General features: G+C 38.7%; 9 protein-coding genes across 18 annotated transcripts; 4 read left to right on the plus strand and 5 right to left on the minus strand.

Annotated features, from left to right (window-relative positions):
• Positions 1–3,663: 3,663 nt before the first annotated feature.
• On the minus strand, positions 3,664–7,453 carry fbxo5 (F-box protein 5). Its single transcript, XM_039783026.1, has 6 exons — positions 7,306–7,453; positions 6,112–6,749; positions 5,524–5,694; positions 5,136–5,226; positions 4,712–4,939; positions 3,664–4,316 (listed from the first exon to the last, which is right to left on the minus strand). Exons 2-6 carry the CDS (start codon positions 6,723–6,725, stop codon positions 4,056–4,058), a joined length of 1,365 nt encoding a protein of 454 aa, XP_039638960.1. The 5' UTR covers positions 6,726–6,749; positions 7,306–7,453; the 3' UTR covers positions 3,664–4,055.
• A 1,979-nt stretch (positions 7,454–9,432) lies between these two features.
• On the plus strand, positions 9,433–15,632 carry mtrf1l (mitochondrial translational release factor 1-like). The gene is made up of 8 exons (XM_039784931.1): positions 9,433–10,601; positions 11,055–11,134; positions 11,371–11,475; positions 11,864–11,946; positions 12,368–12,524; positions 13,088–13,205; positions 14,218–14,354; positions 15,108–15,632. Exons 1-8 carry the CDS (start codon positions 10,172–10,174, stop codon positions 15,315–15,317), a joined length of 1,320 nt encoding a protein of 439 aa, XP_039640865.1. The 5' UTR covers positions 9,433–10,171; the 3' UTR covers positions 15,318–15,632.
• An 869-nt stretch (positions 15,633–16,501) lies between these two features.
• Positions 16,502–37,886, plus strand: desi2 (desumoylating isopeptidase 2). The gene is made up of 5 exons (XM_039783497.1): positions 16,502–17,162; positions 26,225–26,297; positions 26,543–26,636; positions 28,543–28,684; positions 33,692–37,886. Exons 1-5 carry the CDS (start codon positions 17,115–17,117, stop codon positions 33,965–33,967), a joined length of 633 nt encoding a protein of 210 aa, XP_039639431.1. The 5' UTR covers positions 16,502–17,114; the 3' UTR covers positions 33,968–37,886.
• A 2-nt stretch (positions 37,887–37,888) lies between these two features.
• On the minus strand, positions 37,889–43,968 carry LOC120547803 (cytochrome P450 3A27-like). Its single transcript, XM_039783496.1, has 13 exons — positions 43,693–43,968; positions 43,440–43,533; positions 43,137–43,189; positions 42,679–42,778; positions 42,002–42,115; positions 41,319–41,404; positions 41,062–41,204; positions 40,831–40,955; positions 40,593–40,677; positions 39,748–39,908; positions 39,130–39,356; positions 38,812–38,974; positions 37,889–38,704 (listed from the first exon to the last, which is right to left on the minus strand). The coding sequence occupies exons 1-13, from the start codon at positions 43,761–43,763 to the stop codon at positions 38,630–38,632; spliced, it is 1,497 nt and encodes a 498-aa protein (XP_039639430.1). The 5' UTR covers positions 43,764–43,968; the 3' UTR covers positions 37,889–38,629.
• Positions 43,969–44,737: 769 nt separating this feature from the next.
• Positions 44,738–49,234, plus strand: mrpl57 (mitochondrial ribosomal protein L57). The gene is made up of 2 exons (XM_039783498.1): positions 44,738–44,885; positions 45,718–49,234. The coding sequence occupies exon 2, from the start codon at positions 45,733–45,735 to the stop codon at positions 46,042–46,044; it is 312 nt and encodes a 103-aa protein (XP_039639432.1). The 5' UTR covers positions 44,738–44,885; positions 45,718–45,732; the 3' UTR covers positions 46,045–49,234.
• Positions 49,235–50,725: 1,491 nt separating this feature from the next.
• Positions 50,726–90,861, plus strand: kcnh1a (potassium voltage-gated channel, subfamily H (eag-related), member 1a). 5 transcript variants are annotated; one of them, XM_039783908.1, is made up of 14 exons: positions 50,726–50,928; positions 53,552–53,578; positions 55,550–55,673; positions 60,499–60,605; positions 60,983–61,111; positions 62,569–62,687; positions 62,942–63,334; positions 67,083–67,109; positions 69,628–69,785; positions 71,410–71,678; positions 77,723–77,922; positions 79,534–79,786; positions 82,192–82,388; positions 85,751–90,861. In XM_039783908.1, the coding sequence occupies exons 1-14, from the start codon at positions 50,856–50,858 to the stop codon at positions 86,618–86,620; spliced, it is 2,946 nt and encodes a 981-aa protein (XP_039639842.1). In that variant the 5' UTR covers positions 50,726–50,855; the 3' UTR covers positions 86,621–90,861. The 5 variants fall into 5 exon arrangements, with proteins under 5 accessions (XP_039639842.1, XP_039639843.1, XP_039639845.1 ...); XM_039783909.1 differs by having other exon boundaries at positions 62,951–63,334; XM_039783911.1 differs by lacking the exon at positions 67,083–67,109.
• A 323-nt stretch (positions 90,862–91,184) lies between these two features.
• hhat (hedgehog acyltransferase) lies at positions 91,185–113,651 on the minus strand. 6 transcript variants are annotated; one of them, XM_039783914.1, is made up of 12 exons: positions 113,486–113,627; positions 109,979–110,125; positions 109,828–109,892; positions 109,415–109,528; positions 109,124–109,318; positions 107,836–108,048; positions 107,271–107,448; positions 104,780–104,930; positions 102,717–102,752; positions 98,991–99,192; positions 98,309–98,453; positions 91,185–93,605 (listed from the first exon to the last, which is right to left on the minus strand). In XM_039783914.1, exons 2-12 carry the CDS (start codon positions 110,097–110,099, stop codon positions 93,520–93,522), a joined length of 1,506 nt encoding a protein of 501 aa, XP_039639848.1. In that variant the 5' UTR covers positions 110,100–110,125; positions 113,486–113,627; the 3' UTR covers positions 91,185–93,519. The 6 variants fall into 6 exon arrangements, 3 of the variants coding, with proteins under 3 accessions (XP_039639848.1, XP_039639850.1, XP_039639849.1); XR_005637127.1 differs by lacking the exon at positions 91,185–93,605 and adding an exon at positions 102,268–102,362 and having other exon boundaries at positions 98,324–98,837; positions 113,486–113,651; XR_005637128.1 differs by lacking the exon at positions 91,185–93,605 and adding an exon at positions 102,268–102,362 and having other exon boundaries at positions 98,338–98,453; positions 113,486–113,650.
• A 1,442-nt stretch (positions 113,652–115,093) lies between these two features.
• On the minus strand, positions 115,094–120,046 carry myoz1a (myozenin 1a). The gene is made up of 7 exons (XM_039783041.1): positions 119,920–120,046; positions 119,751–119,786; positions 117,823–117,909; positions 117,392–117,579; positions 116,619–116,898; positions 116,126–116,288; positions 115,094–116,039 (listed from the first exon to the last, which is right to left on the minus strand). Exons 3-7 carry the CDS (start codon positions 117,905–117,907, stop codon positions 115,808–115,810), a joined length of 948 nt encoding a protein of 315 aa, XP_039638975.1. The 5' UTR covers positions 117,908–117,909; positions 119,751–119,786; positions 119,920–120,046; the 3' UTR covers positions 115,094–115,807.
• Positions 120,047–124,058: 4,012 nt separating this feature from the next.
• synpo2la (synaptopodin 2-like a) lies at positions 124,059–135,102 on the minus strand. Its single transcript, XM_039784537.1, has 4 exons — positions 134,718–135,102; positions 131,044–131,195; positions 130,079–130,797; positions 124,059–128,617 (listed from the first exon to the last, which is right to left on the minus strand). Exons 1-4 carry the CDS (start codon positions 134,817–134,819, stop codon positions 126,009–126,011), a joined length of 3,582 nt encoding a protein of 1,193 aa, XP_039640471.1. The 5' UTR covers positions 134,820–135,102; the 3' UTR covers positions 124,059–126,008.
• Between the last annotated feature and the right edge of the window lie 3,878 nt (positions 135,103–138,980).

Genomic DNA, 138,980 nt, shown 5'->3' on the forward strand with positions numbered 1-138,980 from the left:
TCTCTCCTGTATATCAACACATCTGTCGCTCTTCTTCAGACAACAGATTTGTGGCTTTAAATTTGAACATTTGAAGTCATTTGGCGTGCGTTGTTTTGAAAGAAGAGCACATAGTGGATTTTTGCAGTTGATTGAAAGAGGTTTTTTTCACATGAACGTACTCGGTCAGTATCAGTCAGGCTCTTGTTTATGGACAGATTATGAGACAATGGGCCCCTGGACACAGACATGTAAATGCCCCCCCCCCCCTTTTTTGGAGTTTCTTCTTAGAACAAGCAGGGTTTTTTTACGTCACAGGACGTCCGGCTGAACAGATAATTTTCATGCAATTAAACACATGAATGAAATTTGACTGATGTTTATGTGTCATCACATCAAAACACACACACACATGAACTCAGCTACAAGAGAGAAGAGAGACAAATGGGTCACCCTGTAAATGTCAGCGGTAACTATCTAATGTCAGTGATGCTAAACTTCAAAACTTCAAAAATGTAATGACAAATACAAACTTCATTTTTAAGGAAAACTGTCTGAGGCTAATTTTATCCTGGGAGGAAATTTTCAAAGGGTGATGAGTGTTTGTTTTACCTGGGTATTTTCCCAAACCTTCCAAGTCATGAGAAAGGTCTTTTTCTGAAAATAAAAGCAAACCTATAATAAATTGACTAATGCAGAGACACAATTGTATTAGCTTTGGTATGAAAAATCAATTCATCAAGTTGGTGCTGCTCATAACGAGCCATTATAATTCATTATAAAGTAGAATAAAAGCACACTGTGAGTGCATGACAACTAGTAGCCTATAATAAGAGAGTGATAAATCAAATATAATGTGAAAAACCTTTATCAGGGACCAACATCATGCTGAATTTACTGTCATTTACGGACTTTAGTGCCATGATTTAGTGGAAGAAAAGTTCCTCTGCTACAACAACAGTGTTCCAGCTATTTAGTCTCTGTAAAGTTGGGGGGATTCACGTGACAAAAAGAATGACCAAAATTGATGCTGCAGAGGCCGAGCAGGGTTTCTGCAAAGTTTAAATTTAATAAAAAAAGATTATTGTTTGGGCATTTTAGACCTTTATTTGTACAGGACAGCTGAAGACACGAAAGGGGAGAGAGAGGGGGAACGACATGCAGCAAAGGGCAGCAGGTCAGAGTCGAACCTGTGGCCACAGCGTCGAGGAGTAAACCTCTATATATGGGCTCTACCAGATGAGCTACCCAGGTGCCCCCTAAGACTTTTAAAGACCTTTTTAATACCACATAGAATGCATTTTAATACCTGTTCGATAAGGATGAAAGTACGATGGAAAATCAGCAGGGACAATATGGCCTTGGCTTATTTACTATTATATCACATTTCTTTAGTGTTTCCAGCAGTATATACCAATAACTGCTAGTGATATTTAAATATCTGCATTTGTATGGGAAGCAACAATTGAATCACTCGGTATGAATCTGTCAGAGTGCAGCTAAGAACAGCTTTTTTTTCTGCAGCACTGCTTGTGTATACACAATAGAGAATGGAAATGTTTCCTTGTTTCAAGTTTCTGTTGAATCCAATGTATTATTAGATTTGTCAATTCATCCTTTTATGTATATATTTGACTAATTATTGAAAGGGAAATTGTTTCTATTGTCTCTATGGTCTGACCTCTTTAATGATATTAGTTGTTGCGGTCTGTGGCTGTAGTATAGACTGTTGTATTGTAATATGCAGCAGTGAAAACCATACATGTAGCTCGTTTATTGACTAGAAAGAAAAGGTGGAGGAGATACGGTACAGTTAATTCAAGAGATGAGGAAACAATGCTGCCCTCTGCTGAAGAAAATCAAGACATGACCTTGTCTTACAGTTTGCCTTCATTCATTTCAGAACAGTTTTAAAAATGGGGGTGACACACAGAGGACAAACTGTTTCCATTTTTTAAAACAAATGTAAGGTCCAAAACTTGTTGTGTTCTCTTCATACAATAATCAAAAATCACAGACTTGTATCTAAAAAGCAAATGCTGTCACAGATAACCCCTCATCCAAGACAGTAAAACAGTTTTCAACACAGTGAATCAAATCATACGTTCAAACGTGCAGTCATCCCTGCTGAGCCCTGAGCTGCTGCCCTGCAGTCTGATGGAACCTCCCGCTGTCCAGTATGTTGGACAGTTCTTGTTCGTACACACAATGACATCACAGCTGCTTTCATAATCCCTTTGCTTCTATATTTTAGCAATTACCAGGTGACTAATAGCCTGGTCCTACCAGACTCTCGTACATTTCATTTGTACAGAGTACTGAAGGAAAATGATAATTGAGAAGTACATAGGAGGCCGGAGCCAGGCTAGGTGATTTAGGTTAGTTAGTGACTTCATACTGATTATAGAAAAGTTTTTTTTACCTCTATCTCCTCACACAGTAGAAACACATTTTGCTTGAAGTGTCTGCACTTGTGTTAAGTGTTCTGCAAACCACATTATATAACAGTGTGAAAAAACAAAACCAAACAAAGTTAAGTGAATGCCGGTTCGGTATTCAAACAACTGGCAGAAGTGCATCCAGTCAAAGGAGAAAAATTGCAAATGCATACAGATAGTTGAAGTGGAAAATAACTGTTTTCCTTTAAGTTTAAATGGTTCAATAAGATCTAAACCATGAAATATACAAAAGAATGAACTGCTTCATTAAAAGGATGAATAAGTGACTTCTTGATGTCAGAGTGCTTTAGGCTGCAAAATCTTTCATTTCATATTGACTTTAAATGTGATAGATAATCCAGATAGTACACGCTTTAATCTGCATGTTATAATTCTTAAACTGCAGACAACATACCTAAAAGAGGAAAAAGAATTTATATACAGTACAGGCCAAAAGTTTGGACACACCTCATTCAATGAGTTTCCTTTTTATTTTCATGACTATTTACATTGTAGATTCTCACTGAAGGGATCAAAACTATGAATGAACACACATGGAATTATGAACTTAAAAAAAGTGTGAAATAACTTAAAACATGTCTTATATTTTAGATTCTTCAAAGTAGCCACCCTTTGCTTTTTTATTAATAAGGGAAAAAAATTCCACTAATTACACCTGTGAAGTGAAAACCATTTCAGGTGACTACCTCATTGAGAGAACACCAAGGTTTTGCAGAGTTTTCAAACAAAAACAAAGGGTGGCTACTTTGAGGAATCTAAAATATAAGACATGTTTTCAGTTGTTTCACACTTTAAGTACATAATTCCATAGGTGTTCATTCTTAGTGTTGTTGCCTTCAGTGAGAATTCACAATGTAAATAGTCATGAAAATAAAGAAACCCATTGAATGAGAAGGTGTGTCCAAACTCTATCATAATATCATGCATGGTTACTTCCTCTATGCATTTTAAAATATCACTAGGTCTCAGGCAGTTGTTTGTACTCAGATGAATGAAACTGGCATAACATCTTGAGTTTAATTTCTAAACTGTAGTCTTAATACATCACTTATGGTAAAATAAAACTCATATCTTCATGTACTAACTGAAGTGACAGATTTTTTGCTCTCTCATTTTACCAGTCAAACTAAAATTGAACCTGCAGTCAGCTCTGGGATGAAGTTCACGTCGAAGAACCACAAAAACACAAGATAAGTTTTATGAAATGTCTATTTCTCAGGAAATATGAACATGTAACGGTCCACAAGGGGACCAACATTTATTTAAAAAACATACAAAACTTAAAATTGACAATACAATATATTTACATCCATTTCATTTTAAAACATAATAAAAAAATTTACAACTTAAAGCATATCAGTCTGCATTTCTTATTTTTTTTGGCATCAGATGTATGGTCGCTCATAGACGACAACAGTTTTAGCCAGATGACACTTTCTGGTTGATTGTCCCAGCAGCACCGCCACAAGTGCTTCAGTAAGTTGAATTGTCACAGTGCAAATACAGAAGACTTTCCAGGCCGAGCGAGAGTTATAACGTTCCTCACTGTCCGAGCCAGCAGCTATTAGTCAAGTAAAACATGACCCACCCAGTTAAAAACCGACAGTGAGTAAAAACTCACAGGCGCCGGACGTTTCTCTTGCTGCGGGCGCTGCCTGGTATGATTGGGGTGGTTTTAGGGGTGGTGAAGTAGGGTCGGGGCTGCACCACTCTGCAGGGGGTCGAGTCGTGGAAGGCCTCCTGGCAGTGGGTGCAGAAGTCAAAGAGACAGCTGGAACGCGTGCACGTGGCCCTCTGAACCTCGGGCAAATGTGTTGCTGGTGAGCCGCAGCGCTTGCAGGGACGCAGGGACTCGTGCTGCTTTAGACTGCTGGCGGCCTGGACAGAAGGACAAAACGTGCAGGTTTGTTACAGCTAGGTTAAAAAAATGAGATGTTCATTGTTTCTTTTTCATGGTGTGAATTCGGGGCTTCTTCTAGTGACCTTTATAGTAGGGCAGTTAACAACTATCATTTACTTGTTAGTCATTGTTCAACTAAAAACACTAAACATTTGATGGTTCTCAAATGAGAGAATTTGTTGCTTTTTCTGGTCTTCCATTACACTTAGCTGAATATCTGAGTTTGTGGGTGAACAAGACAGTTGTTGACATCACCTTGGGCTTTAGGCAATTGTGATGGGCATTCAGCATTTTCTGATGCATTAAAGACCAATAAAGTTAATTAGGGAAATAATCGATAACAAAAATAAATAATTTATACACAAATGCTCACCTGCACGTATTCATTGAACCGTGTACATTGGTTGTTGGCCTGTCGGTGCTTCTGAGAGTGGGTATTCGGTCTGTTAACCCTGCAGCCGGGGGTGGATGAGGAAGAGGAGGATGAAGAAGATGAAGGAGTACTTGAGGACAGGGTCTGCATGCAGGACAGCACCACCCTGGACACAGCTACATCCCTTGTCAGACTACAACTCCTTTCACTAAAAGAGCTCTTTGACTCCTAAAAATATAGAAAAAGGAGTTACATATTAGAAAATGAAAGGACACATGGAGTAAGTTTCAGACACATTTAGCACTTTAAAGCTTTTTAACCAAACATACCTGCAAATCGTGTACATAATATGCTGTGACTTGTGCAACCAACTTAGCTTATGTTTCTTTAGAGTGACTTTAGAGATTTGTGTGCGTTTCCTCACCCTGAGTGCCTGCTCGGCTCTTTGACACCTGCTCAGAGCTGCTGTATCCTCACCGATGATCCTCCTCCATGTCTTGCTCACTTTCTTACAGCTGTGAGGCGAGAAAACGGGAACTCATGATTAACATGCACAAAATAAAGTAAATATGAAGAGAAAATAGAATTCCTGACAAGTATCTTAATTACATTTCTCTCTAAACGTTTACTTCCATAAACATTTAATCATTAAGGACACCAATTAGTTTATTTGTTTACAACAGTTGCATTTGGTTTTAAGCAGACTGAAAAAACCCGCCACCTTACACACCCTTAAACTGAATTCAAATTGCACATTGGTCATCCCTTGCGAGTAAAAACCCTCTCCACATAGTGAAGCATTTATAATTTACCTAATGAGGTCCATGTCTCCCAGCAGGGCCAGGATGTTGATCAGGATGTTTCTCATGTTCCTGGACAAAAGACATGAAAATATGTCAACGTACTCCCGGCCCATCTGGCCTCCGATCACCCGGTCCAAAAGATGATCCTCTGCTACCTTTGTGACGATGCTCCAGTCATACCTGGTGACACACAGGAAAGCAATTGTGATTTCACTTATTTACAGGACATTGTATAGTCATGCAAGTCTAAATGCATTTGGTACAACTGAAACAAGGAATCAAACTTGAATGTGGTTGTGGCTGGGCTACACTGCCCTGACAGAGTTACCCAGCAAAACGAGAGCCCAACATTTGTGTTTTTTGAAAATTAAACCATGTAAACCTATTCTGATACAACCTCTAAATACAATTATGAATCTGAAAATTAGCATAATATGAGCACTTTAATATGTTTTCAATGAATATAGGACATGATGGAAAACAAAAAAAATAAAAACTATTATTCTATCCCACCTCTAAATACAGACTGACCAAAACTGGTACCTGATTGTGTGAATCAAGGATGGAGTAAAGCCTTTGTTAAGAACATAATCCTACCTTTTATTCTTCTTATAGCTCTTGGCAAGCTCTTCACACACCGCCCGCTGGAACTTCAGTATAGGCAGGTTGGGGTCGTTGTGATGGTCTGATGGGGTGGATGACAGGGAGTATGCTGCTGTCCTCTGACGATCCACAGGAGTGGAAGCTGTCACTAGAGGGTTAGAGTCTGTCCTCCCTTTACATTTGGAGGGAGAATTATTTGGCGATATTGCCTTTTCTTGGTGTGTAGCAGCAGCAGAAGGCAATTGGGTTACTGTAGGTTTTCCCTGGCTGTGTTCATCCTCCGTATCCCCATGATGATCATCGATGTGACTATTCTGCAGAGACAGATAGCCGCTGTCCTCAAACCCTTCATCCAGAATCCGGTCATGCTCCCTGCTGGTGCTGTTTTCCTTGTTGTGGACTGCTCTAGTGTTGTTGTTGAGAGAGAACAAGGCTGTAGTCACTCCTGCAGGTGGACACTGAGGTTTGATGGGGATTGGCTCTTTCACTGGGGAAGATTTAAGGTTAAGCCCCCTGGACTCTGCAGCAGCAGAGCTTTTCTCCATTTTGTTTGCCATGGTAGCCTCGTAGCGAGGGAATTTCATGATGGCTTTCTTACAGTGGAACATATACACTGTGCAGTATGTATATTTCTGGATGAAGGAGACAAATAAGTAGATTATGTTAGGTAAATACTGAATGTGACTGTCAAGCAACATGGCTTCTCTCATGCAAGCCATCTTAGCGGGCTATCGCTAATCGTAGTAAACTAGTAAGTTTCCCTGACATTAAGGAAAATGATATATAATTATAACGCTATTCAACTGTTAACATAACAACTTTGAATGTAGTTGGAAACTCTTCTAACAGCTATTTTTTCAAATAATTGATTTTGGCGCGATATAGCTAGATTTGGCGGAAACGTAGCAGTGACGTGAACATACTCCGCATTTAAATGCACAATAAGTAAGTGGCTTATTTCATGAAATTCCTCAGGGGTTATGATCTGTTGCACATTAACAGGTGAATATTTAAATATTAAAAAGCCTAAAGTAACGTTACTGAACTGCATTTACGCTAGCAATGTGGGATGTAGGGACGTAACGGTAGCTTGTAAATAAGAAGCTAGCTAACATTGAGAACATCATGATACATGTATATTAATATTAGCAGTTGAAAGGATGGAAGATATTAGGTTAAGCTTCTTACCTGACGTTTGGTAATGTCGTTATCCAAAGCAGACTCTTGCTTCCCTCCTTTTAGCCGCTGAGCTAACTTTCGACTGACACCCGCTCTACCCAAATAAAATACTCCACAACTGAAAATCCGCCAGTTGCTGCAGCTATTTGAAATCCGTGCGCAAAAGGCGCAAACCAATCACAGCGAAGTGGGGTTTTGTCCTTTTAAACCATCGACCAATGGGAGCTGAGATTTCAACAAGTTTGTGATGTCAGCGCGCAGTCAACGTGGCCCCACTGGTTTATGGGTATTTCCCTACATCTTTGTCATATCTACAGTACTGATGTATCCTATGTCAATGGATGTATCTGAAACTAGTAAAAATCAACCGAATTAAGAGTTAGGCTCTCAACAATATAAGCAGAGCTATTGAATAGGTAGTGAACGGTGAACATTCAAACATTTGTATTTCTATAGCTTAATATTACTAAAGGCGTTCATGGTAAATCAACATGATTGTTAAATGTACAATAACCTTTAGATAGTAAGTGTATATTTCTGATACAGTTTTAGTTTTAAATAGTGCACATTCCCTATTCGTTTTATTTTCTTTAGGCTAAACATTATCAACAATTATCAATAACAATATCATTTGAATCTGCAGCTCGCCTTGGCTTTATAGATAACGAGTTTAAGGTCTTTAGCTGTCCACTTCTAACTTCTGTCATGATAGAATCCCACTGTTTGAGAAAAAGAGCTAAAAGACTGGTCTTCACATGACAGTTCAGTTCCCACCCCCGCCTGGAATGTGTGAAGTGGCTCTTTCACTGAAACCAGACAGGGGGGAAGTTGCAGGATATGGTAGTTTGGAAACATTTCACTTTATGGTATTTGTTGTGCATGACAGGCAAAGACAACATACACAATAGCAGAATTATGACCCAAAACATAACCAAACTTTATTAGGTCTTTTTGTTGTTGTTTTTTTGCATTAATACAAAACAGTGAAATAGGGAAATAAGAAAACTATTTGAGGCCAGCAGTGAGACAGGCAGAGACAGAGAAAGTGTGAATGTTGTGTATGTAGATGTGGGGAGGGAGCACCTTCTGAGCACCGACGTTTAACATCTTTGCATACCAATGTGCATAATGCTAATTAAATAATGATCCCAGCATCAATCTTATTGTGTCCACACAGTCATTCCAATTAAAACTGCAGAAGAGCAACAGGCAAATCGGGCAACTGCCCCGAAAGCCCTCACTGCCTGCTACAATGCCTGCAAATTTTAGGTGTGAGTATATGCACCAGTAAACCAAAATATCAACTGAAATGCTAGGCCTGCATTATCCCCTAAGAATTGTATTATGTGTTGACATTGTTCTTACACTGTGCATACTTTTAAATTAGTCTATAATAATGTTTTTATTGAAATGACCAAAAACTAGAGACACCCAACAAACCTTTAAAAAAAAATCATTTTAATATCCCTAGACGTCTGCCTTTGCTTTCACTAGTGGGCTTTCTATGTTGTTGGTAAGTGAAATAATTATGGGTGGGAATAATCCTTAGCCGGGCCTGCAAATATGTCTTTAGCCTAGAGACAGTAGTCATGTTTTCCTATAATGAAGAAGAAAGTATAGGGCAGAAAGAAAAGTATTCTTTGTTAGGCTGGCAGGACTTGGAGTTCAGGCTTTTTCTGTTGCATCTTTGTTTGGACACAAAGAGAAACATCAACTGATCTCCAAAGCAGTTCTTCAGTTCCTGCATGACACAGGACTGGAAGAAGGTAGTTCAAACCTTGACCTCTGGAGGGCAGTTATACGCTTATGTTTAGCAGCGTCTACACCCCTATATATGTCAATGTCTACACCACTGCCGGAGGCGATATTACGAATCCCACTATGGCCCGCTATGGCCACGCCAAGACACGCCCTTCAATAACATTCACACACTACTATTGGCCAGGCGTCCATGCTTACATGTAGAGGTCCTATCCCCTGACCAATCCCCTAACCCTAACCTTAACCACTCGAGGTGAAATGCCTAACCCCAACCAATCGAGCTGCTTCGTAGGGCGGGTCTTGGCGTAGCCATAGTGGGATTCGTTCCTGATTCGTTCATGGATTCATTGCCTGCCAGAGGGACGGTAAAAAGATGTATGACCGGAATTCTACAAACAGAAGAAGACGTCTTTCTACTGCGCATGCGTGTCACATTCAAAATGTCTGCGCCCTTCAACAAGGTGGTAAAGGAACAAAATGTGTATAACAAGCATTAATAATTGGTTGCTAGGCTGTCTTTAGACAATGTATGACTGAGACCGGTTTAGTTATAGCTGCAGCGATGTTTTCGACAACAGGATATATCTAACGGAGGCATTTGGCTGTTTGTTTTTTGATTTCAAGATCACACATTGTCTAGTTAGCTAGAAACACTCAGTGAGTTGTTTATTTTCTCAAATGCTCTCATTTGAATTAGTGGGCTGGATTTATCTATTAGGATTTTGTGATTCCACATTTAAAAAAAATCCGGTTAGGTTGTGGTAGTCGTCTTCAACAGAAATACCGCACAAAACTGATTGTGTTTAGTGATGTAGCTAAACCTGCTAATTTCTTTTTAAAATGTCATCAAAATAAAGCACTGCTTGTCGTAATACCTACATGGCGAATTGCCGAATTAAAGAATGCCTGTGTCGGATACATAATATATCTTAATATAGCAATTACAGAGGTATACATTTTGTTAGTAATAAAAACATATACAATCATACCATTTTTGAATGGATTTTGGCCGAATGTTTCTTCCGGACTAGAGGAACGTGTGCCAAAGCCAAGTCATATCGGGATATGTTTGTTCTGCTACACAGTAAATTTTCCAAACAAATCTGCTTACACAATGGCTTACAGAAGAGCCGTAAACCTCATTCCGAAAGGAAAGAACTGTGTCTTTAGTCTGTGGATACCTTGTTTTCAAAAATCACCAAATGTCATCAGGCAAACTGTCAGATTTCATAAACACGCCAATAACTACTGGGGCAGAACTACAAGAAGTCTTCACACTGGTACACCTTTGATGGTGGCCAAGTTACTCTCTGTGGATGAGCTTTTTGCCAAGAGGTCTCTGCAGGAATACCTCAAGAAGATGGAGACAGAGTACAGTGAATATTTGAGAGCAGTCAACAGCAGTGTGACAGAGGAGCAGTACAGTGAGGACGAACTGAGGGTTAAGAGGACCAAAGTGTCCCTGCTGGCTCCTCTTATCCAGAGCATCAGAGAGCTGGACACCAAACAAAAAGAGATGGCTGAGACCGACACACTCCTGAAAGGTGAGACTACTCTTCTGCTGCCACACAAGGACAATACATAGTTTTAATAAAAGTAGACAGGATTCAAACATTAATGTTAATGTAAGGGGAGGCAATTGTGGATACAATTTCCATCACTCTGTATTGATACATAGTGATAAATAGTGGCACAGTAAATTTTTCAGGAAAATATATTGCAATTGAAACTGTTCATGGATCAACCCAGATGGTAATAACTGTTTCAGGCTTATCCAGTGATTTAAATACCTGACAAATCAAGGTACTTCACATCAATGTAAAGAATCAAATTTTCTCATAGAGCAGTCCAGTACCATCAGAGAAAATAAAGGGATGGATACCACTGTATAAACATTTTGCCAAACTTTCTGATGGTTGACAAATTGATATTGTCTCTGTATAATCATCATATCATACAACCCTAGTTCACTGTATGTTTTATGATTTTCCTCAAAGATGAAGACCCAGCCCTGCGAGAACTGGCTGAGCTGGAAAGTGAAGGATGTTTGCAAGATATTCAACATCTTAGACAAAAGGTAGAATTGTGACATTTCATTTTTGCCACAAGCTGCTGGAGCGTAAAGTAGCAGAACGCAAAAGGATTAGTATGGTCATAGTAAATTTACCAGAGCTAATGTTAAACCAATGAGTAAACTCCAGGTGTTTCCATTTGCTGTTTTTTGGCCCTGTACTTGCCGCACTTCAGATATTCAGTTATTCACACGTGTATTTATTTTTTTTTTTTGTCAAATCCATCTACTTCACATATCAGATCCTGGATCTGTTGATCCCTGAAGAGGAGGCAGATCTGAGTGACCTTGTCCTGGAAGTTACAGCAGGTGTCGGGGGTCAGGAGGCCATGCTGTTTACTGATGAGGTCTGGGAGTACTTCCTTATAATATTTGTCATTTTAAACAGTTTTTGTTAAGATTGTAGACTTTTTAAAACAATACCTGAAAAAGAAAGTTAACGCATATTTATTTAGATAGAGAACAATTAATAAATAAATAGATTTTATAATAAGTTTGACACATTTGGTACCCATGTAAATTGGTAACTGCAACAAACCGAAATTAATGTTTTTAAGTCTTGGGAATGCCTCTGCTTTCAGAAACACCATATGATTTTACATCAGGACAACACAAACAACCTTAGCACAAATAAAGAGGGATTCAAGATGTGAAGAAGAGAGAGTGCTCATAATGAATCAACACAAAAAAACTAAATTTTCGGTGTGTTTAAATGCCAGCTTGTCTCCTCTGAAGGTGTTTGACATGTACCAGGGCTACGCTCAGCACCACGGCTGGTCCTTCGACATCCTGGAGCACATGACCAGCGAAATAGGTCAGCGGACACAGACACTTGTAATTATAGCCACATTAATGGCTCAGTTTACCCAGAGCATACCAAACATTTCAGTTGTCACCTCATTTGTATCGACGTCATAGTAGTTGCTATTTTAAAACCTTAGTAAATAAAACATGAGCTACATGTATGTGAACAAAAAATGCACTGTTTTTATTTTTTACATTACAACCGCTTTTGCAGTAACTGACTATAAACACAAAGGGGGGGGGGGGGATACTTGGATTGGCCCTCGAGGTATGCCCTGTGTGAAAAAGAGACAGCAGTAGAAGTGTCACATGTCTTTTTTTTTAAGGAAAGGTTGAAAATGTAAACGCTTAAATAGACATTTGAAATAACTACATGTCATTGCTACCAGTTACCAGTAACATTTTAGTAGGTACTTATTGCTAACCTATGACCAGGTGGACTCACGTCCACGCCCCCCCCCCCCCCCCCCCCCCCTGCAAATTTTTTTTTTTTTCCCCCCACCGGCCCCTTCAGCGGGTTCCCAGGACTGAAAAACAGAGCAGAATGCACACTAGCACCATGACTGTGGCTGTACTGCCCCAACCCACAGAGGTACAGCTTTACATGATGGATGGATGGCACAAACAACCCAGTTTTCAAATCCCAGTTTTCTTACAGGAATCATTACAGATTAAGTAAAACAAAACAAAAAAAAAACACATTTGGAGAGTATCTTGTTTCCTTAATATGAGGCATTTCCTATTGAAATGAGATGTTGGATGAAAATATTTCTGAATTGCGCACTAATGGAATATACGTATCACATATCACGCAGTGAAGATTAGTTTGTGCGAAAGCACTCAACTCTGTGAGGTTTCATTGGTTGTTGTTTATATTTCAACCTGCTCCTGATGCCTTTTGATATCAAAATACAAAAATGCAAGTTTTATATTTTTGGCATTTATTGATAAATCTGTCTATTATGAATATCATGAAATCAAACTGCAAAAAAATGTCTTTTGTTGAAATGATGGTGCTTGTTTTAGCCTCCATTCCTAATTTTTACACTGATTTACCATGCAGGTAGGATGTATAGGACTAGGTTTGTTCTGCTTATCTGCTGTTAATTTAGATGAACTGTACGTAAACTACGAGTGTTTGTGTTTTCCTGTCAGATCTCTTTCACTATAAACTCAAAGGACCTGAGGATAGAAACTAAGAGAGCGAGTGGAGCTGGAGGTCAACATGTCAACACCACAGACAGTGCAGTCAGAATAGTCCATCTGCCTACAGGTAAAAACTGTAAACACCTTGCATTATAATAGATAGAACATACATTACAGTTTAGCTTATTAAACAGTGGGACAAGAACAGATCCTTAGCCCATCCCCAAGTGGAAAAACATGTTTAGCCTTTGTTGGCTTTATTTCTACTTTACGTTTAGCTTATAAAGCTCGACAGATTGTATTTATGATACTTAAGTTATCTATCGACACTGTGCACCACAGTACTGTTAATAAAAGAACTTGATAGAGTGTGGAAAGGTGCAATTTAACACAACAAAGAGCCATGGCCAAGCCATTTGTAATTGGGATTTCTTGTTTTAAATTTCTCCTTAAGTGGAAAGGCTACTTCCTTCTCTTCCCATATCATTTCCTGAAAGTTAAGGTTTTAAATTGCATTTTTGTTTTTATAACAAAGGAATATAGGAAATAGATACAGAACGAAGCCATGTCGTGGCCTGAATGTGGCCTGAATCTGTATTTTTGACCAAATACCTTAATATCAATATTGCGGTGATATTGTAGGGTTGACTATTGGTGCTTTCACAAAATATTAACACAATGAGATTTTTGATAATGTGGATATAATGATTAGGTGGGTAAAGGCAAATAATACAACAGCTAGAACACTCTTGTAAGTTCTGAAAATGCCATTACGTTCCTGTAATGTACCCTTTAAAACCAGAAAAAGACAACACTTCTGTCACATTACGATAGTATGATATCCAAAATTTAAGACAGTATCTAGCCTCATATATCGATATCGATATATTTCCCAGCCCTAGCCTGAAGCCAAGTTAGTTCACTTTCAGCTAAACAAAAAGTTTCAGAGGTGTTATTAGGAGTTATAATATTGTTGTTTCTTCACATGAGGTTCTATGTCATATGTTTAACAATCAAAGTTAGTTTAAGTGCCGTCTGTCTGCATGGGTCTCGTCTGTCTTTCTCTGAAGAGTGGGTATGAAATGAGTACAACTTACCCACATAAGAATAGTACTTTAATACTTGTGTGTGTTCGTTAGGCGTGGTTGCAGAGTGCCAGCAGGAACGGTCACAGATAAAGAACAAGGAGAAAGCCATGAAGGCTCTGAGAGCAAAACTGTACAGCATGAAGCTAGAGGAGGAGACTAGCAAACGCTACAACCAGCGTAAAATACAGGTGAGACACAGTGAGATATATACAGTATAATGTGATCTACAGGTGGAGACATTAAAGTATAATACAGGTGAGACACAGTGAGATATATATAGTATAATGTGATCTACAGGTGGAGACATTAAAGTATAATATAAAATACAAGTGAGGCACAGTGAGATATATACAGTATAATGTGATCTACAGGTGGAGACAGTAAAGTATAATATAAAATACAGGTGAGACAAGGTGAGATATATACAGTATAATGTGATCTACAGGTGGAGACATTAAAGTATAATATAAAATACAAGTGAGGCACAGTGAGATATATACAGTATAATGTGATCTACAGGTGGAGACAGTAAAGTATAATATAAAATACAGGTGAGACAAGGTGAGATATATACAGTATAATGTGATCTACAGGTGGAGACATTAAAGTATATAAAATACAGGTGAGGGAAGTGATGGTGTCTTTTCAAAATATGAATGAATGAAACGTTTATTTGTGAAACATCTAGGACATTTAATTTTATTATTTTACCGTTAATTAAATAACATGTTATTACCAGCCAAACAAGTAAATGAATCAATTATAAAAAGCTCCACATATTTGAAAGTACAAGTAATTTTGTATATTGAAAAGCATGCAAAATAAAGATAGAATATACAGTTAAATATGAAAACTAAATAATGTTTCACATATTTTAAATCCTAAATCAACCCTTGCCCTCCTGGAAATGTTTCTTCTTCACACTCATCTTTCACCTCCAGATTGGCACCAAAGGCAGATCAGAGAAGATTCGAACGTACAACTTTGCCCAGGACCGTATAACAGACCACCGTATTGGCATGACGGTGCACGACATTAAGAGCTTCCTGTTGGGAGAGGATCTGCTGGACGAGATGAACTCTGCGCTACAGGAATTCTCCAACCAGGAGATGCTTGCAGAACTGCTGGGAGAAAACAACCAGGACAGCTGATGAATGTGGATCTGACAAATATGGATTGTGATAGAATGGAAACTTCTTGCAACATGTTCTAGCAAAGCATGCTAAACACTGTAATATCGGTAATTCCTACTCCCCTTCAAATTCTGCAAGAAAAACTGAGATAAAGGACTATGATGGATTAAAAGGCTGACCAAGTCTTAATGCTTCTGACAAACAAAAAAAGTATTGCCACTTTAATGTCTGTAGCATGTCCAGTGTGTGACATTGACAGCAATGTCAGCACAAACATAAAAGTGGCTAATAAAATGACCCAACTATGGAGTGATCATAACACATGATCTGTAATAATGTCTCATTAGTTGATCATTCCTACCAACACCTGAGTGTTTACATTTATTCAGCAGCGGATGCCTCTCAGATGCAGACACATGTTATGCTATTGAGCCTTTATTAAATATCATCAGATTTTGCAAATGTTGCATATGACACTCAAACTGAGGTCGGGCACTGATGTTGAGTAATAAGGTCTGAATCACAGTCAGCGTTCCAGTTCATCCCAAAGTTCATCTCAAGTTAATCTCAAGTTCTTTGAAACTTAACTGGAAAAACCATATATGTATAAAGCCAGTTTTGTGCTTCTGATTCTGTCATGTTAAAACAAGTGAAGGGGAAAGTTGAAACCATGCTAATGTCCAAAGTATCACGTATGGCTGAAACTGATGATTATTTTTGTGAGAGATTAATCTGTAGATTATTTTCGTGAATAATAGATTAATTTGTTGGTCTTTAAAATATCAGAAAACTGTAAGAATGTTTTTTTTTTTTTCCCAAAGCCCAAGTTGACTTACTCAAATTGGTTGTTTCCCCAACAGCAGCCCACAACCCCAAAGTATGCAGTTAACTGTTAAACTAATAAAACCAGCAAATATTCACATGTGAAAAGCTGGAACCACATAATTATTTGGCAATTTTGCTAAAATAAATGACTCAAATTTCCCTTAATGCAATTAAGGAACCTGGTCCAACAATCCTATTCCAAATGTACGCTAAAGTCTGTCCACATACTTTTGGCTACAACGTGTAGTTTCTTCTTTTTGGTTTAGTAAAAGATCATTAGAGTCTACGTACAATATGAAGGAGGCTGTTTTTAATTCAACTACATCACCCATAATGCTCAGAGCACCAAGGTTGATTAAATGAGTGTGGATTCATCGTACCGCTCTGCTCGCCTCGCTCGCCCACTCTTGTCGTCCAATTTTTCTTCCAGCAGTCTCATCCTGTCTGCCAGCACCAGCGCAACCGTTAGCTAGCTAATAGGGAGTAACGTTTCATTCTCACAGAAGAATTCTGTTTTGATACCTCAGCATTGTGTCATTTTGCTGAATAATTCGCTTGGGAAAATGAATTTGCGATTTTTCCGTGCCAACACGCCTCCTAGAAGACAACCCCCCCTCCGTAAAGTCCACTTTTTCACTTCGACCTCGGTAACGTTAGCTGAACGGGTAACGTTATAGCAAGGCAGTTCGTTTTGACAAGACGAGTGGCTCATCTGTCCGCCACTGCTGCTCCGTAACGGGGGGGGGGATTTGGACAAAGCCAGTCAGATGTTGGACGGTAAAAACATCCTCGGAAATAAAACGTTTCTACGCCGTATTGTGAAATTGAATTATCAAGCTGATCATCTGTCGTGAAAGTGCCAGGGAGGAGTGAGGTATATCTTTGGAGGTCCGAGAGTTTGGAGCTCGCTCCGAAGGAAGGGGTAACGTAAGGGGTGTGCAGAGGAGGAAGACCCGCAGAGAAGAAGGGACGTAGGGGGACAAAAGCCTGATGCCAGTGATGGCAAACGAGCCGATCATCCTGAACGTTTATGATATGGTAAGTGGTTTCGAGAACCAGAAAGATGGATGTTTTATTACTTCTTTGCTACTTTATCCAAGTTACGTTACTGGTTCAATCGTGTATTGCTTTCTCGACAATGCCAGGACGTAACGCCCAACTCCATTATAAAAACTGCGCTTTAAATGCTGCGTTAGTTATCAACAGATAGCTAAAGATGAAAATCAAAGACTGAAGATCATTTTTCAAATAAATACCAATCACTCTTCAATTCGGCATACGCCCACAACAACAGACTGCTTATTGTAATACAATTTTACCTTTAGGAATTGCTTCACCTGTTCTTCATCGGTTTTCCAGCAAAATACACAATGAAACACGTCAGCGAGATGCAGAATCGATTGTAAAAAGTTTTCTTGAAATAATGTGCGTTTGGATAGGCTTCTCAATTTCAGATAATATTTGGCCCAGAGCTTGTTTGTGGGTTCAGTGCAAAACACATACAGTACAGTAGTAGACCTCTGTAAATAAAGCGTTTTCAAATGGGGCCACCAGGTAAAGCAGCTCAAAAAGTTTAAAAAATAACTTGAAACTCATAGCAGTCTCTTTGTTACAGTTACAGAATGAGCCGGAGGTTAAATTGAGTCACTATGTTGTCACCTTGAAGGAGTGAGTCAGTGAGGAGGGGGGCTGGAAATCGACTCATGATGAATCATTGATTGATATGGATTCCGTGTAGTGGATAGATTAATAAGCAAAGGCAGTGTTTTTAGGATAATAGGGTTAGGGAATGAGAACGTTATCTCGATGGCTTCCCCTCCCCATGCCTTGTAAAAGTCTACAAGATACCAAGAGAACGAAGGTCCTCTTTTTTTTAAATCTGATTTATTGCTGTTGTGTTCCCTTCCAGCTGATGGTACATATATCATCACATGCCTGAGGTCAGAAGGTTGAAGGTTGTTTAAATGAGAGCTACAGTCATTAAACAGACATTGACTCTGTACGAAGATGTTTCCTTGTAGTATAAATTAGTACAGTGCACATTATCTGTAGTAGCATAACACTGTGAAATCAGAACTTGGATTTGATAGCGTAAGTACTGTTCCTACTCATATTTATCCCCATAATTACTGTATATGTTCCATGCTTTTCTCCTTCCTTCCTCATCCATCGATTAACACTAGGCCTGCACGATTCTGGGAAAAATATGAATCACAATTTTTTAGCTTAGAATTGATATCACGATTCTCTGCCACGATTTTTTTCTCACGAAGTGTAATGTTTATTGCACACATGAAACATGACAAAACAACACAAATTGGCAGTACCAAACAGATTTTTTTTGGCACCTATAGCACATTGCGCATCACCACAAGCCTGTAAACATAGAGGCTACAATGAAGAGAAGGGAGAGCTTTAAAACCTATTTTATACAGTCTATGTTTAAAACTCACAGAAGAAAGTAGTAGCGGTTGTGATGCAGTTGGCTCGTAAAATTAAATGAGAATCAAAGTCATAAAAAAAAAATTACATTTTATTTTTTAAATCAACAACAAAAAAATTAAAGTTATTTAAAAATTAAATCGTGAATGGGGTGAATCGAGATTGTAATTTTATAACTATTAATTGTGCAGGCCTAATTCACACTCTACTTTCCTTCCTCTCTTTCTTCCCTACCTTTCCTTTTCACATTCTGTCATGCCCTTGTCTCATCTCCCCTACTCCTTTTTCTTTCCTCCCCCCCTCTCTTTCTCCTCTCCTCCCCCTCTTTCTTTCACTTACTCGGGTTTTCCACTTGACTTGCACTCTACATTAGTCTCTTCTCTGTAAAAGACTGAAGAGATTTTATCTCTGTCTCACATCCATCCATGTAAATGGCTGCAGGGGCCTTGCTCTTTGCACTCTTTCACATGCAAGGGCTTCCTAAAGCCACTCTAACACACACGTGTAACTTGAATTTACAGTTATGGGCACTCTTGTGTTATCTGTTCATTGATTCGTTGATGCTGCAGTTGTCATCTAATATTTTGAGGTTAAGATTTTTAGTGTGTACAAGAGTATGTGGAAGTGTTTTTCTGTGAGAGACAGAAAAAGTGTGCACATTTTAGAATTTTGTGGTTTGTAGTTTTCTTTTTACTTCTGCATGCAAATCGACTTTTTGTGTAATACTGTGGGAACAAGGTTTTGGCTTGTTTGCAGTGGCGTTTGAGCGCTCACTGAAGACAATGAGGCGATGGCTGCGGTCCATTCATTCAGTCCTCTACCTTAAACACTTCCTCTGTCTATTGATTAAGCTGTTCTGACCTGAGTACTGAGTAGGAAAAGCAACCGACTGACTGCTGGGGATTACGACTGGCTGCATGCTTACTGACTGACTGGTAGACTCGCTGTTGGCTAGCTTGCAGAAAACAAAAGAGCAGGGATTGATGATGCCCAAATGTCTTTTAATTTTGGCTCATCTGACTCTTGATTGACTAGGGTTAATGGAGCTGTTTGACAAATATTCTTATTCGCCTTCTCGGCAAAATGATTCAGATGCCAGTCTCATGCCACTCTACTAAATAGTGGAGTTAGCACAGTGTGACATGGTACATGGTACATGCTACAACGTTTTTTGCACCTGCAATGTGCATTTTAATTGCCCCAGCAGTGAATTGCTGTATGATGCTGAACTTTAGAAAGAATTCACGGTCATCAGACGGTCTGAACAGGGCCTTATTTATTGGCTTAATGACCGGTTGAATGACTGGTTAGGTGATTGGCTGTTTTTCTAGGAGGAAGTAGGGAAACTGCAAAGAGGAGATAATGGCAGGGTTCAAGACCGTGGCGACACACACTGCAGGATCCCCACCGCCATCTCAGCTGTTCACACTCCGTAATGAACAGTGGCAGCGAGTGCTAACTGAAGTGGCTAACTGGGGGTGCAGCATGGTGAGAGTATCTGTCATTTTGGGCAACATGTGAATCTGCCTGCACTGTGGTGTAAGTAAGACACTGAACATTTGCTCAAAAAGACTGCTGAAAAGACAATTTCCCCTCTGCATTCGACGATCAGTGCTGTCACGTGACTTTCAGGAATATCTGTGCAGACACAAGTACGGACCCCCACCACCACCACCACCACCATTTCTTCTTCCGCAGTTCCCACTCTTTCAGGTCCTCCCCGCCGTCCTGCTCCCATCGCTGTTAAGTGGATTTCCTGGCCAGCTCTGAGTGCTTTAGTATGTTGCTCTAATGAGACAGCATTATCTGCACACCACCTGTGTGCCTGCCAGCCACCACCGTGGTTTACTGTATCTGAAAGTATGTGTGTGTGTGTTAGGCTATTAGGTTTAACAGCAGCATCACATAGCTAGATACTCAGCAGAGCAGGTTGTGTTGTTCTGTGTTTTGTGACTGCTGCTCTGGATCAATTAGGGACATGCATCAGTCATGAATCCATTTCTTATTTTGTGAGGTCTAGTTGACAAGACATGAGAAATAAGTTGGTGAGTGAACAGTGTAGCGGTGCTATTTCTGGGACACCACAGCATCCACTGCAAGACAGTGTAGTATCATGGAGCAAAATGGTTGGAGCCCGTGCATGTCTGTCAAAATCTTGCACCATACAGTAACACAGATGTCGGCTAGAACCCCTTACCCCTTACTCTAGTACTATAGGCTAAGGTTTGTTTAAGACTTTATATACTTTAAGATGACAGTAATTTCTCAACTTTTAGATAAAATCCCAATCTTAACAATTTCTCAGTTGTATTTCTAGAGCTTTTGCTATATCTCGATATAAACTCGGTGGCTACTTTATCAGGTACACCTGTACAATCTAATGCAATCCAATAAAAATCCATCATTAATTGAATTAACACATTTTCAGCAATGTCACTAGAACCCGAACATGATAAGCTTTTTAAAGGTAGAATTCATGGCAGAGCTGTTGATTGCATTGGGTTGTACAGGTTTACCTAATAAAGTGGCCACTGAGTGTATATATCAATATCACTATCCAACAATATACATACTGTGGTAGAAGACTGTGTCACCCACCCTAATATAGCCCTTCACACTTTACTGCTTTCATCAGTTCAGCAACAGACATAGTCCATATCCACGACGTTCCACTTCCGGGATTGCTCCGTTGCCGTCGGAGATTCCGCCGGATTTCTCTCTTTTCAGCCGGATGTCCGCTCCTTTTTGTTGTTTGTGTTGGAATTTTAAACTCTGGTCAATTTATGAGAACTATAGTTAACTGCTTCTCAGATCTCTGCAGCTTAAATCGAGAAAGATAGCTAGACTATCTGTCCTATCGAAGTTTTCTGTTGCACGACTAGAACAACTTTTGAATGTACACACGTTCCACCAAAACAAGTTCCTTCCCGAGGCTATTTTGCAGAGGCACCTCGGGTTTTCCGGTGCTTACCTAACAAACCCCAGCATGTTTTCTCCTATCTCGGAAAGATGTGTGCACTAGCCAGAAGCTCCTCCTCCGCGCTGCGGTGGAGGAAGGTCTGGCAAAGCGAGACTACAACAGACATAACATGTCCACTGTTTTAGTTTAGTTTTGGGATCAATGACTGAAGTAAATCACCTTATTAAGGTAGTCATCTGTCATTTTAGCCACGCAGTGTCCAGAATTAACTTTTTGATTAACAATTTAGGAACAGGGTAGGCAATAAAAATATGGTGGAGCAGAGCAGACTTTAGGGCAGTCTATTATTTGCAGCACAGCAAAACTGTACCCATTTGTGGCTGCGAGCTGGTATTCATTTCCTTCCCTCAATTTGTGTTTTCAGTTTGGTTTCAGTCAGCAGACAATCCGCTACAGAGTTTCAAAGCAGTGATGCACTGCACATGCTAAAACTAAAGACATTATCTCTCTGCTAATTATTCAGTTTAACACTGTCAGAGATTACAATCCTTAACAGAGAAAATTACAGCACTGCACTACAGCATGGTGGGATGATTAAGTATACAGGCATTAACTGCAGCACCCAGTTTCTCTTCATCCATCTCTTTTTCCCTCCCTCCCCTTTTCCCTTGTCTTTAATCCATTCATAGACACACAAATGTACATGCTTACACACACACTCAGCCCGCTCTCTGTGTTGTGGCGGAGGCAGGTTTTAACGAGCTCGGAAGTAAAGAGGGCTCTAATAGTCTTGTTGCACCACCGAGGTGGGGGAGTAGCGAACTAAACTAGCAGATTAGTTTACTTAAAATATTTCCCCCACACACACAGAGACTCATCCTGTGGCTGCTTTTGCTATTACATGTTTGGTCATCTAACTGACATTCCACTCCGAGGGATTTAAATATATAGTGCAACCACAGAGCAAGCTTGTATACATGTTTATTGGTGTTCGTTTGTATGAAATCAGTTGTGGCTTTGTGGGGGCTCCCGTAGCTGTGGGTTTATTTTGCAATTTAAATGCTGTTATGGTTTCCTAGTCTTCAGATTTCTGAACAGGATCCACTTAAAGCTCTCGCTTTTTCGCAAAAGCCGTGCATGGACTTGAAGCAGACTTTCTTAAGCCAGCAGACTATAGCAGCCAAGGCTTCTCCTCCGTTTTTGAGAACCAGCTGTTTTAAACACAGATATGGTTTTTATTACTAGGCTCAGAGAAACAAGCACAAAACTGATGCAAGCAGGATATAAATAATGCTGTTTTAAGTTTTTATAAAAAGAGATCAGCTGATGTGAGAAACTATCTCTGCTGGAAAAACCCTTCCAACAGCAATGTCAGAAATTGCATGGTGAGATGTGAAATGCTGATCCTCCTGGAATTGTCAACAATTTAATATATCTAAATGAAATGGGGTTGTCAGTAGATATATCCTGTGACGCATACTTGGCCCCCTCTTGTGAGTCATCCAAGCTTGGTATACATAAAATGATAAGTGGTAGCTGATTTGAGATCGATGTTCTACAAAACTCGGGGGAAGGATTTTTTTAAGTCCAATAAAGTGGATCTGAAAGGGGATTTTTCCCTGTCATGAAGTCAAGCCATTCGCTGATTCTTGCAGTAGCTTTTTTGTGCAACGTTTCAACGTTATGTAGGTCAGGAAACGGACATACTCTTCAGTGTGAGACATTGGGCTGAGATGTTGCACAAGAAAGAAAACCACCTCTGCTCAGCAGTTTTATGTTGTCTGTAATGTTTCCTAATTTACTGCATTTATTTGTCAAAATGACATAAGAATGGGGGATAAATATCCAAATGTGAATTAGTCATTACCCTGAATAAACTTGTCTGGGTATGTGTTCAGTACCTTACCAGTACATTACCAGAATAGAAATGCAGTTAACCAAGAGCAAGACATTTATCTTTTTTCTTTTCTTCTTTCGAACGAATGGACGAAGAGAGCTGAGCAGTCAACTCAGCAGACCTACCTTTACCTATTTTGACTCCAAGCCATGCTTGTTATTTTTGCTCATCAAGGTTAATTGAGGCAATGAACAGGATTCAGTTTGGCAAAAATAATTATTTCCAGGATTGTGTTCACTAGGATTGTGTACAATTCAGTTCTGAAAACTTGAGAAAAAAATACAGTTAATACAGTTAACAAAAGTGTGTGTCTTTCCTCTAATGCAAGACAGTAGTGCAAATTGTTACTGTTAATATTTTATGAATTATTCAAATGAGTTATCTAGAAATGAGAGTACGTTACGCCCACTAGTGAGGTCACTGCTGAAGAGGCACTGTTTTTTCGAGGAAGTTCAAGGGTTTCTTTTATTGGATTTTTACGTTTGATGCTGTATTTACCATGGATCAGCATGTGATGAACTGAAACAAACACACCTATATTTTGTATGCTTTAGCCCCACTGCATGCATGTTCTTAATATTACCATCACGTCTTTGCTATTGTTTTAAGATTAATGATTGCCTTCCCTACTCTTTTATTAATCCATATAGTATGAAAATAAGAATTCAGACGCTCAAAACTTAATTGAGATAAATAATCCATCCCAGTGGTCAAAGTTTAGCCATTCAGTGAACTCGCATTACGGCTTACGCTGGTTATGTTACCCTTCACAATTTGCATCTCATGTTTCTGCTCAGAAAGTCAGAAAGGTGACACTTCTCTTCAGCATTACATACTCACTTGGCAGTACAACAGCATAAACTTGTATATCTACCAGTTTATTATTACCTGACATGATGTGCAACAAGTAGTTAAGAGTTCACAAGTCACCATACCCTGAACTCATACAGTAAAAGAAGACCTGCTCTGTCCGAAATGTAATGCAAGCAGCCAGAGGGCGATACAGTGTCCTCATTACCTAATGATCACAGTTTGTGCGTGTGTTACAGTGTGCAGAGAACTATTTGCAATGCAGATGACTGCCAGCTCTCCCACCACTGATTGTGTGCAGTCGCATACTGTAATTGCATAACAGGAAGTATGATCATAGTTTTAAAATACTTTGCTGTGGTTATCAGGCTGCTGAACATGTTTTGCAAATGGTCTGCCTGTGATCAGTTTGGTGTTAAATTGTCTGCATCAGGATCATCATATTCTGGGATTTCTGGTGTGCAGTGGCTCAGTGGCATTGTAAAAGAAGGAAAATAAAAGCTGTGAACATTTTATTGACCTGTCACTAGCTATTCTCTGACACTTCAATCATCACTAGGGCTGAGACTGTTAGACAATAATATGATTAGTTGATCAACCGAAAATTAGTTGCCAATTATTTGGAAGATCCATGAATCCTTTAAGTTATTTAGCAAGCAAAAATATCAAACATTAGCTAGTAGGGCTGTAACTGTCGATAATATTAATTATCGATTAATAAAAATGGATTACCTGCAATATTTGTATGCCAAGTCATTTTTAAGTGTGTCAAACACTGGACATGGGTGTGACTCTTTGTTTATATGCAGCATGTGTAGAAAGGCAGCTGAGCCAAACACTTTTTATATGGAATATTGTGTGATTGATTTTGGTACCTGTAATAAAAATGGAATCTAATATATTATACATTCACTGAGTTATTATTTGGCATCCTTCCGCAGATGTCAAATCAAGCTCCCTAACACATTCCCCTGCTCCATTCTCTGTGATAACAGATCTTTTTCCACACAAATGAACTCTGCCTAGCAACAGCCTGTCCAATCACCTTGTAGCCACAGGATTTTATACAGACGCACTCAAATGGCGCAGAGATCACTGCTGCAGCAATTATTGATTGTGTGTGCCCTTTCTTGTGTTTGTATGTGGGCCTGTCTTTTATTGTTTGTGTGTATAAAGGGTCTTGTGTAAACATCAGTCTCACAGATCTCATTGCCTCCTCAGCATCCATCTGTGGTGTAATTGCAGTGATACAATTGTTTCCAAGTAAAGGTTACATCATGGATTTCAGATTAATTCATATGTTAATAGAAAAATAATAAGAATTTTATTTATGTGGTGGTCTGCTTTAGTGCTGAAACAATTAGTCGATCGACAGAAAATTCATAAAATGAATCATTAACAATTTTGATAATTGAGTAATTACTTAAATACTAAATATTTGCTGGTCAAAGCGTCTCAAATGTGAGGATTTGCTGCTCTTCTCTTTTTTACATAAGTTTGCATTTTTGACATCACTTCATCAAATCTCTGGGAAGCTGTGATGGACATCACTATTTTCTGATATTTTATAGACTAAAGGATTAATCGTAATGAAAATGGTCATTAGTTGCAGACCTAATCTGATAAATGTTGGCTGACCGTGTAGTGTGTTAGTGTCAAAAAGCAACAACAAAACAATATTGAATGCTTTTCAGGTCATAGTGGTTGTTGGCTCTTGGTTAGTGACCATCACTTGTTCACTATTATTTTTTTTTATAGTCCACTACTAATTATATAATGATTTAGATAAAATTGGATAACACTTGAAATTAGTGGACGCCATAAATATTTTGTTTTGTTGAAAGATCCAAATTGCTTAAAGCCCCACAGGAGTTTCTGTTTGTGTTGACCCATTTCAGAGACATACTATACATTTTGTGTACACTACATATTTTAGTATATTATTTAAATGCGGCATCTTAAAACTGTCCGTCCAGGCAGTATTGACTATATGCAAAAGAAACCTTATTCAGTGTCTGTTTCTGTCTGTAGTACTGGATCAATGAGTTTACCAGCACTCTGGGCATCGGAGTCTTTCACTCAGGGATTGAGATCTATGGAAGAGGTAAGATTACCCAGAAATTTGACACCACATTTGTCAGTTGACTTCCTGTGGATGGCGTTTCAGAAAGGACGTCTTTTTTTAATACACTCAGAATATAATGCATAGGTCAAGCACGTCTGGCTAAAAAAAATATTTTCAATTGTTTTATTTCAGTTGTTGTATTTGGCAAAAGAGAGACTTTTTGCAGGAGAATTGTTGGTGCTCAAATATGTGTTTTAATGTTGCGTGTGTGTGTGTGTGTTTAGAGTTTGCCTATGGCGGACACCCGTACCCATTCTCAGGGATCTTTGAGATTACACCAGGTGATGCAACCGAACTTGGCGAGACCTTTAAGTTCAAGTAAGTATGAAATATTTAGTTTTTATATGCACAGAATCACAGGTATACATGTGTTCTCTGTTTCCCAAATGTGCATCCAGCATTTTGCCAGCTCATTCAGTTATCCAGCCTGTCAGCAACAGCAACTGGTCAGACAGCTCACAACAAACCAGAGAGCTAGTCAGATTTTGGGCCAGTCAGTCTGTTTACGGTGAGTCTGTGTGTTAATTGTTCCTGTAACCAGTCACTCCATCATACAACCACTAGCTGTATTTATTCAAAGTCCAGTTGGTTAGTTCATCAGTGAGACAGTCACACACTCAGTAGTTCAGTCAGTAAATCACAGTTCACAAATAAAGTTTGACTGAACGAACACAAAGTAGCCTCTAGATATTTCCACCGCTGAACATCTGACTATTTGTGAAATTCAGACTGTTTGGCGCTGTGAGGAGGAGCTGTGCTCTGCCTGTCCTCTCTTCAACAACATAAATTTAAACATATGTAAACATACTGAGTAATCTAGTCAGCAAGCTATTCACCCAGTCACAAGCTGCTGGATACACTGACTGTGCAGGCAGTCTGCTTGACATTAACCATAGAAAGACTTTGCACCAATGAGCTGGTATCTTCCTGTAATGATGGCTACTGGTTGCTGCTGCTAAAGGACAGTAGGACAGATACAAAAAAAATACATGTATGGAGAGTACAGCATGTGACAGATATTTTATGATTTCACAAGTTGTTCCTCATGCTTCCTGGCAGCTGACTTTTCTCAGACAGAAAAAGACAGTGAAACAGAAGATTGAGCAGAAGTGGTGATACTGCATGCTGTAATTTTTTAAATGGAAAGGTTACTGCAATAAACCATATGTTTTTAAAGCTTATAATATTCTATCCATGTAGTCAGGCGCAACTCTATGGTGATTTTAAAGATTGAAGAGTGGTTTGTGGTCTTGTACTGGACTGCAGTATATTGTTCAATGTTTATTATATTTTTTTAACAGCTTAACTGCAGGAATCAAAGGGCTTGTAAATGTGTGATATGCCTTTCACACCAGCGCTGTGTTGTGCCATTTTGTCTTATTTTTTACTACAGTTAAATTCACGTCTGTTGTGATGGCGAGACAGCAGAGCATCCAGTCAGTTCAATAAATTTTTGGATTCCCAGAATCAGCCCAGGGTCTGTTTGTGTGTGCCTTTACACAGAGCTACTGTGCTGCTGTGTATTACTTCTGCTCTAGTTGATCTGCCCTGTGGCTTTAGACAGACTCTGGCACACACATGAACACACACACACACACACACACACACACACACACACACGTACCACACACACCACACACACTTCTGTCTCCAAGCAGGCCACATGACCATAAGTATAGATCATCTGGGACAAATGGCGGCATACCACCCACTGAGATGTCTCAGTCAAGCGCTCTCCCAGTGCAAAACATTTTATCAAGATATTCTTTCCTTTACACTTTAAAAAGACAAACCAGTTGAATCGAGTTGAAATGTTGTGACATGTTATTGAATAGATCCGGTAAATCCCATTCCAACTTAATTTAACTTTTTTTAGCCATGCTAGCAGCTTGACTCTATGGATGTCAAGTCTGTGGGTCCACCACTATTGGATGGATCGCCATGAAATCTGGTGCAGACATTCATGGTCCCAAGAGGATGAACCCTAAGGACATTGAGATACCCAGACTTTTTGTCCCAGACTTTGGTTCATGACTAAATAGCTTGCAAAACTAATGACATTCTCTTCAGCCTCAGCTATATTTTGTGTTTAAGCTGTTCTTGGATGAGGCCCATCGATTGCACAAAAGATGTTTAAACAAAATGCGCCAAAGTCGTTCTTGATGTTTTGTCAGTGACTAATAATGTCTAGTAAAACCTGCCTCCGCACCCTTTGTCTCTGTAGAGAAGCCATAGTCTTGGGCAGCACAGACTTCACAGAGGAGGATGTGGAACGGATCGTGGAGGAGATGGGGAAGGAGTACAAGGGCAACGCCTACCACCTCATGCACAAGAACTGCAATCACTTCTCTTCAGCACTGTCAGAGGTGTGTGTGTGTGTGTGTGTGTGTGTGTGTGTGTGTGTGTGTGTGTGTGTGTGTGTGTGTGTGTGTGTGTGTGTGTGTGTGTGTGTGTGTGTGTGTGTGTGTGTGTGTGTGTGTGTGTGTGTGTGTGTGTGTGTGTGTGTGTGTGTGTGTGTGTGTGTGTGCACACACAAAGATGGCTGATTAACTGATCTTACCTGACGTGAAGGGCAGAAAGAAAAACAACTCACTAAATTAAATAACCGTTTCTTGATTTTGTTTCTCCTGGTCTGAGTGTAATCACTTGAACTAGGTGTGTGTGTGTGTGTGTGTGTGTGTGTGTGTGTGTGTGTGTGCGCGTGCGCGCGCGCGCGCGTGCGCACACTTTCAATCAGCTTATCCTGGTGTGACTAATGAGCAGGGAGTCTTACAGTAAGCATCTAGCACTGAGATGGGGATTAAGACACACTGATACAAGCCCAGACATGCAGAGCCAACTGGCAAACACTCACACACAAAACATATGCCGATACTACACATACACAGATGTAAAGATGGAGTTTAAAATGCGGACATTCACACATACAGTACATGGACATAAAAGTGCATCACATCAATATGATGACACACAAAATCAAACAAATGCATTACACAAGAATATGGAGAAACAAAAAACACAGCTGGTTCCATAGGGAAACAGTGTTGCCCTCAGGATTTGATTCTCATGTTTACTGTAACCTCATTAATATGGAAGGTTAACTTAAAGAGAGACCGAGGAGAACATGATTGGACACATGCATGGTTGTTGCAGCTTTGAAAGATCAAGAATAACAATTAATTCTCCAGAGAGAACGTTTGATGTGCAGGACTCTGTCAGACCTTTTCTTAAAAGGCAAATCAACACTTTGGCTCTGTCTCATTGTGTAAGTAGATTATCTGTTCAGGAATAGCTGGGTCATATAAAGTTGTGTGTTGAGTATATAAGAAGGTAGAACATAATTTTGGGTCTTAAAAGTGCATCACAGTAGTGATAGACCGATTTTTATCGGCCAGCCAATATATCTGGCCGATATTTGCGTTTTTACGTGTATCAGCATCGGCCGATACGCGGCTGCTGCGTTCGCCAATAGTTTTTTCCCGGCATTATTTACAGAAAAGGGGTCCACAGGCAGCTCTGTGTTGCTGGAGACGCTGCCCCTCCCTCACTAGCACCATGGCAGTCTTAAATTATAAATCAAGCACTTTATTTCAATGGCTACTTTTCAGATTTATTGTTTTCTTAAATTATTTAAATGTGTTGACAAAGGACATTTTGTGATGACCTGATTATATCTATATATGTCTTTATAATATGTCAGCAAGCAATGCATCATCAAGGCTGTGTTGTAGATGTTGATGAAAGTCTTTTACTCTTGCACAGTTAACCATATGCAGTGCACCCATCCATTTGATGCACATTGCACACATAATTTGGGTGATATGAATGTAAGATGATTGCAAGAGTGACACTGATCTGTGTTTTTGTTTATTATTTTTAAAGAAATGGCAGAGCAGATTCCGAAAACAAATCCAGTGTGGCAGGGTTTCCATTTTTATGATGTAAATTGAGGGAGCAAAAGCAGTATCGGCTCCAAATATCGGCTCAAGAAAATCGGCAGCCTGTATCGGTTATCGGCTAAGGCTGATGAAAAGAAGAAATAAAATCGGCATCGGCACTAAAAAAATCCATATTGGTCGATCCCAACATCCGAGCTATCAGTAGTAAAGAATTGAGCTATTTCACTTATTAAACTCAGAGAGGCATTAGATTTCAGTTTGTTTTTCGTTTTGCATGGTATTCAAATAGAATCAACAGATGCTGGAACTCTACCCAAACACATCCACGACTGCACCAATCTGTCCATGTTCAAATCACAAGTCAAAACTCACCTTTTTAGAGCTGCTTTTAATGTTTGATTAATGTGTGTGGATTTTAGTGTGTGGATTTTTTTTTTTTAGTATGTGGATTTCTTTTTTAAAACTCTGTAAAGTGTCTTTGAGTGTAGAAGAAAGCACTGTATAAATAAAATGCATTATTATTATTTAGATACTAATCTTTTGCTTTTGATCTTTTGATTATGTCACATGCTGGCACCCTTCTTACAGTTACTCTGATCCATTTTTACATAATATTTTTAATATTAATTTAATATGGAATAAACATATCTGCAGTGCAAAAGGGGTCGCTGGCAGTGACAAACCCAAAGAGAGTTATCACCCGACTCATCAGCTCTGCAGAGAGTTTTAGCGTCTTTGAGCTTATTGTTTCGGTTTTATGGCCCACAACTTCACTGTTAGACACTAGCTGGTGAACGTAGTGGAGCATTTAGCAGCTAAAGCTTTCTTAGAAGTCGATGGAGTGCAAAATAGAACTAAAATGAGAGCAAGATTATTGGTGAGCCGCTGTTTATTAGATCAACTTTATAAGATGATAAAATATAAATGTTTACAGTTTGGTGCACTGCTCCCAATTGGACGAAAAATCAAGGAATGGAGGCCTGCATGGAGGAAGGGTTTAAAAAGGATTGAAGAAGAGCTTCAGGCCTCTTCTCTTTATTTTCTCTTACCTGCTAGTCAGTGTTTTTTTTAAATTTTTATTAGAAATCAAGTGTCTGCTGTAAAAAGCCAGCTGATCTGTTACGAAAAGCTATTTTGGTGATTTGAAAGCTTATATTGAAGAGGCATTTCTGAAAATGCCTTTCTGTAGTGTGAATTTTGTGGATTAGATGTTTCTCTCTAGCAGGCTTCTTCCTTTTAGTTGAGGCTGTGCTTATCTGTGAGATCATCTGCGTAGTCAGAGCAAGCCAGAGTGATTTGCATGTAAGAGAGTCTGGGTTTCTTCCTGTCAAAACAGATTCTTCTCTGAACGAGGTGAGAAAGTTGCTAAAGCTTAAACAAAGCATACACTCTAGTATCATCTCTTGGTTGCATATAACATGGCTTTGTGAGACGTTTTTGTGGTTAAAAACAAAGCCACGCGTGGCCAGTTAGCTCAGTTGGTAGAGTGGGCCCACCTGAGGTTTGTTCCTCGACGCAGAAGGTCCAGGGTTTGAATCCGACCTGTGATGGTTCCCTGCATGTCTACCCACTCTCTCTCTCTTTTCATATCTCAGCTTTCCTATCAAATAAAGGCAGAAATGCCAACAAATAACCTAAAACACATTCCCTGTCTCCCGCATCTTAAAAAGCAGCATATCAGTAGCTTCTGCAAACGTTTTGATAAAAGCACAATAAAGCCCTTTGTCTGGAAAACACTCTGAGTTTCTTGGAAGCCACGCGCCCCATTCTGCTGTAAGAGTACTGATAGAGCTAAGTGATGATAATTAGCCCTCACATTGAAAGTGTTGCTGCCTGTGCCTGTATGCTAGTCTGTTAAAGGGTGAGTTGTGATGGTTGGAAAAATAGAAAGACGACCTTGAATCGACTTTGAACGAAGTGTATTTTACGATGCTAAAATCTCTGGTGGGTTTAGCAAACGCAATTTCGCGGATGTTTTGATGTTTTAAAAAAAGGATCTTACTCTTTAACAGAAAGGTCGACCTCCTTAGAAATCCTTTCCATAATGTTGTCAGACACTTAGCATATAAATCTGAGCCCGTCGGTGGAAAACTAGCACTTTTGTGAAGGTAAATCCAAGCTGGACAATTGGAGAGTAGGAATGAAAATTGACCGGTAGATCGAGAGCTTTGCCTTCCGGCTCAGCTCGCTTTTCGTCACAACGGTGTGGTAAAGCCATAGGGTAAAGCAAATGCAATACTGCCCCTGCTGCTCCGATTGTCTGGCCAATCTCCCGCTCCATTGTCCCCTTACTCAAGAACAAAACCCTGAGATACATGAACTCCTTCACTTGGGGTAAAGACTCGTTCCCTGCCTCTATTAGGCAGTCCATTTGTTTCCTGCCGAGAACCATGGCCTCAGATTTAGAGGTGCTGATCCTCATCCCAGCCGCTTCACACTAGGCTGCGAACCGATCCAGTGAGTGCTGAAGGTCACGGGCCGATGATGCCATCAGGACCACGTCATCTGCAAAAAGCAGCGATGAGATTTCTGGAATGTCATGGGATTTTTTTTTGTGTGCATAGAAAGTCAGGAACTGTAATAGAGTTTCCAGGAAATTTAAGACATTTTAGACACGTTCACATGAGAATGGCAGGATGTATTTTTCAGTTAACACATTCATTGTTTCAAATTTATTCCACAGCTAGCTCAGCAATGCATGGAAAGACTCTGAATGTCTTTTCTCTTCTATCGCCGCTCAGATTTCTTCTGACCTAGAAAACATTAACACAACAGAAAGAAGAGTAAAATGTGTAGATCATAAAAGCTTTTTAGTTTAGAGAGCAAAGCAAACAGAAAATCCCTTTGAAACACAAATTATGTTAATTTTAACACAATTTAAGATTTCTTATTTCACATTCGAAGCTGTAATTTCATTAACCGAAGAATCAACTGTTATTAGAAACAGATTTCCTTTACAATGCATCACTTTTATTTATTATTTTTCACTGATACTACTACCCGCAAGCTTGGCATGGCGTTAGTGTTTTATTTGATGTTTGTGGACTCCAATAGTAAAAATGTGTGTAATTGTATTAAAAATGAATACCTAAATACAATAAAATAAAACCTATACATATAAAAAGGTACCAAATTAGATCTAATATGTTCCCCTCCACAGGAATATTGCATCTGAAATTCATAGAAAGAGGCTAAAGGCACATGAAGGGGGAAATTTGATTATTATTCATCCATGTCATAGCATAGTTTCCAGAAATTAAAGCCATTTGAATGAATTACACTTCTTGTCTTTGTTTTAAGAGCAATACTAATGTGCCACCTAGCAGAATAAGTCTGTTAAATACACTGTGTGTGTGTGAATGGGTAACATAAGGATAATATTAAACTGTAGAAGCTTTTGATAGCTGTTATAAGAACTACAACAACCTTTTTCTCCGTCTTCCACTCCTCCCTGGCCCTGTCTCCTCTCCTCAGATCCTGTGTGGCAGGGAGATCCCTCGCTGGGTCAACCGCCTGGCCTACTTCAGCTCCTGCGTGCCATTCCTCCAGAGCTGCCTGCCCAAAGAGTGGCTGACCCCGGCTGCCTTACAGTCCAGCGTCAGCCAGGAGCTCCACGGAGGAGGGGAGCTGGAGGAGGCCGAGGACGCCGCTGCCACAGCCTCCCTGGCATCCATGTCGCCCTGCTCACCCTCATCCTCCTCCAGCCCTTCCTCCTTGCCTCGTCATTCCCGACCCCAGCCCCGCCGGTAGAAGCTGCAAGGTCTGCTGGGAGAATTGGGCTGGACTCGTGGTTATAGAGACTGTCAGGTAACAGAATACCTGCAGCAGCTGATGAGTCCAGCTACAGCCAAAAGTCCTGTCAGACTGTCTTCGAGCAAGGCACTGAACTGCTACCTGCTCTACATGTCAGCCAAATCTCTACAGTGATCCAGAGCAGTATGAAGGAACTCTTGCTGCTGACAAAGGCAGGATCATCTCTGTGAACATGGCTAATGGATTCCAACATCCCATCCAAACTATTTCCCTCAAGTGTCTTTCATTATTTTACCAGCCAACAGAATAAAAGTAACGCCGGTTGTTTACCCATCAAAGTGTTTCAAAGTTTACCAGCCACATCAAGATTTTAACCAGCAGCTAGTTGGTGGATGGTGCTAATCCCCGCCTTGTTGTAGTGGAAACCAGTGAGAGGAGATGATGAAAAGCAGCGTTGGTTTGGCTCAGTTCATAAGGACTGACCTTGAACGTTGTGATTTGAGTAACCCTAGATGTTCAGACGTTTCCAAAACTATTTGACCATCCAACAAGCACTTGTGATTGAGTATAGATGATTGAAAGGATTGAAAGCATAAGAAAGAAAATTATGATTATTATTATTAACTTTTCACTGTTTTTTTCTTCTTCTTTTTTTCTTGTGAAATACTGGATAGTTTTCAGTCTAGCAGGTTTTTACAAAAACACCGTTAAGGTGGCGCTGCTTACCACAGCACCACCGGGAGTTCCAGAGTGTTAAAAACTCCACCAAACTAACGGGGAACACACTGAACAAGACCCTTGTTTTTCTGCTGTAATGTGAATACGCCTTAAGGGGTCTCTTCATATTGAACATCCTTACAATCTGTGCTTTTTTTTGGGAGAAGGTAGAGAACAATAAAGCACAACTGCATTGGTGTCAACACTCAGCCATGGTAGTTGCAATTTGGCCCACAACGAGACACTGAATCCTGAACATCTGCAATCTGACACCATCTGAAGAGAAACCGACTGGAACATTTCGTCATTTTAGTTTTAAATTACCACCAGCCAAGCGCTGGTATAATTTGATCTGTGGCTGGTAAATGTTTACACTGCAGCCAACAGTCGTTAAGATGTCCCTGAATATTTGGCTGGTAAAATTTTGAATGCAGCAGCTGGAGTTCGGGAGCTATACACTTTGCCTCAACATGCTGTGTGCGCATCAGGGCCTCAGCCTTTTGTTTTTATTTTTCTCTCACAGCAGGCTGGATAGACTTAGACTAAGATTAAAAACTACCATCAGCCTCACACTCCTCAAACACCATACACATCCAGAACCAGCGACTAAATGGGTGAACATTTCTAACACACCTTGGATGGGTTCAGTTCCAGGTAATTTTTGCTTCCCTGTCTTTGTTCCTTTTTTATGTCAAGTCTGTATCAGCAGTTGTGGGGTATCTGTAGCAGCTCTTCCTACCTCCCATCATGGGATAATCCACGCATGATTTGAGAAACTTAAACACAATGAAGCAGATTTTTAAATGCATCATTCCGTAATGTAATAATTTTGAAAAAGCAAGTTATTTCCTAACCAATAATGTAATATTGTTAAAGAAATTCTAAATAATTTAGAAATTAGGTTGCAGGGCAGGCAGCAACCTATAGATTAGAAAATACTTTTTGTTATCCGAAGGTTCTTTAAATTTAAATTCCTGAGTAAAAGAGAGTGAATTATTTCTTAGTAGCAACTGCCTTGGTGCCTTTGAGTAAGGTACTTAACCCACAAGTGTTCCAGTGGCCAACAGTAGAAGACTGTGGTTGTACTGGGCTGCTCCCAGTTGTCAGTGTGTTTCTTTGTAAGCATTAAGCAAAAATGTTTTATCTTCGCCAGAGTAAATCAAGGTTCAAGTTTACATTAAGGACATGATGTCAGCCCATAGCGATTTGTCATCTCCATAAATGTCTGAAGACGACAGGCAGTTGGAGCCAAGGAAGGGAATTTGAGGAAGAGTGTGTCTTAAATGAGAACTGACCCATTACCCCAACCCTCTTTAACTGACCTGCCATCAGCCTGCACTCCAGACAGTCATTTTCCTCACATCTGTGTTCAGTTATGGATGATGCACATTGGTGTTATTTGGAGCATCATCACAGCAACACATTTTAGGTTTTATTTCAAGCGTTTATACTTACATTACAGTCCTTAATCATCTATAGCAGTATAATTTTACACTTTACGAGAAGATGCTGCTTTTCCCATGTGATGAGCACCTCATTTAAAAACTCTTTCTATATGCTGTCAACAACAACAACAACACATATGCTGCATAATGTGTATCGTCCAAAACAAGAGCAATGGATGTATTGAAAACACATTTCTAAGTAGAATTTACCTGTTTTGCTGAAAGTCTGAAGACTGAACTACAAGCAGGAAAACTGTCACTTTCTTTGCTTTTATTTTTTGTTTTTTTTTAAATCCTGTATTTCTATGATATATGGACTCTGGCCTTTATGTCTGTTTTGTTTGTTTGATAAACTCAGGACTCTAAAAGGCTTTGTAATATAATCCTTTTTAACTTTTTTATCCCACATTTTATGTTTGCGTTGTTGCTTTTTCTAATGCAGTAGTCACTCCATAGAGCTTTTCAAGAACGCACTGTGGAAGTGCAGTTTTATACTCCTCTCTTTGATAAAAAGAAAAAAGAGCTTTTGTTTACAACCTGGATGTTTGGATGTAAGCCTGTGCTGCTCTCTGTTTTCGTGTGTGTGTGTGTGTGTGTGTGTGTGTGTGTGTGTGTGTGTGTGTGTGTGTGTGTGTGTGTGTGTGTGTGTGTGTGTGTGTGTGTGTGTGTGTGTGTGTGTGTGTGTGTGTGTGTGTGTGTGTGTGTGTGTGTGTGTGTGTACACAGTTGTATTATAAATGGTTAGTATCAACAATCTGCCATCTGGGCCAAATTTCCCTACATCAAACACACACAGTCTAACAAATGTAGCAAATTCCAGTGTGCGTGTGTTTTAAATATTGCCACATCTTCAAGATATTGTATTTCTGTTAACCAAGTAAACTTTTTGTCCTTAAGCTAAATTTTCAGTAAAATTATTTTGGTGCAGTGGCAGATACTTTTGCAGATTAAAACTACTGGTTAAAATGTTACTTTCAGGACTTTGTTTTCTAACAAATAAACAGTACAGAAGCAGTGTTAAAGCAAAGACTCACGAAACCAGCGTATTTGTGATTTGGATTAAAAGGATTCAACTGAATATCCTATTAATATTAAATGTTACTTCATACGTTTAGGAAATCTGAATAAGAAAAAAGTAAACTTTATTTTTAATGCGAACACACACACACACACACACACACACACACAGAGCTCATGTCAGTGCCCTCTGCTGGCTGTTATTTGTACTGTTACTTGTCTGTGGTTTTTTTTACACAGACAGCGGGGTTTCCCTTAACCTTCATAGCTTGTTGTTACAAGATCATTTCTTTCTATTGACAAATTAACAATATGTCATCAAACACTCATTTCTACCAGCTTCCAAATGCTGGGGGAGAACATAGTTACTTTATGTTCATATCTCAACATTGAAAGTACCGCAAAAAAAACATTACTGAGGCCAAAGATAGCTTTAACTTCACCGATCTTTTTTAGTTAACAGCCATTGGATTGTCATCACGCATGTCATTTTGGAATGAAACCCTCATTATTTGATTAAATGTATCATTATAGTAAATGTAGTAAATGTCCTTTCAAATAATTATTTGTGGGACATTACTTTTGTAAGCTATGAATGTAGATTGGGAAACCTCAGTTATTCATACCCCATAAAAACTGACTCCAGCTGTTTTACAGTGAACTTTCACAAAGCCTTCAGAAGAGTGGACCCGATTTGTACCCTGTTGTAAAGTTATTAAAGAAAGCTATACAATCTGTGACTGTTTTGATGAATTAGTTTATTGAATTCAAACTCTCAAATAAAATGGTGGACAGTCCGTGGAGATATTGTTAATGAGCAAATGTATCATTCCAGGCAGACAGTGTACATCTGTGACTGTGAGATCACGAAAATTATTTTGAAGATACAACCCTCTGGTGGAGAACAGGTAAAATAAAAATGTAATGTTTGGACTTTTCCCTTAAAGTTTGTGTAGTGAACGCTAAATGTTTAATGTATGGAATTGGGAAAATGACTGGTATAGTGTCTGTTGTGATGCAAGAAACCTTAAAAAAAAAATTGCAAAGGAGTTACACAGGTATTGTCCTTTTTGTAGTCACACATCCGTAATATATATTTTCTTTAATAATTGAGTGTTGAGGTGAGTTGTTGTTTACACCATCAAATTAAATGAATGTCCTGTAGCCTACCATAAAAAGATAAAGAACATTTTTTTTGTGTTTTTTAAACATAAAGTTATAGTAAAAATAAACATTCAAGACAATTTATAAAAAGCGGAGAAGTGAATGAAATATATTAGATTCATTAACACTGCAAGAAAAATCAGATGTTCAAGGTGCGTTAAGAGTATATGAGTGTCAGTAGTATAAACACTTTACAAACGTCACAAAAACTTTAAATCTCAACTGTTCGCATTTGCCACATTTTAAAACACATCTGAGTTTGATTGGAATTAGCTTATAATATAGAGGCAAGGTATATCTTGAGATGCTCTCTCGGACTACTGTTGTCTGGGAGCAAACTTGAGTTTTATTGGCTGTTTCGGCCGAAACATCCAGTCCATCTCCAACGGAATCTGACGAAAGGAATGTAAAATAAAATCAGCAACAGGACAGCAGAGAAGTAGGGCAGTCTGAATGCACATGAATGTGTGTGTTGCTGTGTGTGGAGTGTTACTCTTACCACAGTATCTTTGCATGTTTCCAAAGTGTAACTCTGCAGGAGACTGACAAGAACCATCTTCATGGTGAGGACAGCATAGCGCATCCCGACACAGTTACGAGGACCGAGCCCAAACGGCATGTACGTGCACGGGTTCACCTCATCCCCACTGTCTTTACTGAACCTGCACATACAGACAGGCACACAGACGGGCACACAGATACTCTTAAGGTCATGGAGTCATCGTTGTGAGAGCAGAGCTACAGAACGTCTACTGTGTCAACCTTGTGGTGGATTCATTAATGGAAAGAATGAAACCTCAGTACAGTGTGCATTTACCTCTCCGGTCTGAAAAGCTCAGGTGAGCTCCAAAAGCGTGGGTCCATGTGTAACATGTGCACAGGAATCCCAACCAGGGTTCCTTCAGGGATGGTGAGGCCGTGGATCGTGACTGTTTTTTTGCACATCCGCTCAAGCCGAGGTGCAGTGGGAATCAAACGCAGTGACTCACAAATAACCTGGTCTAGGTACTGAAGACCAATCAGATCCTCGTATGAAACGGGAGCCTAGAGGCAAAAGGTAAAGGAGGCATCAAAACAAATAGAAAAAGATAAGGATTAGAACAATTATGATGTCAGCTATTAAAAAAGTGGTAACACTTTACTTGAAGGTATCTACATAAGAGTGACATGACACTGTCATGACACAGTCATGGCACATGAACCCTAACCCTACCTCTACCCCTAACCCTAACCATAACCATAACCATAACTTGTCATGACAAAAAAAACGAATGACACTAAAAGAAGTGTTATGTCATCAATGTTTATGACTGTTTATAATGTTTATAACACGTTCATGACAGTGTCATGTCACTCTTATGTAGCTACCTTCAAGTAAAGTGTAATCTAAAAAGTTAGTTAGAAATGTCACGCATCACATTCAAAATTACTGTACATCTCTCGGTAGGCTGGCGTCGATTTCTTGATGCAGGATCTGCAGTTCTTTAGGGTTGGTGGCCAGATTGTAAAGGATGTAAGTGAGAGTGACAGAGGTGGTATCATAGCCACCAAAGATGAAAATGAAGGCCTGGGAAAGGATCTCGTGTTCAGTCAAACCTACAACAACAAAGAGCGAAATGTTCAGCATGAAAACTACTTTACAAGCGGAGACCTTTTGAAATGTTTCTTCGCACCAAACTTATTCACAGCTACCTTACTACTGGTGTCATTATTGTTGAATAGTAATTTACTTCATTTACTTTTAATGTCAAAAGAAGTTTAAAAGATAGTTTAGAAAGATTGGTAGGCACAAATTGAATGTGTACGTCTGACATTATCAAAGCCAACGTCAAAATGAGCAGGATCACATAATCCGACAGATATTTTCTTGATTAGTCGCCTGGTCTATAAAATGTCAGAAAATTGTGGGAAAATGCCCGTCATAGGAATCGCCTCATAAATAGCAAGGCAGTAATCATAATATCTATTGGAGGGCCCCCTCCCCAATATTTAAATATGCTCAAAATGTCCCCTCCCCCCCCAATATATTGATAGGCTAATACATATTGCTATTCTATGTCAGACATGTATGCATCGCTGTCCAGAATAATCATTTGCAAATTTGGGTGCAGATTTAGTCCCCCCAAAAGTTCACTTCATGCTTACGGCCTTGATAAATAGACTCATGTATTTTTCTTAAGCTTAATGAAGGTACAGAACTATTTAAATTTAAATTGAGGACAGTTTTTCAATTCAGTCTTACCCCGACTTTCATGAAATACAACTGTGATGCAAACATACCTTTAGTTGGCTGATCTTGTTCACTCTTTATCTCTGTTTCTGGTATCTCATTCTGAACCATCACCTGCAGGAAGTCTCCTTGACTCTAGATCAGCACAGAGAGAACATTCAACATTGAAAGAATTTGGAGATTAGTATCAATGTTCTCATCTTGAAGAGGAAGCGAAAAAGAGTATTTCTCAAAATCTCAGCTATTCCTTTAACTTTCTTTTCACTTTGGTACAGATGAAATGCTTACAGATTTCTCTGCATGATGACTGTCTTTGAATCTCTGGATGATATTGTAAAAAAAATCCACACTTAGTCTGGGCATAATGTCAATATGCAGGAGCTTCAACAGGCTGGCACCAAAGGGAAATATCACTGAAAGGAGAAGGGTTGTTTATCATTATTTTCACAATAGTGATCCCAAGGTACTCATATGATTAAATTATCTCTGTGTATAAAAACAGGTAAAATGAGTACATACTTATTAAAATAAAAGGCCACATTCTGAAGTTGAGAATCTTCTTGATATGAAGATTAAGTGGGTCATCTGGATTGTTTATGGAGTTTGCTTCAACACTAAAAGATGCACTGGTCACAACATCTAAACTATAAGGTGCCACGAATCTACAGCAGAGAGGTGGGTTTTTAAGGACATACATGGACTAAGTGCTATAAAAATGTATTTATTTTATGACAAATGCAATGATATGGTGGCATAAAGTAGATTAAGCAACATACTGTTTGACGTCAACAGGTTCATCCAAATTGGTTCGTCCCAGTTTTTTTGTGAGTTGGTCCGCATAGCGAGCAACAATCGGAAAAATCTTCAAAAAAGAAGAAATGTTGATAATGTACTGAACATATAGGTATTTCTATCATTGACGCCAACTTCTCTCATATGAGCATACTGTACACATATATTTAGACATACTACAGACATAAATTAGGCTGCACAATATATTAGGTTTTTTTAATTGCGATGTTAACTGGTGCAATAAACCATACCCTGAAAGATTAAAGTTAGAGTTCTGTGACCACGTTATCTGGTGTACTGTATTTATTTATTTATTTTTTTTATATTGCACTCGGGGATTTTTTTAGTTGGTTGAAAAAGAGTATCAGTAGAAAATGGCACTTTAAAATGTACCTATCATTCTTTTTTTTTTTTTGCCTTTTGTTAAGTTGTTTAAATAAAAGAATGTTGGACATAATTTCCTTTAATTTTTTTACTCAACAAGCAATGCAAGGCAGAACTGAGTACACTTTAAAACCGGTTTATTTGTCACAAGTAATATCCTTATAATGATATTCAATGATGTCATCGCATATTTTCCTCATATCGTGCAGCCCTAATATAAACGTATTTGTATGGCTGCCTGCACTAGGTCAAAGGGAGCAGATTGCTGTAACATAGTATTGACCTGTTTCAGTCTTCCACTGGTGAAGCACGGTGACAAAGTGCTCCGCATTCTTTTCCACCTTTCATCTTTAACCGCTGTAATTGCATCAGACAAAGGTCCTGCAACCATATTTTCCTGTGAACACAAGAACGGTTACACTGAATGTTTACATTCTTGTACAAAAGAGTTTTACAGTTTGCTTCCTCCAAAATATCCTCTTCTCATATCGTACAACTAATTTTGTCTGCTCTAATTATGTAACTTCCCATATCAGAGCTGGATCATCATACTGCACATAAAATGAACTTTCTTTCTGTGGTTTTTGAACAAAATGAAACTGTATCAATCCTGACAAAAGAGGTTTGGGAGGACACAAGAGGATACGTCAAAATGCCTTGTTTTGACATATCCGAATCAGTTTTGGTTGTACATTTTTACTAAAACCACAGTTGCATCTTACTTCTCAAATTTTGTGTTCTCTTATGTCACTTGGGAAACAATGAAGAGTGCTGTTAGGTTTTCCCCACAGTTGCCTGTTGTGTGTGCAGCCTGGTGTAATCCTCGAGCATAAATACTGTATCTGAGTCTCTGTGTAATGTACAGGATTTTACTACAAATCCAAACATCCTGACTTAAACAAGGCATACTTAGCTGCCTTACTCTTCCCTTATGGTTCAGCAACAAGATGATTATCTTACCCTGCGGTTGGTAAACACAGAGTAGCACTCCTTCACCATAACAGTTTTAATAATCTCAGGGTCTGCCACCATTAAAACTGGTGACCGTGCATCAAACAACCTGCACAAAAACACAACATCACAGTATAAACTATGAGCTTCTGATTAAACATTAATATGTTAAAAAACATACATGTATTCATATCATGTTTCCACCAAACGAGCGATTTCTGCTTTCAGATAGTTTAATTAGATTATTTACAGCCCAAAGAGGAAATATTTTTATTTTAACAAGCTCTTCTGTCCTGTCCCCTTGATCATCTCATAACCCTTCTGATTTATGTTGTGACCCTAAGAGGGGGGCCCGGCTCCTAGTTTGTAGCCTACTGGTACTTTTACTTAAGTAAAGTAGACTATCTGAGTACTACTTTTACCACTGATGTCTTCCGTAGGTGTTGGCCTTGAAATATGAAACTCACCCCCAGACGTCCCCATACTTGGCTTGGCACTCACGGTCAAAAGAAAGCATTCCCTACAAGAAATGTCATTACAAAAAAACGTGTTAAAAAGGACCACAGAGCTTCCAGCAGGTGACCTACACTTATTCAAATGTACAGATAAGAAAAGTATAAGTGCCAGGCAGGTTACGGAGACTGCAGAGATACTGAATGTTTAAGTAATAAAAAAGGCATTAATTGTCAGCAAATTTACACATGATAAGAACACCCTCAATTCTTAAATGTATCAACTCCTATACACACAAGTGTATGTGTACTCCTTACCTTTTTAAAGTTTAGAAGTGTTCCAATGAAAGGCAAAGGTCTTGGTCCGGGTATTCCCAGTTTTCTGAAAAACCTATATGGCCAAATGCCATACCTACATTATAAAAATAGAAAAAGAAAAAAAATGAGATATAATCGAACAGGGATCAATATTTTACAACATCTTAAGGAGCAATCGTTATGGTAGGGTGCAGTAAATCGACCAAACTGACAACCTCGTACTACTACTTTGACAGTTACAGATACTACTCACAGTATAAACACGGTGAAGAAGAGAGCCAGCAAAGTCCAGGTGGTTGCTGAAAACAAGGTAAAGAAAACCATTTTGACTGCCGATTGACACAAACTATATGTTATTACTGTGCTGAGGCTTCAGGACGTGTGCGGAGTAATCCAGGAAGTTTTTCGCTAAGTACGTACAGGCTTGTATTATGACGTCATCATTTAATATAGGGCTTTAAACTGCACGAATAATGACGAAATGTCATGGGTGTATTGTGGTGTGTTTTATACATTTATACAGTCTATGTGGTAAACAAGTAACTGTTTGCCCCGGTGATGGGTGGAGCCAGACTCTGGGTGGAGCTCTGAGTGGAGCCCACAGAGCTCTACCTGGGTATGCTACGGGCATTAGGACAGGTTAAATTCACTCAGATTGAGCCAGAAAAGCAAACACACTCCATCCAACAACTCAGTTTGGCTCATGGATGTATTATCTAATATACTCTCTTTTCTCACCAAGCAGATGATCATCCAGCAAACAAAAGACATTTACAGTTTATTTAAATGGAAACATTTAAATACAACATGAATTCAATAATTACAATAATTTATTTTTTATGGTTAAAGGCCTATTGCTTGTAAATATGCTGTAAGTATTTTTTTAATGCTTTTTGTAATACATTTCGGTTGTATTGTAAATCCCTGAAGTGTCCAAAATAACTGCTAAGAGGTGTAACATTGTACACATTAATATAACTTGAATGTAGGACTAGTAACCTTTAATTTATATTGAAGACCATTTTTGTTTATCATATTGTTTGTTTTCAGTATTTACAATGTATGTACTTCTTATTTTCTTATTTATTCGTATTTGTTATTGTTTTATTTTAGATGTTTCATTTTTACTACTGGAACATAGATATTCATAATTCTAAACCTTCTCTGCTACTATGTTCAAAGAGCTCAAAGTACCGCAATATGCCCTCCTTGTAATAATATAACAATTATACACAATGTAGCACTTTTAAATAGTGGCAAAGAATCGCTAAAAGTCTTCGTTTTGAACATGTTTGAGCCTTCTCTTTCACCATAGATAGATGACCCGGATGTTCGATCAATGACCCCCAACCAACCGTGGCTCATTTCTTCGGTGATTTTCGTCTGATTTGGGGCTTTTTTGCATCTTGTCGTCGTAAAGTGAACTGCATTTATCATAGTTACAAGGTGAAGTAACGAACAAAATACGCGTATTACAAATGTATATCTGTTATTAGTATTAAATGGTACCTTTTTTAAGTTGCCCTTGGTTTGTAACTTTAGCCTACGGTTAAGCTAGCTAGCCTGCTAGCTCACATTGTTATTTAGCCTTCTGCACACAAACACGAGCTGTAATTTTGGGCTCATATGTTGACTTCACGGAGGTAAACAAAGCGTTTCTGGGAGAGTAGAAGATGTAATGATAACAGTTTGAAACAGAAACAGTATCCATTGTACCTTTTAAATATTTCTTTAAAATACACACTTTTTAACATGTAAATATTACTGCCTAATATAAATCTATGCAGGCTGTATATCAGTGAAGGAAACTACAATTTACTTCTGTGCTTCTGCTATGACAAGTCATAATGTCTGCTGTGAAAAACGATTTAAAAACTCGATGTTTGCTCATTAGACCACTCAGATCAAACTTAACTTTGTTAGCATTATTTTTATATCTACAGGTGTTTTCTATTGTGTTACAATTGAATTTAGCAATGCCACAGATTATATATATATATATTTTTTTTTTAACTATTTTTTAGGTCTGCAATAATTGTTTTTTAAGCAACTTTGGGCCAACGGAATTTTTTTCTCATACGTCACATCATGTGATCTTTGTTACATAGCTGCTGATTGATGCAGAAGTCAAAATGTCTTCTGTAAATGAGGTCTACAAAACTGAACGATGCTGTACTGTTATGATATGGGTATATGACTAGTATGTCATACCTGTGTAGAACACCTTTTTCTGTCATATCGATCACTGATATTCTTTTTAATGGGTTTGCCTTTTCAGAAATAATTTGCCACCATGTTCCTCACCCTCACCCTGCTGCGGAAAGGCATTCCTGGGAAGCAGTGGATCGGAAAGTATCGCCGCCCACGACAGATTACATGGCAGATGACACGCAATACGCTGAAGCATCTGGATCGTGAGGCTGAGAACGAATACTGGATCAGCCGGCCATACATGACTCCGGAGCAGGAGTACTGCCACGCCGCAAAGCGCAGAGCCCAGAACTGGCTGAAGATCAAGGACGCCAAATTCGCCAATTTTCCTGAACACAAGCACATCACAGATCACTTGAGTCATCTGAAAATCACTAAGACGTGGTCAAGTTAATGTGAGCAGAGAAATGACATGCAAATACTATCGTCATAATGTGACAATATCACATGTTTGTGTGAAAGAAAGTTTGGTTTCTTTATGTGTATTTATAGGTGCAGGAGTCTGTATGTCAACTGAAAAGCTACAGTGAAAAGTTTAAATACAGCTCATTGGATGAAATCTGTTTAACATTCTACACCTGATCTGTGGGACCTTACTTTCGCTCGCATTAACAAAATACGCTTTCAAGTTGAGAAAACCAGGTATCCCACCAGTTATAAAAACTAGATGAACTGCTGAAGTGTGTTCCATGAGGAAAATGTTGACAGAATTATATTAGTAGTCAGGAGAGGTTGGGGCAAAATTGTCATTTTATGAAAGGTTAATTTTACTGTAATATGCATTCTGCTGTTTTACATTTAATGTATTAAAGGGTTGTGACTGTCATGAAGCCCACGTGTAGCTGTAATTAGAGTGTTCAATTCCTTTTGAACCTTTTGAAGTTAGAAAAACCAGGAAGGAATACAATTTCAAGGTTTATGAAGATGCTCTCACTTCATTAATAGATTCTCATAAAATGTAAATCCTTTGTATGGAGAGCACTGTGATTCTCTTGAATCTTAATAATTTGCTTCTGCTGATATTTTAATACATGTTAGTCAGTGGCTATTAGATCATTGTGCAGGAATTTGACCCTCAATTAAACCTCAGTTTACAGCTGCAATCAATGTTCACGTGCACGATACTGGCTCTATGACTTGACTGATAACAGTTATTGCTATTTCATAACCCTTTTTGATTCTAACACTAATACATAACTATAAGCCAGCAGGTAATCTTATTTTTTTTTGTTATTTAGACTTTTATTTGTTTTTCTTTTCTGACATAGTCACAAACCACATACACATACAACACAAGACCACAAACTCATCAAACATTACAATACAATGTACTGCTGCTGCAGAACCATTAGTAAATTCATTTATATGTCCAGTTTTTCCAAGTATAGCCTTCTAAAGATCCAGGGTCATCTCCTCGGTCAAATTCATAGAGGGCTAATGCAGCCTGTTCCATTGACAGCAAGTCTAGAAAGTCTTTTAACCAATTGTCTGTGTTAAAGCAATTGGGTTTATGAGTTTTATAGTTCATCATCATAATTCACTTAACAGACAAAAAGGCCAAAGCGATGATGCATTGAATACGTGTTGACTGTATATTATCTACCTTACTTTCTAGAAGGCAGAGGAGTGGGCAGTGTGGTATTTTTACAATTAGAATGGAAGACAATCTAGATATTATTTCTTTCCAAAAAATCTTCACTGCGGGGCACTGTCGCATGAGGTGTATCAGTGTCCCTGTCTCACTGCAACCATGCCAACATAGATGTGAGAGGGAGTTGTCCATTTTGTTAAGTCTGCTTGGGGTTATATACGCTCTGTGTAGTAGGCTACTTTTAGAATTTTGTATTTCACACATTTAGATAAAGCTGTTGTGTTTCTAGTAACCATTTCCCACTTTGCATTAGTCAGAGATATGCTCAAGTCCCTCTCCCATTGATGTATGTTGGAGGATAATCTGTCAAAGGATGCAGTGGACAATAATGTATATAGCTTTGAAACTGTTCTCCTCCCTGTGGCAATCTCCCTCAGATTTTTGTCCAGATCATTGTCACACCCTATGTAGGTTTCTTTTGAAATAAGTAATCCCAGGATTGGGGTTGTAAATATGCAAAAATGTCGACATCTCTTAAATCATAGCAGATTTTTAACTCATTAAATGGTACCATTTCACCATCCTTTACTATCTGTCCCATTTGGCATGATGGTAGGGATGCCCCTTTGAAAAGTTAACGCTTCTGTAGCAATGTAACTACCTCGCAAGACAATTTGATTAGAAGGTTGACTATTTTCAAGTTGGTTTTAGGGTAAAACCATAAAGCACATAATGAGATGGACTTGGTTTGTTCAGATAAAACGTTTTCCTCAATCCATTTCCAACTACCTAATTCGGTCTTGCATGTATAAGCCCACATAAAAGAAAACTAACATTATAAGCAAGGTAATAGGAAAAAACATCTGGAACTCCCAGTCCTGCACTTTTCCTAGGTCTGGTTAATCTTTTGTAGCTGATTCTTGGTTTCTTATTCCTCCACAGGAAATCTGTGATTAACTTATTAATTTCTTTGAACCAGTAAGGAGGGAATTTGAGAGGTATCGCTGATATAAGAAATAACAGTCTAGCTAAAATATTAATTTTAATCACTTCTGTTCTGCCCCATAATGAAATGGGTAGGACTGTCCATCTATTGATATCCTCCCTAATTGTCTTAAGAAGGGGAGGACCAATTAAATCAAAAATCTCATCTATGGGAGTCTTAGTGTTAATTCCAAGACATCTCATACCTTGTGGTTTTCACTGAATGGGAACAGAACCAAGATGTGACGGATAGGTCAAGTGGTTTAGTGGGATGGCTTCACTCTTATTGAAATTCACCTTATATCCTGAAAACTTTCAAAATTTCAAAGAATTTCATCACTTGTGTAATTGATTGTTGTGGTTGAGATACTGTTAATCACAAATCACTGGCAAATAAATTGGCCTTAAAGTCACAACCCCCAATTTTGATGCCAGAGATTTTCCTCTCTGCGCTGATTGCACATGCTAGAGGTTCTGGGGCCAAAATGAAGAGGGATGGGGAGGCGGGACAACCCTGCTGGGTAGATCTTAGGAGTTGAAAAGGTTCAGATATAATGTCATTAGTTTTAATTGAAGCAATAGGGTTTTTATAGAGGGCCTTCACCCTGCTAATAACAATTTTTTTTGTTGACAAAACATAAAACAGGTATTGCCATTCTACCAATCAATCAAAGGCTTTCTCAGCATCCAGTGATATGCCAATGGCTGGATGCTGTAGAGTGTCTGCCATCGCCATTACATGGAGGAGTCTCTTCATATTGTTGGACGCAAGTCCACCTTTAATAAACCCTACTTGATCAATATGTATCAATGAAGAAAGGGCAGTCTCCATGCGCATAGCAAGGACTTTAGTAAATAGCTTATAGTCAGTCTTTTATAGAAATGTAGTACTGTTGTTTCTTCTGGTTTTTATTTCTTTGTATATGTTTCTATTTTTTTAAGGTATGTTGTATGTCATGTCTGTGTCTTTTGAATGGACCTTGAGTCTGGAATAAAAAGTTGATGATGAGTCATTGTTTAACATACTTATAGGGTGGAAATGAGTCATTTCAGAATGATCCTTACTGGGCTTAGGCAGCAGAGAAAAAGTGGCTTGGTGCATAGTCAGTGGCATAGACTGCTTAGTCAATTAAAGCAGCAGGTAGTCTTTTGCACCTTTTTTATGACCTTGTAGGGCTAGAAAGCTAGAAGGTGTGTGCACCATAAAACAAAGAGCAAACACTGACTCAGCAATCCTCAGCCATTAAATACAGCCACTAACATGGGGCTATTTGGTATTTTATTGGTAACACTTTACTTTCCCTTGCTAGCCAGAACTGATGTGTGCTCTACTAAGTGGACAAACAGCATGGCTCAGGTATTATTTGTTACCTTTTTAATTGGTTAGGCATAAAACCGTGATATCTTCTTTTTAAGCAGAGAAACCATAGGCGTGAGAAACCTTTTTACTATTGTTTTTTCCTAGTCTTTTTTGTGTGTATTTGTTTGATTATAATGGAAGTGTTGTTACTGGAAGAATTATTTGAGGTCTGTCTTAGTATGGGAACTGCAGGGCCCAAAATAATTGAACAGGTGGGGAAATGCAGGGGGAAAATGCAGTCTTTGAAAGAGTTAATTCTACTGCATGAATCAAAAGGTAAAAAATACACGTCTCAGTATTGCTGCTACTTTGGGACAACCATTTCAAAAACCTGACTGTAAGTGATTAATACATTAAAAAAATAACAATCCTCTTGGGTCGACTGCAGGAAGCTTTCCCTGTTCCCTGTAGCCTGCTGTTTTTCCTACTGTTTGGTTTAACATATTCACTCTGCTAAATATTAAACCAGCTTGAATTCTTAAAAACAGAAGATTTTTTATTTCATCAGCGTAATACATACAGTATAGCACTATAAAGGGGATGATCTTGTTGACAAGCAGTCCTAAACCATCCTAACCTTTCTCTTCAGCATTCAAGATCGTACTCAAGTAAATATACAGAAATATTATCAGCAAAATGTACTTAAAGTATCAAAAGGTAACAGAAAAGAATACTCTTGAATGACAGAAAATGGCTAAAAAATGTTTAACACTGCATTTTATAAGCTTATATGTGTTTTTACAAACGAATGTAATTATTAACCTGTAAAGTATAGTACCTATATGTATATATATATATTTTTCTTTTCTTTAATTTTTTTAATTTATTCTTTTTAAATAAAAGTAGTGGAGTAGAAGTATAAAGTAGCCTATGGAATTGCTAAAGTAAAAGTAGGCTACCTCAGAATTTTACTTATGTACAGTGACTTTATTGAGGGAAGTACATAGGCAGGAACCACATCACTGAATTGTCAGTTTACACATTATTTGATCCAGCAGGTGGAGCTCCAGGTCGTGTTAGTGGCACATGCGGAGGAGCAGAGCCCCGGCCCCTCCTGTGCGGTGCGCCCATGCGTTTTTTTGTCTCCTGGATGATAAGGTGCGTTAGGAGGCGCCGCCGCACCGTGCTGAGGAGGTAGCCGATGAGCACACCAGACAAACAGCTCCTACTAAGACATCCAAGCAGCTTCTCAGAGCCGGAGAGACCATGAAGACAAACGGAAGATCGAGGAGTAGAGATTCACCTGCAGACGACTGAGTGAAGAGGCAGGATGGCGGGGGGTCGGAGGGGACTTGTGGCCCCACAGAATACTTTTTTGGAGAATATTGTCAGACGGTCGAACGGTAAGGGTGAGGATTTAATATTGTACATGGAACTAAAGGATTGAAACATTAAAACTAAAGCTGTATTTAGAACATGAGCACATTCATTTACCATCAGCCTGTCTAATCAAACCAATCAACTATAGCTAGGTAATTAACGACGTAAAAAAAACAAAGGGGGCTAATTAGTGATAGAGTCCTCACCTCCATGTGCATTAAAAAGTTTGGCTTTTCATTGAGCGACGTAGCAAAAAAAAAGGTGTTAAAAACGTCAATTGATGTTAGTAATAAATTTCAGAATGAGTGAATTCATTTTCTGACAGAGCTCCTGTTGCCAGACCCTGTAGGAGTGCATGGAGAGCGAAAAAGACAGCAGGTTACTATTATTCAATAGCCTACTGATGTCATAAGGCTTCTGAAAGTCTTAATTGAAAAATGATATTGACCAGAAATATCTTGTTTGGATACTTTCTACAGGCTTAATGCGAACGCAGGAATACGAAGTGTAAATATACTAATGGATTTTTAAAGACATGTAGAATTCAGTCAGCGCAGCATGGTCTCTGGTGAACATCAGGACGATTCTCCTCTAAGCTACAGATTAGTTTTGAAACAAAACTATTAGGCTTTTGTTGCTAATGTCTTAGCCCTTAAAGAGCATTTAATGGCTAATAATATTAACCAACAGTATCTGAATAAGTGTTGAACAGGAGGCCAACCTCAAACTGGGCAAAGTCTATAACTTTTGTTACTGACACAAATGGGATTCACTAAACCAATTAGTGCCAGCTATGCTGTACAGATGTGAGGACAGTTTACCATATTTATAAGCTGAAACTTACCAAACTCTCACGTAGGTCTTACAGTATTTTGGACATTTGGGTGTCAGAAAATCCTTTGGCCTTTCTTAGATCCAATAGGAAGTGACAGGACAGACTGGAGAGTTATGACACTGGACAGCTAGCTGTAAAACAGAACCAGCATTATTGTGTTTCTGTAACAAACCACATTTGAAGACAATATTGCATACACACCAGCTAATGATGAATTATAATGACTTCATTTTTTAAAATGGAGAAATGGTTTGGTTAACATTAGTTTTTTTTTTCCTATAATTTATGGTCAGCTCCCCCAGAGGTATGCCAAACCAACTTGTGTGTCGGTGTATGCACTCCTTGGGCCTCGCTGTCAGTCTGCCCCATGTAGCACGTATCAACATGAAAATGTTTTATGACATTATGTGAGAGACACAGTGGTGGGTGGGCGTTCACAAACAATGAGATATTTATTTTTTACGTAACTTTCAATGTTCAAGATTAGAGTGTACTTTTTTGTCTCTATTTCATTTCTAAATTTAACTTAAAATACAAGGAATAACATACAGAAGTCTGTTTTTACATAACATTCTTCTCTACATTTAAACCTGTCATAACAGGAAATGCACAGGTGCAACCATATACTGTCTATGGGTGCAACTAATAACATTAATGATGAATCCGTTCCATTTGAGTGTCGTTAATTAATGCCAGTAAGAAAACATGGACAATAACATAGACCAATAATAGCCAATGATGCAATATAAGGGGTTCTTGGACCACTTAATTGACACGTACAGTACCCCCTGAAATCCTCAATAAATGTATTGTTGGGTCTAGTTTTATTCTACATAGCTATACTGTAAAGTTTATTTGCATATTGAAATATTTTGAGGTGAGGAGCAGCAAAGAAAATGTAGGCAGGTAGGCACAGTTAATGTTGCTGGTGAATTGGAACTGGTTTTCGTTGTGTACTATTGGCCTCTGTGGTTCTGCTGCATATTTGAAAAAGCCAATGCCTCTGTTTTTGATATCTAACAACTTCTGAAGGGAATATATATCTCTTTAGCTGATAAATGCTTCACTATGTTCACCAGCTGGTCACTAACCGTGTCTGCTGAGCAGGTAGTGTACAGGGATTATAGCCTTTTCACGGTAAACAGCTGCCTGCTGCCAAAAACAACGCTGAGTGGTGAGAGTGAACCAAAACAGTTAAGTTGTGGGCCGGACAGCCAAACAAGCTGCAATAATTCACATAATTTATATTTACATTTAATCGAATGACTACATTTTCTTTACTTTTAACTTTGTAGATCTATGGTGATTTTTATCTTAGTTTAGCTCAATATTTTTGACTTGCCTAGCACCAAGCGACTAATGTTAGCTGAAGAAAGTTGAATATATCAGCAGCTAAAGAGCCACATATTTCTCTCAGAAGTTGATAGAGACTAATAGAAAGCTAAAAGTAGAGTGAACAGCTGACATAAATGCATATGATGGCCAGAAACACGACTCCAAATGAATGCTAAGTGGCTATAAGTCTGCTGCATGTGTAAGTAAACTGTATGCTAATATGTTATCCACAACAGTTAAAGCCAGATGTGTGTCTTTTAGCTTGTTTCTGAGTTTATCTGTTCCTTTAGTGGCCAAAAATTGATGAATGCAGCTTTAATTAGCATGAGTCAACAGTAACACATTTCTGTATAACTTAAATGTAATAGTTTCTTTACAAATTAGCTGCATTGTTTTTAGCCTATAGCCTCCATTCAGGTTCAACAGATGTTTCTCACTGTAATCTGTTACCCTTTTTTCCTTTTCAAACATTTCAGTTTGGACACTGTCACATAGACAGACAGGTACTATACAGTTTAGTTTGGTGTGCTGCTTGTTTTCTTTACAGTATCTCTTTTTAATGTACCACTAAATGTTCTATACCAAATGCTGTTTATTTACAAAGCACTAAACAAATTAGACATGTTGAGATTATTAAAAAATATTTGTGAAAATTTGCTGCAACACAGCAAATCCAGGGCTAATAACAATGATGAAGCTTTGGACTTTCTTTATTCGCAAGATTACCGTTCATCTGATCATTGTAAAATAACACGTTGGCATGGAACATCTCGTGCATCATATTTTGTCAGTGTTCTCATGCCTTTTAGTTGTCATTTCAAGGTGTTTTATTTTGACTTGATCAAGAATCTTTTGTGTGGGTGTGTTCATATGTGGTATAAATTTATTTTGTGCCAGGTGTTTTTTATTTCTTCTCCTGCTCTTTCACTGCTATTGTCACGTTGTTGTAGTCTGTGTGCATACTGTAGCAGAGTGGTTTGCTTTGAGATCTGCCATACAGAGAGATTTTAATTTGTTGAGGGTTTAACCCCAGTTATCATCATTTCTCCTGTCCCATTTAAAACCATTACATCTGCTACTTTTTTGCATTTTGCCAAAAGTATGTGGATGGATTTGGGATTTTTTTTTCTTTTTACTCTTAAGCATTTTTAAATATCTATGCTTTTAAAGTTTGTGCACATTTGAAACAAATATTCTTTTTGTAGCCATTTGTCTAAAGCCTTTGTTCCATGGCAATTACTACGCAGCACAATCATTTGCATGCTTGTTACAATCATCCTTATTTCAAAAAGCCGGCTGTTAAAATGAAAAACACCTGCGTTATCTATTAATTTTATGTATTGTGACATGAGGACCATTTGGAGTTTAAGTAATGACACTGAGTAACAGTATGTGACTGTTAATTATAAAAACGCTTTTTAATTTAGGACTGAATCTAAATAGGACATTACAAATGTACATGCAACTCAATGATTACTTAGATTTATCAGCATTTTGTCCATTAATAAGTTTTGCTTGGAGGCTTTGCTAACATTTGAATATGCAAACAATGCCACATGAGAATGACTCTGTTTGCCATGACATTTAATCGATGACAGCAGATATTAATATTAGTAGAGTGTACGTGTCAATAAGGAATACATCCTCATAATAATCACTAGCTAGAAATTGGACCATTTAATGAAAAACACTGTCTCTCCCCAGCCCCCCCCCCCCTCCTCCCCTCCCTCCATCCCCCAAACACCTCTAAAACAGCTAACTAAGCCTGTACACTCTATATAAGAAACACAAAAAAATACAGCACAAGCTGTTCTTGTGAAAAGTACTGCTAACGAGCAACTAACTACTAATAAGAAGTAAAGTAAGCAGATATTTGGATGTTTTCTACATAAGCAAGAATTTGTGTTTGGCCTATTTGTGTGTAATGGGCCGTAGACCATTATGGACACTAATGAAAATCTTTAAAGTGTGCTAGCTCCTGAAGGCTGGGTTGCTAAGTCTTTGGGGAGAGCCTTACGAGACAAAGCAAATTTTTTAACAAGACATCTGTTTCAAAAAACATTTTAAATAGACATATACAGCATGAAGGGACGTTAAATCATACTTTTGTGTCCATGGTGAGGAGATTACCTCCATCATATCAACAATTTGTGTTGAGAATCTATGAAGTAGTCTAAACAATTGTAGGCTTTACAATAAAATGTTCCAGGGTAAGACACTTAAAAATTGAATTTCAAATCTACTTTTGCCCTAACATTTGCTTTGTAGTTGTGTGTCCTGTCACTCTTTGAATAACTTTTTTGTGATTTCTTTTTCAGTTGCAGCTCCAACAAATCCTTGACTTTGATATATAATAAGCCTCAACCTTTTCTCAACCCAAGCTATAGTAGTATACTAGTTTAAGTAGTTGTTTTTTTATATTGTTGTTTTTTTAGGAAATACTGCAACCATCTTCCCTGTTTACTTTCCATCAGATACCAACTTTGTCCTGGGAAACGCTCAGATAGTAGACTGGCCCATCGTCTACAGCAATGATGGTTTCTGCAAGTTGTCGGGCTACCACAGAGCAGAGGTGATGCAGAAAAGCAGCACCTGCAGGTAGGCAAGAGGATCTGTGTGTCTTAGCATATTACAGTTTTCAAATGCTAAAGGGGTAAAATTTATATTCACATATGTGTTTATCGATTACAGAAACATAATGAGAGAACATATCAAACACAGCATTTGAGGTTTTACCTCATCCAGATACCAAACTAATTTTAAGATAAGATAATTACTTATTATTGTGGAATAATTTGAATTATTTGAATTATTTTACAGATTATCTTTTACAGATACAGTACAAGATGAAGTGACAATGCAAGAACTTGTGAGGGCTAACAGTTTTCTTGTTAATTTGGATGAGCTTCATCTCGGCTGGCAAAGCTAAAATAATCATGCTGTTGCTGCAGTTATACTACTGTGAGAAAGGATGACTTCCTTTTTTTAAATGTGCCTGGAGTAAAAAGTTGTGTGGAGCTCTCACTTAGATCCCTGCATCATATAGTCATGGACGTTTTGTAGTGGTTTGACATTACTTTATCTGAAAATACAATTAGTTTATTTTATGCCACTGTAGAAGCCATATTATATTCTATGTACTGTAACTGTTTATTTGTATTTAGACCTACCACCAGGCAGAGCATCCTTATTTTGAGGTAATTGGAGAGGCTTATTTGAGGAGGATAATGTAATCGGTTGCAGGTGTATACAGTGTGGCGTGTTCATGCTCATGTTTGTGGTTTGGAACATTTGGACTTATTTTTAAGAGAAAGAGAAACCGCAAATACTCAACATGTGTGTAGTGTTTTCAGATTATTTTGCATAATTCCTTATTCATTAGCAGGATGAAAGGGAGAGTTAATGCATCAGCAGTACAGCAGAAAGATTTTAACTATTATTTTCAAATCAAATAGTGAGATTTGCACCGGCTGAAGCAATGCGGTCCTTGAATCAGTCTGTTGTGGTTAAAGGAGTCTACAGTAGCAGCTCTGTGAGGCTCTGTTTAGGCACTGCGGTCCTTTGAGCTGAACGCTAACATCAGCATGCTCACAATGTTAGTGCTAAAATGCTGATGTTTAGAAGAAATAATGTGAAGCATGTTTATCATCTTAGTTTAGTGTGTTTAAATGCTAACATGCTATCATTTCAAGCTTCAAAAACAATTAGGTGGATACAGACGATGTTCCTCCATAGGGTTGCTGTGCTCATGGTCAATATGAGGAGCTCAGGTTTCTAGTTTCAGGGGTCTTTCTTTATACTAGATCCAACTGTGAGGAGATCCTGGATCAACTAAATCTTCCAAATCCCTTCAGCAAAGCATCTCAACAGATGTTCCCATAATTTAAGACAGTTAAAGCTTTAGTATGTAACTTTTTGATATTAATGAACGTCCGTTACATTCAAGCCATTGCCAACTGAGTTGCTACAAAGCTAATCAAGACTATCAGCTCCACAAAACTCTCTCTGTATTTCTCAGTATGGCTATGTTCAGAAGATTGTGTTGTCCAGTGACTTTCACGCGCAGAAACTTGAGTGAAGTTAAATACCTCTTCTGAAAAGTCCGTCACGGTTTTTTAATCCTCCGTGTCCTCCTTGGCTACTAGCAACTGCGAAGGGGATTGGTGGGGGCGTGTGTGCAGTCATATAAAGGCCTTTTTATGGTTGTACGTAGAATTGAGGGCATACCCCCGCAGACCCCTCCGCGTCTATGCCGGACCCTACGCCGTAACCTGACGTGCAACTCTCGAAAAATGTAAATGCACGTCGCAGCGACGCAAGTCGCTCAGCCGTGGCTTGGTAGCGTTCCATTTCCCCAGAATCATTTCCTGGTTCTCCTTCCCCTTAAACAACATGAAATCAAGGAGAGGGTTAACTTTTCCTGCTAAAGATGTCTCACCTTGGTCAGAAAGCACAGGGGAGACACTTTGTTTTTTCTCACTATGACTCTAGAGTCGGTACTCGCACCGAAGCTAATCGCCGTCACTCTCTCACTTCTCCCTCTACCACACACTCCCCCCAAACACACACATGCCGGCTCGACGCACACACCAGCGCACAAGTATAAACACCAGGCCACTTATGTAGGCTACGGCGAAAGCTCTGCAGGACCATAAAACGGCCTTAAGGCTTGTATCATGTGGGCGCGCCAACAGTGTTTTTGTCATTACTTAGAATTCCTCATGGAGGAGACAGAAACTATGCACTGCAGCTTTAAGAATATGTTGTTGTTTTTAAATTTCTTGCAAGGGTAGAAACCACATAACTAAGACACAAATCTGTAATAGTATCAACTGAAACTGCGTCCACATCGCTGACTGCAACCGTGAAACTGTGTACCTGGGGTCCTTTAAGTGAACATAAAAGAATAAAATGAACTCATAAAATGATTTGTATACATATGTTATTGACTAGTTTCTGGACCTGTGTTTATTGTGCCAGTAATAAGCAAGCCAGTAAGCACTATATTAATGGGATCACATGGAAACAGTTGGTGCTGCCAGATTTGAAAACCGTGGGACATTTCTTGTGTTGTGGGAGAAGGCGTTTGTCACAGCCAGAACTGCGGCTATTACTGATTTAGACCCTCAGGTCCTTAAGCATAAGCTTTAGAACACTTGCCAATACAAATATTGAACAGCGTGTGTGACAATTTGATTTGATTTAGGTTTATTTTTAGGATGCTAGATTGAAATGAAGTCTTGTCTATCTAACAGGAAGGATAACAGAACTAAAATCTTCTGACTGTATTCGAGATCCAATTCGAGAAAACTCTATTGTCTATCTATTGTCTCTTTTTGTCTACATGTGAATAGTTTATATGCAGTTGGTGTTATCCTATGTATGGTTAAATATTCCCAACAATGACAATTAGCTATGCAGTGAGCAAACAAGCCTTTGTTGTATTTACTGGAAGCAACAGTGAAAATGAAAACAGTACTGGACAACACATTCATTGACAGTGATTATAATTGGAAAACAATGATATTTCTCAAATAAGAGCCAGACCTAATGAATTAGTACTGCCAGTGAAAGGTCAACATTAGGTTTTCGCTGAAAGCACAACACAGTAATCAATAAAAATACAGTATACATAGTACACAAGAGTAAATATATTGTAAGTACCGTAACAGTGAGATTTAATTATTTAATTATATAACAACACATTAGCCCCATACAGCTAGGCTAGCTTGGTTAGTAGTAAACAAAAAAAATTAAGTAACAAATCGAAAACAAAATCATCATAAAACCTCTTTAAGGACTAGAATGCAAATAATACTCCAAAAAGGGCATTTGGAAAGCTGATAAGAGATGTCTGTCAATATTTACAGTACACTGTAACAGATTTGACTAAAAGCTGGTTGTAACCATGTAAAAAGTAAAATAAATACATTTATTATTTAAGCGTAGTTTACTGTATCAATTGTTTATTTTAGGTTCAAATGTATCTGTAGATCTGCAGTGATTGAGTATGGGCCTCCCTCTTTCCCCAGAGGATGAATGGTTATCACTTTGTGATCCCTTAACTTTCCATGTAGCGGCATCATCAGGTCAACATTTTAAATTGTTTAATATTTTGATTCATGACCAAATACCTGCAGAACTATTGGTGTCACCCTCAGCTGTAGATACTGATGTTATCATTTAGCTCAAAGCCTAACTTAGGAACTGTGCTACAGTGTCAGTGTTCTCTCTATATTCTTTAAATATACCTCTATACCTTTAATCATTTGGTCTTTTTTAGCTGTTTTTATGTCAAAACACATCTCCATGAGCCTGATTATGAGGCCATTAAACATTCACAGTGTGGATGGGTTAGGGTTAGGGATGTTTGATGTTTTTGAGCATGACTCAAACCTAAAATGTATGCTCATCTCCCCAGAGTGTTTAAGTCTAATATCTGAGCCTCGTTTGCTGCAGATGTGTGTGGATCAAGGATCTTATTTCCATCTCAACTGCTCTTACTGTGTTCTGTGTGTCCTCTATTATGCATTTTTTTTTGTCCTTTGCTAGATCCTGTAAACATACAGTGACAAACCTGTGGGAATTTTTCATGCATGACAAGAAAGTCACTTGAGGAATCGTTTTGTCTTTGAAGCAAGTCACATGTCTCCCGACTCAGAGAGAGAGAGAGAGAGAGAGAGAGAGAGAGAGAGAAGAAGAGAAAGGGAACATTCTTCAGTGATATTACATCAAGCACTGGTCTGAAAAGTCTCTGCAGCGTCAGGATGTAGTCTCATTAAATTTAGCCTTCTTTTTTTTTTTATTTCACAACAAACTCGGGAGTTATATTTAGATCATGCTGGAACAAGCTGTTACTGAGGGTGGCAGTAACAAGCAAAGTGAGATGAATGTCTCTGCAGCGTGGTTAAATGTGTGCATGGTTGCTTGACCCATCTTCAGGTTTCATTTGTTTTTGAGAGGTACTTTGCATTCGGCCAATTAGACATCAGGCTACATTTATCTTTTTTTATGCTTTCAGGATACATTTCAATGAGTTTTAATGTACTTCTGCTCTATATTTAATACAGCCTAATTCTGCAGTGTAGGTGTCTAGAGATCTCTAAATAGCCCTCAGTATCTGGTCTGCACAGTTTAGGCGTCTACCCCTGATAAATGGCATATTGTTTTGTTTTTAGAAAATATACAGTTAAATTTAGGAGGAAAACATGAATAAGACGTAAAAAGGTGTGTGGTCAAAGAAATGGGAGAACAGAACAAAGTACCAAAATGTAACCCGGGAATACTTGGCAACTAACACATTAAGACATTCACACATTCAAGCCTTCCTCGGAACACCCTTAAGTGCAAGAACGAGCACGCTTGTCCAATGTGCCGCTGCCTATTAAATATTCAAATTTTTGTTTCCCTTTGTGTCTTCCAGCTTTATGTACGGGGAGCTCACGGACAAGGACACAACGGAAAAAGTGCGACTAACATTCGAGAATTATGAGATGAACTCATTTGAAATACTGATGTACAAGAAGAACAGTAAGTAGCAATACCATATTATGTGAGGAAAAGAGAAAAATGGGAAGTTTTCCACTCTCTTCTCATGCAAATGTATTCAGAGCTCCTGTAACATACAGTGGAGTTCAAAGGCAGCCCAGAACATTTCTACTTCTGTAAAAATGTGCTAATTGGTAGAGAGCCAGAGCAAAAGAAACCTTCCCCAGAAAAAGGTAGTGATGTTTGTTTCCTTTCTGCATGCAGGTGTTACAGAAAAAGCAAGTTTTGAAAGCCCAGAACATAACAGTTTACACTATGCAATCAAGATTTCTGCTCTATGTGCACTCATTGTCATTTCTTCTAAAAATAAGCAGATGATGCAGCTAAATATATGTGTGTTGTTCTTTTTATACTTTCAGGGACGCCTGTTTGGTTTTTTGTGAAGATTGCTCCCATTCGAAATGAACAAGAGAAAGTGGTCCTGTTTCTTTGCACGTTTAGTGACATCACAGCCTTTAAACAGCCAATTGAAGACGATTCTTCAAAAGGTTAGAGTCAACCAATTTCATTTATTTCCTCCTATTAAAAGGATGTCTCTCTGAAGCTGCCAATGAAAGTTAAGTGTACTCCGGAGTGATTAAAATTAGGAAAAATGCAGATACTTCATACTTGAAATGGCTCCCAAAAAACCTTTAAAATGTTTTTCAATTTGCGCAGCAGAGACACGCGATCTAAAACTTTTCAGAGATTATCAAGTGAGAGAGGCAGAGGTAACATTAGTCTACCAGCGATCATGATCAGATCCAATGCATTGTGCATCTGCTCTGGCAAACACCCACCCAGTCAAATAAGATGAAGATAGTCAAACTAGAACCAACATTAGTGCGACTAGTGACCAAAATAGGATGTGTAATTAGAATAAAATTGAGATTGTAGTTCTGCATCAATAGGCAGCGCTCCTCTGTGAAGGCTGTTGCATCAGTGAGGACTTTAGCTTTAGTCCTCTATCTTCCACGGGACATGGCCTGCAGGCAACAATACCAAGCATGGGTTTGTGCTGTCTGAGTAGAGAGTGGGGACTGTAGGAAAAGAATCCAAAAAATGCAGTAGCCCAAAAAGCTTAGGACTGTAGCGTAAACCTACAGCAGAAGACTTTTTAGCCACTTTGGGGCAGGAGAAACAAATTTTAAACACATCATTGACATATTATCACCTCTTCAATGAATAAATGAATGAGTGAATGAAAACTTTATTACTCATGATTAAATAAATATATATATATATATATATATATATATATATATATATATATATATATATATATATATATATATAATATATATATATATATATGTAATGGTCTTTTTATCTTGTTGGACTGTGATTTTGTTTGTGGTGAAGACTCGGGGTAGGACCTGATAAGCTGATTGCTTCTACCTATCCCTTTTATATATATATATATATATATATATATATATATATATATATAAAATGTATAAAAGAATAGCAAAAGAAAGAAATTAACAACAAAAACATAGCACTAGACCCTTTCAAAAAGGGATAGGTAGAAGCCATCAGCTTATCAGGTCCTACCCCAAGTCTTCACCACAAACAAAATCACAGTCCAACAAGATAAAAAGACCATTTAAACAATGCATAAATACTACTAATTTACATCTACTTTATCAAACTATTAAGAAAAAGAACAAGAACAAAAAACAAGCACCATTAACATCTGTGAGGTTTTCACTCTCCTTTCGTTACAATTTATAATGTATGCTTTTTTTTTTTTTTTTTACAAAGCTTTACAGATTGGAGTCCTTAGCAATTGTTCAATACTTTAAAAAAGTATTTTCAGACCTGATTCTGTGAGTCTTTTCCTTTTCACAACTCTCTCAAGCTCTGAAAACATGCTGTAGCCCCAGGAAATATACAGTACCAGAAAAACATCTTGAAAAACATCATGTTAAAGATTGTGTGTACTGTATGTGTTTATAATCCTCAGGCTGGGGAAAGTTTGCCCGACTGACTCGAGCTCTAACAAGCAGTAGAGGAGTCTTACAACAGCTGCAGCCCACAGTTCACAAAGGAGAGAATGTCCACAAGCACTCCCGCTTAGCTGAGGTACGGAGGACACATGTGTTTTTGAGTTCTGATTTGATTCAGTAAAACTCAGTTCTGTATACTTGGGAACAAACTATGGACACTGACAAATTTTAAGTCATTTAGATCAGGTCAACTTTTAAGACTTGCCTGTAAGCTATAGTTACAGTCAGGCCGCCATAATTTAAACTCCAAGCTACATTATTTTTGGCCTTCTGCTGTGCATGTACATTCATCTGTCTGCTGAGTTTTCCTGACTCGCTGTTTTTCGTCAGGTACTGCAGCTCGGCTCAGATATCCTACCTCAATACAAACAGGAGACCCCCAAAACCCCTCCCCACATCATCCTGCACTACTGCCTCTTCAAGACCACATGGGACTGGGTCATCCTCATCCTCACCTTCTACACAGCCATCATGGTGCCCTACAACGTCTCCTTCAAGACGAAGCAGAACAATGTGACGTGGCTGGTGGTGGACAGCATTGTGGATGTCATCTTCCTGGTGGACATCGTTTTGAACTTCCACACCACGTTCGTCGGACCCGCCGGCGAGGTCATCTCAGACCCCAAGCTGATCCGCATGAACTACCTGAAGACCTGGTTTGTTATCGACCTGCTGTCCTGCCTGCCGTACGATGTCATCAACGCCTTCGAGAATGTAGATGAGGTGAGTGCGGTGGTTCTGTGTTTGTGCTGAAGCAATTAGTCGATCGAAAGGAATCAGAATCAGCAACTATTTTGATAATCTGTTATTCCTTTTCATCATCTTTCGAGCCTTCATGCCAAACGTCTGCTAGTTCCAGCTTTTCAGATGTGGGGATGTGCTGCTTTTCTCTATCTTAGGTGGTTGTACACCAAATATTTTCGGGTTTTGGACTGTTAGTGGGACATAACAAGCAATTAGAATATATCACTTTCAGCAACAATTTTGATAATTGATTAGTTGTTTAAGCCTTGTTAAGAAAAAAAGGTCAAACATGACATTTTACTTTATACTAGCAATAGCAGGCATTTTAGAGACAAAGCCAGAAACGGACCAAACAAAAGAATGAACGGGCTGCATAAGGTCAAAATCAAATAATGGCTGCTTTTTACAATTACAATAAAAAAATAAAAATAGATGTATCGTAATGCTAACAAATTTCAAATTTTTTACATGTGCTCTGATTGTCTTTTTGCCAATAAATTGAGACAGCGTTAAAAATACTAGAGGTGATCCTTTCTAATGCGATTAACAAGTTATTAGGTTTCCACACAGGCACATTAATAATGACATGGCAGTGGCGATCAGATCCTGTTCACTGGTTGTTGTTTAGTATAGTGACAGTGAAAAAACGAGGTGGGAATGAGCAACATAATACTGCAATAGGCTTGTTTGTGAATCTATAAATGTTGGACCAAAATAAGGAGTGTTTGCTGCAGAGCTATCACAGGATCTTGAAATAATTGGCACATTTTAATTGGGGAAGAAGCGTTCCATTATTAAACCTTGGCACTCTTGAGCACTCTGCTTTGTCACTGGCCAAAAACCATTAACACCTAATAACAGCTGACAGAGGGACTGAATCATACTGTGAACTAAGGCATGTTGTGTTACCAAACAAGCATTTTGAGTAGGTCACTTTAAAGTCTATCACTATCTACTCATACGTTACTAAATGTAACTGTATGAGGGTGTTTTCTTGTACAAAGGGGAAAGAAAAACAGGTTGTTTATTTGTTGTTCAAGTATGACATAACCATGCTTACCTAAATAAGGGAGAACATTTTTTTTTTTTTCATGTTAAAATATTGTATGTTGGCAGATAAAATCTATTTACAAAACATCCATCTCTCTGATTGGAAATATATTTTAGGGTGCAACCACGGCTTCTGAATCAGGTCTAAATGTTCACTCACACATTGATTAAATGGTGCCTCAGGGTCTTGTACTTGCCAGTTTTCATTCTAATAATGCATCATTGTGTGTTTGTGTGTGCTTACTGTGTCTGTCTCTTTTTTGCATATTGTGTGTTTGTGTGTGTATGTTTTTTTTTGTGTGTGTTTTTTTATCCGGGGGGGGGGGGGGGGGCCAAAAATAATATTGCTTGAAAAATGCAGTATTAATTAACAAAATTTTTTTTTTTTTTTTTTTTTTTTTTATAACTTAAATTATTTTATTATATTATATTTTTAAAATTTATAATAATTTTTTTTTTTTTATTTTAATTAATTTTTTTTTTTTTTTTCCTTTTTTTTTTTTTTTTTTTTTTTCAATGCTTCAGCATCCTAAACGCTGACAAGTTCAAGTGGCCGGGGCAGAAGCGGTCAGGGGTCAGCAGTAGGGGGAAAACAACAAGCTCTTGTGAATTTAAAAGATGAGGCTGGTGTTATTTGATCTTTTTAGTTTTATCAAGAAAAAAGAAAAAAAGGATTTTTGTCTGTATAGCTTGTGTTTACAATAATAAAGTTTAATTGATATAGCACCTTTTACAGGCAAAGTCACAAAGTGCTTCACATGATAAGCATTTGTAAACATACAGTAGGATCCAACAGAAAATAAGCAAGGAAAAAAATAATTGAATGACCAATGAAAATCATTTAAAAGATTAAAACCTAAAACCCAAAGTTACAAACATGACTCAAAAGCAGTCAGCTGCTTTATAAAAGCATCAACAGAGACTGCAGAACGTAACACAACTGGAAGGGCGTTCCACAGGTTTGGAGCCACCGCTTCAAAGGAACGGTCACCTTTAGTTTTTAAGCGAGTGCGCAGGACCACCAGTAATCCCTGGTTAGAAGACCTGAGGGACCTGTTAGTAGTGTACGGATGGAGCAGGTCCAAGATATAAACAGGTGCCTGACCATGCAGAGCTTTATAAGTCAGAACAAGAACTTTAAATTGGATCCTGAACTTGATCGGAAGCCACGGTAACAAGGACAAAACAGGAGGACCTGGTCAACAGCCTTGCAGCAGAGTTCTGGACCAGTTGTAGATGGTCCGGGGACAACTTGTTGAGACAGGTGAAAATGGAGTTGCAGTAATCAAGCAGGGATGATATAAAACCATGAATGATCATCTCAAGCTCAGAATGAGAAACAACAGCTCTAAGTCTGGCAATGTTTCTTAATTGAAAGAAACACGTGCGGGTCAGTGATTTGATATGTTGATCAAAATACATGTTATGATCAATGGTTCCCAGAAATTGAAATTGCAGCCACGGCATTGTTCAGAATAAAAATGTGATAATTGTAATGAAATAACATGTCACCCAGTCCAACAGTATGGCTCTTAAAGGTGCTCTAAGCGATGCTGGGTGACGTTATTCTTGTTGACGTTCAAAGTATTTTCAAACAAAACGAGACTAGCTCGCCCCTCCCTCCTCCTCATCCCGTCCCCTTCCGTGCTTCAGCGAACTATGTGTGATTAGTTGAGAAATTATTTATCAGTTATTAAAGTTGCAGTCATTAAAGTCATTTATCGAACATCCAACGGTTCTCAAAGGTTTTCAAATGTGAGAATTTGACGCTTTTCTCAGTTTTAAATAATTGTACATTGATTGTTTTGGGACTGAAACAAGCATTTTGTCAGCGTCACCTTGGACTCTGGGACATTTAATAGACTTAACGGCAATCAATTAATTAAAAAAAGAATCGACAACAGTGAAACTGATTGTTAGTTCTAGCCCTAAACTTCACAGTACAGCTTCATACTTTATATGTGAGGTTCAAGTGTACATTTAGCCACGGTAAGATTATGGACACATTGGTGGTAAACTAACATGAAAGATGACTATCCACTTCCAGGATCATCTTCCAGTGTGTCTCTGCAACAACTCAGTGACTCCAATTTGCTCCAAATTGCTATGAGGCAATCCATGGCAAGGGTAAATGAGAGCGGGTAAACAATCGCCCGTGTTATTAAACCGGGAGCCGAAACATCTTGCTGCTGCCACAGACCCTAACGACTGACATGAATAACTTTGATGGCTGTTTTCCCCAAAAGGTTTCCAAGTAGGGAGGGGAAGATCATTAACAAGGAGCGGCTGTCAAAGTTGTTCTTGGCAATCTTAAAGCGCGCCGCACGTCACATTGAGACATGTCATTTGAGTTACTAATAACTGATAACCCAAAAACACTAATGATTCACTTTATGTTGCTACAAAAGCTGACAAAGTTAACAGCGCTTTTGGTGCATGCTTTGGTCATACTGCACACACTTTACAAACACAAATGAGGTTTTATGTTTCTTTTTATTTGAAGCCTTTATTGAATATTGATTTTGTCATGTGTTTATTCATCGCTTACTACTGATCAAGTGTCTTCTCTCTTACTTGTGCTTCGTTTTTGTTTTCTTCTTTTTCATCCGTTCTGTTTGCATGGCCTTCCCTCCCCTCCCTCTTCTGCCTGTATTCATGCATGGGACGTGATGGGAAGAATTGGAACCACCGAGCTGTCACTCAAGTAGGCTTCAGTTTGATTAGAATATGATTATGAACAGTTTTGTGTTGCACACATGCACCCTTGACGAACACGTTACATATTCAAGATTCCTTTATTTGTCGTCGTGTTTGACACATCCACTAGTCAGTAAAGAAATCAGTGCAAGACCTGATAGATAAACTCTCCATCAGGCTTCAACAGCAACAGTCACACACTCTCCACACTGTGACATTTATTCTTGCACCAACATTTCAGCTGTGGTGCTCGATGAGCGTACGACAGCAGAAGCATCGATGCATGAAATAAATGTCACAGAAAGCAAGTTAAGATTTGTGATTCTTTTTTCTTTTTTTTCTCCGGTTAAAGTTTCTCATTGCCAGGAGATAACGTCTATCAGATTATGTTCTACAGTACAATTTGAAAAGGAACAACAGTAATTAAATCTGTATGACTGATGGCTGATTCAGTCGTAACGTCAGCAGTAACAAACAATTCAATTGTTCAATTGTGACAAATTGACTGTAGCAAAATGACAGCTACAATTTCCAAATAAAAGTCATCCTGGCAATGAAAATATGCTTTAATAGAGGAAGTTTTGAACATAGTGTTTTGTGCATTATAAGAACCACCTCTTTCTTTTAGCCACCCTGACAGCATCTTTTCTTGAGTTTCCTAATTGGCTAACTTGGCCACATTGGGTGTCAGAAGCTGAAATGTTTGACTTTTCATTATGATGTTTATCATTATTGGACATTGTAGAACTCGTTGGCTTACAAAACATAAAATAGTTACCACAACATTCTTGCACACCAGAAAGTTTATAATTTTACATTTATAACTTTTGAGAGGCTTGTTTGGCCCTGTCATTCACATTAGGCATATGGACCAGAGTCTCATCTTGCCCTCTGCAAGAAAGCAAATAAGCATATTTTTCCAAAATGATGAACTATTCCTTTAATGAATATTTATCTATTGAGTGATTCACTTTTCTCCCAACTTGTGTTTGCAGAGTTTGCAGCAGAACTCAAAAACACGATTGCACTGATGATTGAATTGTGTTGGAGCTCAGGTCTGTAAAGTGAATTTAGAGGAGCTGAGGTGTCTGGCAAGCAGCTAGATCAGATCAAGTGACAGCGAGCGCTGCAGTCGTACTCGCATTGCAGACCACAGCACATTAGCAAATCAATTCCTCTCCCATTCGCACACACACACACACACACACACACACACACACACACACACACACACACACAGAATACAGCAGCAAACTGATGGGACTGCAATTGTCTGTTTGAGTGGGTGTCAGTTAAGCTGAGTCGACATGTAGCTGCTTTCCAGGCAGGCGGCAGGAACCGCTAAAAGTTGTAAAATGTCATCACATTGCACAGGAATGTATTTAAAAATCAACTCAGCATATCTTAACTCTTTGAACATTGTGTTTTTCCTCGTCTTGTTTGTATATTCTGTGTTTGCTGTTGTCTTCATATCACATTTACTGTAGGTTCATAGACTTTCATAGTGATTCTTTAAAATGCTTTCAAGTGTTTTGATGTGTGTTTTGTTGTGTTTATCTGATGTAGAAGTGAGACCCTGAGCAAACACAGGAGTACATCACTTCATCATACTTTATGTCCACAGTGGGTTTCATTGCTTCTTTTGTATGATAGAAAAACTCATTTGGAGTGAATGCAGATTGAGGCAGATTATTGTGAATTAACAGTTGTCGCCTTATACTTAGGTTTGCTAAATCTGACGTTTTTTAGTTTAAATCCAATACAAATAAGTAAACGGCAAAAAACAAATACTGCATATCATATTGTGAACTGTGTATGAGTTCTCGCCCAGTATTTCTTTACACAAAGCTATCAAAGTTTGGACAGTGGTGGCCTAAAGGTTAGAGAAGCAAGCTTGTGACTGAGAGGTCATTGGTTCAATTCCCAGGCCAGAATATATATATATATATATATATATATATATATATCTGGGTGGGGATAGTGAAAGAACAGTGCTTATCCATCCCTCATTACCACCTCTGAGGTGCCCTTTAGCAAGGCCCTTAACCCTGACTGTTCCAGTGGAGCTGCTCAGTGGCCAGCAGATCAGACTGTGGTTATACTGGGCAGCTTTCCAGGTATGAATGTGTAACTGTGTGAATGTGATCAGGGTGTTCCTGCAAAAGAGAGGCTTCCTCTCAGTGAATCTTTACTGAATAAATAAAGGTTAAAAAAATGAGTTAATTTTATCCATAAAACCCAACTGATGACAAATACTGTACATTAATGAACACTTACTTTTATAAATGTCCTTATAACATACATACAACTACATTATAGTGTATTATAAAACTATGTGTTATGTTAATATAGTCGTGAGGGAACTTAAAGTTAAGCATTACTGTGAATTATTCTTGGTGTTATTAATATACTTTCAGGTGTTGGGTAACATTCTACTTTACCTTTTATTATTTTTGTCTTGTATAAATATTGCTTCTAATGTCTGCCTCTTTTTCTGTCTCTCTCCTCTTTCATTTGTGTTTTAGGGGATCAGCAGTCTGTTCAGCTCACTTAAGGTGGTCAGGCTTCTCCGTCTGGGTCGGGTTGCCCGTAAACTGGATCACTACATCGAGTACGGGGCGGCTGTACTAGTCCTGCTGGTGTGTGTTTTTGGACTGGCCGCTCACTGGCTGGCTTGCATTTGGTATGTTCATGATATTTATTTTTAATCAATTTATTATACAGTTTTACTTTGTAGTGTTCATCAAACAATGTCCCCCACTTTTCTCCTGCCATAAGACATGTTTTTATTCCCATTTTGACAACTGTATAAATGCAGTTAGACTTTTCAAATTTGCATTTATACAGTTGTCAAAAAGGGAATAAACACATATAATAATAATATTTTATGTTGAGGTTACTGTATTTGCATATAAGTTACATAACACATTCTGATAGACTGCTGTCATCACTGTGATACAGCCGAGCCAATTAATATAATGAGGCCATTGATTGAGCTAATTAATGCATTAATTAGCAGTTATGTTTTGTCAACATACTTGTTTTCACGCATCAAAACTGTATGTTTTTAATACCTTAAAGCCAGAAAGAGTTGTAGCAGTTTCTAGAGAATTCGTTTTTCTCTCATTAACATGTAAATTTATGGCGCAGGCCTCCAAAGTCTAATCAGATCATCTACTCTTCAGGCGGTGAGTGTGGTGGAAGCATTGAGTTTCCATTATGTGTTGATTTATTATGTTTATGGGAATTTCTAAACACTCACACACAGATACCAGCATGACAACTTAATGTCCTGCATACATAAAAACAGGGAGAATGTGTTTGATAGTTGATGAACACCAATTTTTCCTCTGCAGGTTTATGTTGTGTCGTACTTCCAACAATACAAAATAACCATTAGAAGGCATCTTCAAGTAATATATTCCTAACTACAACATCATGTCCGTTTAAAAGATTTCAAACAATGTCAATATGTAAGATTTCATATTTGTTTATTCTCATGGTTAACAAACTAGGAGTCTGGATCCCACATGAGGCTCTAACCAATATAAACATTGTTTATTTGCCCAGACAGTATAATCAAACATGAATAATTGTTTATGTCTATTTGTTTCACGCACACAATTACAAATCACATTGAGGCGGGTTTAGGTGGTGATAGACAGATGGTTTATCCAATCAGCTAACCAGTATTTTTAGCCAGTGGTAGCCCTAATTCTGTTAGCTGCTCGCTAATGCTTTTTTCTCTTGGATCCTTCTTTTGGAATATGGACCGGGAACCTGAAAGGGTGCCTTTTATTCGTAAATTGTCGTTACACAAACGGCAAATATCCTTTACCGACATGTTGCTTGCTTGCTGATCTAACGAGCTATGCTTTGCCTGCAGCAGCAGGGGCTTGTGGTTGTATTTTCATACGCTTTGTTGATCTGATTGGTTGATTTGGCCCGTCTATCACCAACATAGGTGATAAACAGATGGTTTATCCAATCAGCTAACCAGTATTTTCGCCCCTTCCCAAAAGTTCTCCAACGGAAAGTTCCAAGATGGATATGCCGAGCATATGCGAAGCAATCCATCTGGCGGAGTCAGGTTAATTAAAAAGCACATCCAAAGGACATACCTAAAGTAAAATGTAATGTTTATATAAAATAAGTGTAGAATTATATTTAAGAATTGAAGCTGGTCACACTCTGAGCAACAGCATTTAGTTGGGAAAAGTTAAACCATCATATAAACTAATAGTAATGAAATGCAATCTCTAATACATAACTGATTATTTATTTCTTGACCATTTCTGGCTCTCCAGGTTCAGCATCGGTGATTATGAGGTTATCGATGAAGAAACAAACATCGTGCGCATGGACAGTTGGCTCTACATCCTGGCTGAGACGGCGGGCACACCGTACCGCTTCAACGTCAGTTTAGGCAAGTGGGAGGGCGGGCCCAACAAAGACTCTGTTTACATCACTTCCTTGTACTTCACCATGACCAGCCTGACGAGCATAGGCTTCGGCAACATCGCCCCTACGACAGACTGTGAGAAAATCTTTGCAGTGGCCATGATGATGATTGGATGTGAGTGGAGACGTTTTATCTTTCATCCAGTGTAGCAGATGCATGATACATGAGACGTTAAATATGCTCTTTAAAGCCACAATCCACTGAGGTAGATAAATAAATGAATTATGAATAGAGCCAACAAAGATAAGAACTTTACAGATGATTAGCTGAGCAATATTTCTAACTTTCTTTTAACCCAGAATGTGCTGCTCAAGTTGGATATGATTTAGTGCCAGAACTATGGTAGCATCTACAGTAGCATAGGCCTGTGTTCTCAACGATGCCTTCACTGCCTACTATTTACTTCTCAGTATGTTCCAACAAAACATGAACCCTTTAAGGCTCAAAGCACAGCCAGATATTTTTCAAAAATGCACAGATGAATTTAGCTTTGTCACTTCTGGTGTGACTGAGGTGTACAGCTGCGTTGATCGCCCCCACTTGTGGCACTGTTTTTGAGGCAATTTTATGTAGCTGTTTTTCCTGAATTTCCTGAGGTATTTTTCTGGGTATGACACACAGAGGAAGCATTCTCAGACCAGATTAACAGTTTCTAGTGGAAATACTGAGTAACTATATTAGTAGTAAAACTAAAGTATATCAATAACAGTATGCGACATTCATATAATGTCAAATAAAGAAAGCTGTAATGAGTTTCAAATTGTTATCTAGCCTTCACCAGTTTCTTTTTCAGTCTCATCAACACTGCTGTCAACTCCAGTCTACAGCGACATTATACAGTACAGCAGGAGCTCTGTTATTCTTGCCTACATTAGACTCATTACCTCAGTCTTCTGTGCGGAACTGTTGTGATTTTCTGGAGCGTGATGCATCACTCACACACGTTTTCAGTCTTTCTGTAATGTCTCACAGAAGCAATCGAAACCATGATTAAGACAGATTCTCCTCAGAGGCTTGAGTTTAGTGGAGCATTTTCACGAATTCTGTGGCTTACTGGCAGTTTGTCTGTAGTCTGTATATGTTTTTGGTATAATGAAACATATGAGTCATAAATCTGAACAAAACAGCCATCAAATACATTCAATCTGAAAAAGGGTAAAAAGTACATTAACAGTATGAACAATGTCTATTTATGTCACTTAATGTGATTTACAAATGCAGAATCAGCTGGATTTGCTGTAGACATATGTAACAATGACTGCATTAGAATTCAATTAAGATACCTGCCCCCACTAACTTACAATACATCTATTCTGATAGGAAGCAGGCATATTTTCACAGATTGCCCTTCTTTTCATATATCAATATTAAAAATGTATAAGGTATCTTTTGCGGCTCACAATACAGTGTACAGCGTGGTGCCATTGTGTGTGACTCCACGCGGACAGCAACACCTTGAAGCAATAACTAGCCATCATCATTTTGCACAGGGCTCCCTCTGCAATCACTCCTGCACCTGTAGTGTACTTTTCTCAGCTTCAATCTCAACCATGAGATGAGAGGATACACACACACACACACACACACACACACACACACACACACACACACACACACACACACACTCATAAAAAAAAAAAAAAAAAAACTCTCTCTCTTTACCTTTTTGATGCTCAGGTTTATGCATACACTCTTGGGGAAACTAGCAAAACTCATCTGCAGAATTGTCTAAATTTTTCATTGTGAGATACACATCTGAATATCTAAAAAAACCAGACAGCCTCAGGTGGATTCAGTTGTAGATGCAATCTACTGTAGTTCATAGCTGTTCTCTATGAAATATGGATGCTCTGATACTGTTCTATTTTTACCACCAGCACTGGATCGGTGCTGGCGGTAGAAGATCACACTGTGACGAGGGATTTTGGGGGGTGGCGTGGGGTAGGGGGGCACTATACATATTTCCTGTTTCTATAGCAACTGTTGGCCTGGGGATTGAGTTTCTGACAACAGTTTTTTTTTAACTAACCTCAAACAAGCCAGCTGTTGGATGGCGAGCAACCCTGAGACGAAGTTGTGTACGTCAGCAAGTACACAGCTATGTTGGGGACGAAACGAAGCACCACACCACGGGGACAGATTGAGTTTCCTTTGTTACGGCATTTTCTGCTTATCAGAGAAGTTAGCGTTGCCATCTGCGCTCAAGCTCGAGGAAGCAGTCATCCCAAAACTTTGGCAACTGCAAAAGGAGATGATTGTCAAATCATCTTAGATTTAATTGGCTCAGACCTTTTTGCAAAACCTTTCTCGATCTGTTAAAATGCTGATTTCGATGCCTGCAAGTGTTACAAACAAGAGCATATTCTTTGTGTTTAGGTGATAAAGAATATTATACCATACTGCATGGCTTGATAGCATGGCTGTACAAGTGAGCGATGGTGATGAAAGTATGAAAGTTGTGGTTATCCTCTTGAGGACTTTTGAGCGCTTTTTAATTAGTATTATTCCCTGTGCAGTTTTACAACACTTTGATTGTGTGCTGTGACATAAACAAACAGACAAATGCATGTACAGGTTACTGTCATCATCTGAGAATAATTGAAATGCGTGGCTGGCATGTTTCCTCACCGTCCCTTCTAGCAGTGCTAATTAGGGCAACCCATTGCCAAGAGAACACTACAGACTCAGAGCAGACATCTGATAGCTTTGATCCACACACACACGCCAGCTGTTTCAACAGTTCAACCACCTCAAAGATGCACTGCTGTACCCTTTCTTTAATTCTTCTATCACAAGACAAGTTAAAGGAACAGGCCGACTTATTGGGACTTTAGCTTAGTCACCGTATCCCCCAGAGTTAGATAAGTCCATACAGACCCTTCTCATCTCCGTGTGTGTCGTAACTCTGTCTGACGCACCCACCGCTAGCCTAGTTTAGCACAGATCCTGGAGGTAACCAGCTCCAACTAGCCTACTGCTCCCAACAAGTGACAAAATAACATTTCTTATTTGTATAGTCACAGCGTGTACAAATAACGAGGTCACAACTGGGAACTATATTCTCAGAAGGCGAAGCACTGCTACTTCTGCTACTTGGGCGGAGTGATTTGATCGCAGCACCTGAGAAGCCCCGTGGTGAGGAGCAGAGAGTAACAATGGTGCTTTTCAGGTGTTGCGCTAATCACTCCGCCCAAATTGCAGTGCTTCGGCTTCTAAGAATATAGTTCCCTGTTTGTATACGGTTAGAAGATGGCTGCGTCTCATGTGACCTTGTTATTTGTACACGCTGTAACATGTAAATAGGAAAATGTTGGCGTTATTTTGTCACTTATTGGGAGCAGTAGGCTAGTTGGAGCCGGTTACCTCCAGGATCTGGGCTAGGCTAGTGGTGGGGGCGTCAGACAGAGTTACGACACGAATCGAGATGAGAAGGGTATGTATGGACTTATCTAACTCTGGGGGCCAGTTGTTCAAAGGTAATCTGATCGGATTTTGGTTATCGGATTGGATCAAATCTTGAAAATGGGTTGTTCAAAAGGGAAAGAAGGATTCTGAAATCCGATTAGATTACGGAATCCAATCCTAGTTTTAATCTGGATCAAACCTTCAGTTTGTGTTGTTCAAAACTTGTCAGTAGGATTTGGATAACTTTGATCCAAAAAAACAGGATTATCCTGATCCCAACAGGGGGTAGGATTTCAAGGTGGATTCCAGGAAGAAAATGTAGTAAAACTTTAAAATTTATCAAATAATACATTTGTATCATGTAGTGTATATACTTTTATTTATATTTTGCACTTGACTTGTGTAACCGTTGTAACATTGATAAAGTAGATGAAGTAGACATAGGCTACCAATTAAGCTATTCAGTATAGTAAAGTAAAAATAAAATAAAAATAGAAATGATCTTGTCCCCATGTCTAAACGAGAAACTGAAAGAGCAGAAGCACAGATCGTCCTGGCAGAGGAACAAATCAAGCTGACCAAACTGCAGCAAACCAAAGCCAAACTTCAGCTCCGCCTCCTAAAAGCAGGGCTTGGAGATGCTGGTCTCTCTCCTCCTCAGATGAAGAAGAACCCTTAACATTCTTTATTTTGTAAACTATTAGACATTTAGCCTTTTGTTTTGTTTTTAAGACATTTTCAAAATATCCACAATATATTTGTTAATGTATATTTGTTTTTATTTGTTGTAACTCAGATGAGGGGTCATAAAAGAAATTATGAATGGAAGTGGATGGTTATGTTATTTTTGTGTTTTGTCTCAAAATAAGAAACACTTACAGTGACCCCATGTTGGCTCTCCTACCTGTTCTTTACATAGCTGGTAGCCCACATTGTGATATGTTGTCCCATTTAGAGCACTGGTAATCCGGATTTGGTAATCTTGAAAACTGTCTATCTGGATAAAGGTGATCCAATCCAATGTTGCTTTGCAAAACCGGCATAAAAGTAAGACGGATTACCTGATCCTGGATAGCAAAAAATGGGATTTCCAAATCCGGATAATTTTGATCCATATGAAATGTTTTGAACAACTGGCCCCTGGGGGATACGGTGAATAAGCTAAAGTCCCAATAAGTCGCCGTGTTCCTTTAAGAAAAATATCCTATTCCCTATGTAACTGCATTGGGATGGATGCTTACACACAAACTCAATACGAAGCTGTAGTTAAAGTTTTTTCCCTTTTGACGAGAGTATTGTGTATTATGTTTGGAGGCAATGATTAGTAGTAATTGTTAATTTCCCATGTGATTTATTAAAGTGAGTTTTGCTCACCACATTAAACAATATTAAGTCTTAATCTACTTTGGTCTGATATATCATGTGATGTCGTATATAACACACCAGTGTTGAGATTCTTTTGTCCTCATAAACCACAATTTGAAGAACCTTATGAAGCCAGATTTGTAGATTTATTTTGTCGTTTTTGGAAATGTTATGTCCTCGTTAACCAAGTTTTTGTCCTCATAAACCAAGTTTTTGTGATTTTTATGTCATTTTGAACACTGATTTAAAGATTTTCATGTTTGTTCTTAAAATGTACTGCAGTATTATGATACCCTGGGTTTATAAGCCTATTAAAGGAGATGTATCATGCTCATTTTCAGGTTCATACTTGTATTTTGTATTGAACATGTTTACATGATTTCATGTTGAAAAAATCACATTATTTTTCTCATACTGTCTGAAACGCTCCGTTTTAGCGCCTGTCTCTTTAAAGGTATAGTGGAGGATTTTCCCGAATTTTAGAAAAGATCCGCCCTCTCCACTTTTGAAAAAATGCACATGCGCAACACTCTACCTGCTCCCGAGACGTAACGCCTATTAAACGTGTGCACGAGAGTGCACTGTTTACAAGTTGCTGTCGGCATGGTTCATTCAAGCCTACTTTCCAAAAGAAGATTTGCACTTTTTCACAAATTGAGATGTTTACCGTATGTGCGCGGTGCGTGACTTGTGCCAGGGCTAGCATCGCTAATCATAGCTTACATCAACTTTCACTAGCAGTGATTTTAAATGGATTTCTCCAAATAGCATGCCAAACTTTACCTGTCGAGTAGAAACTTCGCGACTGAGGCATCAGTGGAGAGCCCAACCTGTGCTTTTAGCGCACGCCAGCGTGTGAAATATTCTCCCAAAAACACTCCGGTCTTGTTTCTTTCTTCAGAGGCCTTTCTCTTCTTGTCATACCTTTCGTAGACACTCGTAGCTCACCACACATATACACCTGAAAGTATTCATGCGCAGAAAGCGAAAACTACCCTAGGGACGAGCACGTACGACGGCCTTACGTAAATAGCGCCAGAATGATTGTAATGAGCTTGCACGTGACATAACGAGGAGAGCCCAATCTGAATAGCCTGTTGATTCCCATGTTTTCTGATCTTGGCACAAAGAAAATTAAAAAAATAAAAATTAAACAGACTGGGTTGTCTTAATTCACAGACGGTGGGTTGGTGGGCACTTCAGATACCCAAATGTATGTGCACAGTGTCTATCAAATCAATACATTTACGATTATTTGCATTTACACAGACTTATTTTATCACATTTCCTCATGAAGTTGAGCCCATACAAGCAGCTAAAAACTTGGTGGATAGGATATCTATAACTCATATCAAAATTAAACATCTCCCTTCTCTGTATTTCCCCAGCTCTTCTTTATGCCACCATCTTTGGTAATGTGACAACAATCTTCCAGCAGATGTACGCCAACACAAATCGTTACCATGAGATGATTAACAGCGTCCGGGACTTCCTCAAGCTCTACCAGGTGCCCAAGGGCTTGAGTGAAAGAGTTATGGATTACATTGCCTCCACCTGGTCCATGTCACGGGGTATAGACACTGAAAAGGTACATCAGACGGCCTCATCTTTAATGGCTCTGTTAAGTTTCCTTGTAATCCTGCTATTTTTTATCCTCCTCAAGACCATTATTATGGAAAGAATGATAACCAATTTTGACTTAATGTGTTAATTACAAGATTGTTAATAATGTATACAAATGCAGCATCATTTGTTTGATATAAATAGTTTATAAATAAAATGATATATTGTATATTATAGAATTCACTTTTTTTCTGAGGTTGTTGGCTGCAGAACCAAAAAAACAAACATATGCCATTAATGCTACCTGAACATCATCATCTCTCTCTCTCTCTCTCTTTCTCTCTCTCTCTCTCTCTCTCTCTCTCTCTCTCTCTACATATATATAAATTGGTTTTTTTTGTTAATTGGTTTTGTAAAAACTGTCATACGGTTATTTTGTGTCACAGTTACACCAACCATCCCACTGAAAGCAGATGATGCTGAAATGATTTGAGTGTGGAAATTAAGCATTAAAAGCTGGCAGCAGATAGATTGAACCGTTGGTGCTCTGATTGTTTCGAAGCCAGAAAGCATTCATAACGCTGTCCCATTTAAATCCACCTGTCCAAAAATCCAATCATGGAAAAAGTTAGAAACATAACTTCTAGTAAGGCAGGGATTTTGTCACTTGGAAATATGTAGTCAAAAATCGAAATGTGATACTTATTGTGTTCTCTTAACTGTATATGTTAAGCTTGCACTGCATCTATGTATTATTTATTTGTCTGCTTCAGGCCTCACACTACAGTGTCTAAAAATGGCCTATAATCCCTCTCTGCTTGACATTCATCTTCAAAGAGATTTGTTTTAGAAGCAGAGCCCTGCGACCGCCTGGCATCCTGTTGATTAGGTGTGCTTGAACAACAGTCTACCATTGAGTGACACACAGCAGATAGGCGAGGTAATTCATACTGGACATGTTCAGTCCCAACCAATGGATAAGTCGTATCCTAGTGAAATATTTCCTACAGCTACTGAAAAAGAAAGAAGCTCTAAATCACCTGTAGTATAAAAACACACAAATATTACAGACGGACCTTAACATCATCAATTCAAAAGAGCTTTTTTTTAAGTTCTCCGAACATTTATATTTTGTCCTCTTTATGACTGTAGGGTTCAACTGACTTTAAGTTTCAGACAAACATTGATATTGCAAAATTCACAAAAATATATGACATCTCGTGCCAGGCCAAAGATACTCTCAGTAAGTTTTCCTCTCAAACGAGCCTTTTACAGATGTGTGAATATCTATGCTCAAGTCACTTAAGTTGCTGTCGTCCCATTATCAGTCATAGAAGCCACAGTATACCCACCTACCACTGTCGCGCTATAACCAGTTCAACACATCCATGCAAAAACAGACTAGCATGTCTGGCCTTCACAACTTTCATGACGGTAACCAATAGGAGCACAGGGCACTTTTCTGTGCAAGAAAGGAATGAGGTTATACTGTATTTAATCAGTCAGTGAACCTTTAACCATTTACCCTCTGGTTATGAGCATGATACCATGTCTACTAGCTTTAAAGTATATTTCTTTATTATCTGATGACGAGTCATCATACAGCTTTTCTCTCTGTACTCTTGTGTCTTCCCAGGTGTTGCAGATTTGTCCAAAGGACATGAGAGCAGATATTTGTGTTCATCTTAACCGGAAGGTTTTTAAAGAGCACCCGGCGTTCCGGCTGGCCAGCGATGGGTGCCTCAGAGCGCTGGCCATGGAGTTTCAGACGATCCACTGCGCCCCTGGCGACCTGATCTACCACGCTGGTGAAAGTGTGGACAGCCTCTGTTTTGTGGTGTCTGGATCACTGGAGGTCATTCAGGATGACGAGGTGGTGGCCATTTTAGGTGAGTTTTAAGTACATTTGTAACAATTTCTGATGCATATCTGTCTTTTCACCAAACTACACTGAGCATTTATGACATAATTAATAATGCAATTCACCACTTGTGTTTATTTCATGAACGAGGCGGTCAAGGCTTCCCATTCCCCCAACTGACAGACCTGCCCCAGATCTGCTCAACTTTTTCTTTACATAAAGTTATGGATTTCTTAAGCTTCTTCTTAAGATCTAAGATGGAGAAAAAACTGGCAGTGATGATGACGGTGGAAAAACCTTTCAGCTAAACTGGCCTCCAGCACTGTTCTAAAAAAACGGTTTTGTGTCATAGCAACAATATATTCCTTTTACTTAAAATCCTTTTTATTCACTTTACAAGCTGTTTCCGACTGCAGTGAAAATAGATGTTTGGGGATTGTTGTCTGCTGAGTCATGAACTCAGGATTTGAACAATAACTTGTTTGTCACAGATCCCTCTCAATAACATTTTGAATACGGTCTGGATTATAGATATATGGACACATACTGCAGACCAGAGACCTGTGGGAGTAAAATGAGACCCTTCTCGTCCTGACTAGAGTATAATTTGGATTCTGTCTGACTCTATGAAGTACTCTTAACTGTAGTAACCCATGTCTAATGCATATTGAAAAGGCTGTCTGACTCTATGAAGTACTCTTAACTGTAGTAACCCATGTCTAATGCATATTGAAAAGGAAAGAACCAGGTCAATTACTAACTGCCTTGACATTTCTGAGCCCTGTTTTTCTTCCATTGCACCTTGATGTGATCTAACAATGTGATCTACCTCTTTATTTATCGAGATACAGAAGAAATAATTATATCCTTGCTTATGCTGACCTGGTTAAATCCCAGCAGAGTATTTCCAATTTACGTCTTCATTTTAATTTGTCAGATAATTGATTTTGTGAATAATGGATCGCTTGCTCTGGCAGGCCCAGTGTGGGCTGTTGGCTGTTTTTCGTCAATAACCTGCTATCGGTTCCTCTTTGCAACGATCAATATACTGTCAGGCTAATACCATTGGCCGGATGGAGACTGTAATGGAGCCTGAAGTGATAAACAAGTTACTACTATTAAACCAGGTTCTCATTAGCCTAATGGCACTGTAAAACCGAAACAACATGTAAATTACAAGACACACTATCTAATTTTATCCTCCGACTGGTGCAGTTTGACTTCTCATTTCCAGACCGCTCTACATACAGGAGATCTAAAAGTTATTAGCCTAATTATTGAAACTCATCTGGATGTCAGAGATAGTTTATTGCTTTTGCAACTTGGCCTTTTTTTAATAAGCTGCATTGTATAAAGCTTTTCATCCTGCAGTTAAAAGAAGTAATCAGATGTTTTCAGTCTTGTGAAATTACATTCCTGAATATTCTGCAGCCACAGTGTATGAGAAGCTGTTGATTTAGATTTTGATTACAGTGACTCATAACACTTCATGGTTCATTACAGTTATAATAGTCAAGTTGAGCTTTTCAAACATAGAACACACATCAAAATAGTGCTCTCTCTGCATCTAGTTTGGTCAGCCCTGACTGCGCTGCACAAATAACAGCATGTTGAGCACTTATAAATAATTACGTTTCTTAAATGATCTAATAAGCGTTTTGTCTAAGTTAATAAGCTATAATTAATAGCTTTTATAGTAGTTAATAATTAATGTTAATGCTTCGTAAGTCTGTCAAAAACCATAAGAAGAACTTTCAGGCCGACAGCTTGTAAAACACACCATTACTTAGTTTCTTTAGTCAGTTCTTTCAGCTCTTTATTTAGCATTTATTAGCACTAATACAGTATAACGTTTTCATTAATTGTATTTATTTGTATCTACACAATGTTGTATAGTTGTATGCAAATACCCTCTCAACCGGAAACCTGTCTTAAAGTGATGGTTCGGAGTAATTTCACCCTAGGCTGCTTTGCACCTTGACCTCGAGCCAAACAAACCCCCATAAGCTTTTTTTCCCTTGTTATAACGTTGGTCGAGTTATCAGCTGGTTAGCTTAGTGCAGGCGCTAATGGATCCACGTTTGTATCTCGTATTATATTATAATAATGCCCGGAATGATACCAAACGTCTACAGTAGTACAAATAGTTTCTGTACTAGAAAGTTTGTAACTACACCAGAAGTATATTTAAATAACACACGAGATCCTGCACAGAGATCAAGGTGCAAAGCAGCCTAGGGTTAAATTACTCCGAAACATCACTTTAAGAACTGCAAATGGGATTTTTCCAAAAACTGGCTATCCAAAATTTTTACTCATGAATGGCATATAACTCATTTATAGGTAGTAAATGATTTACCAACCATAATTAAATTTTTTTTTCTTTACGTTTTGGAAGAATTACCCAGTTTAAACTGTGCCCTCTCTCCGAAGGTAAGGGAGATGTGTTTGGGGATGTTTTCTGGAAAGAAGTGACTCTCGCTCAAGCCTGCGCCAACGTCCGAGCTCTGACCTACTGCGACCTCCACGTCATTAAACGTGACGCCCTGCAGAAGGTGCTGGAGTTCTACACAGCGTTTTCCAACCACTTCTCAAGAAATCTGCTGCTTACTTACAACCTGCGAAAGAGGGTGAGTGACTCTTCAAAGAGCACCTAAAAAAACAAAAAGTTACAGTTCACTCAGTTCAGATTTGGGCTTTTCATGGTATTTTGAATGTCTGAAGACTTCTTCAGCTCTCTCGTTTTCCACAACATCTGTATACATAAATCATTTATTAAACTGAGTAAATTCAAGTTTTACACAATTTGTCAAAATATGTAGACATTTCCATTACCATGTTTCTTACCAATTAGAAACTGGCAAGTAAAAACTCCTTTTGACCTGTTACTCCTTCTCTGGTCAGACCCTTCTTTTAAATAAGAGCTTGAACTTTAAACATTTAGACATTCTGCATCCTGTTTTTATTTTGGTGACGAGTCATAATATTTTTGCACTGTGCTTACCAGAGGTCACATAGTAATGTGTGTGGGCTACACATGTGTGCTTCTCTTTCTACAGTTTCAGGTACAGCTTGTTTCTCTCTCTCTCTCCCTCTCTGTCTCTCCCTCCCCCTCTCTGTCTCTCCCTCTCTCTCTCTCTCTCTCTTCTCTCTCTATCTGTGTTTAGCCACAGTTGCTGTTGCTGCTCATGTTAAAGGAATAGTTTGATATTTTGGGAAATATGCTCAGTCGTTCTTGCTAAGAGTTAGATAAGAAGATTGATAACCACTCTTGTGTCAGTTAAAGCTGCAGTAGGTAAGATTGTGAAGATCCAGGACTTCGCCAACAAATTTGAACATCGACAACTTCTCAGTCCCTCCCCCCTTTCTGCTGCAGCCCAAACCCTCTCCTAAGCCCCTCCCACACAAGGGAGTTTGACAGAACTGTCTAGGCATGTCAGACAACATGTTCAATAACTAAACACTAACACGTTAACTTTACTCACCAACAGTAAAACGATGCTAACTAGCAGGCTACCGTTAGCCATTTCAGCATCATATCAGACCGACCACTGTGCAAACGTTACTATCATGCTCACCAACGTAGCTTTGTGGACTTTTGACTACTAATAACCAAGTGAAAGATAAATCATTCATGGTAATTATGTTACCTGTTGAGAGGAAATGTGGCTACATCTGCATCGTTCTTCAGATCTTTAAAATCCCGGAGCTCACACCACCTCTGAAAAGCCTCTCCAATATTCACTGGAGTTTTGGGAAACCTTTCTGCAGCTCGTGCGCGGGGAAGGGGGAGGGGAGAACGCTCTTATATGCGTGTACGTGCCTGAGCAGTGATTGACAGGCAGATAGACCCCCCCTGTGGCCCTGATTGGAGAAAATCAACCGGGAGCGGTGGAATTTTGCCAATGGCACTACAGGCTGTAGGAGGTGCAAGAGGAGTTTTTTTTTTTACATAATTCATGTAGTTCTACTGGAACATAGGGTCAGTTTCAGCAAATATGACAGAAAGTTAGTTTTATAAGACTTATCTACTGCATCTTTAAATATGAAGCTACAGCCAGGAGATGGTTAGCTTAGCGTATCACAAAGACTGAAAGCAGGGCGAAACAGCTAGCCTGGCTCTGTCCAAACGTACAAAATCTAACTACCAGCACCTCTAAAGACAGATATGAGAGTAATATCAATCTTATCATCTAACTTTTAGCAAGAAAGCCCAAAATGTGGCTGCTACCAGAAACATTCCACACGCAAATCCTTTAGAAAAAGGTACATTTTCTAGATTTAAAAACAGTAATGTTGATGTACAAGCCCATCTAAACAACATATACTACACTTCAAACAAAAACCCAGTTCCATTAACAGCCACCACATATTAAAGCCACTCTTACATCCTTCATTCAAAAATGAACAGCTGCAATCAACAACTCAAGTGTTCTCCTTACCTCATTGATAATAAGCTAAGCCTGCCCAAAAGAGTGTATGTAAGATTAAATTGCCTGCATATGAAGAGGCAATCTCATCTGCTGCATTGAACTCACTATTCACCAGGGTCCCATACTTTCTGAATGTATACAGCAGGGAAATCCAGAGATAGATTGAATAAGGAGCCATACGCTGTCTTCAAATGGAGCTTGGGAGGTTGTGTTTTCGATTTTGGAAATCCAGCAAAGAAAAGAAAAGAAAAATGGAGTTTATCTTACCTTTTTAATAATGATGACTGCTTTTGTGTTTATTGCCTTTCAGCATTATGCCCCAGAACGACATTCGAGTAGATGACAAAAAAAAGATAAAAATAGATAGATAAAAAAAAAAAACTCTCTCTAACCTCTGTTCTTCTAACCAGACAATGTATACATTATCATGTATCATAGAGGGATTCTTTAATTGGCTTTTCTGGAAAAAATGGCTTCGCTTACCCTCATCTGTTTAATACAGTCTTGAAAACCATGTGACACTGCTCCAGAAAAATCTAGTAAATGAATCTTAAATTGGGATTGTTTTGTCTATCTACTGTTTCCAAGAAAAATAATGAACTACCATGCACAGCAATTGTTTTTTTGTTAAAAACAAAATAAAACAAAAACCTAGAACATAAAAATATAGAATATGAAATAAGCTATCAGTCTATTGCCATATTTCCACTGCGTGGTACGGAATGGCTCTACTCAACTGCTCTTTTTTGGTTTTCCATTGACAAAAGTTGTGGATAGTAGCTGGTACCTGGTACTTTTTTAATAACACCTTGGTTTAAGGTTCCAAGCAAGCTGAGCCAATACTAGAGGGTGGAGTTAAAACACTGCAGACCCACTGATTACACATCGAGTATCGTCACTAGAATTGCCATGGCACGGGACATTCGCATAAACCTGCCATTTTGAATAAACCAAGCTACCGCAATTTCTTTAACTCACCCCAGATTTGAACAAAATGGCAGCCCACAAAGCTATGCCGTACAATTGACGAGGTGCAGACGTTCCTCTGTTTGGTTGGATTCAGCGAGTGCCGCGTTTAGGATTATGTCACGGCAGATTCACACACGTTTCTATTGCAATCAGCTGAAAATCCCGCCTACACTTGACGAGGTACTATCTGCAGTGTAAAACGAATTAGAGAAAAGGACCTGGTTTCAAAATTGAGCCGAGTTGAGTCGAGGCATAACAGTGTGTTCACACCCACTGAAGTCAGAGGCATGGTATGAACTTCCCCTCTGTGTCGTGGGAATAGTCTGTTTAAAGGTGACATTTACAAAGCACACACATTTTGAAACATTGACTTCCTCACACAAACTATACTATCAGTTAGACAGATGCACCTGTTCATATAACTGATTTTGATCAGGTTTTAGACTATTAATTCTTCACTTCATGAGACTAAATTGACTTTGAGAAGAGGCATTGCAATATAATTTGCTTCTGTGCATGTAGCATTCACAACAAACCTCATGGTTATTATGATGGTGTTTTAGTCATGAGAACTCTAAATTCTCTTATAGATCGTCTTCCGAAAGATCAGTGATGTGAAACGAGAGGAAGAGGAGCGGCAGCGACGTAAAAATGAAGCCCCTCTAAATTTGCCACCAGATCATCCGGTACGAAAACTCTTCCAGCGCTTTCGACAGCAGAAGGAAGCCCGCCTGGTGACCGACAAACCAGAACTAGATGACCTTGATATCGAGAAGGGCCCTATGTACGTGGACATCCCGATAACTACAACAGCCATCGCAACGACCAGCATCGTCACAGTGACGGAAAGCCCAGCAACACCCTCATCTTCAAGGCCTTCATCTTCAACATCTCCCAACTGTACTCCCTCAAACAAGGCGAAGCTGCAGGTCCCAACTCCTGTTTCTCTGGTGGGGGGCCGGGCAGCCGAACCCGTCAAAGTCAAAGGCTGGGGTCGCTTCAAGGAGTCCATGGCCAAAGCCGACAACTGGAACAAAGTGTCTAAAGCTGAATCCATGGAGACATTACCTGAACGGACCAAGGCGCATGAGTCACAGATGTCTCTAAAGAAGACAGACTCATGTGACAGCGGTATCACCAAAAGTGACCTGCGCCTGGACAAAGTGTGCGAATTCCGCATAACGCCCCAGGACCGCAGTCCCGTCCAGCCTCCAGAGACCAAGCACGCCTTCTACCCCATCCAAGAGCAAACGCTTCAGGCCTCGCTTCAGGAGCTCAAGCTGGAGCTGAAGGACGACCTCAAGAACCTGAATGTTCGAATGTCCGGCCTGGAGGCGCAACTCACAGAAGCACTTCAACTCCTCAAAGTGAGGAGAACAAGTGCTGGCTCTCCGCAGCCTCTTTTTGACATTTCTAGACCTGCTTCACCAGAACTGGACAAAGAGGACATTTTCTCTTGAAGAGTGGAAGGTTAACTGATCAGGTTAACTGTGAACTCAGATGGAATCCAGTAATATCCACATTACTTGGAGAGCTGAGTCTGCACTGGGCACACCATTTATATTAGGCAACAGTGTGGTCTTGAAGACGCACCGGTCTTTATCCTAGGGGTGTAGCGGTTGGCTAACAAGGGAATGTCATGTTGAGAAGTCGAGGTCGTAGCCCAGATTCTGTTGTTGTAACATTGAACCCTGGAAGGTTACAAAAACACTGACAGCTCTATGTTTGTACATAAGTTTGATTTATTTTTCCATCACACTATGATGGAAAAATAACTTGAGCGGTTTGATTTTATCTCGATTTTGCGAGTGTCAACAGTACAATACATATATAATACATAGTTGTATCTCTGTTGGGAAGAGAATAGAAACAGCATGACCCACTGGTTTGTTATTGAATCATTTGTAAGAGATTCTTTGCATGTCACGTAAACTAGGCGTGTGACTCAAATTGCAGATGGTGCATTTTTTATTAATTGAGGCCACACAGCGACTCATTTGCATTATTTCACCATGACGGTGGGAAAAGATGGTTTGTCCAGATGTTGAAACTGTCTCAGAGTAATTTCCTCAAGCAATTGATGAACTCTTCTTTTTATATCAATTGCCAGGATTGTTATGAATAATACAACTGATAACTCAACAAGCATTCAGAGTTCAGCAGTGTGTATAATTCCTATAAACCATGGATGGGCTTGATGAAAAGGCAGCAGTGAGCAATCTATCCATTGTTTCTGATATCTAGTATTTGTTATTCTCATAAATAAACACTACAACCACACACACAATACATATATTGTATGAGAGCCGTGCATTTTTAGTTTTGTTGATGCATATTTAGGTGATGCAGATGGTACTGATATTGGCTGCGCCTCTTACGTTATTTTAAAACAGTTGCACAATATTTCAAAAATAAAATTTATATATAATTAAAATAAAATTTCAAAGTGCAGGTTTGTTCACGTAAATGGACCTTCAATGGAACATGCTTTAGAGATGTATGTTGCCTTTAATGGACACTGAGGTACATGTTTACATGTGTTACCAGTTAGCATGCTTGAATTAATCGTCTGTCTTCACAAGTTAACTATTAATAAAGGAAAACGATGATGAAAATGTTAAGGCTAAGTGTTTGCAATGCAGTTCTTGCTTTGCTTTATTTGAGGCCAATATTTGGAGAAAATATCTACTTGCTAACACAAAACCCGAGAATAGACATCAGTCAACAGGAAGGAAATGTGCTTTAGAGCATTTTGTAGTAACGTTTATTCATTACAGAACCCTAATGTCCACAGAAAAAGATGCATTTAACATTAAGTAAAGCAGAGCCATGATCATCAAGCAATAAGTATGCATATTTATTTGCTACAGTAGAACTTTAAAACTAATGATTAAAACGTGACTATTTTTTTTAAACCATTGCAGTTTAGTAAAATCCAGAACAAATTTATTGCATGTCTTAGTCATGAGCTTTACTGGTCTGCTTCTATACAGTCTTTCACATGGCAAAAAATAGCCATCAGTCTATATTATTTATTATTCATATGGAAAATTTATGTTCCCTGCATGCCTTTTCTCTTATCAAGACTAAAGACAAGCTGAGAAGGACACAGCTGAGAGAGAAAAAAACGACAGGGTTTTTCTCTCAAACACATTTTGTGGCTCCATTTCCATTAAAAATGTAGCTTGCTTAAAAATAAATGGGCATGTCATCACAAAAGTGAGAACTCCTTTGGTTTAGAGCCAGTGTTTGTGGGTCTTTATGGGTCTGCTTTCGCAAAGAGTTTTGATCTTACAGAGGGAAAAGCACTAAAATCATCTGACTATGACTTCTCTATCACAGAGAATTCATGAAGCTGCTGCTTACACACAAGTTCAGAAATCAAAAAGGAGGCTAAAAGAGGGCCGACAGTATCTGAGGAATTTAGTCACGTTTGTGAAACTCTATCTAAACATTATGTAATGATAGACACAGCCTTTATCTTTGACATTTTTAAATATTAAAAAGGGATTACATTGATATTACACAATCACTTCTTCAGTTATTATGATTGAGACTGATGGGGAACTTAGTTCAGGCACACTGACTTGTGATAAAGACTGACAAATGTCAATTCATTATATAACGCTATTCAAAAGACTTGGTGGAGATTACCACATGACAAATCCAATAATGTTATGCAGTTATAATGTTTATTGTTGTAATTGCAACCAAGCTCTGTGTGTTTATTATTTGTATTTATTTTTTATAAATCATCCCACACACACACACACACACACACACACACCTACCTACATATTAAGTATCAAGGTATTGCCGTAAATATTAATGCTGGTTAAACTCTTAAATGGAAACTTATTTGTGTGTGTGTGGCTACTTTTATGACAATTGGGCGAGTTTGAGGCTCTTATTTGACTACTTGGGATCAGTCAAATCTGTCAAATTAATACATTACTAGAAGCTCAACCAAGTACACGTAAGGAGTGTGCAGCGCATAAATAGCATGCAAAAAAATAATCTTAAGGGATAGTTTGACATTTAGGGAAATATGCTTATTTGCTTTCTTGCCGAGAGTGAGATGATAAATCTCATGTTTTTACGTCAACTGCGGTGATAGAGCCAGGAGTTGACTAGCTTAGCTTAGCTTAGCTAAGGATAAAGACTGGAAGCAGAGCAAAACAGCCAGCCTGGCTCAAAGTTCATAAGCGCCAACCAGGTAATCTAAAGCTCATTCATTAAACCATTTTATCTCGCTTGTTTAGTCAGAAATGTAAAACCAATGAATGGTTTTACTGGGAGTTATGTGCCAGTAGGTGTTTTTGAACCTTCAACAGAGCCAGGCTAGCTGTTTCCCCATGCTTCCAGTCTTTATGCTAAGCTTAGCTAATTGACTTCCAGCTCTAGCTCCATATAATGCAGACATGAGAGTGGCATCAATCTTCTCATCTAACTCTCTGGAAAAAAAAGTGAATGTGAAGTGAACATGTCAAACTATTAACTTTGTAGGCCAGTAAGTTTGTTTTCGAATGTTTTCCTTAGAGAGAAAAAACGTGTTGGAACTGAATTGATGTCTTTGACTTTTTCTGAACACAAACTGGTGCTGGAATAGTATGAATGACAGTTTGAGATTACACTTTGAGTCACTGTTATGTAGAGTTAAAGGTGTGAATCTTTGAATGTTACACATCAGTTTAATCACAAACTGTTTAAAACAAATTCAAACAAGTATTTTCTTTTTTTTAGCTCTTACTTTAAATAATACTAACAACAATGAGGTGCTGTTTGTCATTTTATTTATTATGTGATTCAACCATACTAAACCTGCATGGAAAATAATATTTATTTTCTTCAACAGATGACAATTGAATTGTTTTCATTGAAGTTACTTACGGTGGAATATTTTCATTTCAGCCCAAATAAACTGCTGTTTCACTTCACCAGTGACATATTTGGTAACAGTTGTAAAGTATATTTTAAACTTATTTTGAATAACACAAACTATGAATCTTAAACTTTAATTTGTTTTTGTTGAAAGTACTGTATTCTTTTAGTTTCTTTACAGTTACAGTACCTAATGGGAACAGAAGAATTGATTTTTTTTCATATTAAAATCAGTAAGATCAAATCTGTTTCAGCTACAAATCTGACTTTGTGCCACTAATTGAATGCAGCCCGACAACAAAGATATGGCATGTGGAGGGGGTATCACCTACGCCTGTTTCAAGAGGCTGAATTTTTTACCAACACCATACATATGTGTTACTAAATGGGATGTAGATGCACTCTAAAACTTAGACAGGATTCTTGAAAGCAATATGTAGTGTCTGTGCTGTAACAGTGTTTTTTTTAATTGCTACTGAGAAGCATGCAACACTGTGCCTTCATAATATTGCCCCATGCTCCTTTTTCAGGCCTGCAGTGAGATACATCTAAATTAATCCTTTGAAACGATTTGAACACAGAAGTATTTTTGTGGTCAGCTCTAGAAAGCTGCCTAATTATAAAAACCTACACACACATACAGTATATATGCACACATTATATTGCAATGTTTAGATTCTTAAGAAAGAGAAAAGTTTGAATTTGGTGTATGGTTTATGTAATATGCACATGCCTCTATGTTCACACACGTCAAGTGATGAGAAATGTAACTATTTCAAGCACAATGGGAACTCTTTGTTATGAACTGTGACATACTGTACCATTCATAATAAATATTTTATACATACTTTACCGTCTGTTCTCTTTGGGGAATGCATGGCAGCGTATGTAATCCATTCATCGGTGAGTCTTTGTTTTAGCTACCCTGCTAAGGGCACTTTACTGAGAAAGTGTAACTCAGCAGGTCTATTCTCTTAGTGATCTTCTTATGTCAGATAAACCTCACACTTTGTGCCCATTTAAGAGGATTCCTCACTGACCCCACGCTCACATTAATCCTACTTAGTTCCACGCAGTGCCATGTCATAATCCCAAGAACAGACATCAACTAATGAAGACACTCGAGGCTCACCACAAACAGACTATAGATTACGCTGTTATTTTATTATAAGACTGTTGATTATACTGTACCTTGATTGACAAATTACAGACCTGTACAGGTAAGACAGTTCACTGAGAACCTGAACATACAAACCTTGGGAACAGTCAATTGTTGTGGCGCAATAATAAACAACCAGAAGACCAAAGGCAACATGAGAGTTTCATGTTAATGAGGAATCAGTCAGCGATGACACCTCTGATTTAAAATCCACTCATTCTTAAACTAATCCCCTTGGAAACCATACCCTGAAGCTGGTTGCTTTCATTGCTGTGCACAGTGAATAGTCAGAGGATCAGATTGTTTCTGCCACATCACACTTTTAAGCTCAAAAGACAAATAAGCACAGATAAGCTTTTAAAGCAGCTTCATGTTACTTCCTGGAACATGAAGTTTGTCTTTAGAAACTGGTGACAAACTAGTCATCTCCTACTGGATTACAAAGTGAACTATTCATTGTAATCTTAAATGTAAATGCAAACACTTTTGAGATTGGAAACTTATCACCAAAGAGCCGTTTGTAATGTTCTTTTGGTGTGAGACTAAACTGCGGCTTATTGGTCAAACTTTAGTTAAAAGATAAAGCTTTTTCTCCCATTACATCAGGTCAACTCATCATTCATGTGGGACAGCCTCAACCTGATGACACTAAATAGAGCTGCAAATAACAATGATTGTCATTATCCATTCATCAGCCTATTATGTTCTCGATTCATGGATTGTTTGGGATATAAAATGCCAGAATACAGTAAGTCAACATTTTTTCAGACTCCAAGGTGAGGTCATCAGATGTCTTGTTTTGGTCCAACAAACAGTCCAAACCCCAAGATATTCAGTTTACAATGATGCAAAGTAGAGAAAAGCAGAATATCGTTACATGTGAGAAGCTTGAACCACAAAAGATTCTGCATTTTTGCTTAAAAAAAAAAAACGTTGAAAAACGATGAATCGACATGTCGACTGGCTGACATGTTCCTTCATAAGTATGATTATTTTGTGTTGATCTCACATAAAACTGTCCTACATAAGTCCCCCGAATACTGTATGTATCAATCTGCAGCTGAAAATACATTATTGACTATTGTTTTAGTAACGTTTGCTAAAAACTGAGACTGAGGGCAGAGTGCCACCGACAGGGTAGGGAAGTCGGAAATTATTCAGAAACAGACAAACATGTTGGTTTTGGTCTTTTCACAGGATTTGAAGAAAAATGTTGAATTACACAAGTGTTATCCTTTAAATAATACTCATAAAACTTGTTTCAAAAGTAGAAAAAAGTTTTATAAGTCTATGATCTCAGTCTGCGGTGTAGCAAGTTAACCCCTTCAACATAACCCAAACACTCCTGACTTGTATGTATCAGGACATACATACGAGTTGAACAGTGAAACTGTCAATTATGCCTTGCATCAGGTACAGTGTGGTTATCCATTATAACATGAATGGATATTTAAAATCAGGAAACATGAAATACAAGGTTTTAATCCAAACGTAGACTGAGGTATTGTACAGTTGACATTTTGGAAATATGAGCCATTGTATTACAACACACAAAACAAACAGCTTGTTTTAACATTCTTGCTCAAAAAATAGCTTCCCCCTGCATTCCGATGGATAAATGTCATCTATCATTGTTACTTTGCTGAATGAAAAGTTAGTGTGTAGTTCTGCTAAAGCTTTTTATCACTACATCTACTAATATTAAGTGTCATTCTACCTCAGCCAAATTGCATTTGTAGGGGAAATAATGACATTGATCAGGTTCCTGCTGCTTTATTCAGTCTTCTGGGCCTTTTGTCTACCTCTGAAAACATAAATGTGTTTGTGGTGAGCTAAAGGAGGATGTAAATATAGAATTAGCATTTCTCCGGCTTACCGCACCACTGAGCAATACCATATCAGAGTCATAAAACCAAGACAGATTCAGGGTCCATATTTTCTTTTACAGTTTCTTAGAATAACAGTGATTCCGTGTAGCTTATTGGGTAGAAAACACTGCAGAGGTCCCTATTAGACACTGCCCTGAATATCATTCTATTACAGCTTGTGTGCACTTTTCACAAAGTAGGAAACTCTCTCCTTAGAGAGAATCAGCACTGATCCTTTAAGTCTCAGCTTACAGACAGATTTTGCCCAGTCTTGCAGGTTGTGTAAAGTGGCTGCTCAGCTGCACTTCAGCCAGGTTTTGGACGGGTTCTGTGGCTGTGAGCCAGGTTCGCCACAGAGACTCTGGCTGGTAAAGACAAGGCATTGGACTCAGCAGGTTGTGCTGGTTGTCTGGTAGCAGGGATTCTCGCGTCGATACAAAGTCAAGGTGACTCATGGTGGGTGAGAAGTCCACTCAAGTCCAATCTGAGCAAAGCAGTAGAGGAAAGCCAGCATAGGCGGGGCCATGGTGGACCAGCCTGAAATTAAAAGAAAACCTGTACTCATCATGTTTTATCTGTAAATATTCATACTGCTATGCACTGATGCTTTTTGAGGTAACTACTATAAAGATTTGCATTCTTTTACAAGAGCTAGAGATACAGAGGGTAGTAGATACAGTTGCTGGTTAATTCTCTCTACTGTACTGTGTTACGGTTACTCTCTTTTTCTATTTATAGCTGCTTCTTAGAGGGTCGAGCAGGCAGGTAAGGACAGCTGTCTGCATCTCCTCCCCAACTGGCTTGCCTCCAGATTATCTCAGTAACCTGCACCTGCACCCACAATGCGTTTCAATGGTCTATTCTTTTCCATTCATGTCAAAATCTAATTCACACACATGGGCTGCTTTATGTACAGCTGTACTGTCCGTTTGCTGTCTGTGGAAGAGAAAGATTACATGGGCTAGAAAAGACAGTATTTTTGCAGATAAAATGTCTATATTCTGAAGAGTTTTGTGTTTAAGTTTAAACATTAAATGTTAATATGTAGAAAATGTGCATAATTTCCAGTAAATGCCAGCTAATTATTAATGTTTGTTTAATCACATTAGAAATGTGCCTTGCACAACTTGAAATATTGTGTATTTCTGACATCCAAATTAATCATACAAAGCCTTTCAGCTCGTGCCCTGCATGCACCATGAGCAAGCCTTGCTGTTCCAAGATGTCCCAGCGTTTTGTCTTTGCAGGTATGTACATTTCATTAACGCCCTCAGTGTGAAATATATTCTCCAACCAGTAATTCAACCTTTGTTGATACTGACTTCAAACTAACAGAGTAAAAAGCAGAACTTAAAAGGAAGCATACACCACTAGTCAAACAAGAGTAACTTCTGGCCATAACTGAGAAATGTGTCCCATCTCCTTGCCATTTTGGAACGTTATGAAATAATTTGTTGCTACTACTGATTACTAAGTCCTGGCAAAGAGAGAGGAAAAAAAACAGATGAATAGCCTATCTCCTCCAGTTGCATGTTACTATGGGTCTAATCAATCAGTGCTATAATTACACCACAGTTTCTTCTGCCACCTGATTAATAGAATGCCTCGTGTTCAAATGAGGTGAAAAGACCACTTGCAGAGAGGCAACTTAAAACTAATTATTACACTGATTAGTGATCAGAAGTAGAAACTGAAAACTTGTCGGTCAAGAGTTTCCTTTTCTATCTTTCTGGACACATTATCATTAAACTGATAGGAACAAGAATAATTTTCTTTTGTTTAGCCAAATTAGTGGCATCGCTCTAGGGATGGCTCCGTCTGTCTGTCTGTCTGTCTGTCTGTCTGTCTGTCTGTCTGTCTGTCTGTCTGTCTGTCTGTCTGTCTGTCTGTCTGTCTGTCTGTCTGTCTGTCTGTCTGTGGTCCAGACTGAAATATCTCAATATTGGATGGATTGCCATGAAATTTGGTACAGACGTGTTTCACTCAAGATAAATTGTGGTCTCTTTGGTAACCACTGAACATTTTATCTTGCGCCATCATCAGGTCAAAATTTTAATTTTGACTAATTTTACTATATTTTTACTGATATTATACTTAAACAGACATAAAAGCACCATTCAAAAGTCTACTGCAGTAAAACATTTTCATTCTAACTATATGATTTCATGTAATGACTTGAATTAATACTACGCAGTGTGTTTACCGGTGTGTTACAATTTTAACAACTCACTATCCCACTATCTATGTCAGCACTATGACTTTAGAGTAATCTTGCATGGGGGCTATTGGGTGGCATCTGAATATAATATAAAAGCATCCTCAGTCAACATATACGACTTAGACACAGTGTAAGAGAGGTCAAAGAGTGCATTTACGCTACTGCCTGCACCAGTAAAAATCCCAGCTGATTTAAAAGCATTGATCTCATGTTAATGAAGCAAACCACAACTCCTCCCCCCCACAGTGGTTTCTTATGCAGACACATTAACGACACAAGGAAAAGCTTCAGGCATTATATTTCAATTTAAAGTACAAAACACAAGTACTCAATGAAAGCAATAACATTATTAAGTGGTTTGTTCAATTATCTATTTAAACATTTTAAGTAAGCATCAGGCAGTGCCATGTTATATCTTTATTTTTTTTGTATTTTAATGGTCTAAATGAACCGGCATAAAGGCAAACTGAGATTCTCTATTTAGTTTCTAGTTCTTACTCTGAATAATTCACAACAGAAATGGTATTTTAAAACACCCTGCTCTTATTTACATTAAGCCTACTAAGAAGAAGCAAAATGTTACACACAATTTGCTGTGAGCCTGCCGGGCTTCCAACAAATTTTTACTGTCACAATAACGCTTAACTGGTGACTAGAATATGACTTTTGTCAGGCTGCTTAGGCTCGACTTTAAAGTGGGTATATGCATCTTTCAGTTAGTGTTGATTCTAGCGGCCGCTTTGGACAAAAAAAAAAATTAAAAAAATAAGCGAGTTCTTACCACACCTGCGGTCGTAAAAGTCTTTTATTTACGGTGCTGTATTACCCACTATATTACTGAGTTAGCGTTACTGGGAGGTCATATAGATTTGCTCACACAAAAAATAATTTATTTGCAATAAGAAAATACGTTACAGATGCATCCTTGCATTTCAAGTGTTGCATATGGTAACTTAGCCTACTTTGGATGTATCGTGAGCAAGTATTTTTTCAAGTATTTTTAATTATTGTTTCTCTCATAAAGTGTTACCGGATTTATGGAAACAATCTTGCATTATACCAGTACCTAAAAAGAAACCCATTGAGTGTATGAATGATCTAAGACCAGTGGCTCTAACCTCCATAGCTATGAAGGTATGTGAGAAAATTGTGTTAAATAGTCTGAATCCTCATGTAGAGCATTAACTTGACCCCTGCCAATTTGCTTATCAGAAAGGGAGAGGGGCAGAGGATGCTATTGTCTGCTCACCTAGATGCAGGGGGACGGTGTGTGAGAATTCTGTATTATGATTTTAGCTCAGCGTTCAATACGATACAACCACACATTATAGTAAATAAGCTTTTAATGATGAAGGTTCCAGGTGTATTTATTTCTTTCATTCTAAATTTCTTAGAGAAGCTAAACTCAAAAGTTAAGTCAGATAAGATCATGACAAACACAGGGTCACCTCAGGGAAATGTTTTATCACCCTTTCTTTTCACCATTTATACTGCAGACTACCGTCCACAGCAGGCAAGCTGTCAAGTTGTTAAATTTGCTGACGACATTAACATTGGGTTAATTGAAAATGATGACTATAGTCACTATCAAAATGAGATAAAAGCTTTTGTTGATTTTTGTGACACTCATTTCCTAGAACTCAAAGTTAAGAAAACTAAAGAATTAGTAATTGATTACAGGAGAAATAAGAGGACAGCTGAGGCAGTGGAAATCAAAGGTTCAGTTCAGTTATTTGGGCATTGTTTTTAATGATAGGCTAACATGGTCAGATCATGTTGACTTACTGATGAAAAAATTAAGTCCACGTGTATACTGTATGAGGAAGTTGCAGTCCTTTAAAGGTGAATACAGATGTGGTGAGAATGTTTTTTTAAGTCAGTGATATGTAGTGTTTGGAGTTACTGTGTGGTGGGTTGGGGTGGGAATGCTGGGATAACTGAGAAGGCCAGGATTGATAGAGTGACTAAAAGGGCTGGAAAAATGGTAGGAGAGTTAAATACAGTGGATCAAGTATATGACGACCGTCTGGCAAAAATGACACAGAAAATAACGAGGGACCCGGGTCACCCTCTTCATGATAATTTGACTGGCAGAGTTATGGAACGTAGTGGTAGGCTAAGGCCTCCCGTGACACGAACTAAGCGGTATGCTCTCTCTTTTATACCTCAGACTATCAGACAGCACAACAAGCACTTTAAACGTACATTTTTATAAATTTTGTATTGTATTTATGTATTGTATTATATTGTATTTATTGTATTGTATTAGACGGGTATGAGCACTGTAATTTCCATTTTTATGGATGAAATAAACTTGACTTGACTAAACTGGGTATCACTGTCCCTGTGTCATGAGCCAAAGCATTAAGAGTTTGTTGTAGCAACCAACGTAAAAATAACTCAGATTTTCATGAAACTTTACACAAGTACAGGGGGCCTATAAATAGTAGGCCAACACAAACACGGACTGATAAGAATAACACGTCCGCACTAAATGAAAGGGGGGCGTAATTTAATGTAGGCTACTTATGTACAACCACATCGTGCATTGTAAAGTTATTTAATGAATGAAATAGACATAACGCTAACTCTACAGGCTAATATCATTGTTGTGTTTACATCTTGTTTCACTGCCCCCAAGTGGCCAAAAAATTTGATAATGCGGCTTTAAAAATGAGCAAATATGATATTTAAATTTATATTATTATATTATATGATGAAGTATCAGCACTGAGCTAAGTTCTCAGCACTGACTCTGCGCCCAACCCAGCAGCGAGTGCAGCTCAGGCTGCTTATCATGAGTAGACAGACTATCAGGAGGGCCTGCCATCTTGCTTTAGGTACCAAATTAGCCACATTAAGACACAAAGAGCAAAACAGGGACTGGCACAACCAGGATGTCTCTCTATTGGGGAGACTTTGCCCATGCAAATGCATAAAATACCCCAGTATCCACTGATATCACTACGAAATATACAGACCTACTATATTATATGTGTGAGTGTTGTGGAAGGCAATTTACCTTGAATGAAGACACGCTTCCAGAAGATTCTGCCAACATGTACCCCCCCGAGGAAAACCAGATTAGAGAGGATGAGCATGGCAGTAGAGAAGGCAGAGAGAAGGGCAACACAACGCCTTTCCATCGCCACAGATAAATTCTGCTCCTGGGAAATCAGGGAATAAATAAGTAAACTGCAGAAGAACCACAAGAGGTTTTCATCATAAATCTGAGAAACAAAGAGCAGCAAAGCACCTGGTACTAATGAACTGTGTGAACATAAACTAGGAGGATTACAGAGTCTGCCATCAGACTTTATTACCATTTTGAGAACGTGAACTTTCTCCCAAGACTAGAAGCAAAAGTAGCAATGTTTCTATTGTTAATGTATTGGAAACAGGCTTTTACTCACATAAATGATGGCCGTTAAGTGTACTGCGCCAATTAGATGTGACAGGTTCCAACCAGTTTGTCTCCAGTCTGTACTTACTGTAGCAGCTCCAGGCATGATCTCTTATTAAATCAGATTACATGACCCCTTTGTTTCTAGCTACAGGAAAGATTTCATTATGTTCACGCATCTTAACTGAAAATCCAATTGATTGAATAACCAGGGAATTATGTCTATGTACAATTTTAATCTCTTTGACATCCTTTCTCTGCACTGTCAAAGGTAAAACTGGGATTTTAATTTCAAACTTACAACAATGGAGTGAATAAAAGACGAGGCAAAGAAAGACTTCAGTCCATTTTCCACCAGAACTCCAGCCCAATTCATCAGGGCCCAGTACTGCAAGTAGTCATGTCCACCGTGCCAGAGGCATACAAATCCAAATGCAAGGCCAGTGGATAATATTTTGTAAAGAGGACCATGGTGTGAACCTCCCAACGGCACATAGATGTATCTGGAACATGAGTACACAACATGAAAAAAATCTGTAAAGACAATCCGAATGAATAAAATGTTACAGCTCTTTAAATGGGATCATAATCTGCCCGACAAAGAAAACAGTACATAAATAAGTGATATAATAACAGAGAGATCTTTTGTAAGGACATGGACACAGATGTACTGCAGCCAGTGAATAGTGCACATGTGAAACAACGGGGTGTTAAAAATGGCACCACAATGCAGCAATGAATTGCAAAGAACACCTGTCACACAAATGATCATGTGATGTTCAATGATTTTTAATCAAATAAATGCTGCTGTGACGCTCAGTGCAAAAATAGAGGCACTAGAGGGAATATCAATCCTACCAAGTTGTTAATAATGCTGCATTTGGGTTAATGATTCCAAAGTGGTTTCTGTGATTCAAACCAAAACCTTGACACACATTTAACCCAGTTTCTTTGTGAAATAGACTTTGCTATTCATCACTTCAGCTTGCTCTTGTTTTGGCTGGGTAAGGTCTGATTTCAACATTTTGGTTGAAACAAACAGCAAATATCTAGCACATAACGCATGCATTTAGTTCTACCGTGGTTCAAATGAGATTACACAGCATCTGGTATAAAAATAGCAGATGTGTATTCATGTAATAGCCCACATGATGTGAATAATATCCCACCAATCAGTAAAGACTGTGGTGCATGCTGTGAAGACAAATGGCCTCAGATATTGTGAGAGCCTCGTCTGTCCCAGAGGTACAGAGAGTCTCAACATGCTACATCACTCCAACGCACTTGGAAACAAACATCACGTTCTGTCTAGTGTTGCTGAGCTGGGAACTAATTATCTCAGCCACCCTGTGGATAATCAATGTTCCTGAAAGATGAGCCAGCATTTTCTGAGCCTTAAATAGAGTGGCCAGCTTGGCCATATTGGAGGACGAAAGTAGGTGCAAAATCAGATGGAGAGGTACCAGTGTTAAAATAAGAGCTGACAGAATACATAAACATACTGAGCACCTTTCCGTCTATTTAAATTATTTAAGTGTAGACAGATTCTAAACAGATGTTAAAGGATAACTACCGTTTTTTTCAAAACTGGACCCTTTTTTCCTATGTTTTTGGTGTCTAAGTGAGTGATGGGAACAACAATCTTTGACATTGGTCCAGTATTAAGCAAGATCACTGCGGTCGGCCGCGGCAAAACAAGCTACAATGTAAGCAATTGTCCAGCTTGTATTTAACTTCACAAAAGTGCTCGTTTTTACATTAATATTCTAAGTGTCTGACAACATTATGGAAAGGATCCCTTCAGAGATAGACCTTTAAAACCTCTTTAAGAGCTTTCTGTTTAACCAGAAACAGCTCTGAAGTCGTTAGTGCTAAACCCACCATTCAAAAAAGCTTAAAAAATTTACAGTTTATTTACATGAAGTCTGGTGGGTTTAGCGAATGCAAATACGCGGATGTTTTTATGTAAAAAATAAAATAAAATACAAATAAAATACAAGCTGTACAATAGCCCTATTAACTTACATATGTTATGTATATGTTATATAGGCAAGGCAAGGCAAGGCAGCTTTATTTGTATAGCACATTTCAGCAACATGGCAATTAAAAGTGCTTTACATAAAACATTAAAGAACAGTTAAAAAACAATTACAAAATTAAAACATTAAAGAGCAGTTAAAAACGATAAAAAAAATTTTTTTAAACAGATAAAAGACGAAAATACAATTTACAGTGCAGTATAAGAACAAGTTAACCGAGTCCAACTCGGGCCTCCCAGAGGACTTATGTTAAATGAACAATCTACCCATCTTTGCGTGGAAAAAGTACTTTTATTTTAAATATACATGTTTCGCCGCTGCCAACGATCTGGCTTAATATGGGACTAATTTCAAAGATTGTTGTTCCCATCAGTCACTTACACAAAAAAACATAGGAAAATAGGGCTTGAAAAAACAGTAGTTACCCTTTAATCAAAATATGATCATTTTAAGACTTACATTAATACTTGAGTAATCAAGGTTTTATGTAACACCTGACTACTGCAAGCAGATGGAGCAGACAACATGCATATAGTAAAAGGTTTAGAGACTGACAGTAGAAATCAAACTGGCAACTATTATTGTTGGTTTCTGTGCTCTTATAGAGACACACAGTGTACTTGATCTTTCTTTCTTAATCCATGCCCCCAATTATTTATTTACTACTATTTTTCTCCAGGATTTGGGATCAAATGTTCCTCCTCATATGTAGCAGCAATAACTCAATCAAACAAACTAGTAAGAGCTCTTTTGTTGGCTGATTACAGTGTGAAACAGAGAACCTGAGACACAGTGGCATACAGACAGGAAAAGCGTAATGGAATGGTGAAGAATGAGCCACTTAGCTGCTCATCATTTAACACCTACGCACTCATCTAGCGCTTTTCAGACCATTTTCAACAGATTTTCAGAACTGCATTAAAACCTCTTTAAAAGCACTTTCACAAGAAGGAACGCCAGGGCACTGTGTCCTGGGTATCACTTGCATCTGCAGTAGGATAATTGCAAGTGATGCCATTAAGCAAGAGAATACAATGTCCATTGGACAAATTAAAATGGAAACTTGCATTTGCAATTTAAATTCTGGTATCTTAAATTATGTGGAGCCTATTTAGCAGTCTGATTTCATTCTAAACTCATCTTTAACATCTGAAAAGCAGGTGTACATGTACGCCATCATACGTGTCAACACAAAATTTAATTAGCAAACAATAACCGAGACAAGGGAACATTTTCACAGAATATCAGTGCGTTCACTGACAACCGTGCAACTCGAGCGTTGCCTTAATGTAGCAACCCACGTCTACCAAGCGGAACATAATCTCCCAGTAGGCTACATTCAGCCAAGTGTGCATCATTAAAAAGCAGACAAAACTGATAATGTGCGTTGTCCAAAGTACAAGTGAGCAAACGCATAACGCTGCCATTACATATGCACATATTAAACAAGGAGGCATTTCTCCAGGGTTAGGGAACAGTAACACAACAGAGGAACAATTCACCAACAACATTCAGCCTCATAATCATGAGAAAGCCTACATGCAAATGCAGCATCCTTGTCCATTATGATAAAACATGCGGGCAGGCAGCTGGAGAATGGCACCTTTTTAAGGTTATTCAACAAGTTCAATGCCCTGCAGGAAATGAGCTCTTTACAGTAAGTGTGCAAGACATAACACATACAGTATGATTAAGCACACACTTTCCTACATATTAGGCAATACAACTATAGATAGATAAAAAGCTACTGTATGTACATGTAAAAAGCTATATAGACATATAGATATATAGATAGATAGATAGATAGATAGATAGATAGATAGATAGATAGATAGATAGATAGATAGATAGACAGATTGATAGATAGATAGATAGACAGACAGGGATAGATATTATAGAGCTATTATTTGATTTAGATGACATTTCACATTTTTAGTAAGCATTAACATCTGAATTAGTCTGTCCACTGCTCATGAAGTGCCTCTTACCTGATGAGCCATCGATACAGGCCCTCGTCAAAGTGCCTGAGAGTGAAGAAAAAAAAAAAGAAATGAATATTGAGTCACAAATTTACATAATAATATAGCACTGAGTAAGAAACATCTGAGCACTGGGCTTCATATAAACATATGCAGTATATATGATGGATGTGTGCACACTCTTTATCATTAAGAAGATTAGAAAAAGGGTTGTTGGGTTGGTTGTTTTTTTGTGCTGCCTGTAAATTGAAGCGGTTTTGTGATGTCAGTGGACAGTTTTATGCATTCCATCAATGTTGTCAACATTGCCCAGCTCAGCACACACAGGACGGATTGGAGTCCATTGCTGTCAGCACATTGGTCGATCTGGTCTACAGCCAGTGCATTTTTACGGCAAAACCAAACATACAGTACAGCTATCTAATTTGATGTGCTCTGAATTAAGAAAGCCTTTTCTCATTGTTAATTACATTTAGGAACAGAGTGATGTTGCGAGAAGAGAATGGGGCAAAAGAACAGATTTTACTCACTTTTTTTGTGTGTATATTATAAGGTTTGCATTTAATTGCACGTTTGTTGTATCTAAAGGGCTGAACACTAACATTTAAAAGTGGTTGCCAGGCTGAAAACTAGGCATCAGCTTTTGGTTTCAAAACCAAACAATATGGTTAAATAACAGCATATTTTATATATTTCTTATTTTCCTAAACAGGAAACACAAATGGCACTGTGACACAAAATGTTCACTATTGCATATACCTGAATGTCCTGAAATAATTTTTTTCAAGCAATAGAAATGGCTTTTTTATATTTTAAGTCTTGCTGATTAAGGGGCTTTATCACTACGTAACAAGCACCGCAATGTATGTGTGTTCATTTAACTTGAGCAATTGTGACCCCTTCAGCATAAACCAGGCATAGTCTAGTCCTTTACTTGGTTGCAATGTATGATTCTGGTTCAACTACCTTTTTGACCTGCTCGGAAATAACTGTGGACTTTCTTGTCTTTGTTGGAACTACAAAAGCTACGTATAAATCTCCTTTCCTGCAACTGTCCACGCTTCTCCTATTCTCCTGCCTCAGGTTAATTTGAAGAACCCCTTATATATTATTCTATCCTCAGCCTAATTGCATCTATTTTTGCACTGCCCCTTACCCTGCTTATTGTCTCCTTGGACAGTTTATTTAATTAAGGGATATTTGATTTTCGCATCAGGACTCGGAAATTGCTTTCTGTTAATTTAACAGACATTTTGTAAGTGAGAGACTTTGTTTGATTTGATTGCTTCAAGTTTATTTAGATTATTATGTGGTTTGAATACAGACAGATTTACTTTATGATTTGTGTTTTCTTTTAATCTTGTGTACTTTTGTAACAAGCTATATGGGTTATCTTTTCAACTTTTTCATATGAATAATTTTTAAGTGACAGGTTTAGGATTATGATTATTCTTTTCTATTAACTCTTACTTTAAATATTTGGGATAAACCTACGCCACACCATCACTGACTTAACCTGAGAAATAACATAACATTGTCTTTAATGCGGTTATGCTGCACAGAGTTATACATTGACAAACTGGCATTTGTAAGATCCATTTCAAAACTGACACACATTTCTAAGTGGCAATCTATTTGGTGATTATAACATGTTGAAGGGTTTTGTTTTGTTTTATGATTTACTTTGTTGACTACTAACTTAAAAGAAAAGATGCAGCCTGTAAATGTAGGCATGCTCCAAGAGAACAAATTATTTTACCTCAAGTCTGAAAGAATGACATAATGTTCTTGTGTTCTATGTGCAGAGGTGACCTATTGTTCTGATTGCCAGTAATGACAGACGATGAGACAATTCACTGTGCCCAGTCTGAATCTAATTGCCAAAGCACAGTGAGCACTTAAGGTGTTCAGTACTTCACCTTCGATTTACCTTTTCCTTAAAGAACACCAGGTATTTTTACTTTTCCAGACACTGTTAACAAGTGTTAACGAATGCTGCTAGACAAATATAATACTGTATTATGTTTATGTCTGTGGTTTTAACTGTAATTGGTTCCACTGTATGATCTTACCTCCACATCCCTGTGAAACTGTACATGATGCTGACACAACGAGGAAGCTTTGGGGGGACTAGTTTATCTAAAGTAGCCAGCATGGATGAAAGGCCAAACAGCACCAGATACTTCACAAAGAAGAACTGGACGAGGGCCAGGGCCAGACCGCCTGTGAAGGAGGAAAAGAAGGTGTGTTATTTTAACGAATAAGCCAAGTTCTTTACTTTCCAAAAAGACAATGTTCCTGTGTTATAAGTCAATTAAATGCATTATTAATATTATTATTTTTTATAGAGCCAAACTTCACCTCAAAAGGGCCTCTACAATCAGTACAGCATTAAACACCCTCTATTATTAGACCCTCTGTTCAAAAGAGGGAAACTCCCCAAAAAAAACTTTTAGTTAGGAAAAAAGGGAAGAAAACCTCAGGAGGAGCAACAGAGGAGGAATCAATATATGGCGTTAGCACATGGCAAACATGATTTGCAGCTGACATTAAAGAGCTGCTGAAAAAAGCTAAGCAAAACTGCGAAAAAGAGGCCAGTAAATGATAATGATACAGCTTCTATATCTGCTTATGGCAACTAGGGGGCAGATAGGACAACGGTAAGTAAATGACTGGCAGAATTAGTGATAAAACTTGAGGCTGTGCATGCACAGCGGCCACCTGTGTAAATTACATACACTTGCCAAAACTTAGGACTCAAAAATCAATATTAATTATAAATTTATATTACAAAACAAAAAAATAATTAATATAACAAAAATAATAATAAAATAAAAAAATATAGATATAAATAAAATATTAACTAAAATTAAATCAATTATAAACAAAAATTAATATAATTATTTAAATAATTAAATATAACAACAAACTGTTTGCTATCTGGGAAGTGTCCTGCAAAGACAGGGGTTAGACATACAATACCTGGCTGATTATGCCTTACATTTTTTTTATTAAAATATAAAAGCAAATAAATAAATAACAAAAAAAAAACTTAACAGACAGAAATTCTGTCACTTTATTAAAATTAGGGCTGTCAAAATTAACGCGTTAATTTTTGCGTTAATTTTTTTATATTTAACTCGTTAAAAAAAAAGTAAGAAATGAATGCAGCTGTGTTTGTTTACTTCATGTGGCGGCTGAGAAACGTAATACGTCTCCATAAGAGCAGGCGGCGCTACTCTAGGAGGGATTTACCTGATTGAAGTAGGCCTACGGGCCAGTCAAGAGTTGAAACATGGACCAGTAAGATCCCAAAAGAGAAAAAAGATGATGTGTTAGAATCCAGAAATGAATGAGCACGGGCTATAAACGGGACCGAGTACTAGTTCCGACATGTTGTGCTCGTCAGGAGAGATGCGCCACCGGTAAGCTGCTGTTTCGCTACATGCGCCGTGCTGTGCTGCCGATATATGCGTTGCGGCGATTTGTTTGCTTGATAACTGTTACGTTGGTCACGCTGATAAAACCTTATTTGCAGTCTGATGTTTAACGCTGTCGACTCGATAGTATCCGTGACTATATTCCAGTAAATGTTTGAAATTGGTGCGTCTTACTGTCACACAAGCTACTTCCTGGTCGCGGTGCTGGAAGGGAAATGTAGTCAATCGCTTTACATTGGTAATGGATTGCTGTGCACAGCGTCGCTATCTAAAACTACACTCAATGTTTTCCCTTTAGGCCAACATACACCTTTGTGGTTTTGGGTTACTGGTTTAATGTGTAACATTGATATTGATATTGATGTGCATTTCTGTGTTTAGATATATGTGCTTTGCTTAGTCATTCAGATTAAACACTATGTATATTATAATATTTAAGATATTAAGTACTGCCTAGATTATAATTTATATTCTATATATATATATATATATATATATATATATATATATATATACATACACATTTGTATATTATTCAGAATATGGTATATTAGGTATGTGGCTAATATTGGGGGTGGTGACAAAAATCTGCTCTCAAGTCGGACAGTTTCTAGCCGTTTCAGCAGCCTTCAGCAGGACTAAATAAGCCAAATTGTTGCTGCTGTTGTTCTGAAAGATAATAAACATTCTGAACTTAGCAGAACCTTTCCTTGTTTGTTTTCTCTTCATATTTGTAAAGTTAAGTGATTTAGCATTATTTAAATATCCATTACTACAAGCTTCTGTCTCAATTAAAAAATGCGATTAATCGCGATTAACTACAGCAAATTGTGCGATTAATTAGTTAATTTTTTTTAATCGATTGACAGCCCTAATTAAAATATAAACAAAATCACACCACAGATCATGATGACTGCATTATGAATCGAGGACAATGAGTAAGACAGTAATTAGCATATCTGATGGAGTTTAAGAACCAATTAAATCCTGTGGGGCTAACATGTTTTTAAATTCTGCATCTTGAAAACATGTTCAAAGTGTGTCAGGGAAACATTAAAGAAACATTAAAACTGCAAGTCAATGTTATACTGTACATAACAGCCAAAAAGACATAACGACTTACCCAAGGCCCATGGAGGAAGGATTTCTAAGTAGGTCTCATTAGACTGGATGGAGTGCATGTACATTACATGGATCATGTATTCTGCGATGCACCACCACAATATGATCCGTCCTGATCTGAGCACCGAGTAACTAAAAACAGATTCATCCCTGTAACACTCCTCAGCAGGCCTCCGCATCTGCAAGTGGAGAAAGTAAGCTTGTTGTTAAGAGTTGCTGGTTAAAAAAAAAAATAAACAGGATTGTAATAAAAGAGCAAACACATACTATATGAATATGTACAAACCTACTCCAAAGATGGGTATTAAAAAAAAATCAAGCAGGTATAAACGGTGCAGAAGCGATGCAAAAGTGACAGTCAGATAGCTATTTCTCTACAAATCTAAAACATTCAAGTCACTATCCTTTTGTAAAAAGCCCACCACTTATGTGATCATGTCTACTATGTAAAAATGTGACCGGAGATCATCTGTAGCAGCAATTAGCCTCCTCCAGACAAAACAAAAGAGGAGATTTTAGACTAAATCACAGTTTAATTCAGGAGTAGCCTTTGTTGGCTCTCTTACCTGCTCAACATACTCCTTGTACGTGATGATGGGGCCATTGTAGAAAAAAGGATGATAGAAGGTGTATGAAAACAACCAACAGAGCTGCACAACTCCACCATGGTCTGGAGGGCACCAGCAATGCTCCAGGCTGAAGCTGATGAAGCGTAGACCACAGACAGCAACACTGAACAGTAGCAGATAGTACTCCTCCTCGGTCTTATACCAGCCTCTCTGTGTAATAAAGAGGGAAGGCCAATTATTTTCAAACCATTTCTGAGGAATCCTTATATTAATAGTGACAGTCTGACACTAAATTTAGATATGCTTTTTAAAATCATTCTATTTTTAAATATGAGACTTTAAAATGAGAATATTAGGAGGTCACAGCATATTTGGACAAATGGTTATGAAAATCTGTCAACACATACTAATAAACATATGCTTAACACAAATTTTAATGAGGTCTGATTAACAGCATTGGGGATTTCACAGCTTTTAAAATCGTGTGTGAACACAGAACTTGAGTGAAAGAGGCAGATTTTTATAAGCATGCACAGGTCTGTCAGGTCAATTCCACTTACTAAATTCAAATTTCCAACCATTGTGACTGGAGCATAGTTTCCTGGCTGTTAACATTCTTGATGTGTCAGCAGGTTTATAAGCGGAGGATGCTAGGAAATCCCAAACGTAGTGAAACACTAAGAGCCAATGTCCATAAAAAACAATAAAAACCAGGAATGGAATGGTGTTCCATATTAAAACTGAATTGAAATACTTGTTGTCATCGATATGTTGTATTAATAAAGAAAAGGCAGTTAAGTAAAATGCCACTTGTTGATATTCTTTAATTTCCACTGCAATAAATGACTTTAAGAATAAGAATAGTGTCTGTTAGTATGTCTTCCATTGCCTCACACTCAAATGTTGGTTGTAGGAAGTGTGCCCTCTTGTGTTCTTTGCAAATATGACATTGAGTGATAATCAAATTTGATAAAATCTGATCAAACAGTTATTCTTAACATAAAAGTAATGGTTAATTCGTACAATGCTAGCATAGACACAGACAGACACACATCGAGTGGAGATGCTGGCCTTTGGCCACCCTAAATCTTTATAGTTTTGTGACTCTAGTTTTTTTAACCCACAAACATTTTAAAACATATTTAACGGATTCATATTTACATAGCAAAAAGCATTTTAAATTTGTCTTTAACTTTAATTTGAAACATATGTTTTTTATCTTTAATAGAAAATAAGGACAGTCCTCCAAAATCAGGAACAGATATAATTCAGTGATACAACCCACCTGGATCTCTTGTAGTGGTTGGATGTGAAGTGTGGAGAGCAGCAGCAGGTTGCAGGCCCATGACAGAGCGGGCTTTCGCAGTTGGGCCACTGAAAAGGACAGGCCCAGATGTATCAGCAGCACACTCACGCCTTTAATCCCCAACACATTGCTGGCTGCTAAGAGGCCATATGTCGTGAGTGCTGGCACCCTAAACTATTGGAGAAACATACCAAAAAAAAGTTGGATTAAAACATCTCCCACCTGATAGCAATATTCCACTTAAAGAGTACTGTAGCAACTGCTTCGTACCTTGGGGTAAAAGATGCTGGTCAATCTCGATATCAAGCCATGACCAATCAGAGTCCACAGCAAAGACTTCTTAGCCCATTCTGTCCAGAAAGTCCACTCAAAGTCTGATAGGTCCTGACAAAAACAACTAACGTCACCACGGGCCTGTAAATTACACTTGAAGCCTGTTGAGTAGAGGCTTTGAACAGTCAAAATGTGTTAAGGCCCTTCATTTTAAGTATCAACCAAATGGATAAAGTATTTCAAAAACGTATATAACTGAAGAAAAAAAAACATTTCAAAGCATTCTGTGACACAAAATATTATTAGACATTAGGACTATGTGCTTAAAACAAACCTGTGTTTTCAGTGAGATGCACGATAATGTTGGTTTAGATTGGGCTTTTAGTCAGTAATTTCAACACTGAACTTACCCTTTTAAAACCTGTAACAAGGCCTTTTCCCAACAGGAATTGTCTCTCTAATCCTGCTTCGTGCTCTGAGGAAAAACAAAAAACATTTTTCTTTACCTTTTCTGCTTAATTCATTAAACCAATGTACAGATATTATATATATCTAACTTACCTTTAGAGAACCTGTGCAGTTGGTAGAAAGAGTACAAATGAGAGCCAAAGGACAGCACCCAATATGCAAGGATCTCTATCCATGGCAGGGGGGCCAACTGGGCCTTTGATTTAGATGACATCAGGCAAAGTCACTGACCTAGTGCACCTAAAAAAGAGTGAGTCAGTTGGCACTAACACTAAGTTTGGATTAAAAACATAAAATAATATCTGCATGTGAAACTGAAATTACTTCATTTAACTCTATTTTAAAATGTCTGTTTTCAATAAATAATAATAATAATAATAATAATTTTGAAAATTAATAATTGATTTTTTTTAAATCCAATGAAACAATGGTGCAACAATTAGAGGTTCTGTTAATCCATCCATGGGCTGAGGCAATGTTTAAATAGCCTAAATTTCACTAAATTATTGTCCAGTTTTATTATTGTCTTTAGCTCCATCATAAAGTCTGGAAAGATATCTGACCACATCAAACAACAAATTGAGGTAGGCTACTGTTGACAGAAGTTACGAAACTCATTTAAAATTAGACCTATGTAGGCTATTTGGTATTATTTTCATCGTACTAACTGAAGTAACATAATATCGTGCTTTCAGAATAATCGTAAAAATGATTTCCCGAGTGGGAACATTTACGTGAATGCCCCCTCATGTTGGAATGACTCGGAAATCGGCGTCATTTTTGCTACGCCACTTGGGCAAAAGTAAATGTTAATGATAAGAAACATTTTATTAACACACATATACAGTCATTTCTAATATGGTATTGTGTTATTGAGGTTGCTGTGCACGTAGAGTGAAAAATTATTTTTTAGCATTAAACGTAAAATATGTAACTTTCTGCCGCTAGGGGTCTCTCAACCAAAACAATGGACGGTAAAACTGGACTTTTGATGACGTTGGGAAGTTGCGTGGAATTATGGGAGTTTTTAGTGTTAAACACCTTCGCTGCCGGTTAGAATGCATCAGTTCACGGACGAGTTTACCCATTCAAGTTTATTCACGTTAGGTTTAGTAACGTTTATTCATGTTATTCTAATAAAATAGCTGCAGTTTCCCCAACATAATTACGTTTTTCTTGATTAGATTTTTATTTGTAGCTGACCAGTTAGCTAGTGAGCCAGCAAGCTAACCGTAGCCAGCAGCTAAAAAATATTTCACATATCAATGTCACCTTTTGGATGCTTTCAACACCGGGGCGGACGGGGTGTGTTGTAACGCTAGCTAGCTACTAAACGAGGCTGAGAGACGGGTATGGGTGGGGATTGTCGGGGGAATCTGCGCGACAGCGAGGACGTTCAATGCCTGTTGTGCAGCAGCAGAACATCTCCCAGCTGCACGGAATTATCTCCCCTTCACTTTTCAGTAATCTTAACTTTTCGTTTTGGTGCTTAACCCACCTTTTGTTGGGTTAACTTAGCTAACCGTAAAGACAGCTAAACGCACTTTTCAGCGCTACGGAGATGTAGCTAACGCTATGGATGGCCGCTGTTGTGACTCGGTGCTGGGTCTGATATGGTCTGTTTCCCGACGTTTAATTAAACTGCCGTTAGCGTCATAAGCACCAGGCACTGGAGATAAGTTCTGGCCAGGGGGTTGCTGTAATGAAAGTAGCTGGCTGATAGCTGACTGGGGGCTAACGGTAACTAGCTAGCTATATGTCCCGGGGCTGTTGTCAGCTGTCATCCCGACTGAGTCTCTCTGCGCCGGGGGAGTGAGGCAGACAGACCGGGGTGTGCTAGGTGGCTAAATTAGCATTAGATTAATCGTCTATCTATACAGCTAACATTAACGTTACTATTGACGTTATTCGTGGGTTAGCCCAGTCCTGTTAACTGTGGTCGAAACAGTCATACTAAAAATAACTTTATTAGTGTGTTGAACGATGTTGTAACCTCATAATGTTAACCACAAAGCATTAGCATCAACATTAGCTACTTGTCAACCAGCACATTGTACTGGTTGACAGGTTAAGGTTAAGCTGGTATCGATATTGAACTTCCAAAATAAATAAGGTCTCTATTGTATTACTGTGATAAAAAGTGGGATGTTATTAATCACAAAATGATGCTGTATGGCAAAAAAAGCAGTATTACAGTTACAAGTATTTTTTTTTCCTGTGACATTGTATGATTTACAATTACTACTGAACGTACCATCTTGGTGCCAGTGTTCTAACGGAAGTTAGCTAGAGTTACTAGACAGTGAAAGGTTATATGACGCCACTGACGGGCGACTAAAGGAAACGTCCCGTGTCTGAAAATAAAATAACAGATTTCTCTGTGTTTGACATTTGGTGGAAACATTTGGGATAGTGTAAGAACACAACTCATAAAAATATATAACATAGGTATGGTCGTTTTTAGACATTTTAAAGCAGAAATGTTACATATTGTACCTTTAACTCTGATAAGTCAGGTAAAGCACCGTGGTAAAGTTGGTTTTATATCAGACGATTTAAAAAAAAAAACACACACCTTTGTTTAAAATATATATATATATATATATATATATATATATATATATATATATATATATATATATATATATATATATATATATATATATATATTTATTTATTTATATATATATTTATTTATATAAAATCTTTTTTTTAAATCAAAGGGTTTGTTTTCTTGAAAAAAAAAAAAAGCTTTGTGCAATGTGTAGGGGAGTTAGCTGAGTTCACCAAAAGTGGTTTGGGATGAATCGGTCAAAAGGGCAAGCTGCAAAATAGATTTTTCGAATGTGTCGAATATCTAACGTCCAATATAAAACCAACTTTACCACGGTAGTTAAAGCAATGTATTGTGTTACTTGTACATCCATGGTGAAACGTTAGCCATAACGTTAGATATTTTAGTTGTTACTGGTGCTGCAACAAGTCTGGGACAAAATCAGTAGCCTACTATAAAGCTTTAAAGTGGAAATAAACTGTAAAAATATATAGTTTTAAGCTCTGAGCAATGCAATACAACACATCCTTTGTAGACCAGTAAAACCAATTGTCACTTTGTTTTTCCACATTACGACTTAAGCTTATAAACACACCAAAGTCGGAAGAACAACTTCCAAAATCGGGAAAAGGGACCATCCAAGGAGCACGTGAATGCAGCATATAGCTACATCGTGAAGTTATGCCAAACCGTTGGCAAATAGCAATGACTGCCGTTGCTAGGTAACACTGCGCCTTACGGTTTAGAAGAATCTTTGCTGTTAGCTAGCTAGCTAGCTACTTCAGTGCAGAGCCATATAGCTATGTATTCGTGTATTTCTCTATCACTCTGCTTCAGTGACCAAACCAGCTACTACCGTTCCTTAGCACCGTGTTGGCATTTGAGATTTTTACAAGACCAGTAAAACCAAGTCACCGTGTGTGTTCAAGTTTTGGAGCTGATTCAGTCTTTCGTTTTATTCCCACATTGTAAGGCTACTGAAAACTTCCGAATGCCAGTTAGCTAACGTTACATAAGCTAGCCTCTTGAACAAGTTGCAGGGTTACCTAATATTACTGGGCCGGTGTCCATTGCGATGCTGTAAATAGAGCCTCTGCGCCTGGACCAAAGGAACATGATTTTTTTCTTCTTCTTTAGCTAGCTAGCTAGGTTTAACCACTTGCATCCTTAATGTTGCACTACTGCCATCTTCTGGAGTTAACGTTAGCTAGCTAACTCCTACAATGTCCAGTATGTCGGACTTTCCTCATCAGTCCTGTTCTCATAAGGTGGTGAAAGAAGTATTCAGATCTTTTATTGAAGTAAAAGTACTAATACCACACTTTAAAAATACTCCGTTACGAGTAAAACTGCTGCATTGAAAATGTTTCTTGAAAAAGTATGTTAATATCATCAGGGAAATGCACTTAAAGTATTAGCCAAAAGTAAAAGTACTCAATGAAGAAAAATTGTCACATTTTAGAAACTGTGTTCTGTGTTTAATGATCTTATCATTTCAGCTAGACTTGTAGGCCCATATTGTTGGGTAACGTTAGCTAGTTTAATTTCTAATAAAACATATTCTACAAAGTACATGTGTTTTGTGTGCAACAAAACAATCTTAATTTCTAAAGTAACTAGTAACTAAAGCTGTCAGATCAATGTAGTGGAGTAAAAAGTACAATTACTCCCTCTGAAATGAGGTGGAGTAGGAGTAGAAAGTGGCATAAAAAGAAGACTCAAGTAAAGTACAAGTACCTCAAATGTTTTCTTAAATACAGACAGTACTTGAGTAAATGTAATTGGTTACATTCCACCACTGAAACTAGCCAAGCATCTCCTGCCTTGTCCACTTCTGTACGTTAACCCAAATCGTCTCATTTCTCCCAACATGTCCTTTCTCTCTGATACATCTTTCCTGCAACTAACCATCTATTATAAAGAGCAACTAACAAGCATGCTCTAGTTTTTTGGTATACAATGATCACAAAAACCAGTCGGATGCTTTCCTATACTCATTATAGTAAAAGCATCAAACTGGTTTGTGTGATCATCATCAAAGATAGCTGTGTTTAATCCTCAGCCTGCTTATTGTTACTTGCTCTGTCTGTTTTGTTCCCCTACTTCTTAACCTAACATACCTAACGTTACTCCTTTTTGGATTAAGTGTAAATGTCTCCCTTTTATTGTGTTATCCCAATCCTGTTAGAGGAACATAACACCCTGGCACAACATTCATTGACTTCTTCTTCTTTTTCTTGGTTTCATTCATTTTGACAGGCAAACAACTTTTAGAGCATGACTGCCCCCAACTGTGCAGGAGTGGCTGTCAGTTTATATCAGAAAGACCTACTAATATGCTGTAGGTTTTAGCCAGAGGTGGAAAGTCTGTAATTACTGTAATTCATTACTTTCATTTTTCTACCTTCTACTTCTACCTCATTAAAGTACTAGGTGTATTTGAAAGCTATAGCTACTTTGAAGAATTTTCAAACAAAAAATATGATCAACTTTTAAAATATGATGCATTTAATGACTCATTGATTGCTAAAATAGTCCCTCTTTTGATTTTAACTTTGAAGCTATTCTGATTGAAAGGGTGCTGAAATTGTATATTGTACGAATATATTTGAACATTGGAAATGTAATTGGTAAGAATTTTCACACACACAAAATGATTTCCCTTGACATTTTAATCACTCTAGGTTTTAATGTGGAGAAACTGCGTTGGTATAGTTAGTAGGTTAATTGATCAGCAACTAACTATATGCATGCACTGTGAACTAGATAGGTGTGTAGGGTTTTCACAGCTCAACAAAATAACAAAAAAGGAAATGGGAAATAACAAATATGGTAACAACATCAAAACAGTGTGCACAACAGTAACATGCGTAAATCTATCCGTCACACTTGATTCATTCTTTCCTCATTGACAAAATCTGCAACTCTTCACCAAGAACAACAACTTTTCTGACATATTGAGTGTTTAGACTCCACTTAAGAATTTATCAAATAAACGTTTGATGTTTCATTCCTCCGCAACATCTACAGCTTGTTTCTTTGCCTTACAACCAGATACAGAGCAAAAGGAGAACGTGATCACATTTAATGTACGCTTTCAGTTAACCACACTGAGATTCAAATTCATCAATATAAGTTAAATGTAAGCTTGTGTGTGTGTGTGTGTGTGTGTGTGTGTGTGTGTGTGTGTGTGTGTGTGTGTGTGTGTGTGTGTGTGTGTGTGTGTGTGTGTGTGTGTGTGTGTGTGTGTGTGTGTGTGTGTGTGTGTGTGTGTGTGTGTGTGTGTGTGCATGCTAACATATATGCATGCATTCATGCGTGCATGTGTGCATGTGCACAGTGAGTGTAATAACAGTATGAATATTTTTTCACAGCTCATCAGTCTCTCCATCAAAGGGCACAGTATCTATCTCCATATTAATGGTGCCGGGCTCACTGCTGCCCACCCAGCCAATAGGAGTGCGGTTGAAGGAGGGTCGGCAGGCGATGTCATGTTGGTACACAACTGTGGGTTCAGGCTCCTGTTTGACCTCAGTTTCGGGCAACTGGAATTTCATGAACTGGTTAGCCTTCTCGAAGCCACCGAAGGGCATGGCAGACCTGGCAGAGAAAGGGGAGTGGATTATTAAAGCCCCTGTTTGTCACAAAGCACCTACAATGACCTGCAATGGCCTTGAGGGAAGTACCTGTTGAAGCATTTGTACTTGCGCGAATCCTTTTTTTCAGTGGGATCAGGCATTCCAGCTTTCAGAGTGGCTATCAGAGTTTCATCACCCTTCATGGCCTTCTCCCATGGCGACACGTATGTCTTCAAATGAACCAGCTTGGATGCATAATCCCCCCCACCTCCTGTGAAGAAAACATCAAAGTCTAGAGCATGAGACACTCTTGATTTAAAGTTTAAAGTTGTAAAATATATCTAACAGTCTGAAATATCCTTTTTTGCTTTGTTGCTAAGAGTTAGATGAGAAGATCAATACCACTCTCATGTGTGTATGCTAAATATGTAGCTAGAGCCAGCAGCTGGTTAGCTTAGCTTAGAACAAAGACTGGAAACAGGGAAACCTCAAGCCAGACTCCGTCCCCATATTTCAAAATCTGTGTGAGTGTAGTTAGCTTTAGAGGTGCTGGACCATTAAACTAAATCCTCTTAAAAATGGCCAAAAAATTTATACCAACCTTTTAGTGGAGACCACCCACTAGCCCTTTCTCCTTTTCCATCTTTCCCATGGTCACCCCCACCCTGTCCTCCTGCACCTTCTGCACCATCTGCTCCTCCTGCTCCTCCTGCTCCTCCTGCTCCTGCACCTTTGCTTCCAGGTTTCGGAGGAGGCACAGGGGCCCCTCCGGGAAGGATCCCTCCAAAATGCAGCTGTTTGCTAACAAAATGCCCACCAACATTTATGATGTCACCTCCCATCTGAGCCCCCAGAGAGGGAACAAACTTCTGGAGGTTGTCCTGAAAGAAATATGATCAATATAATCAACCATATGCCACACAGCATATGATTGACCATGTTTATCTTCTTGTTCAAGTTACACCTGACGAGCATTACTGAGAACACAGAGTCCTAATTGTGTATTGGAGGACTTCATCTTCTTCCAGACAACTAAAAAACTTGAATCTAGCTGGTTCGATTGATCAGTAAAGATCTAAGGCAAAGGGTTGAAACATCATGGGTCCAGGTGACTCAACATTTAAAAGTCTGTTCTCAGTCCTAGTACTGTGTTTCTTTCAAATGGTTATAATATGAATGGAAATGCGTGTTTTAGGACGGATTAAGGATTGTACAGTGACAAGAATAGATGTCTTCAGAAAATTGCCACAAGTTCCTATGTTGAATTTCTGGTTGGTTTATTCACATTGTATCATTGCATTTGATAAAATTCATCAATTTTTCTTTGAAATTCCCAAAAAGTGATTTTGTTTTCTCCATGAACTGTGCTCTTACCATAGACTCACTGCTGAAGACGTCGGGGTTGTTCTCGTAGATGAACCTATCCACTCTCTTCTGCCTCATCCTAAACATCTTGGAGCCTTTGTTGTTCTGCAGGGAAAGCTCCTCCAGCATGATGTCTTTAGGAGTCCTGATCTTTGTTCCCAGGTCAAACTCCGATGCCTCTGGCTCCGAGTCATACTCTAGGTAAGGGACATTCGAACATATGTACGGTATCCTGATTGTGCAAAATACATGAATTCTTTTAAATAAACAAAGTCAACCCAGAGTAATATATAATAGTTATGTTCATACATCAGACAAAACCCCACGTATCTTGTAAGATAAGTTCCCCATCTACCATATCTATAACCTATCATCCATCTATTTATGTATTCTGTTTTAATATGAAAGAGATGCACTGCACATGTTCATGCCAGCCTTACCATCCTGGTTGATATGCGATAGGTCAGTTATGATCTTCGAGAGCTTTTTCCGCTTGTTTAACGGGGCAGGTTTTCCCAGAGGCATGACTGGAGGTTCAGGAAAGAACACCGTGTCAGCAGTAACAATATTATGGTTACAAATGTACGTTTGAACATATGTTTTTTGTTCATATTCAGTAGTGATAGAAGTAATGAAAGTGAAGCTCTTTCTCACAACAGAAAAACAAAATAATGTCAAACTTTTTTAGAAAACGTTTACTTGTTGAACTATAAATTGAATATGAATATGTTTCTATTTCAGAATGTTTATTACATAATAAAACTAAAGCAAAACTGTGTTTTCAATGCAGCATCTTGAGGATGTTTTGCTTGATGTCATGAATTATATTATATTATTAATAGCTATATTTCACGTAACCTTGTTCCTATTCAAAAAAACTTTTTGATAGTGATATTACTCAAACTCTACATAGCTGCAGGTTCAGACTAAGGTTGAAATGCATTAAAGGGAGAGTTTTTCCTACAGTTTTAGGATTTCACACACTTGAAAGAAACCTGACTGCTTTGTGATTATCTCCAACTTATCAAGATATCACTCTTTACCGTCAACACCTACAGTAAAGCCTGTTCTGTAGGTGTTGTTTAGCCATTAACAACCCCTGAAAGTGAGTCCACGGGACCTGAATGTATCAGACAGACGGACATAGAACATGGGCCGTCATTTTTCAAGTTCAAGGGGGATGTCAGTGCCCTCAGATTCCCCACATTCCCCAACCAAACAGATGTCTACCCCAAAGGAAACATATAGCTTAATGTGTACTTCAGGTTTGTTTGGGGACACATGATCTGCACACAGACTAAGTCAACATAAACAGAAGAATGCTGTGGTTCAGGGAAGTATTGTTCAACAATGTGCAGCTATTCTGCAGTAAAATTGAAGGCTGTAGGATCATAAAATAGCAGCTGATCATATTCCCCAAGCTGCAGCCTGCATAGGAACATGTAGGCAGGGGAAAGTGGGAGTAATACTTTCCTCCGTCTCATCGGTCGAGATATCACTCACCATTGAAGCATATTAACATTAACAACCACATTTCTTACAACCTTCAATGGCTTCCTAGTCTGGGATATGTATCTGGTTCTTATATTATTTTGTGTTGTATTTTACACCGTTTTTTTGTCTTGCTAAATGAATATCAACACCTTCAGCTCTCAACAGTTTCATTAAGACCCAGTCAAGTGGCAAAACATCACATCACATCCACTGACTGTAACTCAACCCACTGCAGCTATTTTTAAAAGCCATTTCCAGCCAAGACATTTTAGCGACGTGTAATGGCGTCATTCGACTATCAAATGGGCTTGACACAACCCTTAAGGACACAATACACACCTCCAGAAATCGATTCTAAGTGTATGTTTGAACCTCTCTCAAAACACAAGTGAGATCTGGAGTAGTTGTGGATGTTAACGACGAAGGTTTTGGACACTGTTTTAGTTGCCTTAAATAATTACAAGCTTAGAGACCTCTTGCGCTCAGATTTACCTCCCCCATGTCAGGATTTTGTAACACCATATAAAATATCTGCAACGCCCACAGAGAGGGATGGTCAGCAAATTTAGTCATTCCTTTGCTCATTTTAAGACGTACGGAGAAAATCTAAAAGCAGCAAAGTCACTCCCAGAGCCATTTTATTTTAATCGTTGGTAGAATCAAAAGCATCCGACCAAAGTTATAATCTTGTTTACTGAGTTTATGAGGTCCTCTTCCATTTTGTTCCTTAGATCAGCTGCACACGCCACACAAGTTATGATTGGGAACATGTTGCACATTTTGATTCCCTCATCCCATATTTATAGTAGTTTGAATTTAAATCCAAGCTGTTTTAGTAGAATAAAGCACACCAATGGGATGCATATCCACTCACCAGGTTTTTGTTGCAATCCTGGGAGGAGAGACAGACCTATAAATACCAAACAGAGAAAAAGAGACCCAGGGCTCAATGGTGGTGATCTGGATCACAAATTTACAAATCCTTCAGTTCCTCTGACCCTACGTATGGCTAGACCCAGGTTCCCTGGAAGTGCAAAACCCACCCTACACTCAGATGGCAGATCTTCCAGAGGGTTAGGGGTGTGGGTAGCAGCAGTGTTGGTGTCAAGACCGGAGGAGGAGGTTGAGGTAGGGTAGGAGTATGAATAGGGGTGGGGGGGCAGCTGAAAGTGCTGATGGGGACATTAAGGGAACAGAATCATTCTCACAGATGGTTCAGACGCCTATAATTAGTAGCAAAGAACGAGGGGAACAGAACCCAGCTATAAGATAACCTCAAAGGACTCTGGGGTGTGTTTGGGGTAGACACAAGTGCAGGGTTAGCTCCTTCACTCCCTAAATTACTCTAACCTGACATTAGATTGTCACATTTTCAGTTTATCTGAAGCATCATTTTACTGGACATAATGGACATGTGAAAACAGAGCTGTCAGACAGTCTAACAATGTTTGCATGGCTAAAACAACTGGTGCAAACACATGCAAATGACTTGGAGAGCATCCAAAGGCCAATAAACATTAAATCAGATGCATGTCTTGTCCTGCAGTATCCTTTGTGATTGTGTTGATTTTTAAAGTAAATTGGACCAAAACACATTCTTTAAGTTTTGGGTTAGGATTTTAGAAATACTGAATTGAGTCCACAGTTCCTCAGTGCAAATGTTTCTCACATTTACCTACTTATTTACATTTGTCTCAGTTTGGCCTTATTTCAAGCATGCTCTGTCCAGCCTTCTCTCACAATAACAGATATTGACCCCTCAGTACTCAGTAATTTTAGATCTATCCTTTAAACTCCTATTTAATCCAAAATCTAGAGATTTTTTTTATATAACCTACTGTATGATAACTTCACATGCACAGATCACACAGTCAGCTTTTCAAGTGAAATATTTTCAATGTTGCTTCTGACCACATGGGGTCCTACATAAAGGAAAAAGCAAGGCAACCCATCGTTGTCTGAGTCCCTGTTGGCTCTGGAGCTCTCCCTAAAGTCACTTTATATTCATTTACTGTACATAGGCCTTCTCAGGTTGATTTTAATTTCTAAATTTATTGTTATATTATGTATTATAGTTTAATGTGTGCTTCTCTTTTTCTCTGGGGGCAAATAATTCATTCGCAACTAGAGTTCTGTAAACAAAATTAGAATAAAGAGAAAGAACGGAGACATTAATGGTTGATGCGACATCAAGATGAGTGAGTAATTAGATCATCATATCATAGATCAAATTATCTGTCCTAAATTGCTGTACTTCTGTTTCACTTCTATTACTTATGATGTCATACATAAGTGCCATGGAAAATACTGTACATAGCGTTTTTACAATCCAGAAGCTGAGAAGCCTGTTTTATTTTTTTATTTGATCTTTTTTAAGCAGTTGCATTAACAACACATTCTTAATTACAGTAGTGGCCTGGCAAAATGTAATTTCCTCTATAAATAGTCTTACGTTTGGATATTAACAGCCCTATATATAGGCACCCTTTCAGTGTGGAATTTGGCAGCAAAATGCCCTTCTGACTGCATGCTCAGTCAGAGATGACTCCAAGGCACCACTTAGTGACAAATGTTTTAAACACAAATGTGAAAGGATAGAGATATGACTTTTTTTTTAGGCAAAGTTACTCTGATTCACATGACTTTAATGATTACGTATATACTATAAAACAAAGCTATTTTAAAAATGAACCAGAAGTAGCAACAATGGCACAGTTTATGTAGACAATGTGCACACAATTTTGCATGTGGAGTTTGATGTTTATTTTTATGCTATGTAGAGAAATTTCTAAAAAGTGAAAAGGAAAAGATTTGTTGTTTTGCTTACAGTTAACAGCAGAGTCTCTCTTACCACCATGTCCCTGTGAGTCAGTGGATAAATAGTAATCTGTGGAAAAGACCACATTACAATGTGTTGAAACTCCTGAATAACGTCCTGAAATTGCATTTTCTGGGTTTTTTCTGCAAGCACCTCACCACATCTTGTGGGGATAAAACAGCCTGAATTTCAAAAACTCATTCATATACATAGAGGCTTTATTAGCATGACCATATTGACACACAGTATTGCTAAAGCACATAAACAGGGAAACATTTACACGTTTACATACAGTTGTACAGTAGGATGCAGACAATAAAACATTATGTTAACATTCGTGCAAAAGCAACAATCATGTCAACAAAATTTAACAATAAGAACAAAACTGATGGATATCAGCAACATGAAAACAAGAATATTACAGTGGGGGTGGAGGGGTGCCACTTACTGTTCCTCAAAGTGTGGCAGGTAAAGACATTTTCTGCTGATAGACAGGATTGGCATTTTTTTATGTTGGTTATTTGGTCAAATGTAGGGTGTTTGTGTATAAATTTGGGGAAATATTTAGTTCCTACTGGCTGCAGTTATGTGCCTTCTGTCTCTCTCTCCTCTCTCTCTCTCTCTCTCTCTCTCTCTCTCTCTCTCTCTCTCTCTCTCTCTCTCTCTCTCTCTCTCTCTCGTAGGGTATGTCTTTGAATGTGGCACCCTCTAGGGGCAAAGCCTATAATTTGCTTACATGCACATTACTTGTACTTTTTCACCTATAGAAGTTAGCTCAGCATGTTGCAATTATCATCCTTTAATCTTACTATCATATTTTTATCAATTATAGTCTGATTTTCTCTGCATCTGTGTGCTAAACAATGTATAAGTGTAAGAGCCAACATGATATTGACAACAGCATTGAAGCATTTAAAAAGGGACTCTTGCAAGGTAAATAATTTAGAAAGAAATATTTGTAATTCTCAAAACTAAGTGTAAATCTAATCTGTAAGAGATGAAATACTGCTCAATTATCCTGTTTAATTAATTATCTTATTTTGTATGAAGTACTCAAACCAAGCCTGAAAACTAGCCTCACCAGGCTTGTTTAGAAGGATACGTTTTCTTGCCACATCAGACACTTTATGGAGCTGTATATATGCTGAAGGAAACTGCTTTGCTATAGCAATCTTGCGATTCAACCATCAGAATTTATAACTTCAAGATCTGTCTTGGAAGTTGTCAGTAACATTGCAATTAATCTTAAGTATATAACAGCTAAAACTGATTAATGCATGTGCAGATGCATGGTCTTAAATGAATTTAGGCCCTGCTGTGGTAAAAATAAAAAAAAATAGCGTCACGTGTGTGTGTGTGTGTGTTTGTGTGTGTGTGTGTGTGTGTGTGTGTGTGTGTGAGAAGATAACAGCAAACACAGAATATAAAAACAAGATGAGGAAAAACCCAAGATTCAGGGAGTGCTATTTTTAAAACATTCCTGTGCAATGTGATGAAATTTTACAACTTCTAGCGGTTCCTGCCGCCTACCTGGCCAGCAGCTAACCGTTGACTCAGCTTAACTGACACCCACTCAAACAGACAATTGCAGTCCAATCAGTTTGCTGCTGGTATTCAGTGTGTGTGTGTGTTTGTTTTTTTTTTTTTTTTTTTTTTGTACTTTAATGTGGTTGGGAAACATGCCATATTTTAATCATTTATAATTAATGTGATACTGGTAATTTCCTTTTAGGTTTTCTCTATATTAAAAAAGCACAAAAGGTAGGAAACATCAATCAGCATATTTGTTTTCACACAGGAGAAGTTGTTGCCAACAAAGAAAACTTTAACCAACAGCTTTATTTAACCAGCAGCTCAGGGTGTTCAGTTAGACATAAAATCCTGCTTGTGTCAAGCTGGATGAATGTGCTTTAAATTACGCCTGGAAATGTTAGATATTACTCTCTTCTTGCTTCAGATGGCTTATGTTCAGAGAAAGGAAAACTTGACAAGCTCTCCCCTTGAGAACAGGAAAAGAAAAGAGCAGCCGAGGGAGGAAAAGAAAGGAAGAATAGACGATGATGAAGCAGCAATCAGGTGGGATGGAGAAGAAAGAGAAAATATATGAAACCATACTGATTATGCTGTTATAATACCCTGAGAGAGAGAGAGAGAGTGTGTGTGTGTGTGTGTGTGTGTGTGTGTGTGTGTGTTTACCCTTTGAGTGTATAGTTAAACATTTATTAAAATGAATATACACGTATAATTATTGCACTGCTTAAACATTATTTTATTATTTAATGCATGCATACTGTACATTAAAAGAAGAGAGCAGTATCACACAATCAGCAACGGGAGGCCGTGTAAAATCAACAGACAACTGAAGAGCTTTCATATCTAATTTTATTCCTTTAATGTTTAATGTTGTCTCCTAGTCAGTATAAACTTCTACTTAGCAACAATAACAAACATTTTCACACTTTATTTAATCAAACTACATTCAGAAACATGTATTTATCATATTTTACACATAACTATATCCACACTCTAGATTTTTCATAGCCATAATATGAAAACAAGAAAAAGCTTTAAGATAAATTGTTAACATTTTTTAATGGTAAAAAATAGAAGTATCTTCCAAATGATTTCACAGCTGAAAACAATATTAACTTGTTTCTTACTGGTTTCCATTATCATGCCTAGTCTCTCAAGGTAAATAGCTATTGAATGTTTATCCCTACTTTTTTATAGCAACCATTGTTAATGGAAAGACACCAGTTAAACCTCTGTGCTTCTTTCCATCAGCTTCTTTAGCTTTATCAACAAATGTCAGGTAGCAAACTTTCCGTTCCAACCCCCGTTAACTTCTAAGGCTGTGGAATTTCATAACTATCTACAATTCAACCATAAATCCCATTAGCCCACAAATGGTGGGCTATGACCCCATTCAGTAATCCGACCTACCTATATACTGCCCATATCCCTCCTCCACAGCCCCTCATATTTCTTGAATCCTTTTATAAATTCTGGTGCCTCTTAATAAGTCAACTTCCCCTTGCACTCCTTTAGATTAAATCACAATTAAACAAAACCAAATACACATTCCTCCATCTGTGTTATTTGTTTAATAAAAGTTAGGAATTTACATATCAGCAAAGATCACACTGATATTATAAGAACGTCCGGTGTGCCTAATGAAAGCTGTGATATCCAGTGACAAGTGTACATTCAGTGACAGCCCGAGCACTTGTTGAATGTGACCCATGCTAAAAAGATAGCATTTATGGCTATAGTGAGCAGAGGTATTTGGCACAACCTCACTAACACTTGCAGAGCAGACCTTGTCTTCACATATAGAACCAAGGTGAGCAGAGACTTTAAAAACATTTTGCAATTTTCAACTTGCTTCATTTAAATTCCTGGACAAGGAGACTAGGTCATCATGGGCTTCTTCTTGACAATGCCACAAACAGAGGGTGAAAACATTTTGTGCACATCATTTAGTAGGACAAGTACTAAATAACAGAATTAAATGTTCAAAGATAGATAAATATATAAGCCTGCTGTTGCTTTATGATCCTCCACCTGTCAACATACTAAAACATATTTCTTCAGTCATTCAATCCTATGATCCAAACCGCGACTATTCATTTTCAACATCTTTCAGACATTTCAAGTTTCAAAGAATATTTCAGTACAGGCTCTGATTAGATGATATTTCTGCTAAATAAGTAGAAAGAGATCTCCAGAAGCCTTACACAAACCTCCTCCAGGACAGGCATATGGTGGACTATACAGCATACAGTATGTGCTAGTGTACTATTATTATTGTCACTCAGATAAATGTGTGAGTAAATGCGTTGTTAGCAAAATAAATATGAGCAGTATTTTTTAACAATAAGTAGATTTTGTATGATTTCTTACCATTATTCACGTTCTAACATTTTTTTTAAACTTGAATGGCTTCTGGATTTCAACTTTATACCGAATCACTTTATGTTTCTTCATCACTTTATGTTTACAGCTCAATTTGAGGCTTAAATTAATGGATGTAGGGCTGTCACTTTCTTTTAATTCATACATAAATTGATGCCCATCACATTTTTTTTAAAGCCTAAGCCCCATCCAAAACCCAAAGACATTCAATTTACAATGATGTAAAAAGAAAAAAGCAGAATATCTTCAAATTTGAGAAACTGGAACCAATGGATATTTGGCATTTTTGACTTAAACAATAAACAAATTAACAAAATTGTCAATTGATTCATTAATTTCAGCACTTAATGAATAGTACATGAAGATGTCCATGTGTGGTAGTGATGGATTTACTGTCGTTCACATTGCCCCTGGCCTCCAAACATGGGGCTGGACACCTCTCTTGGTGGCAACAAAACGTGGTTTCGGTGCCTGAACTGGGTCGGACTTGAGTGGAGGCAAAGAGGCAAGGATACTAAGCTCAGGGGCGCTCTGGAACTGCTTGGCTGCCTGTAGCCCAGTGGTGTATGATACCGGAGTGTAAGGGGTAGAGACTGCAGGGGGCACATGCTGTGGAATAGGGGCGGCAGAGAATTTTGGGAGGCTGGGCAGTCCAACTGGTTGGGAGGGAGGTAAAGCTGGTATTGGGGCATTGACTGGTGCTGGTGTCAAGTGAGGGGCCGGGGTTGGAGTGAAAGGAGCAGGAGGTGGGGACATCATGCCAGAATGAGTCAAACGTTCTCCGAGGGTAGTGGCCGAGCGAGGGGCTATGACCTTTGGAGCTAGAGTGGGAGCTGACATAGGTGTGGGTGTGGAGAATCGCTTGACCTCGAAGACACGGGCTGTTTTGATGGGGATCTGCCTAGGTGAGGTTAATGAGCTGCCCACCATTGTTGCTGTTGTGTAGTCACCATGCTGCTGCCTCTGGGCCTGATAAGAAGGCATGGCTGATAGATTAGCAGTACTGCCACCATAGTTGAACATAGCAGAGTTGAGCTGGTAGGGCTGCCTTCTCATGAAATCCAGAGCTTTGATGCCCTCTCTTTGGGAGACTCCTCTACCCCTGCTTTCTGGCTTGCCTGTATTTCTCTGAGGCCCCGTAGGTATAGAGGGGGCCAAGAGTGGGTTGTACCCAATTGGTGGAGGAGCACGGACATTCGGGGAGTATTTCCACTGAGAGACAAGGGAAGGGTTTGAAGTGGAGTCAAGGAGTTGTGCTGCACTGTGCGAGGCCACTTCCTGCTGGTAAGGGGTCTCGGGTGGGGTATCCACTACATACATACCCATGCGGCTCTGCCTGCGGGCAAACAGCTGTGCCCCCTTACCTCCTGCTTGAAGAAACTGCGGGGCCTCATGGATGACCCGAGGCTTGGGTGCCACTGGAGGAGGTGCCCTACCCATGCTGGTCTCGCCACTCCTCTCCTCCTCTGTATCATCATAGATAGCCTCAGACGGTGGTTGGCCATATTTGTGTCGGGTGGACCTTTCATCCAGGTTCTGCACCATACACAATAGATCGGGATTGGGGGAGTTCTTCTTGACATCTGGTAAATTGAACATAGGTTTGGGTTTGCCACTTCGCCGTCGAGCATCAATTAAGATCCCTGTGCGACCTGTTGGACCAGGAACAGGGGTTGGAGCTACAGCTTCTGGTTGAGAGACCACTGACACTGTAGCTACAGGTGGCATAGAAAAGTGAGGTGGATGTGGTTGAGAAAATGGCACTTGAAGTGGAGGCACTGGGTCAACTGGGTTAGGTGAAGAAAGAATTTGGGATACAGGAGGAGCTGGGGCTGGAGCCATTGGTGCTTGCGGAGCCAGGAGCATTGAGGGCATAGACACTGGGGGCACAGCTACAAATGGAGCCTGGGGAACAGTAGTTATTGGTGGTGATGACTGCATTTTCTCTACAGAGGTAGAGACGACTGGAGGGTAATGGGTAACAGGAGCTTCTGGTGTTGGGGCCAAGGGACCTTGAGGTACAAAGGATGGTGGAGATGTTACTGATCTAGTATTCATGGCTAGTTCAGAGGCAGTGGAGAATGGTAGTTGCACAACAGCTGCTGAGGCAGGACGCTGGCTCGTCTTTGTGACAGATGGTCGAAACGTTACAGGTGCTGTCGCAGCTCGCATGCTAATGAAGCCAGGAGTGAAAGGACGTGCCGTTCTGTTGAGAACATTACTAGCAGGTAGTTCTGGTAATGGTGTTTCAGCTGGTGGTGCAGGTCTGGTCAGAACAGTCACTGAGGCAGTGGCTGGTTTGGGTGTCACAGGTGGAGGTGTCATTTTCATGCTAGCTGTACTAACTGCAGAGTAGGATAGGTCCCCATTAGACATTCCATAGGCTGCAACTGGACCTGGAGCCTGGGACAGCTCTTGCTGTGCTATAGTGCCAGGTGGTATCATCTGCTGAGGCTGGAGGTTTGGCTGCATCTGTGGTTGTGTCTCTGGTTGCAACTGATAAATCTGAACCTGCCCCTGGACTTGAGACTGTGGAGGAGCTTGAGGTTGTGCTGCCTCTACCTTCTTGGCATGCTCAGCAGCCCTCTTTCTTTGCTGCTCAAACAACTGGGCACCCTTGCCTGCGATGTCACTTAACCCTGGACTTGGAGCATCCTCTGCCCCATCCCCACGACCTTCAGTGCCTGCAGTTGCCCTCTTCTCCAGCATATCCAAGTAGTCACTATCCCAAGTTGGGTCAGGAACGGCAGAGAAGCCATCCTCATCAAACTCTGATTCGCTGCCAGGGAATACCCCATCCTCCTCTTGTGAGTCCTGACACCTATCCTCATCCACACTACCGAAACTGGTAAGGGTGTACTTTTTGGAGCGCTGCCGCCTTTTTTTGAACATCAGCACCCCCTTAGAGTGAGGGTTGGGAGCATCAGTCAGTAGGGACGCAATTGTTCGACACTTGGTTTTGGCTTCCTTTACATGCTTGTCTTGCGGGGTATCCCCTCTGTTCAGTTCTGCAGGGTATTAAAGCAATATCTATTAGGAACAGTTTCACAATATCATGGCATAAGTACTACAGTAAGGTCAGAGAATTCTGAATTTACAGATTTAACCTTTAAACCAAGAACTGACTCTGACATGAACATCTAAACCTGTTCTGATCGCCATGCCTTCAACAGGCATCCATCTCTTAACTTGCCACAGAAGCACTTCCAGGAAAAATTCCAGGCAAGGCTTCAGCTTCTCACATTAGCTGGGGTGAAGGATACATTTGCACATTATTAGTCACATGACATCTAACTTAACTAGAAATATCTGCAAGCTAGTGGAAAGTTGCATGTTGTAGGTGACTGGAAGGGGAACTTCAAAGGCTAGCCACAACATATTCTTTAACCTGTTATGGTACTAAGCAGATTAATTAATTTGTTACCCTAATATGCACTGCCACGTGAAGAGAGTTCTAAGTTTGTCTTGGACAGGGTAGTAGGACATTAGAATGTTAAACCTGCACTCAGTGATGGCAAGGTGGATTTACAAGAGTAAATTTATTCAAGTTCTTAAAACAGCCCATTGACTTCAAATAGCCCAGCTCTGTTCTTTTCCTGAGCTTATTATGGATGATGGACAGAATGACAAGTTGTAGTCAGTGCTCTGTGTCTGTTGTTTTCTCTCTCTTCAAAATTGTGAATAAATAAACTAAAATTCACATCAACATAAAGATTAAGTACTCATTCAGATTGGTACTATAAAAAATGTTGGTATCAATTCATATTGTCAGGCATCAATAGGCTTAAATAGTATTGCTTTAAAACTCATCTGTCTATCTGTAGAATGATTATTGTAAATACGTATTTTCAAATAGGGACAGGTTTGTACAAAATTAAGTCTACTGTTTGATGATACAGCTATCTGTTTTGAACTGTCTACAGGGCTGTTTTAAACCAATGGTTGACTCTTATGGAGGTTTGGTTTAGAGATGAAATGTTTGAACAAAGAAGTTAGTGTAGGTAGCAGTATTATTAGCGTTCTAGGTGTGAAGACTTCAACTTACTATTGAACCTTCTGCAAATATCTAGGTTTTTCTCTGGTAGGTTCGGGGGGATATTTGTCTTCAGTTTCAACAAAGGCAAGTATACTGTACATACAGTATGATCCCTGCCTAAAAAAGTCAATATCATACTGACATATACAATTATATGAGAACTTTTCTTCCATAGAAATAATACACAGAAAATAACATTAAAAAACATGATCAAAAAGAGCATCCTTGAGAAAAATATTAAAATATGAGGAATCTCTATCTGCTATGGGACTTAACAATCTAATGACATATTTATGTGTTTGTCGGGTTTAAAAACGTTTTGTGACTCTTGAACCAACCAGTGAACATTATGAGGTTGGAATGTGTACATAAGTGTGGAGAACCCATGTGAAGCACAGGATCTCTATCATTGTTCTCCCTCAGCTGTACTTACTGGCTTGTTTGGCCTTTTCCATGTAGGTTGTTGTAAGCTCCTCGTCAAGGGGTTTATTCAAAGGACCCACCATCGGTACAAACTGGCTGCGGGAGCTCAGCATCATGGCCTCCTTTGCCCTCTCAGGGGATACCAGTGGCACATTAGTTGGCTCTAGAAAGCCACTATCCTCCTCTTGACCTCCATCCCGTGGCCCCTGGTCATCTGCTGAGGAGATGATGGAGGAGGTCTCAGTGGATGTCTGGGAGGACCACATTCCTGGTCCAGGAGGCTGATAAATCACCTCCCTCCGTGCTACCCCTGGTAGCCCCCCTCCTCCATCTCCATCTCCCCCACGTTTATCCAGTAAACTAGGGTAAACATGTGCATCTGGAGCGCTGTCATAGCCACTCATCTCTGAAGTCTCCCCGCCCTCAGGGGATGCTCGTCCTGTTGGTTTTCCTGGGTTGGAGTTGCTGGGGCTGCGGCGTTTCTGCCGGCGCTGCCTCTCATAGCCCGCCACATCTGCATCACTGTCAGTTTCGCCGTAGTAAGCCTCACTACCAGGTGGAGATGTCAATCCACTGGTTATCGAGGAGTGGCTACGGTTGACTTCACGGACGGGTGCGTGGTGGGAGTGGGTGGGTGACATGGCACGCAGAGCAGCACGGTACTCTTTGTCTATACGGGGAGATGGGGCACGGGTCACAAGCACCACGGACTGAAAACCAGCAGGCACCCTGCAGACAGTGGAGGGTTTAAAATATTAAAAGGCTCAAATGAGGGCCGTTGGATTAGAATCAAATTTCCAAAATCTGGGGATATAATATATATTAGTATCAAACTCATGCACATTGTAAATAGTGCATGTCCTGTGTCAGACTTGAGTCTTTGACTTGTGCATGATATAATTTCTACTTGATCCATTATAATGGGTTGATGATGGTTTATTAATAGTAACAGTATCATTATTTTGTTTCTCTGACCTTTTAACCCGGATGTGTAATATCCCAGGGGAGCTGTCGATAAATTCCATGGCCTGGGCATGGGATAGCGTTCCACATGGCTGTTCATTGATGGACACCAGTTCATCAGCCTCCCTAAGCCCAGCCCTACATGCCTTGCTGCGTTTACGCACCTGCACCAGTAAAGAAAGGCAAAATTAAAACACTCACATAGACGACATAAAGTTACACCAATGTTGAGTTTTGATGGGTTATATCATAACATATTTTTGGTATGAAGCTAATCTATTTTGAAGGGGGAACATTCAAGACAACTGTCAGGTCCTTCAGGAGACATCCAAGTCTCCATTATGTCTCAAGGGCACAACTCAGGTCAAGTCTTAAGGCCTTGAGGGCAAGCTTAAGTCCAAGAAATGCAAGTATTTCACATCTGAATGCTGACAATTCAATGAAGGGCATATGTATATGTATATTTTTATTTATTTATTTGATTTTATATCAAATATGACTTGGAACTTAAGGCCGGGTCTCAATTCTCAGGTCTGCCTTTGTTGTACAGTAGATACCTAAAAGAGAATATAAAGCCAATTGGTACAAACATCAGCACTCATTTTTTTTCTGCTATTTTATTAGTTCCCTTAGAATTGTTATTTTTAAATTTTGTGACTGCAGGGATAGAAAACAAAAGCCTGACAGAGCTATGCTGGTGTCTTGTCTTGGTTTGTGATTGCCAGAGAGCAGATTTTGTCCTGACAGCTTGATCTGTGGACATACGTATGCCACATATTGCAGCTTGAGTGGGGCACTCATACACACTTAAACAGGGAAATGTCAGCCAGCAGCCATCTTCATTTGGAGCTTTGCTATTTGTGCCCGAGGTCTGTCAGGACCATGGCATTATGCCCAACCTGAATAGCCTCAGGTCAACATGTCCCATAATAAATTCAAATCAGATGTTTGAAAATGTTCAAAGACAATGACTGCAGTGTCGATAGAATTGTGAGGGCACTGCCATGTATTGTTATATTAATATGTAATATTGAATGTCACTTGTTGGTTTACTTAAGACGTCACTACGTCTTCTTAGTTTGACTTTTTAGAACTTTGGTTCACAAAGTCAGTTTTCTTTCCAGCTATTCTGGTTTGCCTGTAATGAAATCCCACATCCACATTTAGCTAAGCCTTTCAAAGTGGCCTGTGCTGCTTGTGGTAAAAGATGTCAGTTATTCATTCAGTCAGTCAGTCCCCTGTGGTTGCTAGTCATAACAGTTATAATACCCTTACATGTGCGCGCGCACACACACACACACACACACACCACTGATACAAAAAAAACACGTGCATGCATACCCACAGACACAAACGCAGCACTGACACACCAGCTCTTTCAGTGAAGCCCCAAACTACTCCACCTGTTAGGGACAGTATAGTATGAGACCTGACAATATTACACCTTCCTACATTCAGGGGTGAAGGAGCACTCTGTTTTGGATGGTCAGACAGAAGCAGCTGTTGTCCACCACCATTAGGTGATTTGGTGTCCTGTGTCTACATACTTCCACATTTGCATAAATAAACTACATGTTGGATTAACATTCTTAATGATAAATACTGCGGTGCATGGCCCATAGCACATTTTATTTCTGATAAGCAAACCAAAATTACCATCTTCGCCAGTAAATATTCCCCTTTGTCTGGCAAAGGGAAAATCTTTGTAATGTTTTTTAAGGTTTTGCCATAAAGAATATGTGAGGTCTGTAAGCGGAAACATTTCCTTTAACCAATGAGAATTGTTGTGCCAATGTATTAACCTTCATTTGAACATAATTATGCATTATAGAGAGGTATATAATGGAAAATGGTCCTTTAGATATCTAAAATGGTCTTAGATATATATGAGGTATATAGATAACAAAGATGTATCCTAAGCCTTAAAAAGACCAAAGCAAGTTGGTTTTGTTCTCCTGGTCATGTATTCACAGCTCATGGTGCCTGAACAGAAATATATGGAATACAATAGAGGTAGCAATCAGGATTTCCTTTGAACGTGAACAAAAAGAAGTCATAGGTTTATCTCCAAGCAGCAAGATACTGAGTTATGCATGTATAAAAATAGTGTATCAGGGTAATTTTTGAGTACTGAGCTGAAACACATACCTTTGGCTGACCCCAAAACCAAAAACCAAACCAAAAATAGCCACCTAGAAAAGGAGTTCTGCACAGTCAACAATTATTGAAAGTGTGCATGTATGTGTCATGTGTGTACATGTATTGCATGTATAACGTGTCTGCACGAGTACTAAACCTTAACTATCCTATTCAGAAATAAGATCTGTCTATAATATTGACAGATCTTATTTCTGAATATAGTTATATAAAGAGGTCATTGCAGAGAGAGAGAGTAGGCCCAGGTCTTTTTAAACAGGAAGGACAAGGTTGATAGAGCGAGAAGCAACAGCTGTGGATTGATAATTTTTTGATGGGACAGATGGTGATGACATGGAACTGACTTGATTCTAACAGCAAAGGAGATAAAATAGTTTTTTTCTCTTATTTTTTTCAACCATCTTCAGCTTTATCTCTTAGATGTACTATTTCTTGCTGCTTGCAAGCCAAAATAATAATGTTATAGAGTATACAGTATTTTCCCACTTGGCTTACATGTGACTCTTTGCTTTCTCAAATGGAGATCAAGAATCAAATCTGAACTGCGTCACTGGGGCCAAATGTGCACATTACATTTTTATCCATGAAGAATTTGCTTTAGGGCAGTGTTATAAGGTTAAATATTTCCTTTACACAATATTTTTTTTTATTTATCTTTGTACTTGCAGATATAAAAGTAGTCTGTAATATCATTTTTTATATTTTATATCAGAGACACCAATGTGGCTTGAGTCTGGCTTGAGACACAGGGATTTCCAGAACTGAACTAAATCACTTTCATGACATTCATTGCTCACTTATGTGGTTTGCCCCATGGTACCGTTACAACAGTGTTTTCAGATAGATGTCAGGTAACCTGCCAACTCAAACATGACCAAGCATTGCTGGTGTGATTTTAGTTCTTACAAAAATAATGAGGTAGTGGAAATATGCTTGTTGAATAGCGCAAATCAGCTCCCGGTCATGGGTAAAGTGTGTGTAGTATCCATAAGCTCCTCACAATAAAGATAAGTTAACAGTTTATAAAACGATTACCTTAATGTACCAAAAATCTCTGCTATAATGTACATATGTAACCACTCAAAGCACTACCGAAGAACAGCTCCAGTTATTTGTCAGAAAGTAACCAATGTAGAAAAGATCAGATTTTCTGGTCATTATCACTTTAATTTCATTAGAACTTTAATAGGAGAAGCAGCATTCAGTGGAAGATATGCAACAAGGTCGCCCTATATTCCCAGCTGAACTTGAAGTTTTAAGTTCACCCAATCAATCATTGGTGCGCCTCTGCATGAAGACTGTTCTTAAACAAGATGATGACTCATATTCAGGCCCTAAACCAACATGCATGGCAGCCAATATTCCATTTCAACTTTGTTCACAGCTCCTTAAATCTCCGCCTAATATATCCCAGCTGATGTTTCACTTCTCTTTACTGAGGCTGTTGAATCTAACACAGTTTTGTTCCTTCCACTCAGCAAACCATGAAACAACTGCTTCTGTCAAACTTGCTGAGTGACCCGCCTTACCTTAGCCACCTGTAGCGGTTTCTGATGTTCCACACCTCCCTGGAGACGAAAGCCCCATGGCGCGCCACCGGACAATGTAATTATCACTTCCTCTGCAACCATTGTTCTTCTCTCTCTGTCTTTTTAAGCGTTTCTTCTTTTTCTTGGTTATTTTCAGCTCCTCTTTGGCTTTTATATTTTGTCTTGGGGGCCCTCAGTGCATTTGCCCCATGGTCAGTGGTCAGGGCCCCCTCAGAGAGCTCTGACGTGCACTTTGCCTGCCACACTGTCCGGACGCCGACTTCTCTCTGAGTCTAGCTCTAGCTGTAGGCCGACGCTCACACCTGAACCCACACACACACACACACACACATGCAAACACACACTTCTGTGTGCCCACCCATACCCAGAGTGGGCCAACCATCATAGCCAAGGGAGAGCGAGAGAGAGAGAGAGAGAGAAATATGATGGGAGGGGGGTCTGTGTCTGCTTACACTGAGGAATGCCTGCCCCAAACGAGCGAGGGGAGGGTCCAACGCAACACTTGTCCTGTCACTCAGACCTATGTCACTGGGTTGCTGATAGCCCCTCCAAAAATAGGACACCCCTCTGCTGCTTTGCATGCTCGTCTGCAGACCAAAGGAAAGGTAACATTCAGAAAGTCCAAATGGCACTGTTTCATATCTGGCTTTACAGCATTAAGGTCATTAGTAACCTTTAGTAGGGTCACAGCCAGACTCTCAAATCTCAGGGATGAGACATGCCATGATAGGACTGTCCACTCTTGTTCTGATGAAAATTAATGATGTAGACAATGAGTTGATTGACTTTGGTACTGATTAGTCTTTAACTGCTGAGGCTGCTGTGTATCCGGGCGGCTCCTCTGGATCTACGTACATTCTAGGCTGTCATCATGGAGACTTTAGGATAAATACTTTTACAAGCCCTGGATAAACAGCCTGCATAGCTACATTGAAATGTGTCCTAAATCCACAGTGTTGACTGAATGACAAATACTTTGCAACACAGAAGGGACCCATGCTTGCTTGTATATAACAGATGAACAATTTTTTTGTGAAATGGTTTCTTCTGTACTAAATCAGAGAGACATAATATCTCTTGTAATAGGTGCTAAATGCTAATGTCAGCATGCTAACGTGCTCTCAATGACAATGCTAGCATGCTGATGTTAAACAGCTGTAATGTTTCCAATGTTCACCATGTTCACCATCTTAGTTTAGCTTTAGTGGTTATACATTTAAAGGTAACTGGTGCAATAAGAGTGCATTGCCAGTTTCCAGCCCCATTCCAGCCCCATATTTTAACATGATATTTCCTGCATCGTTCTGCCCTATATTAGTTGATTTTGATACTGTATCGCATTCAGGTTTCTAATTTTTATCACACACTGCACAGGTGACATTAAGTAAAATTACTTTCCCACAGCCTGGCTCAAACTGAAGGGTGTCTTTTTACCACTGACTGAGTTTTCAGTAGTGGGTAAGATACAAATATTCTTTGAAGGAAACTTCCAAACTGATTAGTTAAAAGTCAATCAAATGAGGTCTATACTCATGAACGACACTGACACATTTGATCTTAACTTAAATGTCATCTCTGAGAAACCGGCTATACATTTTTGAATATACAAATTTGATTTATGAATCCCATCATCCAGTGTTACGTTGGTGCCTCACATTGTTACAATCTCTTCTGTTCTCTTGTTCCCTCTTGGTCCTTATCTTTCCTGTTTTCTGTACATGTCTTACTCTAATCTTGAGTTAATTAAAACACTGAAAAAAATAGATCTAAAAACCCGTCAAACTCAGCAAACAAATCAATCTCCACTGCACACAGGGTCTCAGTGGATGTGAACTTGCTTTAACTATGTTGTATTTTCCTTTGGGGCATTGACAGGCCTTTAAACCTGTTGATAGAGCCTGGATGATCCCCTTGCTGCAAAGGCACCACTGCCATTATCAATGCTACAGGAGGTTACCAATGATAGCTGCTCCCTTTGGCAGCCTTGCTCTACAGCTGTCTCCAGACCTCAGGATAGTAACCAAGATCAGTCCTGGGCCAGACAGTCAGAGAAAATGTCACCCTCTCTTCCTTGAGATGGTATCAGATCTAACAGAGCACCACAGTTAAACAAGTGCTTAACCACACAGATACAACTGATCCATGTTATATCAGATCTGTATTTACACAGGGAAAGTGACGCATTAGACAGATATCTGAACCAACATAGCTGTAGAACAGTTGTGCCAACCACTCCCCCTAGTGGTTAAAAGTAGGCTAGTTGTTGCCCTCCTGGAGCTTTTACTTCTCTATTAACTTCTCAATAATTACTGTATTTATAGTTATTTTTGTCTCTTTTGTTGTTAAAGATATCTAACATTAGATTTGACAGATTTTTAACTACCCTCTTGTGTTTTCTGTTGGATGTTTCACTTTACACCAAGTTTTATGATACATGACAAGCAGTTTTCAGGGTGCATGTCACAACATTCACACATCATATCTTCCTGAAATATTTTAGGACATGAAGAAACTTGTCTGCACTAGTATTTTAGCTAAACTGAGGTATAAGGTGAAATTTTAGTTTCAAATTCTAAATGGTAAAAAGCTTGACTCACGTGAGTTTATAACTCAGACATATCTAATAACGTTGTTTTTAAAATTTTCACATCCCTCTGAGTCAAAAAACAAAACCCTAATGCTGTCCCAATATAGTTGTGAAAGACTTGAAAGACCTTGTGACTTTGTGAGAGCTCAGATCATTTCCAACCAACCCTTCACACAAACACTGCCAGAACAGGAGTGAGAACTCTAAGAATAGAAAGAGAATTTTGTGATATTCAATAACAGACTTGTGCAGCTAAACCAATACAATGTGTTGTTAGCTGTTGTGTTTTCCTGTCACACTAAACAAAGACACTGCATTGCCCGCAACAACTCAGGAAAAGGTCTGCTATGTCACTCTGCCACAGAAGACAGAAGTGGGCTGTCTTTCAAGAAAAGTAAAAAGGTCAAAATCCATATGCAGCAGCATGGCAAAAACGTTTTACTTTTCCTTGTGGCTCCATATGATTTTTTTGTACTCCATATGCGTTCTATTGTGCCGTGGCATCTAAATTAAAGAATTAAAGCGGTGCATAAGAGTGCAGCAAAGACTTGACGATTGTGGCTTAAACATAGGAAATGGAGGAAGCGGAGTGTTTTTTCCTGTGGACATGGGAGAACTGTTAAGTGAGGAGACAGCTTCCTCCCTGTTCCCGCTGTTAATTAGTTTGTGTCAGCCTATCTCTCCGTCATGTTTTGTGTTTTTTTCTCCTCCTTTTCTATAATTTTTTACTGTGAAGAGCTTCAGACATTTTCTCTGTTCTCTCTCATTTTTCTATTTAATGACTTCTCTGTTAGCCAACTTGCCTTCCCAAGACGACTTTGACAGATACATTTGTTGAGTAGCAGCAGGCACAGACCCAGTGGTCTTTAACTGAGGGATCTGTGCCAGCATGGCAGACACTTAGGTGAAAATGAGACTGCCATACAAATACACATGATGTAAGCAGAGCTTTTTGAAACGGCGGTGCACAAAGTGAACTGTGTATATGTTTAATAATAAAAGTAGACACAGAAAGTAAGGACAATGACTATTCTAAACATTTGTGTAAATTATTTGCAACTAGTTTCTTTTAAGGCGGAATATTAAGGCACTGTGCACATTAGAGAGGCAGTAATCAAAGGGGATGGTGTGTGTTTTATGTATGCAATTTTAATTTTAAAACATTTTAAACCTTTAGTTTATTTTATATGCAGGGGAATGCCTGAAATATATCCTGTACATGTGAAGAAGGTAATTTTCACAGTGTAGCTTTAGAGAATTGTAATCAACGTCATACTGTACCCTTTTGGGAAAGATATTTTATAATACCCTTGAGAGTCTCACATTTTTAAAATGTCAAGTTAAAATGCTTAGTTTTTCTTTTGAAGGAGGTATAATTCTGACATTTTGCAATATATTTTTAAACTCTAGCTTTTTTCTAAGGCCCATAAGATTTATTCTGGGAATTAATTATATTATTTTAGCTGACATTTAGTTCAGATTCCTGCCTCGTTGATTGGTGCCGTCCAGTTTACTTTCTCTCTTTCTGCAAAAACAGTGCTTCCTATTTATTTATTTTTTAAGCTTTTGGATATAACAATTTTTAAGATGTCAGACTGTATGTACAATGTAATTGTCACTACATAGTAATGTGTGTGGGGCAAAGTTGGCTTCAA

This window comes from Perca fluviatilis, chromosome 19 (assembly GCF_010015445.1).
Source record: "Perca fluviatilis chromosome 19, GENO_Pfluv_1.0, whole genome shotgun sequence".
Taxonomy (NCBI): domain Eukaryota; kingdom Metazoa; phylum Chordata; class Actinopteri; order Perciformes; family Percidae; genus Perca; species Perca fluviatilis.

Excerpts from the sequence above, each read along its gene's own strand:
- fbxo5 (XM_039783026.1), bottom strand. The coding sequence starts at position 6,725 with ATGTTCCACTGTAAGAAAGCCATCATGAAATTCCCTCGCTACGAGGCT. Across the intron at positions 5,695-6,111 it reads AGCTATAAGAAGAATAAAAG|GTATGACTGGAGCATCGTCA; the intron begins GTAGGATTATGT and ends GTGTGTCACCAG. Across the intron at positions 4,940-5,135 it reads GAGCCGAGCAGGCACTCAGG|GAGTCAAAGAGCTCTTTTAG; the intron begins GTGAGGAAACGC and ends CTATATTTTTAG.
- mtrf1l (XM_039784931.1), top strand. The coding sequence starts at position 10,172 with ATGGCTTACAGAAGAGCCGTAAACCTCATTCCGAAAGGAAAGAACTGT. Across the intron at positions 11,135-11,370 it reads TTCAACATCTTAGACAAAAG|ATCCTGGATCTGTTGATCCC; the intron begins GTAGAATTGTGA and ends TTCACATATCAG. Across the intron at positions 14,355-15,107 it reads ACAACCAGCGTAAAATACAG|ATTGGCACCAAAGGCAGATC; the intron begins GTGAGACACAGT and ends TTTCACCTCCAG.
- desi2 (XM_039783497.1), top strand. The coding sequence starts at position 17,115 with ATGCCAGTGATGGCAAACGAGCCGATCATCCTGAACGTTTATGATATG. Across the intron at positions 26,298-26,542 it reads GATTGAGATCTATGGAAGAG|AGTTTGCCTATGGCGGACAC; the intron begins GTAAGATTACCC and ends GTGTGTGTTTAG. Across the intron at positions 28,685-33,691 it reads TCTCTTCAGCACTGTCAGAG|ATCCTGTGTGGCAGGGAGAT; the intron begins GTGTGTGTGTGT and ends TCCTCTCCTCAG.
- LOC120547803 (XM_039783496.1), bottom strand. The coding sequence starts at position 43,763 with ATGGTTTTCTTTACCTTGTTTTCAGCAACCACCTGGACTTTGCTGGCT. Across the intron at positions 40,956-41,061 it reads GTGGCCTTTTATTTTAATAA|TGATATTTCCCTTTGGTGCC; the intron begins GTATGTACTCAT and ends TTCTCCTTTCAG. Across the intron at positions 38,975-39,129 it reads GAGCTTTTCAGACCGGAGAG|GTTCAGTAAAGACAGTGGGG; the intron begins GTAAATGCACAC and ends CTGTATGTGCAG.
- mrpl57 (XM_039783498.1), top strand. The coding sequence starts at position 45,733 with ATGTTCCTCACCCTCACCCTGCTGCGGAAAGGCATTCCTGGGAAGCAG.
- kcnh1a (XM_039783908.1), top strand. The coding sequence starts at position 50,856 with ATGGCGGGGGGTCGGAGGGGACTTGTGGCCCCACAGAATACTTTTTTG. Across the intron at positions 69,786-71,409 it reads CACTGGCTGGCTTGCATTTG|GTTCAGCATCGGTGATTATG; the intron begins GTATGTTCATGA and ends CTGGCTCTCCAG. Across the intron at positions 79,787-82,191 it reads CGAGGTGGTGGCCATTTTAG|GTAAGGGAGATGTGTTTGGG; the intron begins GTGAGTTTTAAG and ends CTCTCTCCGAAG.
- hhat (XM_039783914.1), bottom strand. The coding sequence starts at position 110,099 with ATGTCATCTAAATCAAAGGCCCAGTTGGCCCCCCTGCCATGGATAGAG. Across the intron at positions 109,319-109,414 it reads CCAGCATCTTTTACCCCAAG|TTTAGGGTGCCAGCACTCAC; the intron begins GTACGAAGCAGT and ends TTTCTCCAATAG. Across the intron at positions 108,049-109,123 it reads AACCACTACAAGAGATCCAG|AGAGGCTGGTATAAGACCGA; the intron begins GTGGGTTGTATC and ends TTTATTACACAG.
- myoz1a (XM_039783041.1), bottom strand. The coding sequence starts at position 117,907 with ATGCCTCTGGGAAAACCTGCCCCGTTAAACAAGCGGAAAAAGCTCTCG. Across the intron at positions 116,289-116,618 it reads TGGGTGGTCTCCACTAAAAG|GAGGTGGGGGGGATTATGCA; the intron begins GTTGGTATAAAT and ends TTTTCTTCACAG. Across the intron at positions 116,040-116,125 it reads AAGTACAAATGCTTCAACAG|GTCTGCCATGCCCTTCGGTG; the intron begins GTACTTCCCTCA and ends TTTCTCTGCCAG.
- synpo2la (XM_039784537.1), bottom strand. The coding sequence starts at position 134,819 with ATGGTTGCAGAGGAAGTGATAATTACATTGTCCGGTGGCGCGCCATGG. Across the intron at positions 131,196-134,717 it reads AACCGCTACAGGTGGCTAAG|GTGCGTAAACGCAGCAAGGC; the intron begins GTAAGGCGGGTC and ends TTACTGGTGCAG. Across the intron at positions 128,618-130,078 it reads GGAAAAGGCCAAACAAGCCA|AACTGAACAGAGGGGATACC; the intron begins GTAAGTACAGCT and ends AATACCCTGCAG.